General features: G+C 48.7%; 2 protein-coding genes across 2 annotated transcripts; both read right to left on the bottom strand.

Moving 5' to 3' along the window:
- Positions 1-43768: 43768 nt before the first annotated feature.
- On the bottom strand, positions 43769-103527 carry LOC149339625 (uncharacterized). The gene is made up of 2 exons (XM_089548327.1): positions 102589-103527; positions 43769-46993 (listed from the first exon to the last, which is right to left on the bottom strand). The coding sequence occupies exons 1-2, from the start codon at positions 103166-103168 to the stop codon at positions 46707-46709; spliced, it is 867 nt and encodes a 288-aa protein (XP_089404453.1). The 5' UTR covers positions 103169-103527; the 3' UTR covers positions 43769-46706.
- A 9834-nt stretch (positions 103528-113361) lies between these two features.
- LOC149339624 (uncharacterized) lies at positions 113362-124535 on the bottom strand. The gene is made up of 3 exons (XM_089548326.1): positions 123393-124535; positions 120186-121101; positions 113362-115777 (listed from the first exon to the last, which is right to left on the bottom strand). Exons 2-3 carry the CDS (start codon positions 120994-120996, stop codon positions 115473-115475), a joined length of 1116 nt encoding a protein of 371 aa, XP_089404452.1. The 5' UTR covers positions 120997-121101; positions 123393-124535; the 3' UTR covers positions 113362-115472.
- Positions 124536-144179: the final 19644 nt, after the last annotated feature.

Raw genomic sequence — 144179 nt, 5'->3', positions numbered from 1 at the left:
TCTTGTGGAGAACACCCGTTCGCTAGACAACGGCCTATGCGCAGGCTCCCTTCAATCGCTGCATCTTAATGCCGCTAAACTGGTCGAAAGGCACCACATGTTGCGCAACCGTTGCAACAAACGCCTATTGAGTGACACTATCCGATATCAAAGTCGTACCTTACATATAAACGTCAGTTGTAACCCCATCATTCCATAAATTGTGCGTACCGAGGCTAGGATTTAACTGGGGGAGGGGGGAGGGGGGGGGGGGGGGGGACGGATGTTCTCTTTCCACCCGAAACGTGTAAATGTTACAGAGGAAAGCCAAGCTGAAAAAAATTTAAGGGCGAGAAAAGTCGGAGTATTGTTGAAATATTACCGCACCCCCAACCCTAACCACACCCCTCCATGAGCGGCCCATTAATCGTCCATGTCCAGGGCCTCTGCTAACCTGATGCCTAGGTAGGAATAGTATAATCAAACTGTGACAAATGCCACGCTTTCTCCATGTTTCTTTGCAGTTCTTGCAGTAAAGATGTGGACACAGCGCAGATCACAAGTTATGAGTGGCAGCGGGACGATACAGTTGCCTCAATGATTGCCACAGGGCAGTTGTAAAAAGGAGGAAAGAAATCGCCATCTACACATAGTATGAGAAAAAATCGGGCTTGTCTTCATGGTTGGTACGCATTCCGCGATTGGCTTAGTAACTTTCCTAAAGCCACGTAGAAAAGGGTAAACCACCCTGGGACCTTCAAGAGCTCTCTAACATGCAGAAAGAAACGCAAACGCTGGGGCAGGACAATTGTGGCACATACATACCCTTACTTTTTTTTTCATATTCTAGAAGAGGGATGGGAAGGGTATGACAAACGGTATCTTAGCTGACTCATTGTTACGCGTTTCATCGTTGTTGTCGTATAGGTGCTGCTCACAAACACCCTGTATATACCCGCGAGGTTCTCACCATCCACTGTCCCTTGAGGATCCCGCGTTCAGTGAGTGACGCGTCGCACGATAACGCTCCTCCAGCGGCACACAAGTGGAGGCTGGCACGTGGAGTATGACCAGGGCCTTCGGTGTTCACGCTCGAAGGATGGAGAACGTTGTTGTGCAGAACCGGAAGAGGGAGGACAACTGTGACAGCGCAGCGCTGGAGGACTGCCGAGCAGTGCGGAGAAAGTACGCCTTTATCGCCTTCGCGCAGCAAGCTCGTTCTTCTCCCTTCCCATGCGAGCCTTGTTTATCTCGTTGCTTTTCTCACTGCGTGGCTAATTAATGACCGCGTTGCGTGTGCTTCTCGCCCTTTCTTGAATCAAGCTCCGAGGGGCGCGATATGAAAAAAGCGCAAAGGGTAAAACGGAAGAGCGACACAAGTTGGCGACGCCCATTGTTATCGCAGTAAACTTACAAATAATTGTTTCACTTTTAATTGAACCACTACGTGTTCTCAAATCAAGCGCGTTCTCTATTTGAGAGAGAAGTTCGCTTCACATTGTGCTGACTGAAATAAGTCGTCGACCAAGTTTCATGAGTTAGTTAAAAAAAAAAATAAGGACGATTTAGCGTGGTTCGGTCAAATGCGATTTAGGTACGCTAGCACTTCGGTTTTCCCTTCGGTTGCGGTTCGAGGCTCGGTTTTGAAGGTCAAGCGGTCTTCAGGCAAAGATCGACGAAATCGGACTTAAGCTCCGCCTTAAGAGCATGACACGATAGCAATAATCAGTTAATGCCCACATATGCGGGATTGGTCATTCTCTATTTTACATTCATAGATCCCTGTGAGTCCTCATGCCACTCCTGGCGCTCTCCTGGCCCCTCCATCGGTGGGGCTTGTGAGACCCGGGTTGCTTCTTCCGTTGAAAGCAGCCTTTCTCTACCAATCAATAGTTTAACTGCCATCTGTCACAGCGGGCAGTTTGCTCACAATCCGGTGGGCAGATTGTGATGACGTCACAAGGTCATGTCCCCTAGGCTGCCCTTCTCCCACCTAGAATGGCCACCTTGGTGGCCCACCTAGGTTGCTTCAACGTCAAGCAGGCTTCAGACAAAGATCGGTGTCATCAGTGAGTGGGGGCCTCAGTGCTAGCACACTAAAAGAACTAAACCCTTTCTCCAGGTTCAAGAGGTTGTTGACACAGCGGTGGTGATTTATTTCGCGTTGTATGGCACTGTTTCTTTCTAGGGTTGAGGTTGAGGTCGTTGTAATCTAGATTTACCATGCATATTTTGTTTCTACAGCGACAGCTGTTAAGCGCCCGTTCCTGGGCTTCGCGTCGTCGTCGTCATAGTAGTAGTAGTAGTAGTAGTAGTAGTAGTAGTAGTAGTAGTAGTAGTAGTAGTAGTAGTAGTATGTCGCAGCCGTCGCCGTAACCGGTGGGTGCGTTGCCATGGGAACTACTCGGAGGGCGGTTATCGTGGAAGAAGTAGAACATGACGACGGCGTAAGGCGCAAGCGTAGGTTGGTCACCACGGTAATAAGCCGGAGGGTAGTTACCTCGGAAGGAGGAGGGTTACAGTAGCAGGTGTAGGGTAGTGCTAGAGCGTGGGGATACGTAACAGGAGCGTGGTTACCACGGTAGCCGTCCTGAATGTGGTTACCTTGGAAGAAGGGGGGAGAATGTGGCGAGAACGAAGGGTTCTATCACGATCCACCTGCGGCAGCTGTTGCGAAACGCGCTGTCCGAGGAGAGTCATAGGTGGCGCCGCACGCCTAAAGCGGCGCAGTGGGGAGGAGAGGTGGTCGGAAAGCGACTATGTGGGGGAAACTTAAAAGAGCGCCCTAAAACTGCTAAGATCTGAAGTCGCTCTGAAATTCTTTATCTCAGCGTATCGTAAAATATAAATACTTTAACAGCTGTCGCTGAATCTCGCATTACCCAGTGGTAACTATCCTCCGAACTTTTCATACTGATTTCCATTTGATCCTATAGTGTTTACCACGGGGTTTATATTGCCATTTTAGTTTTATGATCTATTTCTTTTCGTTGTGTGTTGCACTAAATTGTTTGTCATGTATTATGTCTATTTGTCCTATGTTCCCTGTTTTTCCAATCCACGAGGCAATCCTGCGGTGTGCTTTTGATCGCCTTCGAGAAAAAAAAGTATATATAGCACCTTTATGGGGGCATACTTATGTCAACGAAAAAAAACAAACTGGCATCTTACGATTCCGGTGCAGAAATTTAGCGTGATTTCCTGAAAATAGGCAGCATTTTCTTCGGCGTACACAAAAGTATTCGCCCAATACGCCGGCCAAAGCACTGACACTACACAGCTCCATCTGCACTTGTAATGTTGTACACCCCTTTTTGTAGAGGCCACATCGAGTGGACTCTTTTTGTGGTGTGGCGCTCGTGCACACTAAACGTAAATAAGCCAGAACGCGGGCGTAAGCCATTTGCTGTTGTTTATTGAAAAACAAACGTGGATGTGTTCAACAAACACAACGTTTATTGTCGACATAAGAAGTGGGTTAGCACTCTGCCATTTGTTTGTAAGAGTAAAGGGGATTTGGTAGAAATAAATTCAAATCAAAGATAGCTTTTTCTTTATGCCGAAAGGTATATGTAGCTGGCGGGAAGTATTAGTATACATCTGTGAATATGACCCGTTGAACTTGTTCACTGTGCAATGGCGCTTGGTGGGACGTTTTCAAAGCATTTAGCTTGGAATTAACGCGTATGATGCTCCTCGAATTAAAAGCATAATCAGCGTGTTTGAAGAGTAGGAAAAAACACCGCAACAGGAGACGAGACAAGAGAAGGACAAACACCAGCGCTGACTGACAACCAAGTGGTTTATTGCTACAGGTGAGGCAGCATATAAATGAAATAGCACGAGTAAAAACACAAGAAAAAGCATGACAAAAAGATACTGCAAGTTCCTTAGGTAGTGGATTTATCGATGGGCCGCTGATACAGGTGTTACCTAGCTTTTTAATATGGCAATCCTCCGAAATGAGCCTCGTGGTCTCATCTTTATAAAGGGCGATGATTAGTGTCCGATTCAGATGCGCTTCGCAATCTTTACACTCTGCACAATGCGAAGCAAGGTGGTTTCTGCGAGACTTGTTCTCTAAATCTTTTATGGGTTCACGTAGTCTATCATTGATGCAGCGTCCCGTCTCATCGTTGTAGAACCTGCCTCAAGAGGTCGGGATCTTGTAAACGACACCAACACGACAGTGGACAAACTTTCGCTTATGCTTTTTTTTTTTTGGCAGCCTTTTTTGCTTCCACCTCGTTTACACGTTTGCACAATCCGCTAAGTTTATTCCTGGCTGAAAAAACCAGCCTGATGCCTTCTTTGCTCACTATTTTCTTTAGATTGTGCGAAACTTTGCGCACATACGGGATGCACGCTGTTTTCTTTCTTTCTGCCTGACCCGCATCAGTGTGCTTGGTCTTTCGCGAACTACATTCAGCGAGCAGGGACTCAGCAACATCTGTCACCATCTTCTTCGGGTATGCCGCTGCAGATAGCCTGTTCACCTGTGCGTAGAAACTGTCCTTTGTCTGATGTACACGTGATCTTTTCAGTGCGGCTCTTAGGCATGCCTTGGCAATACCGCGCTTAACACCATCAGCTATTGGCATACTGAGAGATTCAGATGTATTAGGTTATATTTTATAAAAATATTAGTATCCTTGCTTCTCCAACCGTGTTATGTAATCTGGTGTACCAAAGTGCAAAAAATATGACGAAACTCCAAAAGAAGGAGCCCTATGTGTAGCTAACGCACACAATAATCACAATATAATCACAAGTCACAATTAATATAATCACAGAAGGGACCTTCATGAAATATGATACTATCACAGTATTTTGTTAACACAGTTATAAGGCTACCAATATTAAACACCTATAACTCTCGAAAAACAACCCAAAAACCGTCAATTCAACAGAATCGATATAAAGAAAAATGGTATGCATATCCGCACCTCGTCCACACTGCAAAACACAGCTTTTGTGTTATGTTTTGCTTCTTTCGATTGACAAGTTGAGCACAATGTATTTTTACCCATCCGTACAAATCCAACGCAGGTAATCGATCGTTTATGGATTGAAAATATCATGTCCAGCTTTCCATGGCAAAAAACTTGGAAATTTGAAAATTGTAAGACACAGTTACGGAAATATTGAAGGTAATGGTCCATTTTTCTGATATGTAGCAAAAGCTTTCTTTTTTTTAAGTGCTTCCATCGATCGCATCGAACAGTTAAGACTGTCATAGAAAATCAATGGCGAACGCTTTTGGCGATAGCAAAAACGTGTATTTAAAAAAAAGAAAAGAAAATACAGGACTACCGTCGGGTGATGTGCGGTAATATTGAATGTTTATAGTGAAATGTAACATTATAGGAAAAAATTGCGTTCATAAACGGTTTCCCGCACAAAAATGCTTTTGTCCAGAATTGTTGGGTATATCGGAAACTGAAGGTTCTTGTTTTAGCGCTGTGCATTGCTTGTTATGCGCTTAGAACTGTGTCGCTTATGTTTAAAAGTGCAAAGAGGCTGCATGTGTTTCTTTGTTGTGTAGTGCGTTTCCGTGGACTACCCTTATTTGTGGACGCTGCTTTTGCCTTTAATTCCGTAGTCTTAGTATAGGTGTCAGAGTCCTTGTTAATCTGTCTCTTTACAGCTTCTACCTCCGGTTTCTTTTTTTGTACAACAGAAAAATAACCTGAAACCGGCTTCGTCGGATGGAGAGCCGTGATAAGAATGCATACGGAAAATGTGAGATTGACAGTAATTTTTTGTATGAATGTAGTCTGTACGCCTGAATATAGCCTTGCCCATCTGCAACATATAACAATAATGTGCTTTATACACTGTCATCTCTGAGTGCCACTGTGGCAGTGCGATGCTATATATAGCGCTTATTTCACTTAATTCGTGCGTGTATACAGAAGAGAAAAAAAGCACGTTTGTCTTGAACTGAAAGCAATGACACGTGTGGCAAGGTAACAAGGACTCTGTAGTCGCTATATTCCATGCCCTTTCAGAAGCTGACAGCAGGTTTGTTTGTCGTGCTTAATACTTGCATCGGACCGTTTTTGGTTGTAGATAATGGGGTTTAGCGCAAATTTCCTGACTCCGCTGGTCACTGGAAATTTAGGGCAGAATAGTGGGCGTTCCCACACACCGGCAGGGGGCGCCTCAATAAATCCAATATGGCTGCTTCTGGGCGCAGCTTGTAGTGCAAAAGCACTACGTCATAAGGTCTAACCGACTCACCAAGTTTGTGTGACCTTGAAGGTGACCTTGGAGAAACCTAGCATACTGACAGCCCAAGGAGAAATAAAATAAATATTACCTAAACTGGGTTCGAACCCTCGACTGCGCGAAAAGATCAGCTTCGCTCGCCACTGCACGAGGGCACTATGCTATCGCAGCAGACGATCAGGCCTCGCGTTAAACTGCAAAGAACTCTCGCGTTGTGCGTTGCTCATCATCATCATCATCAACTTCCATCTGCGGAGCGAACAGATCAGATCAGCTTAGCCTCGATCAGAGCTTAACCTCAGTCTAACATCATCGCCAGACGTGCCGACGACCCAGAAAACCAAAACCACGAGCCAACCAGGCTTAACACATGCTTTCTCACGTATACTCGGTTTGGGTGCGCTAAAACCCCTACACTTTTATTTTCAACATTTCACGATAAACTCGCGCTTGTTTTTCGATGGTGGCGACCTCGTGTCAGTCAGTCTTTCGTTTATTGGTAGTGTGAAAGGAATAAACAAGAGACAACGAAGAAATCGCTGTCTGTCGTTTGAAAACGGCTGGCATGAATGCGAAGCGATTGACGATGGACTCGGGCTTTGGAGATAATTTAAAACCAATAAGGTTGACTTTGGAGACTCGCACAACGCGTAAATGACAAAACGAGAAGCGCATTTTTTTTTTGCATTTACCAGACTGACAACACAGCGGCTACCTTAGTTCTGCAGGCCGATACAGGTATTCGGGATATGCACCTGGACGCAGCCTGGGCGTGCAGCGAAATTAACCCATTGCAATTCAAGTGCAATTCAAGCGTTGCTGGAATTTCCCCACAGGCGAGTCAACGCCTGCTTTACTGCGGATCTCAACGCATTGAAAGCCTTGACGCCAACGCTGCATCACCACTGCTACATTTAGCTTCAGTTGTTTCCAGGTTGGGATGATCATCGATTTCCAGTAGCCATGATTGTGTTACAGTCCCTACGGCATTGCAATGTCCGGCAGCGCAATTCAACTTAATGAGATCAAGTGCCTTTACAGTTTGAGTACAAGTGTCTGATTGACCCAGATAATGAAATCAGCTTACGTCCAAACCTGACATCCGCTATGTGAATGATCGGTGAGAAAAACGCAAGCTTTCTACATACAGATGATAATACTCTACATCCTGAGGATTGACACTGCTTTATTTCATGCGTATTCCCCTCAGAGAAGCATAGCGCTAATCATACAAACAGACGATGCGTTCCTTGCTGGGTATTTTCCAAATTTAGAGGACTTTTATTTTTAGGCATTTTTATAAAGGCACCAATTAAATGAATTGTTTCGGCTGTATTTTCCTATTTATTGATAAATACTTAGTCATAGAAAGGCCGCTGCGGTGGCTTAGTGGTTATGGTGCTCAGCTGCTGACCCAAATGATGCGGGTTGGACCCCGGTTGCGGCGATCACATTTCGATGGAGGCGAAATGCTAGAGGCCCATGTACTGTGCGATGTCAGAGCGCGTTAATGAACACCGGGTTGTCGCAATTATCCGGAGCACTGCACTATGGCGCCCCTTGTTGTCTGAGCTGCTTTGAAACATCAAACCTCACAAAAATCAAGAGATTAACTCTAGAAAAAGCTTAGCGATGTTGTGAAATCCAGGAATTTAATATACAGAAGTTTAAGCCACTTTCTATTTTTTTCATTGATCCAGAAAAGGGTTTTAGATTGCGGGAATGCACCTATTAAATGTACAAAATTTTAAGCGACTGTAGGCAATAAACTGATACAAATGCATGCATAAAATCGTAACTGAAACAATGTGAAAAACGACATAAGCACTCTCAGAAGTACGACGTCGCACCCACAGCACACACATATGCATGCACGAAACAAAAGATAGAAGCGAAATTGACGCTCTGAACCACAGATAAGCATAAAAAACGAAGACTGAAACTTGAGATGCTAGCTCCATGAACTCCGCCATACACCATTTCCTGTGACTCACTGAGCGCATTCCTTCCCGCTGCACAAATACATAAAGGAATTCCTACTCCTGCCAGTGATGGCACGTTCAAAATACCCCAGTAAACGTAAACACCTTCCCAGTTCACACTCATTAATTTAGTTCCACAATGCACTCTTATGCAGTAGGCCGTCTGTGCATGAGCAAGCATGCATGACCTCCAAGAAAAGCGGTAAAATATCTTCGGCACCTTGCCTGCTGTGTTTTTATACCTGTTATGACATTGACAAACACAGCAGTAGGTCGAGGCACCCATAATTAGCTAAGTTTATTTTCGACTTCGGAGGTACCACGTTGCCGCTCTCCTCGCTGACTGAAAACTGAACGAGGGAGTGGCGTCCACCTTTCGCCATCGCTGTTAACCAGATGGCGCCACTCGCGTTCGCCAAACTGCAGCGCACTGAAACCGATACGGAACTTTGACATCACAGCCATCGTCTGGTTATTGAAGCCGAAACTGAGACAGTATGAGAGAAAAAATTATTTATAAGCTATTTTGTTGTCGCTGGCGAATACGACGTGGTAATTGATGTATACTAATTAATGTCTTACGCATGAATACATATAAGAAAACAAGCGCCCAAAAACTAGGCGTCTATACTCCTTTAAGATGTCTGAAATTAGTTGGGCTAGTTGGATATAACAGAACAAGATAGAATCATCGCTTAGCAAAGGGTCTTGCTAATTCTGTCCGGCTCCTATATGCTCTGTCTTTAACATCGAGGTCAAGGTCCCGTTGTCATTTTAACCGTTATTTAGCATAACTCTTCTTCTTAACTCAGCTTAACGCGATACATGTTATGCAAAACCTTAGTCAAAAACTGTTTCAAGACACTCTTGATAGTTCTAAAGTAAGAAGAAAATCGGTAATTCTTTGTTACTAAATTATTCCAGCCGGTTTTTGTGAGTATCAGCGACCGCTGAATACTATGAAAAACTATGATGCAGCCGCAGTGAGTCTGCAGTCGCTGATTTGCAGTTTCCGTTTGATTTGAACAAGTAACAGTTAGGACATTGCAGGGGAGCAGTTGTGAAGCCGGCACTTAGAAACACGCATTAACTAAGAGCTGATTTACACTCCGCCAGAAAAATCTGTGATCGTTAACGGAGGCACGCCTGGAAAAAGGAGGAACTATGCTGAAGATCAAGACTTACTCTAAACGAGGAAAAAGTAAAAGTGCGCGATTTTAACAAGGACCACCAATACGACAGTTGTCCTTGTCACATTCACGCATTCTTTTTTTTTTCCCCTCAGAGAGAACAGACCAGCCCGCAAGAACGTTTTGCTGTACACATCCAAGCTTATTCACTGTGTTTAAGACGCATAAAACGACGCATTTTGCATCAACAGAAGAGTATACCAGTCAATGCAGCCTAGAAAAAAAAAACGAATCTTTGGCCAGGCGGCACCGGTTCACACATTCCCACAGACATCCCGAATGGGGAGCGAAAAACCGCGTGGTTTAAAAAATAAAACGCATCGGCATGCGCTTCGCGATCCTATGCAATGCGAAATGAAGGAGGCAGCGCGTTCACAGCGGTCGGCGGTGAAGCTCGGCATCACCGCCCTTTTTTCGTCCCGATTCCGCAGGCAATTCACCCGTCCGAGGGAGACGTTTGTGTGACAGATGGTGCCGGCGGCACGGCCGCTGCCACCGCTGCCCTCCTTGCCTCGGGCGTAGGAGCCGAAACTGGGAAGGAGAGATTGAGAAGAAAAAAAGGGGGAAGAAATGGGGAAGAAGGGTCGGCGGCCACCGCGCCCTCCCACGCACGACTCGGAATCGGAGCACGTTTCCTTCCATCGGCTCGCTGCTTCAGCTCGTCGTCGCACGACACTGCACGCCCGCCTTCCTTCTTCCCATATATATTTCCCCTTCTTTTTCTGCGACGAATCTGCCGCGCTTTATTTCTGTCCTGCCGTCGCTTTCCCTACGCCGGCACCTTCTCTCCCCTCAGGGCGCGCTTTTCTCTGCGTTTGTCAACGTCCCTGGTCGATGTCTCGCTGCAATATTGGTCATACTGTGCGCGTTCCGAGTCCCTTTCTTCTTGACTTTCGTCGCCCGCGCCGAGCTGCGCCGGCTCCGACCGCTGCTCTATACGCTCGGGGTTGGCGTGAGCCGCTTTCCTTTGTACGTGGACGCTCCTTCGCTTCTGCTCGCTTGCGCCCTCAGCGGCGACCGTCGTCCGGCCCTGCCTAGCAATGTCCGGCAGCAGCAGCAGCGTCTCTTCCAACACAGCCTCCTCACTCTCGCGTGCGCCCTTCGTCGCCGCCAACGCTGCTTTTGCTTTGGCGGGCGCCGCCCGTCGTGCGACGTGACAGAGACGAATGGGGTTGCTGATGTCGTCCCCCTTGCCGGTCGCGCATCGCGCGCAGAGACGTGCCGATGAAACCCGCTTCTAATGCACTCTAGATGGCTCGTCCTTTTCGCTTCTTCGCGTTTGGTTTCTTTCTGGATATGTCTGCGTGTCTCCGCGCGAGTGTGTGCTCTGTGCTGTGCAGCACCCCCTTGCCGTCGCCGCTCGTCCTATCGTCTGCGCCGCCCTGCGGCCCCCGCGCGAGCGAGCGGTCGTCTTTCGCCTGAGCTGTCGCAGATGGCGGACCGACGTGTACGTTTGCATAATGCAGGTCGTTGTCGCGACCCGCTATAAACGCACTTGTCGACGCGTGTTAAATCGTGGCGCGCCGGAGCTGCCGAGCGAGGCGCTAAGCGGTCGGCACATTTATGTGTCTGGCTCCCTCCGAAGCCAGTTGTTCCAAGCGTTGGGAGCCGGCACATCTTTGATTGAGATGAAAAACGCTTTCGTCTAGGCAGTTTGATCAGCGTGAATTAAGTGCGCTGGCTCGAGACGGGAGAGACGAACTGATAGAAAAGAGCTGCGCTTGTTCACAGACAGGTTGTGGATCAGTACACTAAGAAACTCAAGAAGGATAATGATCGCATTAGAAGCTTTGCATGTGTGACCGTGTGAAAGAAGAATAGAAAGTAAGGCAGACTTTGACAAGTTTCTAATGTGTCTGGCTTTAAAACTCTACGATCTATTAAGATAAAGCAGTAAATCAGATTACTCAGTAGTGTTGGGATGAAGAACTGGCCCATCATTCTATAAACTCACTTTTCCTGATCAAAAGACAGAGACCATCCACACTTTAGTCAAGCGTTTAGTTAGCGTTTAGCACAGTCTTCTTGGGGTTCTGTGCACGCTTTGAATGACGTGAAATTATAATGCTGGACATTAATTTCGATATGTCGGACTGTGGGCTAAACGAATGGTATAGTAACCATTGAACAACAACTATCCTATTTCGCTTGAAACAAGCCTGCTTTTAGAAATCTGCGCCGCGCCCTAAAAGAGCTGTGTCAACGCACCGTAGATTACTTGCCAAATCTGCAGGTGAAGCCGTCATCTTTATTCCATTGTGTTGCTTTTCCTAGCTTAGAAATTCTCCGTTTTCAAGTGAGGTTAGGGTCTATGTCGTCAGAATGCGGTAATCTGTGGATACAGGCCAAATTCGATTTGTATTTTGTGTGCCTTTAAAGTATTAAAAAACTTACTTTAAAGTATTAAAGTAAAGCATTAAAATGTTAAGTACATTTAAGGTTCAAAAGCTTTACACAGTGAACACTCTCCTTTTCCTCGGTTTTTATTTCATGCCCTCTTTGCCCGAAGTGACCGACTTCCTCACACGGCAGTATACATAACTTCTTGCCACGAAGTATACTTGTAATCTTTCTTCACTCTTTCAAGCTAATTTAGGCGCATATCACCATTTTAACCAGAACCATTGCAAATGTTTCACCAGAAGGAGAAACTATGTTTCCAGCATACACAGCAACAATGGTTTCTACGCAGCGCAGCTGCTGCCTGCCCAGTCGAGATGTATTCGCTGCTGTTTTATGCTCTTACCCGATTCACCCCGGTTGTCGAATGTCGCTGGGGCTTCCGCTTCTGTAGAGGTTACTTACCCGCATTTCCCATAGTCTGCTCTCCGACTAGAGTGGAAGGCTGCCGGTACAGGTCTTTATTTTTCTTGTTATTTTCCTTTCCTTGTTTGCTGATGTCTTCCTCTCCATCTGACAGCCGCCCAGACAACACGTAAGAATTGTGCACGCATGGAGCCACTGCGAGCCCGCAGCTGCCGTCCGGGAACGGCTGCTGTCCACCTCGGCGTGTTCCCGCAGCCGCAGTGTGGCATGCTGCGGGTGCGGTGCCGTAAACAGAATAAGCAGACCAACTTCTCGCGCCACCAGCCCTCCCTTCCAGCACCCCACGTCCGGCTGTCCGCCGCCCTCCTTTCCCGCTCGCTTATCAACCTGCATGGTCTGCCTCAAAAATGGAATCAATTTCGGATCCTGCGGCGGCGGCCGGCGACTGCGTGGCTTTTCTCTCATCGCGACTAGTCGTCGCCAGTGGTTGCCCGGCTGCCAAGCTGGCTCGCCGCTCCTCGCTGGCGTGGTACGTCTCTATTATGGATGGCCACGGGGCGCTGCCGAGAGAGAGAAAGGGGGAAAAGAAGGAAGGTTAGAGGGAGGAGGAGGAGGGTGTGTTTCCAGCCGGACCACGTGACGCACGTTCGGCACAAGCGAATCGACTTGGGCAGGACGACGAAGCGAGGACGCACGACGGGTCCCCGCCGCCGGTGTCGCCGCCGCCGTCAGCAGCCCGCCGCGCGCTCGCGGGCCAGTCGGGGTCGTTAGCGACGTCTACCTGCGCCCGGCAATCGATCACGCGGCGCGCACCGCCCGCTCGGGCTGCCAGCCCGGCCCTGGCGTACGTACGTACACGCAGTGACTCCCCCCCCCCCCCCCCGGCCGTGTGCACGCGCCGTTCTTCTTCTTTCCCGCCGGCTCTAGAGCGCGCAGTGATCGATGGACGGGGGTACCCGCGCCGGCGTTTGTATCTGCGAGGAGAGGACGACGACGAGCAGCAGCAACTGCCTTATCGAGTCCTTATTGTATTCTTCCCGGTCACGAACGGGCCGCTTCGATCCGCTCGGCGGAGACGACGAAACGTCGGCGGTCCTCCCTCCATCTCTTTCTCTCGCTCGCTCTCAATTCCGACTTTGGCTGCATAATCGGTTCGCGGCGTTGACGTTGCCCGTGACGCGGTCGGCGCGCTACTGTGAAGCCATGCTCGGCGACCACATTATGTGGGTCTGTATGCACGGGATGCCAGCAGGCAATCTAGAAAGGATAGGCCAGCGATCTTAGGCGTATCCTGTCCTGTCTCATGCCCAACTATTTTTTAGCTATATAGTTATTATGGTTCAAGTGTCGACTCGAACAAAAGTTTTTGCACTTCTGTCCATCATCTAACTCGTGCACTCTCACGCGTACGTGTCGCGATCGATGGTCTTGAAAATGACAGTGAATAATCCACGTTGCCATCACGGGCGGATTTGTGGGAACTCTTGGAGGAGGCGGTCCCAATTGAACTATGCATTTCTTGGAGGCAGTTCGACGAAGAAATGAGGTTCACTGTAATTTTCCTACGAAAAAATTATCGCTTGGGGTGAGCGGTCGCTCCCCTCCCCACCACCCCACCCCCCTCCTCTATAAATGCGCCCCTATCTGCCATCAGCTTCGGTTCACTGCACTGCCAGTTAAGGCAACGTAGCCTAATTGAACATGTGATCTTGGAAATAATGAATTAATGAGTAGCTTTTTATTGCAAGGAAAGTTGTGGTCGCGTACACTCTGAACACGAATGCGCTTATATGGGAGTGAAAACGGGGTAAGCTGTTCTCTAGCACACCCGCTTTTATAAAAGGCTGTGCGCTGGGGGGCAGCTTACCCCCTTTACCCGTTGTACGGCCCACGCTTTTCAGGTCGGAGATAACTGGGGGTGAGAAGTGTGCACGCCTTTTCATTAGCTCCGTCTCGAAACGGTAACGCATGTAAGGAGCACTCCGGGATTGATTTGGCTCAGGAAAAAGTAGCAGGTGCAAATAGGTGCTCGAAAACCTGATAGAAGGTCTAGCGACAGGCAAATAAGAAGTTGCCGGCTGAACCGGAAAGCTCTGCGACCGAGCTTCGAAAATAAATATACGGTTGGTGGAACGGCACTGTTGACAACCGCTTACGAGGGGGTACCCAAAAGAAACCGGACTTATTTTTGTTTGAACTTATTTGTTCACATTTTAAGCACAGACCTTCAATCTCCTTCAAAGTATTCCCCACTTGCAATGATACGCTTGTCGAATCTTTCATTCCATTTTTGAAAACATTGTTTAAATTCATCTTTTGTGATGCTTGACAGTGCCTCCGTCGTTTTTTTCTTCACCTCAGCAACAACAGCGAAACGCTTTCCATTCACCTATTTTTTTCATTCTAGGAAACAAAGAAAGTAGCACGGGGCAAGGTCGGGAGAGTATGAGGGTTGAGGAATAGGGGTCATGCCATTTTTGGTCCAAAATTGTCGTAGAGACAGGGCTGTGTGAGCAGGGGCATTGCCATGATGGAAAAACCAGTCACCCGACCGCCACAAATCTGGCCGCTTCCACCGCACACTGTTGCCCAATCTTTTCAAAACGTCCAAGTAGAAAGCCTGGCTAACTGTCTGACCCTGCGGAACAAATTCTCAATGGACGACTCCTCCCACGTCGAAAAAACAAATCAGCATTGTTTTGAGGTTTGGTTTCACCTGACGAGCTTTCTTGAGGCGAGGTGAATTTGAAGTTTTCCATTGGCATGATTGTTGCTTTGATTGAGGATTCGATTCAGGAACACTTGAGTTGTCCCCATAGCATCGTCCTTGTACGTCTTCCTTAATATTTAAAGAGTTTCCATTCAACTTTTTACGAGCAAAAATCAGAATTTCACGGTCACACGCTGTGCACGAAAATCAGCCATTGCAAAAACGACATTCGCACAAAACAGTCGTCACTCTAAAACTCTGCCTAAACTAGTCTGACCTCCTTCAACGACGGCACTCGGCTTACTGACTCTGGAATGTTCGTTCTATGCGCTCCTAGTGGCAAAACGCGGTACCACAGAAGCTTTGCCGACCAAAAAATTTAGTCCGGTTTCTTTTGGGTACCCCCTCGTATAAGCACAGCACGCAGTCGTTAAGATTGTCACGTGTGCCTCGCTAGATGCGTAACCTATCTGAGACTATAAAACTAAAAAATATGCTGTTATTGGATCTACGGAAAGGATACTTGGTATTAGCAGAGTTGTACCAATCACAATTTTTCACTTCAAAAGGAATATCATAGCTCCCCCTCGTATAAGCACAGCACGCAGTCGTTAAGATTGTCACGTGTGCCTCGCTAGATGCGTAACCTATCTGAGACTATAAAACTAAAAAATATGCTGTTATTGGATCTACGGAAAGGATACTTGGTATTAGCAGAGTTGTACCAATCACAATTTTTCACTTCAAAAGGAATATCATAGCTGCTCGGAAGTTTCTAAATGCAACAAAACTACTTGCAATCGCTAATATGCTATAAAGAAAACAGACTCAAACTTAAAAGCTATGCCGTTGACGGCACTCTTGTTAGTAAGCCCAAGCTTTAGGACCTGGAGTATATAAAGAAGAAAGCTTGTTCTTGAGCCTCCCGAACTATGAAATACACCGAAATAAATTGCATGCTGCACTCTTAGAAAAAAAGGTAGTGAAAACGTAGTAACGGCTGCTGTTACAACCTTTTTTTAACCCCTACTACCTATGTACTATGTTGCTACAACCTTGTTACTACTGGAAAGAAAATTAAGTAGCAACAAGGTAGTAACTTCTGCTGTTACTACGTTTTTTTTGGCAGTTACTACACTTGTACTACCTCATTATAACCCTGGTAGTGTCCATTACTACCTTGATCTGGAAATGGATGATCGGAATATGCACATGTACGTATACTAACATTCCCGGTGACATTGCTACTCAATGCCCCATGTTTTTATATAATGAAAAGGGTTTCCTAATTGGCAGCAAATCTAACAAAATTGCCAGTGCTGTTTTTTGTTTTCAATACAATATACGCAGCGCGTATGTGTTCCACTCTTTAGTTTGATTTCTTAATTGCACTTTTTCACCAACCCCAAGCTATTGTGCCTGACTTGTGCTCATTTTTCCTTCTGGTTCACTACAAGATGCACAAAAACGGGCGTTGAGTTTCTGATGTCATGTTCATGCACTCCTTGTGACACATTAGAAAGTCACCACGAAGTCAGGTATTCATGTCTTTCGACAATAAAAACTCAGCAGAAACTCTTTTTCGTTAACACAGAAGGTTTCCTTATGTCATTGGCCATCAGCCACTGAAAGGTCCTTCTCAACAACATTGTTGTCCCGTGCGAGAATGTAGATGCTGCTGCTACATTTACACGCAATGAAAAGAACAAGAAACAACTGTGGCTGCACATATCACGGCACATAAGTTGACAAGTTAACGTTTGGTGGCGTGGCGTAGTGGTTAGCGTGGCAGGATAGAAAGTGTAGAAACAGGATAGAAACAACTTCAGCATATAAAGTCAAAGGTCCGCGGTTCGAATCCTCCTGAAAGCAGGGATTTTTTTTTCTTTTTGGTTTTGCTCTAGTTTTTTTTTTGCTCTTATTTTGCACTATTACTATCTTATATGCATACGATTCTAATGTCAAAAGTCATTAGATTATTTCTTAAGGTGTTTTCTCTCGAGAGGTAGTAAATGTTACTACCTCGCAGTTACTACGTACAGTTACTGAGAGGTAGTAAACGTTACTACCTTGCAGTTACTACGTACAGTTACTACCTAGGTAGTCATATCTGTGACAGTCGTTACTACCCTAAAATGTAGTAACCTCAACTACCTTTTTTTTTAGAGTGTGCTGTGCATTTTTCCCATCTTCAATATCGGAATCGAGTGTTATGCCGTATTCACTCGCTAATTAGTAGATGCGTCGTATAGGCCGACCCACAACTTTCGGAACCAGGAAAAGAAAGAAAAAAAAGCTAGCATTCTGCATTGTATAGTTTGAGTGCTGCATGAGTATCCTGTATATTGTAAAAAAACTCTGAGAGTAGTACGTTGAAAAAGGCGCCAGCATCAACTTAAGACGACCGGCTCAGCGCAGAGCTAACCGGAGCTGTGGCAGGGCCGTGACAATAGGGAGTTTTCGAATAAGGAGACCCTGTTGATTAAGGGGATAGGGAACAAACAGTGGGGCTCCAGTGCGCATGCGCATGACAATAATACCCCTCAGGTTCTGCGCATTCTCACTGGCGCCCCGCTATTCCCCGATCCTAAAACTATTACACCATTTTAAAACTACCTAATCTCATGCCCTGAGATAGCGAACTAGGCCCAGCACGAAGACGTGAGACGCAAAAGCGTTCATTTCGCATTATTAAAATTCGGGAGATATCCTGGACACCCAAAGAATCACTGATGTCGTACTCTCGTGTCCGTAACCGTCCGCGGGCGCGCGGAAAGCAATCTGTCATCGTCTGCGGAAGGACGGTCGCCCACGTTCCGGAAGCATGACTGAAAAAAAGAGGACGACCTATGCGCAAGTAAATATGGTACTATAACAATTTCTTTTTCGCAGCCCTTCACTACGGCGTCCCTCATAGCCTGAGCTGCTTTGGGACGTTAAACCCCCATAAACCATAAACCATTTTCATATATTTACCTTTCATGTATGTGAAATTAATGTAGGAAGAGGTCGGAGGGTGGGAGGGGGGGAGGGGGTGGTTGAGACGCAACAATGAGTTCATATATTCAAAATGTAATGAGGGTGCACTGAAACCAAAACAATAGGAAGAGTGACAAAAGCTTCATGAAAACAAAAACAAAAAAGAAACACTCACAAGTGCTCAAAAGGTTTCACCAATAGCACAAACCAAACCTTTACAGTTAAACATTCCACCTTTCGATCGTGCACTTCTTAACTACAAAGCACGGGGAGAGTTAATCAATCTTTTTTTTTTCGCCTTTTGATTTGCATAAATTTTTAACTAAAAAAGGCATCCTTAAGGTGAAGAGAAAATCGAGGAGGCTATTGCGTATAAAACGCTTTTAATAAAACCTGACGGCTTGCGTTTCTTTGCGATAACAGCAGAAATCGAGCAATTTAAACTGCATTATTCCTGCGCGCTGGAATCGAGAAAAGAAAGAAAAAATGAAACGAAAAAATGGTTCCGTTTAGTTATGCGCACCTATCAAACTGTCTCAATAAAAAGGAATCGCTCACTGCGAGGGAATCCTTATTTTTTGCTACGTTCTCCGCGGAACAGAGCGCGCACCTCAAACGCAGCCAGTCGAGGTTCCTGGTAACTTGCCAAGAAAGTGGATCGATGCCTCGAACCCGTTTGCTTACTACGTTCGTTACCTTCCTTCCTTCTCATTCTGTTTCTTCTGTTTCTCTTGCCTGCCTTGTCACTGCGCACATTGTTATACCGAAGCAGCAAGAAACGAAGAGACGAGGAAAGAAGACAAACAGGAATAAAAGCGACCAATACAGGCGGAGAAAACGCACGGCGAAGAGTAGAATTCTTTTCTCTTTCAAAATTCGCTCCCGGCGCATTGGCGGCGTGGGCTGTTCTTGCTTTTTACCCGGCGCTGAAAGGAACCGGTGTCGGGAAGAATTGAACAAAGTGGAAGCTGAACAGGGCGCGACGGAGCTGCTTTCGTCGATTAAACAAAACGTAGCACGAGAAAGTGAACGTGTTCGTGTGTGTGTGTGTGCGTGCGGGAACGGGCGCACGCAGCCAGTGAGAGAGCGAAGAAACAGATACAAGGACTCACACAAACGCACGCACACGTCGCCGAGCTGGCGCGCTGCTAGCTCCCTCTGTGGGTTGGAATTGAAAATACACACCTTCGTTAAGAGTTCTCGTCCTTTGTCCAATCGCTGTTGTAATACTTTTCTTTTGTTTCTTTAGGGGCCACGAAGCGCGGCCCGAGCAACGTGACCGTAAATTAAACAGGAACAAAGGTGTTGGACGGACGGCGATGTCAAACAAGTAAGTACAAAAACAAAAGAAGCCGCCGTACTTACTCGAGCAACAAGGGTCGTGAGTAAGTATAGAAGACAAACTTCCAACACACATACAAACAAAAAGGAACGAGAGAGCCATGAAGAAAACAAGAAGCAACATTTAAATGGGAAAAGAAACATACACCACTCTAAACTGCTACAAAACGTTTGCAAGAACAAAATCAAAAAGTAAATGTGTGTGAATAAACTTTCCCTTGCATACCGACGTTATGGGAAAAAAATAAAGCAAAACCGAGAAGGAAGCGTAATTTGTACAGAAAACGCAGCACGTGGTGACGTTATGAGCTTGTGAAAAAAAAACTAACAGCAACCGAAATAGAAAGGAGAGAAAAAATGAGGTTGGTTGGGGAGGGGGCGGCGTAGAGGGTGGCGCGTCGTGTGAGTTTTGTGCGTGCGTTATATTTCTGTTCGTGCGAATGTACGCCGCCAAGAGGCATTCCTCGGAAGTGCGCGGCGGCTCGCGCGGGGGCCGCTCTTGAAAAATCGATTGTTAATTAGCAGTGGAATGAATGCCGGAGGGGAGATGCAATCAATCATTGTCACTTTTGAAAGAACAAAGCCAGTTAAATATGCGCGCTCTTCTCGCCAGCAAAAACGAGCAGCCGCTGGGCGACGGCGTTCTTTTGGTACCCCCCCCCTCCCCCCCCCTTCCCTACACGTTCCCTCCACCCATTCCCTCCACGAATCAGAAACAAATGCGCCCAAAGAAAGTGCGCGCGCCATAATGCGGTGCGAGTTACAGCAGATAGCGAGAGTCGGCGGACAGGTCTTATACGGGCTCGGTCCTGTTCTTAAACGCACGCACACACGCGCAGTCATGCACTTGGCGCGCGCGAATTTGCTGCGAGCAATCAGCGAGTGTTTATGCGAGAATGAAACACGCACGCCGGGCGCTTCCCGAGAAAGCCCCGTAGCGACTGGAATTAATAAGCTGCGGCGGGCGCGCTCTTTTGTTGGGGAGAAAGCGTTACAAGGGACTTGCGCAATGACAGCGAAAATAGCCACTGAGCTAGAACGCAAACTAATGAAGGAATGGTTATATAACCTGAAAAAGAAGTGCGCAGTTTCGAACGGCGATTTTAGTTTCGTTTCTTGCATTTTTTGCCCTTAACAGCCCCCCCCCCCCCCCCCCTCCCTCCCTCACAAAAACCGGCCTGTCACAGACACAATCTATACCTGCATGGGGCACCAGAAGTTATGAATTAGCCGGCAACATTAGAAACAAAAGATTCTATTAATTCTGGTTCGCATCTATGGTAGGTTTAGTTGAGGTGGCGGCGGCAGCGGAGCCTCCTTAGAAAAACCGGGAGACCCTTAATTAGCTTATTAATTAAATGGGGCTAATAACTGAGCTTCGTTTTTTTAAATTTCTGCCGCCGCAATGTGGCATTCACAGCGACCAAGTGAGTCCTGCTGGACGCCAAGCTGGTTTAACATCCGTTCAGGGGAAAAAAAATGAGATAGCCTAGACTTCGAAGCGCCAACGATTTTGCTTTTGCCGTGTTTGGTGCTGAACCTGCTGAAGGTGTTTGACAGGCGGCCGATAAAGTCGGCCGATAAGAGAAACCTAATGGAGGCCTAGCTGCGACATCGCAGCGCTGCTAAATAACAAAGTTTTTTAGAAGGAAAGTAAAGTATAGACTACGTATCCACAGGCACCTTTTACACTTTAATGGCCGAAGAGGGCGGCCCGGTGCTGTTGAATCTAAGCTATGCGGGACATTATATTATTGCTAAAGCCGTCGCATCTCCATGTTCTAACGTGTTTATGATAACGACTGCAAGAAAAGAAAAAGGAAATCAATCTGCTTACTTGAAACCGGCTCTGTTTTCTTGTTACTCTCCCATACTCATCCTGTGGTCACCCTTGGGGCTTTGGACATACCCATGGTGTGGGTACAGGTTTGTGGGTGAAGAGCTGTGGTTAAAATTTTAAGACATTGGCGTTGATTGCTCGATACTCTGAGCGATGCGTTTAGCCTCCTCGTACGTAAGTTGCACTATATTCTATGTAGTCTTATTTCACCCCCTCCCCCCGTTGTCAGCATCTTTTCCCGTTGCTTAGTCGCGAGACAAACTTCCATTAATGAGGCAGATCTGGAAGTTTTGTTCACTGGAATTTGTATATATTTTACGCACCATTCCTTCACCACTATATTTGCAATACGATCCGCAGTTTCTTTTTCCTTATTTTTCATTACTTCTGGGTTTTTTCTTTCGCTGATTAGACTCTTATACTTGGTTCTTTTATCATTTTCACTCTTTTTTTTTTATAATCACAATTCGATCACACTGGTCCATGTCAAAGTCTCTAGGAAACTGACATTTGGGTTATTGCTACTGCTTTCTTTGCATCTGTTTTCCAATCTTTCCAACCTATCTATATTAAATGCTCTAAGTTCTATGTCATTACCCCAGTTTCAAGCAGGTGGTCGAAATTTCCGGAGCCCTCCAATACGGCGTCTCTCATAGCCTTAGTCGCTTTGGGACGTTCAGTCCCATAAACCAAACCAGTTTCAAGCCTCTATACGGCTTTTCATAGCCGCACGAAAGTGCTGCCTAACTCTGAACAAAAAGGAGTGAAAAGGGAATGGCCTGTCCTCTAGCGCACTCTCTTTCATAAAAGGGGAAGCGCCAGAGGACAGCTACTCTCTTTTTATTCCCATATAGGCGTATTCGTGTTTGGAGTACACCGGCGGGGCTTGTGAGACCCCAGCAACCTCTAGCGGTCAAACATTTATTTAACTGCCACCTGCCAGGGTAGTCAGTTTGTTCACAATTCGATGGGCAGGTTGTGATGACGTCACAAGGTCACGTGACCTAGGTGGCCCACCTAGATTGCCGGAGCAGCCGGTTGCTCCGGCTGCTCTGATTGCGAGGCTTCAAACGGTCACCGACGCCAATGTCAACGCAAACGCCGACCGATGCCGGACAGTTTTAAGCCTTTAATGGCTCATACTCTCGTCCGCTAGCAGAGGCTGTCACACCTTTGGCAGCGTTTAACTCGTGTTAACTCTTTAACTAAAAGAGATAGGAGAAAACGAACGGTTGCATCAGATAGAGGAGGAAAAAATGAATCTAGAAGCCACGTTTCATGACCGTAGAGTAATTAATTAATTAATTAATTATAGTCAAAAATGTCAAAATTGCGTCGAAATAACGCAGACGTCGATATAGCCACGGAAACGGTGTGGCGTCACATCCACCGGAAGTCGTCACGACATAGTGAAAATTGTCACAGAATGGTCGAAGAAACACCGAATTTGTGTCATATTAGAAGGAAAAATATGTAATTAAGCGTGATTAACCCTTAAGATCCCCGAAAGATGTATAATTTGGGCATCGATATAGCCACGGGAACGGTGTGACGTCACATCAACCGGAAGTCGTCACGGCATAATGTCCAGGGCTTTCGTCTCTCAACACTTTAGTTGCCAAAGTGCCCTCGCAATTTTTTCCGACATGGGGACACTAACACTCTCGCGTTAAAAAAAAATGATGTTAAAAAGCGAAAATAAAATTACATCTGCCAACATTATAGAAGAAAGATTTGAGGCGTGCCCTCTTTGGGTCAGCGCATAATTTGGTGTTCTGCGCAGCGCAGTCGGATGGAGCGTGGCATCGCCCCCCCCTTCCAATGAGGTCAGCGAGCACGCTCAAAACAGGAGCGAGTCGCGTCATATCACGTGGGGTCGAGCACTTTGGATCCCGCACACCGACCACTTGCGCCAGCGAACCCGTCATCAGGGGGTCGGGTCAAGTACCACGTGCGGATGACGTGACCTTCCTTCCGCATGCCCAGCGCCGCAAAGTGGCCCCGAAGATGAATCGAAACATCGCTGCCGGAGATCTGTGATGCAACCATCCCCGGAGGCCGCTGCATGCGCAACTCGACAAATTTCAACAGCGGGAAGGAATTCAGTCCACCTCTGTCGACGGTTCTTGTAAACGCGCTCTTCGGTTGCTCGTTATTTCTGGGAACTGCCCATTGGTGGCGCAGAATATGCAGTACGTATAGCTTTGAAACACACGTATATAAAGATGTTGAGGGTTTATAAGCGTCTGCAGAACAGCACAGTTACAGAAGTAGAGCTCAGAAATCAATGAGCTCGTTGGTGAGCGACAACAAAGGTGAAAATTACTCTCGTTAGAAAGTTATGTACAGGGTTGGTCGACAGTCCCCAGGCCACATAGTCTGTTCGTGTTTTTTTTGTTATTTTTTTTACAATTTAGTAGCGACATTGACGACACTTCCGAAGCTCAACGTCCCTAGATGGTGACGAGAAGACTCATCCTCACTTCTGATGCATTGGCAGTGTAATCGGGCATTGCCTGATTACACAGCTCGAAAGCAGACCCTACGGCCTGGGAAGTTTGACTATCCTTGTACTTAACTGCACCACAACAACATAGGCTGTGGATTGTAGTATTTGCTTCTGATCAGCAATGTCGCTACCATTGAGTTGAGCTCCTTCGTTGTTGCTACGACTCCATTCCAAAACACAATATACATCCCATAGAAGCTGTACAGACGAAGCGAAGAAAAACAAATCGACGTCGAGCGACAATTGGCCGGAGGTGCTGCCTGAAGGTTGATCACAAACAGCGACGCAGAGAGAGTGTCGCTTCCAGAGCGTTCCCCGACCGAGCCCTTGGCTCTCTATAGGAGTGTCTCCGCGTTGCGCAAGGGAGCAGCTCTTGGCGTGACGGATTGCGCTCGACAAGGACGCTGCGCTGGTCACGGCGGTCGCGTTATAGTCAACGCCAGCCGCCTCTCCGACCTTGAAAGACGAACAATTGCTCTGTCACGGAGGCAGTCACTCACACGCTGCACAGCAACGGGAGTGACTCGCCCGGAGCAATCATTTTGTTTTTGTACCCAGAGCGCCCATTGTTTTCACTTCACCTGTACGCCACCTGCGTGGTGACCCTGGGAAAAAAAACGACAACGGAACGAAAGGCAGTTGCGCGAGACATTCCTGATCGATGTCTCCGCATTTCTCTGCCTATAGCTGTCGCCTGCTTTCTCGGCCTTTTAGTACGAAATTATATTCCGATTGGTAAACCCAGAGCAAAGTGTTGCGATGTTTGTGGGTGTGTGCCGAGAGCATAGTATAAATAAATGAAATAAATATTGCTGCGACCAAGATTCGAATCCTCAATGGCCCGAACAGATCAGCTTGGCTACAGCACTCAACAGAAAAGAGTAAAATGGGAGTAAGGGCGTGCGCTAGAGGACAGCTTATTCCCTTATTACTCTCATATAGGGGCATCTGTAGAGTGTGGCCACTGCGCGAAAGAACTGTGCTATCGCTGCAGAAGACCACGCCTTGTGTTGAACCGCAACACACTCTCGCGCTGTGCATTGCACATCGTCGACTTCACCAACTTCCATCTGCGGCGCGAACGGATCAGATCAGCGTTAACCTCGATCAGAGCTTAACCTGAGTCTAATATCGTTGCCAGACCTGCCTACGACCCAGTGTAGGAAAACCATGAGCCAATCAGGCTAAACATATGATTTCGCATGTCTACTCAGCTTAACTACGTTAAAAACCCTGTCATTTTTTAAAATGTTTTGTAGTAACAGAATTAATACTCGTGCGCACGACAACGAACGTGTTTGTGTTTAGGAATGACCGACACGACTGTGCATCTGTCCGGTTGGCGACGTCAGCAAGTTCTTTGCCCACAGCATCGTTCTGACGAACATAATCCAGGTTTTCACCACGTTTCTACATGCACCCAAGTTGGATTTGTTGTTTAATTGGCAATACTCGCTTGCCAAACGGAGGACGGCAAAAACATGCACGCATCTGGAGCCACGTATCTGGAGCCAGGTATCGACCTGGAGTTCTCTATACGCTTCAGGCCATTATGGCACATGAAATTCGTGTCTAATTCTGAGAAAAATATTTTAAAAAATCTCCCAGAGTTTTCACAGCCCACAAAGATGAAGGCTCAGGAATCTATAGCTCTGTTGAAACAGTTACAGGCAGTTTCTTAGCCACCGTTTCTGTGACTGTTTCAATTATCTGTCAGTAGAAAGTTCCTTATTTCATTTTGTGTTTTATTTATACTTCTTTTTTAGGGGAAAGGAGGAGGGGTACTCCCCCCAATACCCTGTCCAATCTGTCGTCGTGGATATGCGCCATTTCAATAGAGGATAACAATAACGAGCAGTTTTCGAACGAAACTGAGCTAGAAGTGCAACAGTTTGCGACATATTGAATGAAAACTGCTCGACACCGCCATAGTATTTCTTGTTTGCAAAGCCTACCAACACTAAAGAAAGGTTCGGACAACAAAAAAGTTGTGCCTTAATTCGTACATATATTTGGATTTCCGTTTTTTCGAGATAAAAGCGCAGATATCCATTCACCAAGCGGTGGCTGTCGGGGTCTTTAAAGAATAATTACGTCTTGCTCAAAGCCGACTCCCACCAAAATAGGCAGCCATACTCGACTTCAATCAAACAACACCACCGCATCGTTTGGACCCCCGGACACAAGGGCCTGGAAGGAATTGAGATGGCACGTCGTGTCTAGGCCGAGACCTAAATAATCGAGCGGACATAGCCCCACACCCGTACCCCATCCCCTTACTCGCCAAATACGGGGGTTGACTTGGACATCTTGGGCTAGAATTGCTCAAGTACGGTCCGCCACACAAGAACCTCACAACGGCAGAAGCCATAGATTGGCAACTCATCCAAACGTACACGTATCCCAACCTCTACATTAGGAGCAAAATATGCCCAACCCATTATAGCTCTAAGTACCCGTTGTGTATTGCCTGCCCGACCCCTTTCCACATATGGGGTGCACAGATATGGCGTGCACGCAGGGCAGCTACCCTCAGCGGAGCCCTGGACTAGGGGAACCGACCCTGATGATAAGATGGAAGACTCCATCTGAAGCCGCAAAAAATAATATTGTAAAATAGAGAAAATAAACGTTTTCCACCACCAAACTACTAGACCTAACGCACACAGGACACATATACAAGTAGTGGTAGGTGGCGCTGTCCGGCGAGGCCATGGACGACCAGCGACGGACCGTCCACCTGGTCCGCGAAGCAGCCAAAGCCAGTGGAGCTCTGGACTAAAAGAACCGACCACACTGCTTCTCACTCCCCCTTCCCCTTCCCTTTCCTGCAATAAAGTTTTTACTCCTCTTCCTGGTCAGTTTCGAATGTTGTTTGATTTGAGTATCCACAAATGCGAACAGCTGGGCTTATCGGTTATGAGGCGGCGAGCCAGCCGTCTGCAGTCACATGTATGATATACTACACAAGCGGCAACTTTTCCAAAGCACGCTGTGGGAGCTTACCCTATAACGACGCCGCGCCTTACTGCGTTCTCATCCGTCAACGCCGCCTCCAGACTGCCACCTGGCGGGCAATGTAGGTCACCTTCGTTAGTATTCATAACCTTTGTGGTCGTTATTCACTTTACCTAGCGCTCAGAAAAATTGTCATTTTCACGTTTCCTGTAAGTACCACAGAGGAATCCAGTACGCAGCTTCTCTTCATTTTTGTCCGGGATTTCTTTGTGTCTGCTCGACCTGGATAACGCAGAAAACACGCCAGTGCCTGAACGCAACATGAAGTGAAATGTGTGTCGCAAAATGAGAACAGCATACGTGTGGTATGTGGCGCATACTCTTTACTGATGCTTCTGCAGTCAAGCTTGGCTTATATCGCTTTCAACGCGAGAGACGAAGATGCCCGTCTTTTTCTCAAGACACTGACCACTCAAAACATCTCTACAAACCAAGAATAACTGGTAACTTTGTCACTTTGCCATCAGATGATCAAGGTAGTCTTATTTGTAGGCTATGGGTATCTAAAAAACAAAGTGTAATCATCGTCGCTTCGCACAGTCTTCTCTTGTTTTATTTATCTTAGTATCAAGTATGCTGCTGTTGGTACCCAATTATCTTAAACGACCGGCGTGTTACATCTGCGTGTAGTACATTAGACGTTTAATGGGTACCCCTTATAAAATAGCTCTGTATACTTTCTATACACTTTTTATAGACTCTATTGTCTTCCTGTAGATATTTCTTTCTTTCTACTCATAATCTATAGCAAAAAGTCAGCTAAATATGTAAGGCCATAAATCTATATATTATCTACAGACTGTCCATAGATTTTGCCAACAAAGTCTATAGGATTTATCTACACAGGGTTTATAGAATGTCTTGACAAAACCTATGTACAATCTAAAGAGAGTCTAAAAAATTTTGGGGAGGGCTATTTCTTTATAAACCGCGAACTCATACTAAGTAGGGGCAGCTAACTCCAAGGCCTAACCTCTGCGAGAGCGACGCAAGACATGATGATTAAGGCAAGAAATAACTAACAGGTGTTGCCTAAGTTTATTGCGCCCTAACGCAATATCTTGCTTTTTGTTAGTGCACCCATCGTAAAATCGCATGTCAAAGGAGATTACGATTTTTATTTTTCCATTGCGCTTATGCCATAGCCAAAAAGATTTACAAGTAGTGGTTGGACTTTTCGGCTTTCATTTTCTCAAAATTCGGCCAAATTTTTTTGCGTTTACTTCGGAACGTAATTTTCGAGTTTTTTTTCCCGGAGAATATTTTCTACCTGTGATTTACCGTAGTTTTTCTTCAGTGATACAAAGTGGTAACCCTGTGCTGTCAAAAGTCGCTTAAGAATTTGTTTTGACCTTTCTTCATCACGAGCAGCCGGTTTACCAGTACCTAACGCCAAAATGGTCGTATATACATCTGCGCTTCTAGAAATAATTGATGCTACAGCCACAAAAAAAAATAATAACGGAAGTTAAATGATGGCACCACCCTACAAAAACGCTAAAGTAATTTATTTTAAAAAACTCAGTCTCACATATTATCGTTGTGTTGTGGCGCTCGGCTGAACGAGACTGGAGGCATCACGTAGTTTCTGCGTTGGCGTTGCGATGAAACTGCCGCGGAACTTTCATGCACAGTTTCATATATGTGTCCTTACATGCAGCGGGGAAATGATTCATCATCATCATTTATTATGCCCATAAAGACGCCGGGTGGGGCAGGGGATGGCAGGTAACGCGTAAATATAACACAAAAGCTGATGGCCAAAACAGAAGCATAGAACAGTCAAAAGGCTCAAATGCAAAATCCCACTTCAAATGATATAGGCTCTGTAATGAAAAGCAAGAGGAAGCAACAATTTATGATGCGAGATGACCAATCCCCCGCCGTGGGTATGTGCCATTAAGCCTGAAGACATCATCATCATCATCACGACGACATGTCAGGCATTGTTTGAATCTTAACCAACAGCCATAAGCAGTTGACGATCGTTGACGAATAGAGTCGTATACTACAGCAGACGACGCTTGGCAAGGAGTTGGAGCGCGGTCTTTATATAGAGAGCGGGTCAGTGCCTCAAAACGAACAAGTGTGCACTACTTATTCCGACTGCATACACCACGGTCTCACCACGCCCAGGCTAAAGTTATTTCTTAATTTTATTCTTTGACAGAGTGCGACTCCTACTGAACAGCCGGCCAGTAGTGGCGTACTTGTCGAGAATAGTGACTTTTTTCGGTTAAAATGAAATTTCGAAACTTTAATTAGGCGTATTTTTATCCTTTTTTTCCTCCGAGTCCAACCTATGTGTACACGCTACCTAGATTAGTGTCGATAATAGTTTAAGAATCGTTGACTCGTGAGCAAAGTATGGAGAGAGAGAGAACGGAAAGAGGGAATATGGTTGCAGTGCGGCACCAAACTCACATGCACGCGAACACGTAGCCAAGCACAACACGGCGAAAACAGAAGGATCGAGAGAGGGGTAAGGGAAAAAGCAGTGCAACCGTCGTCCACAGCGGCAGAAGGAAAACACACGAATTACAGGACCCTTCCTTCCTCTCGTGTTCGCGCCTTCTCTGCGCACATCATGGCAGGCACGGCGAGCCTGCATACAAGGATGTTAACCGACCAGTGCCAACGGGAAAACGAAACTGCAACAAAAGAGAGCCGGACACGCGGCGCCTCTTTAGACGCTCATGCCGAGGAGTTTGTCCCGACAGACGCCGGAAATAAAACAATGCACGCACGCACGCACGAACAGACACAGCACGTTCCTTGCGAAGCAAGAAGTGGGACAGGATGTCTGCGCACTCGGCGCCTGCTTCTTCTGCGCTCCAGCGCGAGCAACTGGTGCGATTCTCTTTTGTATTGTTGAAGGCTTACCACAGACGGCGCCGCTGCCGAGGAAACGGGGGAGGGGACATGTCTGACTCCACATCGTTGTCCCCCTCCCCCCTCCTCCCCCTCTTTTTTTTCCCTATCTTTTGGTGCTTAGCCCACCCTTAATTTGCGGCGATGTGATGGAGAAGCTGGCGAGGTGTGGGATGTCGAGCGTGTGCAGCCGACGACAACTTGGCGTGGGCGCTTCTCCGAAGGTGACGTGAAGGCAGCAAAATGGCGGCAGCGAGGGGAGCCCGCCGTGGGCTACGCGAGCGGTCGCACAAGCGCGCTCAAGAAGCTCACAATTCTCAAGGATTCTATCTGGGCGCCTTCATGCACGCATGCAGAGGGGGACGTGTGTGTATGAAGGATGCGAGCGATATGTTTCTTCGCACCTGTCTGGCCGTACAGTGTGGGTGTTTTTCAAGCAGTGACACAAAAATTTTGGCCGCACTCGCAGCTTTGCCACCTTCGGTTTCCACCTTTGCGAAAAATCTGCAGATGAAATACGAGTTTTCGCCTCACCGTTCGAAGTAACAACAGCTGCATATGTGTTCACCGCGCAGGATCCTATGTGTAATGAACGCATGCACTCAGACACACAGTTTTGAAGCCGATCACCGCGTTAATACCGATTAGCCGCCTAGAGCACTCTGCTTGTCAATGGGCCGCTGCAAGTTGCGCATGCCATCTTCGCGTGCACACTGCTCCGACGCGATTCGATGACGACACAACTTTTTCTCTCACCCGCATTGGTATGGTGTGGCAGGTTTAGCGTCACATAACTGGACGTGGACTATGGGCGACACCGTAATGAAGTTTTCTGGATTAATTTCGACCACCTGCGGTCATCTAATGGGCACCAACATCGCACAGCGCACGGGCGTTTTTTCGTTTCGCCTCCAAACTCAACATCCTAGCGCGCCAAAGCTGACGAGCCATCGTGGCATGGTACTTAACAGAACCGGCAGTAACAACGACGAAGGCAAGGCTGGGAAGGCTGCTAAGAATTTAATAAAGATAAAATGCCGCAATTACGCGTGCCTGCCATTTGAGAGAAAGTAAAAAAAAATGCAGCATAATGCCATGAATTTCAGTAAGCGGCAGCTTGTACAGGTGGCTAACACTTGTAAAGATCGTCCGACTGCGTCCGGGCTGCGATAGCAGCTTTTAAGCCGAGGCAAGAATGCTATCTAATGAGAGTATGCATGCCCATGCTCACTTCAAGTTCGTTTCGAACCAGGTGTTGTCGCAAAATATCGCGTTTGCAGTCCCTACAGTTCGTAGTACACAGCTCAGGCGTTCTAGACAAGTGTTTTGCCATCTCTTACAACAGCATGCGCTGCCAATGCTTCTATGGATAGTCTCGTCCTCGTGAGCATAGCCCGTGAAACAAGGGTGTGAGCTTCTGCACCGCTTTAGCTCCTCCTGCATCTGCGCTTTGAACACGAATATGCTTACATGGGAGTAAAACGGTAATAAGCTGTCGTCTAGCGCACTTCCTTTTTATAACAGGGAACGCGCTCGAAGAGTGCTTATTCCCTTTTTACTCCTCGTTGTTTAGAGTGTAGCAGATTCCCTGATCCCTCCAGTACACCTGTATGCGCTGTCCCGGCCCATGTATGCCTCCTATTCAATTTGGCATCGCGGTGGTGCTCTGATAAACGGACGGGTACTTTGTGTAGCGGTTTGGGCTATAGTTAGCAAAGCATAATGACAGGAGCGCAGCGCGGAAGCAGCCACACAGAACAAAATGTCCATGTTCTCGTGTTGCGTTCGTCCAGCGCTGCGCATCCGTTATTATGCCAGTTAGTTGCTCTATACGCTTTGCGTGGCCTGCTAAATTCAGCCTGTTCACTTCAGTTTCGCTCAGGTTATAATCGGCTTGCGTTTCTTTCGTAATCGCTGCTTTCCTTCTTAACGTCGTGCTTTCCTTTACTTTTCCTACGTCTCACTGTCGACAGCTTCTCCTGCTGCTTAACCATTACCCAGAAGTTTCGGCTACACAGGCGATTACTGGCAGAACACAGCAATTTCGTATCCCTCCTCATTTAATGATGGAAGCGCGCCACAGCGGCAGAATGCTATTATGTTTGTTTCGCTTCTCTTTGCCTCGCTTGATGACTGCAGCTACTTCGGCCACCATTCGTCTCCGCGAGGGTCATCCATCATTACGGGTACGCGGGCGATGACAGCGCCCCCGGGACCATTGGTGTGAGGGTCCGGAAGACGTTTTCGAAAGGCTCTTCCGTTCGTTCGTTGCATCAGCCGCTCCCATTGGCTGCCAGCGGATGACCTGACGTCGAATGACTGAGCAGATAGCTCAGGAAGAAGAAGAAGAGTACGACGGAAGAAAAGAAACACAAGCACAAGGCAGAGCGCGCTGTTGTTGCTGGTGGTGGTAGTTTGTGTTGGGCCGCGTTATGAATCGCATTCTTCATGCGCTTTAACGGCTGCTGCGCCCCGCAAATGCGTGCGTCCCGCCGCCGCAACACAGAAGCGGCGCGCGCGCACGCAAGCAACAAAAGATTCGAGCACGCGATTGCCGCGGCCGCTCCGGCCGAGTCTCTGTCGAAACTTGTTGACCCTGAGCACGAAACGAGCCGGCAGCGCAGTCGTTAATCACGCGTCGAATGAGGCCTAGCATGCAGCTCTGTGCAGCGCGTTGAGACTTTGGGACTGGCCGCGCGCGTCGAACTGCGTTGCGGCAAGAAGCGGTTGGCAGTGAAAAACTGTGTTTGCGGCCGGGAACCAATGAGCGGTTCCTATCGAAAAGCAATCAGCGCGCCCCGCCCCAGAATTCACACTCGTTCCAGTTCGGACGCAAATGAAACGGCCCTTTCACCCTCCTCCTTATACCTCTCTCTCTCTCTCACTGATTTATCTGCGCCCGGCGAGCTACGGCTTCGCGTGTGCGCCGCGGTTTGACGTAGCCTCTCGGCAGCAGCCGCTGTGTGAACCAAAGACGAAAACAGGAACCCCGTTTATCATCAAAGCGGCCAGAGCCGCCCAGGCGAGTATTTATTGCGCCGAGATTTTCTTTTCTCCTCTCTCTTTCTCTATCTATTTGCATTCCAAATGGGCAACGTAAGCTGCAAGCATGTATACCAGTTCAGACTAGAGGTGCTTGCAAGCACCTAACCCTGGCATCGATGAAATGACTCATTGCTCCAATTTTGAAGGAAGTATTGAAAGAAATGTGGCATCAAGCGACTCCACATTGCTGTCCTAGACTGCTTGAAAGTACTCTTGCTCGTGGTTAAGAGAACCTCAGATTTCCGATTCTCATGCATATATCTGTTGCCCCCAAGTTTTCTCTAAAATGGCCTCAGACCGACCCCGCATATGTGGTTCTGGCAGTTCTGGCAGCGCCGGAACTGCCACTGCCTTGCCTGTGAACTTTTTGCTTTCTCTCAGGGCTTCTATATAGTGCACTCGAAAGCTCGAAAGCTCAAAAGTACACAGAGGCCGGATGCGCGGTGAAGACAGATTTGATGGTTTCCATTTTCAGCCATACGCAGCAATGGCCAGTTTGTATATGTTCGAGTAGAGCGATAAGTTCACCACGAAACATTTCGTGGCTGGTGCCCTCTGTTAGGTGATAACATCGCGTGATAACTTTCTGCCAGGTGACAAATAGTTCTTCTGCAGCCGATCAGCGTAGTGTAATATGTGTACAAAGTCCGATGCGCAAAGTACAACAGCGCAACATTGAAATAGAAAAACAACACAGAGGCAAGAAACGCAAGCATTGGTGTGTCTTTTCCCTGTCTTTTCTTTTTTTTTCAGCGTTTCTCTGCAGTGCTTCAGTCATGGCTCACTAAGTAGCCTACCGCATCGTTCCTCCAGTTTACACGCAGAAGTGCAGTTACATTACTGCCGCATCTACGCTTCAGCCATGGCTCCTGATTTTGGCGTGTGTAGTTGAAAAGCAGAGGTGCAATGCGATATGCCTCGTTGCCCTTGAAAATGGACTGAATTCAGAAAACGAAAACACACCACGAAGTCGTAGGCGTCACGCTTACAGGGAAAACAGAAATGGAGGGAGGCTGTTTAGGAGATGGGTCGTTGATGGTGGGAGAGCGATGTGGGAGCGAAGTTTGAACTCCCTGCTGGCCGTCGCCACCTCGAAGACAGAACCAGGGGCACAGAGGAAAATAAAATAACGAAGAAACAGGGGAAGCAAAACCCAGAGAAAGAGGGGGAAAGGGAGGGGAAAGTGACGAAGTAGACTGCCCGGAATGGTGCATGCCGCTGTGATGATGAATTAGGAGTGAACCCACGGAAGCCAAATGTTGAAATGCGCTGCGTGTCTGCGACCGCCGTTAAACCTGCAGGCCAGCTCAGCTGTGCCGACTCGCTGAGAACTGCCTAGACCAGTTGTCTCTCGCTCTCTTCAGCCTTAGTATCTTCACTCTCTCCCTCCCTCTTTGCCTAACCATTCCTCGCGCGCCACCCGTGCCTGTTTTTATTTCTAATTTGTTTTCAGCTGTGTTTGGGTCCCGTCCGTTTTCGTCGTCGGCCTCTTGCTTTTTAAACTGATAAACTGTCCCCCCCCCCCCCCCCCCCCCCCTTCCAGCAGCAGCAACAGGAAGGAGCACACCCGGACTCTCCCACTCTGCGACCGCCGAGAGACTGTGCAGAGACAGCAGCGAATATGAAGACCGACAACAGGGGACTTCCCATCCGTCATACTCGCGTCTTTTCCACGTGGTTCCGTATGCTTCTTCTCCGCGCCGGACGAGCGTTCTAGGCTGGTCTTCCTTGCTCTCTCTCTCACATCGTTATTTTTTCTGTCTCCGCCACCTCAACCGCAACTCTGGCCTATAAGCTCACGGGCAGGAGGAGTCTGGAGAATATAAATGAACTTACAGAAACGAAAACCTGTCCGCGCAGGAAGTTTCGGAATAGACACACACTCGCAGGGACACGCGTGTGAACGAAGAAACCAGAGCATAGTCGGTGAGGAGGCCAGTGGCGATACCATCTGCGTTATTTTTCCTAAGTAAACTCTATACATGCGGAGTCAATATTCAGACGCAACAGCTCAGGAAGATCTCTGTTGAAGTTGAGCCTTATTAATGTATGTACACAATCAGCACCTGGTATACGCCCCGTTCATCGAGTGAAATATGTCTCCACTGCATGCATGCGAGGCTTCGAAATCTATATGCTCAATTTACTAACAGGAAAGAACAAAGGCTGGATCTCTTATCGCTGGCCGGTCCTGTCTTTATCGACTCGCTTAATATCTCCTCGTTTCCTTTTCCCGTCCGGCGCACCATCGTGTCCTATAAATCCTGGCGCATTCCCACAGCGGCCGTAGCGCCGTTCCTACGCGGCCTATAGGCTAGCCGCTGAACGCTGCAAAAAGCAACGTCTTCATTTTATCCGCAATTATACACCGACGTGGCGCCGATTGAGTGGCTTTGTTTACACACGAGAATACACGCGCCTATTATGTATAAGCGCACATACAGCAGCTTACACCGAACCACCGTATCAAAGAGTGCACGAATGAGGCAATTACTGCCACGCAACAAGAATAATGTTCCGCGATCTCGAGTTGACTCGATCTATGCCCACAGGCGTATATGTATACGTGTATGCATCGCGCGTGCGCGCTCTCGCTCGGTCCAATGCGTCTCGTATACATAGTGGAGGACTCTTGGAAAGAAGGCCACTGCTATGTAGCTGCCAAGCGCCGTTGCCTCTTCTACACCCTTTTCTTCGTTCGCCCTCCGGTGTGCGTACACCCCTTTATCGGTAATGAATTCCGGAAACTGGAAAGTCGGGTCGGCCGGCGGTCGGCACAGCGCTCATCCTTTACGGCCGCGCTCACGGCTTGTATAGGACACGCGCCGATGCGCACACAGCGGCTTCCGGCCGCGAGTGAGAAAACAAAACAAAACAAAAAAAACCACGCGCACGCACGCACGCTCACAGCGGCTGCTCGCGATCGCCACCACGGCCGTCTTGGCCTATCTTTACGTTCGTCTAACGAGGTATGAAAGAAATCGGGCACGGTTTTTTACGATCCGTTGCTGCCCAGGCGAAGGGAGCGGGATCTCTCCGAGATCTCAAGTAGACTGTAAGTATGCGCCGCTGGTTCGCTATAAAAGGTGTATGTACGCACGGCTGCGCAACGTTCTCCGGATGGAACAATGGAATAGACGTGTATCGTGCAAATAAAATAAATAAAAGGGAAAACGCGGGGCAGAAAGAAAACAGGCACGTGCCTGTGCGGTAAAAAGTCTTGGCGCTTCCTTCGACGAAACAGACAAGGCAAAATAGAAAAAAAAAGTTAACAAAGAAAACAGAGTTCCTTTAGAGCTATTCCTATTGCCAGCGAGCTTTTGTGATGAGTTAATCAAGGCCCGACAACAATCGCTTTCGCGGTGACCAAACGAAATTTCGTAAGGAACAGCAGCGCCTAATGTTTACCTTGCAAAGAGATGTTTCCCGAAGGATTGTTGTATCAGTTAAAAGATACTTCAGTAAAACACTCTCCGGGGCATGTTGGTTCATAGCTGGCAAGAATAAAAGCGCAACAAGACGACACAAAGAAAGAGGAAAAACGACAGGACAGGCGCTAACTTGCAACACTTTACTGTCTTCATAAACCGCCGCACATATATCATCCACAAGGGGGGGTAAAGACAGATAGGGGGGAACACAGTTGAAGGCACGTGCGAAGAGACTCGAATATGACAAAACAAGAACAGGTGAATCCGCAGAACTATGCCATATCTAGAAACTGACATTCTTTTTTATATATCATGATCGACGGGGTGCTAACACATGCACTCCCACTTTTACAAATTCTGTGCGCTTCTATCAATTCGCGTGCGATCGTGTCTTTACTTTTGCAGATTACACTTGTTTCCAAGAGTTTTGCTCCACATGCCTTCTTTTTTCCTTCTTCTTTCCAGCAATCCTTACAGTGAAGCGGTAGATTTGACCCGGTCCCATTCTTTAATGACAGACTGTGTTCTCTCAAACGGTCATTAATACATCGCCCCGTTTGGCCGATGTAATATCATGATATATAAAAAAGAATGTCAGTTTTTAGATATGGCATAGTTCTGCGGATTCACCTGTTCTTGTTTTGTCATATTCGAGTCGCTTCGCACGTGCCTTCAACTGTGTTCCCCCCTATCTGTCTTTACCCCCCCCCCCCCCTTGTGGTTGATATATGTGCGGCGGTTTATGAAGACAGTAAAGTGTTGCAAGTTAGCGCCTGTCCTGTCGTTTTTCCTCCTTCTTTGTGTCGTCTTGTTGCGCTTTTATTCTTGCCAGTTAAAAGATAAATGTCCTACGGTCACAGAAAAAAAAATAGACCGTCAAAGGCAATAAGTTTTGTAACTTTATATAATAAAGCAACGTGACGCAGCGCGCTGTTCTGTAAACGACGACCAAGACAGAGCGCCTTATGTAATGCCCTCGGGCCTTTAAGGACGAAATAAATGAAATGAAATGAGGTTCCCGATGCCTTAATCATTTGACAACTGTATACCGCCTCCTTGCGTGCATTCCTCCTTTCTGCTATTTAAAGTGCGCGCCACACCTGTTTCATTTTTACTTTCCTGAAGTGGCTGCTCTCGAAAGAGGTGCAATCATGTTAGCGCAGTTTAACGAGCCCTTCACAACGCTGTTTTTTTTTTTTTTTCAGTTTTCAAGAATCTCGTGCCTCCAGAAGCAAGCACAGACTATCGCAAATTACTCCAGGCAAGGCTAAACCCTAGCACTAAAGATTATGCCATTTTTATTCCTTCATTTTCGAGCGCGCCCGTCGAACTATTCAGCTCCGGCACGAAAGAAAAAATAAAACAGTTTGAGCACTTCCCCCTATACTGTGGCGTGGTTTTGGAGCCGTGGCGACGACCGCGGCCCGCGACAGCATCATGGAATCAATACACGTGGAACGCCAGATAAACAAAAATGCCAGTCTTGAGGGTTTGGGCCCTATGCGAGCGCGACGTCACTGAAAGTTCACCCTGAGAGAGAAAGCCGAGAGGTATGCTCCGAGAGTGTAAAAGGCGAGAAATGCAAGGAGCCCCGCGCACAAAATGAATGAATAAAAACCGCGGCCGCGCAAATATAAAAGGGAGACGCCAACTCTTCAGTCAGAACAGCTTATACATGGAGGAATATATATATATCCGTCTCTATATACATGCGCCTGTAAGAGGTGACACGGGAGTTGGCCGATAAATCAACGCTGTTACAATATTCGTCCGTTCCTCCTCCTGACGTGGCTCCCTTTATATTTATTCTTTTTTTTTCTTTCCACCTTTATTTACATTTCCCGCCGCCACCCCTGAGCTCCAAGACGGCCTGTCGTCCTCTGTGGTTCTTTCAAAGTTTGGTGAGATGCCCGAGAAGGAGGCATCCAGCACAAGCGACAGCTCTTCTCAGAAACCGGCGACGTATAAAGGCGCAACATGCACGCACACACGCACTTCGTCCGCCGAAACCTTAATAAAAGAAACGAGAAAAAAAAAAGCGAGATATACAAAACGGGGCCGAGGTGCTCCGCGTTCCTTCGTGTTTCCCCGTCGCTCGGCTGCGGCGGCGGCTGCCCTGGCTGTTGTCGGCTGCCGTCGGCTCGGCCTTGCTACACTTCGACGTCGAGCGAGCTGCCATGCGGGCGGGCTGGCGGGCTGCTGGTTGGCTTCACGCACGGCGGTGAGCAGCCCGGAACGCCGGCGACCAGCGTCGCCGAGTTGCTGCTGCCGCCGCCGGTCCTGCTTGAGCGCCGAGTGCTTTTGTGCGCTAGGTCGAAGAAGCAACGTTCTTTTGCGATCTTTTTCTCTGTTCGTTCACTCACCCGCGTCCTCTTCACTCTCTATTGCAAGCAGCGAAACCGCCCCTCATGCCTGCTTTTTTTTGTTGTTGTTGTTTTGTTTCCCCTCCCCAACCCCCCTCCACCTTCCTTTTGCATGCTCGACTGAAAAAAGGGACCGAGCGGGAAACGCGCGACAGTGCGTTGTCGCTTTCCGCGGCGTGACGAGAATGCAGAAAGCAGAGCGCGATGCGGGCAGTGCAAAGCTCGCCGCGCGCGCCGGTTGCTCTCGCAGGGCAGCACAGCGCAGCGGCGCCGTCAGGTTTGAGGTTGGAAACACGCTGAGAGTTTGGCTTGCATGCCCTCGCGCTTCGCTGCCTCGCGCCGAACTCGCTGCGTCCTGCGAGTTCCTGCTGTGTCTCTATTCGACTCGAGGGACCTCGCGTACGTTGGCTAAAGCGCAGGGGGTGCTCTCTCGGGGAAGCAATCACCGCCACGGTGAGGGATAAAAGAAAAAAAAAACGCACCTGAGGCTAGCAGTGAATTGGGGAAACCTCTCGATTCTCTTCTATCTTGGTTCTTTTTGCCGTTCTTTTGTTACATAACTTCGCGTAGTGTCGAAATTTGACGCGTTGCCTGAATGCCCTGTATGCATAAGCTCGTCCCACGCGAAGCCAACCCGGTGGAGGCAATGCAAGCAAAAGGAGTAAAGTGTAGCAGAGCAGGGGGACATGGGGGAGGGCCAGCGTCGCATTCGAAGGAGGGGGACCTCGAACGGCGGGGAAAAAGAGAGAGGGGCCGCTTTTTGATCGAGTCTCCATTTGATTGGATCCAGTCCGACTGGAAGATTGCCATTCTTGATTTGCGTTACCCATGAATCATTCGGGCCTGCCTGGTCCCCGCGCGCGCTTTTTACTGCTGTCTCTTGGTTGTTCGATCGCTCTATGGTTGATTTCGCGCGCTTGCAGAGAGCGATGCGCACCTCTACAGCATCTCTGTGCGTTCGATGTGAATAATGTCTTGATCAAAATTTGCTGTCGTTTCGCAATGTAGCACATATGGTACTTGTGGAGAAAGATATTCTGGATTGTGTGTTTACCTACAACTTCTCGAACTAGAACACAGGTAGCATATTTAAGCATGTCATCACTATAGTCGAAAACAACTCAAGAACGAGGCGGTTTTTCCCCGTCCAATGATCCCCCCTTCCAACCAATAGCATCGGCCGATTCTTATGAGCGTGTTAGCGTGACGATGCAGGGAGTGGCAAACGAAAGGGGACAGTCCCCTCCTGCATTGTCGCGCTAGCAGGGTCATGAGAATCGACCGACGCCATTGGCTGAAAGAGAGTCCTTCGACAGGGAAAAGCAGTTTCGTTCTAAAGTTGGAGAAAAACGGTAAACTGCAGCACACCCAAGGAGACCTCTGCAAGGCGGACTTTTTAGGTCCACCGCGTAGGTTAGACACCAGCGACAGTGATCCGTGACATCAACCACATTTTAATGACAGCTTAGTTCATACACAGTTCATGACTTCCAAGTAATGCACTGGTATAGCAAGAAGGTGAGAACGACCCGGCTTCGCTTGAAATCACCAACGTATGAGTACATTAACAGGCATCGGACATTTTCTTCTCGTTTTTTTCACTCCACTCGTGTAATTTTGTCGCGATAGGACATTTCCGCTTCATCCGCGTACTCAGTGCACAAAACGTGGTGACACTTTGGAAGAAAAAAAAAAACATGATAAAGAGGCCACAGCTGCCTATATCACCACAACCGACCACTTCCTTTGTTTTTTTTTCTTTGCACCAGCAGCTAATTGCTTGCTCACTGAGTATGCCTTTGTCACACGACTGCATCTCATCAGGCGCGCGCGCAAACAGAAAAATAAAACATACATACATTTCGCGGTGACTTACTATACGCTATAGGGACCGGGGCAAACAGGGCGGGGAGGTACAACACCATGAATTATGACAGAACAAAAGGTAGGGCTTCACGTCAATACAGAGTTTCTTGTTTTTCCGCGTGAACAATGGAATGCGACATGGATGCATGGTGTCGATGCAGCGACGCGCGCGTTGCTTTCTATGTCCCCTATCTGTTTTGATGTCGTGTGTACACTTATTATGCCTCGTGGGGTGTTTATGCGTAGTGTGCGTTTTCGTGTATATGCAGTATTTATAAGTATAGAGCTGCTGGCGATCCTGATGGCGGGTATCAAATATTTACAGAGAGAATCTCAAAAAGGCCCAGTCTGTTCTTGCACGGTATCTCGCTCGCTACAGAGGATCTCTTCTTCACCTGTCGTTCCTATATACCTGACGTCAGAGCTTTCCCCGCTAGGGGGAGCGGGGGGCAGGCTCTATGTGCGGCGTCTCGGTAAACACACGCACGACAACGGACGCTAACACATTCTTTTGCCTCCTTCTCTTTCTCCGCCGACTGCCGAGTCTCTAAAAATAACGAGCCTTTCGCTCATCACTGCGCGCACTGCTTGCTGCTGCTGCTGCTGACGACTATACGCAATCCTAAAACATGTACACTGCTCCTCAAGAAGACAGGGTGCTCCGCAGCCGCGTCCTTATCAATCTGACCAACTTCTCCGCTTAGGGGGTCGCTGACATGCACAGTTGGAGAACCACGAGCTGCTTCTCAATGACTACCGTACCTTACACCGGTTCGACAGCGACGCCCCGCGGTGCTGAGGGTAGCTTCTCTCAACCAACCTCAGATGGCGCTGTAACCGGCTCATTATCACCGCCTTCCTCTTTCTGACCGCAGTACAGGCGTTACGTCAACAACCTAAAAATCCCTAGAAGTCCCTAGAAGTTTCGCTTTCTGGACAACCCTGACTGTGATCAACGCGAATTTTCATTAACGTGCCACTGGGCGTATTTTAATACTGAAGGCAGCGGCACCTCGTCTAGGCCGAGTTCCGAGCACAGAAACGGCGCCACTATCAAAAGTGTCTTTTTTTTTATTGCAGCTTTGAGTTCAACAGCTGCGTGTGTCTTTTATGGGGACTGCACATCAAGAGTGCATTTCAAGTGCACAGGCGTGACCGGCTAGAATGGAGCAGGGCTCCCCTCAGCATCGCGAACGTACAAAGAACTGCCTGCGGCGTCGCTGTCTTCGTACGCCTCCCACTAAAATGAACGTGGATGGAAAGCACTACATAAATAGTAATGTTTGTGTATACATATATATATTTATATATTTATATCTGAAAAAACTGACTTCAGGTTTTTCCTTCTTCAAATAATTCGGGGTCGAGAGGATCCGTCATGCCAGTGGCGCTCTCTATACAAGCAAAAAGCGGTGAGAATGGGCTGCCTCGGCGTGCGGTTGGTCGACCGGGCGGTGTCTTCGGGACTCCGCCCTCACTTCAAGCAGGCGGAGCGCGCCCGGCATCAGCGGTCGGGCATGCGCGACTTGTTTTCTCTCTTTTTGTTGTTCTCTGCTGTGCTAATTGCGGGGAGAAATACACCCCGCCTGCGTTAATGAACGCACCTTTGCAGAAACAAGTTTAAAAAAAGATTAATCATATAAACTTTTGTGCAGAGCCTCCTTAAATTTGGGCATGGCTGAAAATCAACCTGTGTGCAATGCGTCAACAAAAGTGCCGTGAGTTCATCAACGCAAGCACGCCTCTTCTAGGGACACCACCGGAGACACTGTGTTTGAAGAAGCGAATGTTTCTACGAAGAGGGTGTCAAACTAAAGCAGGTACGTCCCTTCAACCGCTATTGCCGAAGGTTGGGCTGGATGGACCAATCGCACGCCGCGGCATGTTTTATGCAGGCGGGACGAAACGCTAATGAAAACCGCGTTTCGCTGAGCAAATGCCCAAAACGGTTTTCTTCCTTCTGTCACGGTAAATGCAAACGCAATAAATTAGCACTATAAGGAGAGATCAGCAAATCGAGAACAGTATGGCACTAACCACATTTCTCTAGCTTGCCTTGCCTCCGAACATACATTTGTCTCGTCAGGTGTATTTTTTTTTTCGCTTATTTCCTTCTTAACATGACTCTTAACACATCATCATCGGTTCACTCCTCAAAAGAGAATAAAAGTAAACTTGAACCAACCACTATAACTGAGCAGCACATATTCACACACTCTTAAGGGGTGAAAAAAAAAATGCGCAAGTATAAAAAACGTAAACAATATGTACACAAGAAATTCACAACCACATATTCTCAACACAAACGTATTGGGGTTTCACCGAATGCTCCAGGTAACATGTGAAAGTGTAAAAATAAAATCAGTATTGTACATTCCTTCTTGTTGGATAATAATCACCAGTGTTAGGTGGTAGGCGTAGAACCTGAGAGACAAAAAAAAAAAAAATAGTAACGCGAGCACGAAACAAACTGAACACATGTTCGACAATCCACACAGATACGCACGCCCAACACACTGGCAAAACGAGTGAAAACAAATGCTCTGAGACGTCGATGTCAGAATGAAGGAGTTCGCTCGCGTCCTCAAGAACTGAACCCAAACCAGGAGCATACCCTTTACAACACGCCTTCCTTCAACAACAGTTCAAGATAACCACCGTGCAGCTATAATCACCTCCTTACAACGCACTTCTAGGTGGGTTTATTAATCAAAAACGAACCAAAGGGAAGCACTCACTTTCCACTTTCATCTGCTTTAAAAATGAGCTTTCCTTCGGTCTTCCCAAGGATACTCGCGCTCCGACTGCATTCACCTTTATTTTATCCCCTCACTTTATCATGCTTCTTCACCTTATCATCTCCTAATCTCAGCAGTGCGGCAAACTCTCGACACAATGCTTTCCAACCAGTCTGTTGTAATATTTGCGTGCGAACACTTTAAATAAACACCGAACACTCACTGCTTTACACCTTCGGCGGCACTTCCATGCTTCCATCCCTTCGCTTTTTTTTTTTTTTTTTGCACATCCGAGTCATTTCCGACTGCGCCTGAGGAGACAACAACAAACACATGGGCACCGCGACTCGCACAGCGTCCACAGTGTCGTGGCATCATCACCCAATGCGCGTGAGTCTCAAACCTCGTAGACGAGAGCACAGTTCCTTTCTTCATTCCGTGGCCCTTGTTGGTTGGTCGAACGCTGCGGCAGCGCCGCGATGACGTCAGCAGCTGACGTCAGACAGGCGAGGCGACGACGTCGACGCTCGAGGTCTCGCAGGATAGGAGAGAGCGGATGAGGCCGTGTAGAGTTCGTGGTCACACCATCGTCATCCGTCGCGTGTCTTCGCGAGTTCTTTCTTGCGTTTATGTGTGCGAACGTGCATGCATGTGTGTGTGCGCGTGTATGTAACTGTTTTTTTAAATCTTTCCTCGTTTTTGTTGTTTGGATCTCTCGCTCTTTTAACCTTTCTTTATCTTTTTTTACAGATCATACACACTATATATATAAATATATTTTCCTTCTTAGTTTTCTTTGTTTCAGCGGTGTCATCACACATCATACGCACACACACGCACAGATTTTGCGGTAGTGCCATCTGGCGATGCAATGTGTAACGCGTACAGCTCCTTACGTTGCAGCGTCGTCGTCATCGTTTCGAGGTGGGGGCGCTCGCGTGTCTCTTCTTCGGCGCGCGTTTCACAGGACACAGTGCGGATGAAAAAAAAAAAAAAGCGTGGTGTGCGACTCACTGCGCCTCCTTCCCCTGAAAAGTTCACTCGAGGAAGGAGGCCGAGGGTAGTGACTTCGATCACGTGACCAAGCGCCGATGCCTTTTGGGTGACAAGCCGAAGACGATGCGCTGAGTAGAAGGCGGTCGTCGGGCTTGCTTGTGTCCGGTTTCGGACACGTTGGAGCCCACGCTGGACTCGCACGCTAGAGAACACACTGAGACGCACACATGCGCTTCCGCCGCACGCTTGCAGAGTCCTTGCTGGAAGGAAAGGCGTGTTCACGACGAAAGCCTTTTGCACGTTATTCCTTTCCATTTTTTTTTTCTTTGCACGGTTTTTCGTTTGCGCCTTCGACGAAGCCTCGATGAAGTCCCGACGATGTTGTTGGTTGAACGAGGCCTAATGTTGCAGCACTCCTCGCGCACACACAACGTCCGTTGGTCACGTTTTCGTCTCCTTTGCGGAAGTCGATGCCACACGAGTCGTGAATTGTGAGTTTTTTTGATGGTGGCTGCTTCTTTTTTTTTTCTTTGTCAGGGTGGCTATAATCTTCTTCTCCTTCCGTCGTGGTACTTGCTCGTGTGACCGCGACATGCACTTCTGGGCAAAAGCTATTCCTTGACCGGATCCATTATGGAAGTTGCTGATTCCAGTGATGACTTGCACTTTTTCTAGCTTCTTCGTCTCTGTGAGGCGCGATTTTCGCGAAATTCGTTCGTCTTGTCGTTTCTGTTGCGGTAAATTTCGAAGGGAATCCGGCCTTAGCTCTGCTTTGCCCAGTATGTCGATCACCACGTACGTAGATAAGACAGTCGTTGTTATTCTCATGTTTGTTTGTTTCCCGTAATGGTGTTTTGCTTCACTGGTATGGGACACGCCGCACGAGATAACAGCCGTCCTCCGGCTTCCCGGATGGAGGATATATTGTAAAGTTCTGCTCGTTTTGTTAATTCTAGCCGCGACTAGTAATTGTGAATAAGAAAAGAAAAAGGGTGTTTTTTTTTTTTCGGATAGACGGAAACTGTACGAACTCATCCGGCATTATGCTAGCGGTGTATAAAATAAACCGGCCAATTGTAAATTTCGCTTGGTGGCCCGATATTTCGAACACCTGGTTTGGGTTTGGACTGGAACTGAGCCAGCTGTGACATGTTCTCATCACCCTAGGAGGTCAGAAATTGAGCATCTTGAAGAAATCCAGGCGTCAGGTTGTTACACTCGACACTTGGAGTCTTCCGTAATTATTCATGCCGAATGACAGCTTTGAAGCAAGAGCTAGTACAGAGACTATTAGCTCAACTTACACGAGCTTAACAGCGAATGCATCTTATTTACACTATAATAACTCCAGTCCTTCCTCCGGGTGAGCTATTCGCTTGACACGCCATGTTGGCTACAGCCCAGCTTCCAAACCGCAACCGCAAGCAGCGTGAACATTGAGAAGTGGGAATTCGGGTGTCGGATTTGCGAGCACAATTGCCTAGCTTTTTTTATTTTTTTGAAGCAACTTAAGGCAACGCGGGAGGTTTGGTCGGAGAACAGGCGCCAGATGGTGTTCGTTGCAGCTCGCGTCTGTAGTTAGTTTAGTTAGTTATACGTTTGAGAGGTGGTGAAATATTTATGTACACGGCGGCGGGTGGTTAATCTTTTTTTTTCTTCTTTTCGGGGCCAACTCGCTCGTGCTTTTCGTATTTGGTCGTGGTGTACAAGCGTTTCCTCCGTGAGAAGTGAAAAAGAAGAAGCTCTTTAGCACATGGCAGCCGAAAGCAAGCGAGGGCGGTGGGGCAGAGGGGACATCGGCTCCTGAAAAGGCGGTTAGTGCGGGTTAGCTGTCGGTTAGAGAGGGTTTGGCACTCAGAAGCCAACGCATGTGCGTCAGAGGAACATTCGCTACCCGTCGTCACAAGGAGGGAGTGAGTATTGCAATGTAAACCTGGAGCGGTGCGATGCTGCGATCGCTTTATTAATTATTTTTTAATTTTGAAAATTCATTCGATCCGATATTATAATGGTTTGGAATCGACTACAGTTTGTTCATAATGAGTTGAATACGATCAGAAACTGGACCCTAAGAGTGCAGTTTACTGCGCCGGGCGCTGTCACAATACGCCGATATGATTGCCATTTGTGAGCGGCATTTATGTAGACGAAGAAATTTTACGCAGTGGGGGAGCAACTCCAAAGAGCAGCTTTTACTTTGTTGCTGAGCAAAATTTTGACACCTGTGTGCATATCCGACCACTCCAGAAAGAATTGTTTAGCCCTGAGTGCGCACTAGGTAATGCGCACTGGAGTAGCGAATGACCTTACAGCATGCGGTGCGCAGAAGCACACGCACACGGTATCCTCTGGTCATGCGAGGGCTTCTGGTTCACTTTCGAATCATACCCATTGTAACGGCGCCTTGCATGTGGGAAATTTCAGTAATCGAAGAGGGTGAGGGGATAGTCTTTTCGTACAGACGCGTGTTGAGACCGCGCGCGCGCGATACCTACGTGTTGGAAGGAGCGAACTTAAAGAAAAAAAAAACGTTTATTACTGTAAAACCAAGGCATTAATCCCAGACGAATACCTTAAGAAAAATATATAAAAAAACGAGCGAACGAGCCAACAAACGAGGCGGGTCTGTCGACTGATCTCTTTTTTTTCCTTCACTTCTCATATCCTTTCCCTTCGTTTTTTTTTTTCTTTTTGCTCGTGTTTCTTCCTCTCTGTCTTTGTCTTGCGGGCATGTCGAGAGACGGGAGAGAGAGAAACAGAGAGAGAGAGAGAGTGTAGAGGTGGTGGTGTGGTGTGGAGGGAGGGGGGCGGCAAACAAACGCTGTTATGAGAATGGCAGCAACTGGCCTGCCTACGCCTTGGTTTCGCCGTGCATGTGCGGATGGTGGTCTGGGATCACCTGCGGGATCTGGGGTGGAATGGTGTTGGCCATCTTGTGCTCCTTCTTCCACTTCATGCGCCGGTTCTGGAACCAGATCTTGATCTGCCGCTCCGAGAGGCACAGGGCGTGTGCTATCTCGATGCGCCGCCGCCGAGTCAGGTAGCGGTTGAAGTGGAACTCCTTCTCGAGTTCCAGCGTCTGGTACCGGGTGTAGGACGTCCGCTGCCGCTTGGTCTCACCCATGGCGTTCACGCCGTCTATACGAGAGGTGGAGAGGAGGAACAAGAGAAAAGGAAAATAACATTAGCCTCTTCTCTCTTTTTTTCGTCTCGCGCACTCCAAAAGGAACTGCATGCGGGGGTTCTCATCAAAAAACGCTTTTGTCGGGACTATATGCGCGCTGTGCACTATACATGTGGCGTGCCGAGCTCAGGTGTATACGTGTGTGTGTGTGTGGTCGTCGCCTAATGGTGCTAAATCACAGACCACCGCCAGCTAGCTGGATGAGCGAGCGCGCGTGTCCTTGCAAAAGAAAGCATGCATGTCTTCCTGCGAAAAGAAATCTTCCGCGATGACGTCTGTATTGCTTGTTTATATTTTACTTGTGGCTGACCATTCCGGGTGTGTATAATGCGAAGTTTTCGCCTCTCGCGCAAAGAAGAGAAGAAGAATGGATGCGTACGTGCCCACGTGGTTCTCGCGTTCTAGCAAGTTTATGGAATGCTCAGGAGTAAACATCCGCTTGCTTAACAAGGTAACTAGCTTGCTTAACAGCTTAACAAGATATAAAGTTACAGTACCGCCTCCGCGTTGTCCTTTGAGTAGCTTGCGGTTGCGAAAGCCAGCTGGGTATAGAGCGACGTTCCTAAAAATTGAGAACTCTTTGATGCTTCTTGTGCGTTGCGAAGCGACACACTTTACAGCTTATCTGTGAATGTTATCAGTGTATTCTGTAATAGGCATCCGTTTAAAGCTACAACGCGACGCAGATGTAAGACTTCTGTAACATGCAGGTAAAATCGCCCCTGTGGTAAGGAAGTTAATACGCACACTCTTCCCTCTTTTGCACCCATTTCGGAGTCCCTTTTGTGAAGTTAGGAAGGGTTTCTTGTTCGATATTGTCCAATATGTACACGTCTCTAAGATAGACCTAACCTTGGGTACGCTAACTGACACGTGGAAGGTTGCTGCATTTGAATAAAGCAGCGAAGAAGCAAGCCGGTCCCGTCAGAGTTGCATAAACATCATATATGCGAATATAAACGTGTCTGCAAGTACTACCATGTCGTCGGTTTCGCATGAAGGCCTCCTATAAGGGACTTTCAAACACTATCATCACAAAGAATGATTATATACTCATGATTCAAGCAACCGGCGCCGAGACAAAGGATAATACGACAATGCATGTAAGGCGCATAAGCATCAGTACATGTGTTAGCACATGTAGCATAAGCGTCAGCATACATAAGCACCAGCATAAGCATCAGTATTAGAACGACATAAGCATCCACTGCAAAAAAATGGATGGCAACCTGACTTCAAGAATACCTGCGTATACTCAGAAGAGCAGAAACCAAATAATAAGAGAAATACTTGGAGCTGTGGAAATCAGAAAGCGTGGCGAATCTTGCATTAGTAAACCCTCAGTTTCGTTATCGGCAAAGGATTTGGCATATCTAGGGTTCAGCCGATGAACGCAATACAGCATGTGTCCTCACTGGCTGTGCATGACTGACTGTACTTTCTTTTCTACATGTTTATTTACTGGCCGAAGCTATTTAATCAGTGTAACAACAAATAAGTTGCCAATTGTTAGTAGCACCTTACGTGTGTGTTGTCTATATTATTCTTTGTCTCGGCGCAGGTTGCTAGAATCCTGCCGAATCAACTTGCCTAATAGCACGTTCCATGCCATACATTCAGTAACCCTGAAATCGTGACACCGGCAACGAAATAAGAAATCACATGCAACACTCTGAGGTTCATAACCATGCACAAATAAGTTATGGGAACTGCTGTTACTTATATGTGTTCTCTAAGTTCCTGCTGGGGGGTCACGTGCTCCTTAGATTGGGCACATGGACGAATAAAGAAAGGAATTAAATGTGATCTATATGCATGCGCACATCATTATGCAGCGCACATTTACTGCGCGTACATTTACCGAATGATGCTGAAACTGCGCGTTTTGCGATTCACTTGATGTTATAGTATATGCACCAGCACGGTGGTAAAGTTTTCGCCCAACGCTAATTTTCTGGAACATCACTTGTACATAACGGAAATAAGTTCGATAGTATATACTGCTCGGCGCAAACTTGGTCCTCGAAATGCTTTATTGCCAGAGAACGAATTTATTCACGAGCAAGTATTACGTTGTAGATGGCAGCGAAAAGTGAAGCTGATTAAACACGGGTGGTTTGCGAATCACTAGGAGGAAGGAAAACGATGGTATTTTTCACGCGTTTCTTCTTGCACGGTGCCTGAGCACATCTTCAATTGGCTGTTCTGCTACCGAGGCTTCCTCACATTCCCACGTTTGTTCTAGGGCCTGCGTGATTCAAAATATATTGCTCTTAGAAACAACATGAAGAAAAACACGGATGGGCATTTGACAGACGAATAGCTTTTCATCTCGCTGCAAGGAAACAAAAAGAAAAAAAGAGGAGACTAACTCCGTATGCATTCAGAGAAACCAAGCCCAATGCGCAGCAACACATGGCAGCGAAAAGAGGGCAGAAAAGAGGCGCGCGTCTTTGCTCAGGAAGAAAGCTGTTTACCCTAAGCGCGGCACGCAATTTGTAAATGGCGGAATAAATAAATTATGCGCACGTCAAGGGCGGCCAGAAACGCGGCGCGCGGTGCCGGCGGCGGCGTCGGAGACAATCGCCCGGCCGTAAACAAAAACGGCGCAGGTCGCGACCGTATAAATCTTGAGAAATTAATCTTCGGAAGGAGAGTGTAGCGGCGGCTAGAAAACTTCGCGGCGGCGGAGCCCAGGGGCACAACGCAGGAAGATGAAGGCAGCGCGCAACCCGTGCGCCGCCGCCCGAGCTTCGAGATGCAGAACGGGTAAGGAGGTCAGGAGAGGAGGTCAACGAGGGAGAGGGAACGAACGAGCGAGGCTTCATCGTCTCGCAGTCGCGACGGTGCGACGGAAACCAGCGAATGCAGCGCGCCCATCGTCTCCGTTCTCACTCCGAACATCTTTAGTTCTTTTTGTTTTTCCCTTCGCAATGCTTCTGCATCTGTCTGTGGGAAGACTCCGAGCCCGTCTGGAAGAGCATTCGTCCGCCCTTCGCCTGCACAGCGGTCGGTGTCTTTGCCTGCTTCGTCTGTGCAACAGCAACTCTTTATGCACCTCGCCGTCGGCGCATTTTCGCGTGCACCTACGCTGTAGACGCGCTGCCTTTCGCGGGTTGCTGCACCGCACGAAGGAGCTTCTTCGCGTCACTGGACGGAGCAGCAGCAGCCCGCGGGGGTAGCAGCAGCAGTGGCGAGCACGGTTGGGGGCTGCCCCGACACGGACGCACGCCGCTTCGCTTCGCGCGCTCGCCGGCAGGCTTGCAAGCCTCGCCTTCCTCTCTTGGTCGGACACGCTCGCCTGGCCTAACCTCAGCCCGAGAAAATGAACCCGTAATAATTGCGTGTTCCGCCCTTCTGACCATTCACGAGGGTTGATGCATCGCCGCCGAGAAACCGGTCTCCAGACGAGAGCTTTTTCCTTCGCCCTGCCCGCAGCAGAGGCGCGTTCCGCCCGTTTCTTCTTTTGCTTTTGTACCTATTTGTATTCGTATGGGCCTCTGCTGCTGCGTAGCAGAGAGCTCCGTGCCCTGGGCAGTGGCTGCCGCTGCTGCTTCCACAAGCTTTCCCAACTCACACTCGCCACCTTCCTCCACATCCTCCGTCTATCTCCCTTTCCCGGCGGGAGACAGCCACTGGAGCGTTGCGCGTCGCACTCTCCGGCGTCGTCACTTGCCGGGATCGTTAATAGATCACGAACTCTTCATATCCGAAGGGCCCCGAGGCGAACGGACGGCCCGAAACTCAGCTTCTCGGAATTTCCGGCGGCTTTCATTTAGCCACCGCTAGGTGGCGCGCGCGCACGGGCGCGCGACAGAGTGCGTTGACCGCCTACAGTCCAGCACCGCTGGAGGGAAGGGATGGGGGGAGCAGGGCGGGCTGCAACAAGAAACAAGTTATAAGAGAGCATCCCCCCTCAACGCCCTTCGCACAAGCCCGAGCCACGCAATAATGCGTGCACGGGCGTGATAGAAAGGAGTGGCTTTGCAAGCTAGGCGGCGGCGTCTAGAGAATGCTCCATGCAGGCTGGTCTCAGAACGAATTCTCGGGAGGCGAGTCTTTCATTTTTCTTTTTACTGTATCATACTGATGTCGCGAGAAAATTGCCTCCAGATCGAAGCGAGATCGTACTGGTGGCCTGACGCCGCCGAGCAAAATGATCACGTGGGCCTCGCCCGAACACCATGCACCAACAGTGCCACTGCCTTCCCACGCCCCCTAGCAACGGCGGCGGCGGTCATTTTATAGTCGGCGAAGGCGTATATGCATATTCAATGCGCATCTCATTTCCGAGGACGGCATCGGCGGCGGCGACAAGTCTTGGCAGTGCGAACTCTGGAATGTTTCGTTCTGCTAATTGCCCCGAGCAGTGCGCGCACTGTAATTTGAGACGGCCAGAAAAAAGAGCTCGGAACGCTGGACACGGAGAGAAAACCGCTCTTCGGCACGCATTCACACCGATTCGGCAGGCACGCAAGCCTCGTTTTTACGAGTTCCTAACTGCCCCTTGGCACGTTCGCATGCCTTTCCACGCCACTGCAAAGGCGTGGTTAAGTTTTATCTTATTTTATTTTTGCCTGTCCTGTGCACATGTTTAGGAAGTCCGGAAACCTTTGCCGCGTAGAATTCAGAGGCCAGACACTGTAAGCGCGCAGCGCAGGTTTTTGTTGTGCCTATAGAGAGCCAGGTTCCCTTATTCGAGAGCTGTACGTTAGCTTCTCGAAGTGTACAAGGAATCCACTTCCCAAGCCTCGATCCCGGCTCTTCGTTTAAAGCGTTTCTGACAAAACAGGATTGAAGTACTACATTTCAGAACTGAAACCACAGTTCTTGAGCAAAGGTTCTAGCTCGTGGAAGCGGATTCGAGAAATACAACGATGAAGAGGTGCGAGCCAGTGCATGTAACCAATCAGCGACGTGTGTGCTTGGTTAAAACAATCTCAAAGCTTCGCGCTTGTGGACCACATAAGACCAAACAACCGTCTCTGCCCCTGAGCAGCTCATTTTGTGGCCGATGGAGGCATGCAGGCCAGTAAACCAGCTTTATCGTGCGGCCGACGCTACTCGCAGCATGCGCCGCTAACTCTGTTTACTTAGCGGAGGGTGCTGACTAGCACAATCTGGGTTGAACATTTCCCCTTTTTTTTCACGGATATTACGTTTCAAAAATGGTCCATTTTCTTCTGCATTCCCAGGTTGCTCTCAACCCCGGAAAACATATCATTGATTGTCTATAAACGGTCTTCTAGTTTGCATAATCAAAAACGTGAGTAATGCACTTCCGTATTAAATTCAACTCTATTGTCCCTCAAGAGAACACCCAGCCTGTACGAAGAGCTTATTCGCCTTCGTTGTAATCTGCAATAACTACAACAGCTGTAGCCAGCCTCCTTGACCCGACTTTGTTACGGTAAAAAAGAAGGGGCATTCGGCATCCCGGCATGGCTTATAGCAGTGATTACCGTCTTACAAGTCGCGCCCGGAAAGCGCCGACGTAAGCGAGGCGTAAATGGAGCGAAGCCTTGCACTTCCCGGCGCTCGACAAAAGTGGGCTTCCTCAGCACTGAGCTGAGAAAAAAAGAAAACCAAACCCGCGAAAAGAAGAGCCAGAAGGGAGGACCAAAGCGCGGCTACGTTTTTAGCAGCCGCAGCGCGCCGACTAGACCCTCTAGGCGAGCGCGGGAAAACGCCGGCCCGCGTTGTGAGCGCGGGCCCCGTCCAATCGAGAGCGCCGGCACGGCGGGTGCCCTGACAGGCGGTCGACTGACGCTTGATGAAGATGGACGAGCGGCTGCAGACTCCCGTCCCGTCACCAGTCGCAAACCGGCGCGTAGGCGAGGGCAGAGGAGGCGGCAGCGTGGCGAGCCGGCGCTGTATATGCAGGACAAGAGCATATAGCTGGCTGGATAGCCGGCAAAGACAGCGCAAGCAGAGCAGCGATAACTGAAGGCGCCTCATCCGCGGACGCTGCGGACGCGGCATGCGTAGCAGCAACCCAGGAGCGGCCGGCGAGACGCCTCTTTCAGCGGCGAGAGGAACACACTGCATCTCTGCGGGCTGCCTTCGGGGGAAGCCCCATCGTCTCAGAGCAACCGTGTTAGTGCGTGCGTTGGAAGGCCGCCGCGGCGGCGGCGGCAGCATAACGCACGGGACTGCGTGGAAAATGATCGATCCGGGAGCTGTTTTGGAGCTGCGGTTCAGGAGCGAGGGGAAAGGTAGGGGGATACAGGGAGAGGGGGTTGCTGTTCTCTGTGCGACGGCGGATTGGGCAGCGAGTGGAAGCCCTAGCCCTTCGCGCGTGCGTATGTATGTATGTACGCGGAGAAGAGTGATAAACAGCCGGCGGACACGGTTGCACGGTCTCGCCGAAGCTCTCTGCGTGCTCGTTGCGATTGTTGTGGCGGCGGCAACTGGCGTGGCGCTTTCGCATGCCCAGAGATGGATGGGGCCCTGCACAACGGACAGCAGTGCATCACGCACGCGGCGCCGGTTGCCTGTGCAGCAGCAGCACACGCGCGGCAAACTGATTGGCTGAGTAGCGGTGAAGCGACGAAGGTGCGGTGCCATATGTTTCTTTGTGTTCGCTCGCCACTGACGGCGAACGCGAGTACTATATGCGTGGGGCTCTGAAAGCAGATCGATCGGACGCGACTACCGGTCGAGACTTATTTTGCAGAGCGCGTTCGTATTGGTCGCTCCGCTCTCCGCGGCCACGTAAGTACTCGCGTTGTATTCTTCATTTCCAGACCTCCTACATCCAGGTAACTGTTGGTAAGACATAGTTTTACAATACAACACTGCAGAATACCTGCACGTGACGGGTGTGGCGGTTTCAGTGACACAAGCAACTGTAAGGAAGTATCCTACTAAAAACATGCTTGCTGGTGGTTACAGTTATGAAAACGTCACCAGTAGCACTCGCGACTAGCACATGGGTACGGAGGTTATTTCTGGTGCGCCTCGTTACTTCAAATTTACACGCTTTAGTTTTGCTGCCGGATGATATACACGCAGAATACCTTGCTCGTGCACTGTATTCACTTCGAGACAACGAACGATTCTTGATCAAGAGCTCCTGAAAAAGCGACAAAAACCGTTGCACCCTACACGAACAGCGTCCATACATAAACGTATAATCTCAAAGCGCACGTAGAGGGTGTTCAAGAATATCTGTTCTTTCTTTTTTTTCCCCAGTAGGGAGAAATCCTTTTTTCATCATCTTTTTTCGTTGATGTGGCCGTATGCTCAAACATTACTTTCTATGTAGCTAATCCACATAGAAACCTGTCGCTGTGCACAGCAATGGACAATTTGAGAGTCACTTCGCTGCGCAGGTGAAATACTGTACGTTTCCGTGTGGTCAAACAGGAAGCTGTGTTCGTAAACCTTTAAAACTACATGACTGAAAATAGATTTCATTAGAACACGAGACAATACTGCCAAATAGTTGACTAACTCATCTGTTGAATTACAAGCACGGTACTTTCGACCTATCATAACCTACGCACCAAGAGTTAATGCTTTTAAGCATTATTTTCTTCTGTAAACAATTATAGGCTGAAATGCGCAATTACTTATAAACGCTACTTCCACAGAGCATTTTGTAAAATTGCTGAAAACGTATTGAGTAAGTTATCTTTTTCTTTGTAGTTTTCTGTTAATCTTATTTTTTTTATTGTATTGTATACCACCCTTTTTGCTGTGCGACTTGGAAACTGTTCCATTGTGTTCTTGGTTTTGCATTTGATTCACAACTTTTTAACAGTCCAAAAGGATTAACGTTATGTTTGATAATAAAATAACAATAATAATAAAACGTAAACTTCATTTTTTATCTCCGGTAACACCCGTTGCTTCCCACTACGGAAAAATGGGCGCTTAGCCGTAAGCACATGGGAAGGGACGTTCCTGCAACAAGGCGACGGTCTGCAAAATGAAGTTACTTTCTGTACGCTGTCGTGGTGACAACGAGCACATTATTCATAGGCAGTCGAATGAAATTAGCAAAGAGCCGGTTTACTCCGAGAGAAGGTTTATTCAAGCTCAGGTGTCCGAAAGATGCGCTGCATACTTGATTGATAGGGCTGAACGAAGCGGAAGCAGAGATGACCGACCGCTATTTTTCTCCGTGCCTGGCTTCCCTCAGTGCCTTTCTTAAGCTTATAGTTCGTAACTGTGATTTTATAGGTTCACACTTATGCATAATTTACATTTGGTTAGCATATGCAGCTCACCGGATATCATTACGACGACAAGGTAAAGAACACTCACTTGCGTCTCTATTATATTTTGTGTGCGTGCAATTGAGAAAGCACCGCACTGCATCCGTAGATAAGCAGACCGCAAGGTACGAAAGTGGAACGGGTTTCAGAATGTGAACTGGTCAGAGGTCGACTTCGCTCTATAAGGGCGGCAGTCATTGAGGCCATTCACCACCGTTCGAAACGAAAACCAAACGCGCAACTCGTGGAGGGTCTCCGCGAGAGCGCGCTCTTTAAGAGATACTTCTTTTGTGCATTGAGAAGGGCACACAAAGACCGATTGCGCCGCGTTCGCGCTCGTTATACGCAATTCACCCGCAGACAAAAGAAGAATTGCTAACGCCCCTTGTTCAGCTCCCCACGCTTTGCCTCCGGCCGTTGAAGCCTGCGGTGACGGCCACACCACCCTGGCCCTGCGCTTGCTGCGAGGGCGGCAGGGAGGACTCAGTTTCTGCGCGGGCCCTGAGCGGCACGGCCACACGTAAGCCCGGCGGCGGCAAGCCGGTGAAGAGACCGTGGCCAAACCGGCGCTGTCTCGTTCTCTGTGTGTCACTTCAGCTCCCCTGCGATGCGCGCCCGCGATCCCTCCGCGATGCGCAGCCGTACAAGCAGCTCAGCCTAGCCACCCTCCAACCCGCAGCACCCCCTGGCATCACAGACCCCCGCCACCCACCCTCGAGGCTGGCAAAGGCGAAGTCGCTTGCACGAGCGTCTCGAATTCTGCTTTGTCCGCGGCTCCCAAAAATGTGTCTACCTTGCGGCCTGCAACCACTCTCCCTCCCGCTCACCGAGTTGCTGCTGCTCCAGGCGGCCGACGAGGGACGTCGAGAGAGCGCGCGCGCTGCCTGCCAGTTGTTTATCGCGACCGAGCCACCATTTTTCATTCGCAGAGTCCAGCGCAGCGGCATTGTGATGGATGGTCGCTGCGAGCTCTTTTGAAAGGCAAGTATAAGAAGCGCTCCTGTTCTTTTCTCCCGGTGGCTCTTCTTTTCCCCGCTCTCACTCCAGCCTCTCCGAGACTCCCCCCCACAAACTCTGTACTCTCTCGGAGCAAGAAAACAGCAGGAAAGAAAGCGGGCGATGCTGCCGTCGCCGCCATGCAGCGGGTCTGTGGCTCAGCTTGGAGCGGGCCCGCGGTTTCTGCCCCTGCCGAGAGGACATCCCACTCCGTCTCATGACCCAGGTGTCTCAGTGCGCGGGTATGCAGCGTTCCACCGCTCTTTTCCTCGATGCTTGCCCCAACTCCCTGCAGTGCATGCGCGTGGTGTTCGCTTCCTCTGCTGCAGGCGGCGCGCACCATGCCCACGGTCCCCCGATGTGATACAAGGTGCTCCTGCGTGGACATAATAAATATGAACGGTTCCGAGATGCATTCCTTTCCATAATGGACGTCACTCCCGTCTCTTCTTGGCGTTTTCGCTCGCCTGCGTTGCCAACGGGTCTGCGGGGCGCGATATTTTTTAGGACGGAATTTCTTTTCGACCGTTACGGAAGCTGAGCTCGTGAGGCGCTGTGAACACGCGGTCTTGACAATAAATCTGGACCCCATTAAAGACACGGGCTTTCGCCTCGAGGTTTGTATCGTGGCAGCCTTCCAGAACTGGCGCACGTGGGATGTTAGTCCCAGCGTCAGCTTTTTCCTCGCGGGCCTCGGGCCGTGTTATTTTCGTCTCGGTAAGCTGCCAGCGAGACAAGATCAAGGTATTTGGGATATGAGGAACCGTTTGTTGTTGGCAAGGAAGTTGTACGAAAACAAATTAAAGAGAACGTATTTGCAACAAATATGAAACACTAGGCTCTAGATGTAAACAAGAAAGTAGATGCGCACGTCGGCTTCACACTTGAAGCTAACACAGGGCGGGTAGGTCTCACAAAACTTGTAAAGGCATTAAAAAAGCGAGAAGGCGCTGTTGTGAAGAAGAACCTGTAGCAAGAGCATGGCGATCTAACCTGAAAAGCGGAACGCTTCCATAATGAGTAAAGGGAAACTACTACACGCGGGTAGGTGGAATGTTTGCAGGCTGGTATGAAGGATTGCTTCAAGATTGATTACTGCTTGAAACTAGCTATGGCGTGCGCAGTTTATTTCGTGTGTGTTCTTTCTAGTCCCTGTGTGCTGCTGTATGTCATGTGCTACCAACAAGCCTAAACTTCTAAACTTTATTAGCGCTCGTCTGAGTTCTTTTGTGTGCCTGTGTGCTGTTTCCCTATGTTGTATGTCATGTTCTGCCAACAAGCCCAAACTGCCACTTTATTAGACATTACTAGCGCACGTTATGTTCTTTTTTGTCGCTGTGTGTAGTTGCAGTATTTCGCACGTCATGTGCTACCAGCAAGCCCAAACTGCCACTTTATTAGACTTTATTAGTGCACGTGTATGATCTTTCTTGTCTCTCTGTGCTGTTGCGCTATTTTGTATGTCATGTGCTACCAATAAGCCTAAACTTATTCGACTTTATTAGCGCTCGTGTGTGTTCTTTCTTGTCTCTGCCCGCTGTTGCGCTATTTTGTATACGTCATGTGCCACCAACAAGTCTAAACTTATTAGACTTTATTAGCGCTCTTCTGAGTTCTTTCGTGTCCCTGTGTGCTGTTGCCCTATGTTGTATGTCACTTTCTACCGATAAGCCCAAACTGCCACTTTATTAGACTTTATTAGCGCACGTGTATGATATTTATTGTCTCTCTGTGCTTTTGCGCTATTTTGTACGTCATGTGCTACCAATAAGCCTAAACTTATTCGACTTTCTTAGCGCTCCTGTGTGCTCTCTCTTGTCCCTCTGTGCTGTTGCGCTATTTTGTATGTCATGCGGTACCAACAAGCCCGAACTGCTACTTTATTAGTGTACTTCACATAACTTAATCAGCTTTAAGAGCACATGTACACAGGTATACAGGTATACAGGCATACAGGTCTCCCTGGTCGGCTCTTCCTGCAACTAACAATGTTAAAATGAAGAAAAGAAAAGGTGCCTGAATGCACAGAAGGGCCAGAAGCGTGTCGCACGGTACAATGCAGAGCTCATAAAACCGAGCTGGCAACAATACAGTCTCACTGCCATTGGCCAAGAGCGCAGTGATACAGGAGTCTGCGAATCCTAAAGGACGCGGCTTGCGCGCGCAGCTTCATTCAAAGCGGCACACTTTGCCTTGAAAGCGGCGTTTGCCTTGATTGCGTGTGTGCACAAGCGCGGTTCTGTACAGGCAGCGACGGGCGCTCGCGGGTTCATCCATTCTCCAGGCATTCGCCGCGCAAGATACGCCACGCTGGAACAGTGCATAGCGGCTGCGCATACATTCAAAGAACGGCGGTGTGTGTGCTTGCGCAGCTGCCGTGGGCCTTCCAAAGACGCGAAAACATATGAACGCCTGCGCGCGCCCTGAGAGCTTCTGCACATTGGCTTTGTTCGCGATGCGCCTAAGCTCTCCTGCGTGCACGACAAAAACAGTTTCTTCAATGCTGGCAGTGATTAATGGCCTCGTTCCGTCCGACTGCTCCAGGCGCGCGGCGCGACTACCGCGCGAAGTTGATCTCGAAGAAAGGAGAGACTGTCACTGCATGACGATTCGGGCGACCTGTGTTTATCAGACGCGGTTGTTTTGCTACACGTTATTTTCAGCATGAGGTGCTATATGGCTAAACATCGCTGATTTTAAAATGAGTTAACTGCGCATAGCGAGGCGAAACGAAAGTCGGGCTCTCCTTGTGAAGTAGAAAATGTGTACCGCTGCTCTAGATTCGCATCGGTACAACGTAAGACCCACGGCGTTGACAGATATGTGTTCAGAAGCGGAACCGTTTATCACACGATATTAAAGGAAAAGTTTTCCCACTTCTCAGCACATCGGGTGCATAATATCCAGCCGTGCAAGCACGTGCTTACACTGGTGCGTTAACTTCAAGATTTCGTTGATTCCCGACTGACTGAAACTCAGTTCAATACACTAACCATCTTAGATTTAATATAGGAAGAGCAGATAAACACTAAATACGAAAACAAACAACAAAGCACTAACATGCGGACGCATTCGTCATTTGTTCCCGAGATTACTTATCCTTTGACACCTGGCAGCCATTAGCGCGGCACCGTCCCATGCTGATGCAGTTGTCGTTACATCCTAACTTTTGTTTCTATAACCAGCGATGCGAGAGGGCCCGTTCCGCACATTAACTCCACGACAGTAGAATAAAACAAAAGGCTGAGACACTTCTTACGAAGCGCGCTGAACGTAACACTCCTTTCCCTAATGACCCTTTCTTCTGCGCAGCACAAAAAAAGACTAATAAAAAAGAGGGAAACAGAGGGAGAGAGAGAGAGAGAACAGTAAACTGGAAGCCGCTTCAGATAACCTCTCGAGGGACGTTCGCTCCGGAACAAAGCATGGGCAATTCGGCGCATTCAAAAACGGGCCGCGTAGCAACTTGGATAAGCGTGTATACACCATAACTGTATAGAGGCCGGCAACGCCACACAGGATCGCAGAGTAAAAAGAAACTAACTAAACCGTAACAAAAAGAACAAACAAGAAGGAAGGGGGGGGGGGGGGGGGCGAAAGAAGAGCGGTGATGAGTGTAGGAGGGACGGAGCAGCAATGGTAGAGAGGTGGCGAGGAAGCGAAGTTTCTCGTAGTTTGAGCCACGAACCAACCAACCAGCGAGGTAGTGGGGAGGAGACCGAAGGTCTTGGACGTGAAGCGAAAGGGGGAGGGAGGGGGGGGAAGGCTGCCGAAACTGCGAAGCCGGTCGGAAATGGCTCGTCAGCGAACGCCGAGTCAGGAAGTGTCGGCGCCGGGGCGCCAACGGCTTCCGCCATCGCAGCCGCCTCCGTCGCCTCTTCTCGGCAGCGGCAGTCGCTAGCTAATTACGAGCCAATGCGTTCGCGAGAGAGCCGCGCACTTGTTCCTCCCTCTTGGCTCTGCGGGCGAGGAGGATCGAGCAACAGCGCGCGCTACGAGGGGAAGCCGAGGAACAAACACCAGGCAGAACACACACGCCCCATGAGGGGAAATGCTTGCGACAAACTCCGCGAACCTCTCGTGCAGCACTCTATCCACACGCGCGCTTTATGCTACGTATTTTGCAGGCAGAAGCAGCGTTTTTGAGGCGTCCTAGTTCTCCATCTAGCCTTCTAGCCGGCGCGGACTGCCGCAGCCTTTTACTGGCTCCGGTGCAACATCGCGTCGAGCAAGCGCTCTCGTCTGCGCGTCGTCGAGCCGCCGGCCCTGACGACTGCGGTATACGGCTGATAAACGGAGCGCTTATTCCTTTTGTGCTTTATTGTGAGTCAGCCCTGCCCGCCTGTCGCGCCCCCATAACTCGTTCTTGCCCGCCGGTGAGTGCACCGCTCTGCATTGGAGCGTGGTTTGACGGCGGCGCATGTGTTTGCAGCGCGTACGATGCAGCTGACGTGCGGCGAACGACGGGACTGGCACGCTACGCACGCTGTGAAGCGTCTGGCCACCGAACCAATGTAACAAAGTCGGTACAGTGGTGCCAGTTGAGGTCTGCTCGAGTGGATGCCGTGAATGAGAAGTTTGGAAGAGGAGCGGGGGGGGGGGGGGGGGGGTGTTAACACCGGCTGGATATATAAAGGCACTGATAACAAGCTGCTTTAATTACTCGGTCGAAGGGCTGCCTTTCGTACGCAGAAGCGGAGAGGCTTCTAAATGGACTTGCGAGGTGTTGCGAGCGGTTTGCGAAGAGATAATGGCTGTCAGGAAGAATGACACACTTGCTCGATATTAATGACTGGTTGGACGGCGAGCGCAATACGTCGTTGCGTGTGCTCCTGGGCGTGCGTTTGCGTGCGCGTGTGTGTTATCTACGATAACGTGGGTGCGTGTGCTTTTGTCCCTGCCTTCTTTGTTGGCTTGGTGCTGACAGCAAGGGACCTGCCAACTTCCTGACATGCGAGAAATGGGAGGTGAAACTGTCCTTATCATCGGGCGCATTTGTGGAGAAGTTTCGCAATGATTAGATAGAACTCGAAGAGTGCGAGCAAAGCTCTGATGCACCTCTGTCGCAGGAAAATGCACTATTGTGTGCCTCAAATCCAATTTCTTGAGCTGCTCGCTGCCCTCATTCACAGAGCGGTACTGTAGTAGTAGTAGTAGTAGTAGTAGTAGTAGTAGTAGTAGTAGTAGTAGTAGTAGTAGTAGTAGTAGTAGTAGTAGTAGTGGTGGTGGTTATTTATTGGTACATTTAATATGGAAGGTAAAAGAATGTTTGCTGCCCCGGCATCTGCTATCGCAGCTGGAAGCACCTGAGCTGGGGCAGCGAAATAAAGGATAGCAGGCAGAGTGTAGAAGTGAAAGAAAAGGGGTGAGGGGATAGTGCTATATATGCACACACTTCGTGCACGCAGGGTCTGTGCAAAAAGTATCGGGACTGATTTTTTATATATAGCGAAGGGGACGGGGTGCAGTGTGACTTCCCTAGGCAGGCACGTTGATGGAGGATTCTCGGTGCACGACGCGACCCGGCCCAGTTGCCTCTGAGACTCTGCTGAGCGCATCGCGCCCGGTGTGAGCGGTTGTTTTGTTGCGCCGTCAGGCAGCACAATACAGAGCGCGAGTGAACAGCGATATGCGATCAAGTTTTGCGCGAAACTGAACAGATCCGGGGCTGAAACTCTTGCGAAGACCCGTGAAGCCTACAGGGAGGATGAGGTCGGTCATAAACAGGAGTTTTTGAATTTCAACAGAAACAATGCTGTATTCATTGGCTAGCGCGAAGCGCTTCCATTATAGACCTTGATAACAAAAAGGTAACCATACTTTGCATACCATTCAGCACCTCATAATGCATGCTGAAAATCTTTTAGCGAAGTTAGACATTCCTAAACGACTGCAGACGCCACACACCACACTATTTATTTAATTTCGCATACTTTCCAGGCCCCGAGGCGTTACAGAAATTAGTGGTAAATCTCCCAAAAGTAAACGTTGTGCATGATAAAAATAATGATAAGATTACAAAATCGCAGATAATGCAGCAGTCTTGAAGTCCGTAACGTCAGAGATGGCAGCGATGGAGAGAGGATGCTGGTTCCAGTCAGCGCTAGTTGTCGGAATAAAAGAACTGTGGTGCAGTTTAGTTGTGGAGAACGATATACATCAACTTTTAACATGTGATCCCACGTGTTGAAAAGAACGAAGCGCCAGGAGAAAAATGATCATTTAGGAGACGATTGTTGTGATTATGTTAATAAGCCACAGCCGAAAACATCTCCGGCGCAAAGAAAGCTAGATGCACATGTGTAGCAGGTTTATTCTATCGCAACTGGCTACACAATGTTCTATTGGTATAGTCAATCATAGCGAGAAAAAAAACGATGAAAAAGAAAGTAAGAACAAATCTAAGCAAACAAAATGTTACTTCACGTAGTGCATTGTAGTCATTTGCGTTAAACTGCACAGGGCTGCTCTTAGTTACGGCGGGTGCGAAAGGAATGGTGCGTGTATAACAAAGCATGTTATGGTCTGCGTTTAAGCACATTGCCATTTAATCTGACCACATAGTTTTAAAACAAAAACTAAAGTCGACGTAAAACGCACATCAGCCTATATATACTCTCTCTCTTACCCATCGTCTGGACAAAGAACTGCTTGCTCTGGGTGCGTCTTCCATTCTCGAACAAATTATGTCGAATCTCATTTTGAATGGGAACTTTTTTCTTGTTTTTGAGGAAGCCTTCCTTCGTGTTCTTCCGTAAGAGGCATGTGCCTATACTTAGTAGCCCGACATAAATTATTGTTCGGAATAATGCATTTTAGCATACATGTCGATATATTCCGAGCATTATTATAATATTAGCGTTATTATATACAGCAATTCGCGTGCATATGGACACAAAACGTTATCTGATGCTTTGTTATGCAAACGAGGTTTAACTGTGAGAATGAACGTGAAACACAAGTTATCGAGCTTCGTTTTAACAGTGTTTATGTTCTCAGGTTTACATTGGCCGGCGTAGCTCTCACGCCACACTTCAACACGTTTTATTTACGCAAGAAAAGAAAGCCTGAACACCGAACAGCGAAATTTCCTCTGATTAATGCTTCAAAGAATAGTCTTACTGAGTTTGGTACTGAGCTTAAAAGGAGACCGAGCTGAACTTCCCCTAATTACTGTTCTACTTAAAAAAAAAAGGATTTTCTAGCTCTTTGTGGCCATGTCGACTCTTGTCCAACAACAAAAGACGCAATTAGAGGCCAGAAAATTGGATTTAAGCACCTCCCCCCCCCCCCACCCTCCCCCAACCCCCAGTCAATTCAAGCCCGTGGCGTCCTTTCTTACTAAGAGGACGGGTTGTTGTCGCTCTGAAGTGATTGACGCAATGGCGTAGCTTCTGGCATCCGTGCCCGAAAATTGGCGTCACGCACGTATTTTATATTTACGGAATTGACCGATGATGGCGACACATGTATACAGTTTTTGGGTCTTTTCAGGCTCATACAGGTTACTTTTTAATTTTGAGGTTCCTTTGTGATTAAAACATGGTAACCTGTCGAAACAGGATAATTTATATTTGTCTTTAGTGTCCCTTTAGGTTAGAAAGGTACTTCTGAACGAGTACCATAAGTATTTCCTTGCCACTTCATCTCAGTGCGTCACTGTAGGGAGCGTCGGAGCGTTGTCACGCCAAGGCGTCATCCATCGCTGTCGACAGCGTAACGAGAACAACGCGCGAAAATGCGCCGCCTAGCAGAAACAAGTAACAACTAAGTGCATCTAACGGACTGAATCGACTGGGGAACTGTGTGAACGCCCCCCCCCCCCCCCCCCCCCCCTTCATCGGAAGAACAAGGAGGAAGCCGGGATATATATACGCACCTCCTCATCGCACAACTAACAGCGTGCACATTTTAGGACATCCCGATGGGGCCTGAAAAGGAATGCGGTGACGAAAATAACGACGCGACCCGTGCCTGGCGGGAGTCACGAAGAGAAAGCCCGGCAACATTAGGGGGAGGGGTCACGGTCTCTGACCTGCCTGCCGCTCTCCGGGCTTCGCCTGCTCCTTCACACTGAGCCTCAGGTGATGAAGCATTGGCGGGAAGACGCGCTTTGTGTTGTTTACGCGAGTGCCAGCTAGCGAAGGTTTCTGTGACGTGTGGCTTTCTCGTGACTGAATGTGGTCGCCGGAGAGCAAGGATAAATGTCGCGCCAGTCGTAAGATATAATTATATGGAAGAAGAACATCGCGAAGGCGACGCCTATCTGGAAAAGTTCTTGTTGTGTACCGCGCGCCGTGCACGGTACGACACTTCCAGTTGCCATTATAGAGCCGCTGCCTGCAAAAGCTTGGAGAAAAACAACTTTATAGTGAGTGCATGCCGTTTTCGCGGCGCTCTAATGATGTGCCCGCAAGGACATTTCCTCGACGTTGGCCGCGCCGCCTAAGGCCACGCGTTTTTTTTTCACGACTGTAATTTATTTTTTTTCTTGCGGTCTAGCTATAGCGACTCAAAAGAAGAATGCCCCGTCACCGAATACCAAAGCTTCCAGGAACGCACGCAAGCTGAAGAGATGTCCAGACGCGACCATTCCTCCGCGAGGTTATAGCGGCTTATCTCCTCTGAAGCGGCGACTTCTGTGTACGGTCCGTTGATAATCAGTTTATGAACGGTCCCACACATAGCCTCCTCTATAGCCTCTTACACTGGTGTAAATACTGGTCTTTCACGGCTGAATTATATAAACGGCCGTTACAAATCTGCCCGTAATGGTGGCGGCAGCCAAGTAGCACTGAAACAAGTAATACAAACAAAAACAACGCCGTGCCTCTAAACAAATAAAACGAACCTATCAAGAGAGCAACAGGAATCTCTCCAAGAACAGCACCTCAAAAGTTGCGGCGGCAAGAGGAAGGTAAAGGAAAGAAGAAAAAACACAGCGTTAAAAAAGAAAAATGAAGCCCATTCGCGCGAGCGGTCAAGGTTCAAGGCTGTCGCTCGGCTCAGTGAAGCGGCGGGTAGGCCTGCACGATGCGAATAGAGCGCGATGGGCCAAAGAGCGACGCGCCACTTTCACGATTCCTTATCTCCTTCTCTCTTTCCGGCGCGAGAGGTGCTCTGAAAGCTAATGGCGGCGACCAAGCTATAGGCATTGCAGAGAAGCGCACGTCCGCGTCTGTGAAAAAAATAAAAAAAATGGAGGCGGTGTAGGTTCGCAAAGATGACGATGGAACAGTGACTTTCTTTGCGCCTCGCGCAGTTCCTTTTCTTTTTTATTTATCATCACTTTTGACTGTTCTCACCGTTTCTTTTTTATTATTTTAACTTTTTTTTGCGTCGGCTGTTATCGCTCTTTCGCGCAGAATCAGTGCGCTTGGATATGATACGTTCTCTTCGTTCACCACATCCATAATTTTGCTCTGTTTTTCTTTGCTTCAGGTTAGAAAAGCGGAGTTCGCAAAGCTGTCGGATTGTAACGCACAAGCAGCATGCGAACTGCAGTACTGAAAGCAGCAGGGCTGCAGCGAGTGCTATGAGTCAACTTAGCAAGCTCTCTCTCGTCGACGCGATGCGACGTCCCTGACCACATGTTTCCTCTGCACTTTTCCTTCCTTTTTTGTGAACGTATATGACATGAAATCACTTGGCGCCCGGCCAGCGCTGTCTTGGGATACGTAAAGAAAGAATAGAGAAACTAATTTTCCAGCTGAAATACACAACGGTGAAACCATCGGCGATGCCTCGCCGGCTAAAGTATACGCGCAAAGCACAGCTCTCCCAGAATTGGCGAAGCTGCGTGACGTCATGACTACGAGCATGTATTTGTTAGTTTGGTTTGGCTTGGTTTATGGGGTTTAACGTCCCAATGCGACTAAGGCTATGAGAGACGCCGTAGTGCAGGGCTTCGGAAATTTCGACCACCTGGGGTTCTTTAACGTGCACTGACATCGCACAGTACACGGGCCTCTAGCATTTCGCCTCCAAAGAAATTCAACCGCCGCGGCCGGGATCGAACCCGCGTCTTTCGGGACAGCAGCCGAGCACCATAACGACTGAGCCACCGCGGCGGCATATTTGTGAGTTTAACAACAGAACTAAATACAAATGTTATTATCAGATACTGTATTTAATCACAATGACATTTTCGTGGTTAATGTTCTGTTTATACCTACTCTTTAGCGCTCGGTGTATGTTTGCTCAATGACCTCGCGGGTGCTGATGGGGCAGCTGCCGATCATTTTCGAAGATTTCGATCTCGATTGATTGAGCATCATTGTGTCGAGCGTAATTGAAGTGAGTCGTGCTTGAAAATGACCTTCGAGTGGCATTAGATCCGGACGGAGTGTTCGACCGACATTTAGTCGAGCACATTCCGAAGTTCATGTATTGATGGCGCGTAACCATTTGAGGGAGAGATGCATTCGGTAAAGTACAGGCAGGAAGGTTAACTAGGCTACTTTATACATATATGGGGTGAAGAATGAAAGGACGCGGATATGCATTACCGTCAATGGCCACAACTAGACAGCGGACTAGCTAGACAGAGATCCAACAACGTGCACAGGCAAATATAAGCTGTTCAAGGCCGAAGCGGTCCGAAAAATTTTAATAAACATTGTACGCATTGCATTGTGACAGTTGGGGATAAGAGTTAATGGAGAATACCTAAGTAATCTGCGATTCGCTGATGACATTGCCTTGCTAAGTCACTCAGGACATGAACTGCAACTGATGGTGATGATATTGCCATTCTGAAATATCGCGTTTGTTTCACCTGCTATTCGATTCCTCTAAACCAAATCAGTGTGTAAGTGTATGCACTATACAGCGCCTATGAGAATCTCTCCTGATCTTTATGTTTCTCTTTGACTATCACGATGTCCGCAAGTTATTTTGCTTTCTGCTACTGCTGCTCTTGTTGCAAGCGGGTGACAGCTTTGTCAACATGCTTAAATGCAACGTTTCCTCTCATCCCTCACGTCCTCATGAGTACATGAAGTAAATGAAATTAACTGAATGCCGGTGGTCTGGCAATATATTGTTCTCTCTTAATGGCCAACACCCTTATGTAATGTCCCTACGAGACCATCAAGGGTTAATAAATGATGATGATCCAACATCATCTGCTCATGGGGCGTTGTGGAGCGGCGAGTCAACTGTAGTTCACAAACCCTAGAGGTAAAATAAAATGAACTGAGTTGAACTTTTGACGGAAACGCGTGGTGAATTATCAAGTAACCACTGAGAAAGATTGCACGCGTAATAAGGTTGCTAGCTGGAGGAACTCGCAGTTGTCATAATAGAGGCAGAAATTCAATGAACCAGCAGTAGATCATGATAAAACAGCAATATTTTACCTTACGTGCTAGTAGATGAGGAGCAGCGATAAAGAGAACGAGCCGCATCGCAGCCTTCATTGTATACAGCAGTTTATTGCTCAAGAGTCGCAGCTGCATGCCGCACTTATATTATGCAGCTCGCCAGAATCACCTCTCACCTACGGCTGTCTGCCCAATAGAATTAAGCGCGTCATCCTTAGAGCGCGGAACGCGCATACGGCCTACTCTCGGCGGAAGGGAGAGAGATAGTCTTTCGACAGAGAAGACCAGAAGCACTATAATTGACCCCAACGCTACATGTGGCCAGACCTGTCACTTCTAAAATGGACGACGCGGATGTGAGTGAAGCGCGACTGAGGAGGAATGACAGGCGAGTTAAGAAACAGACTTACTGGGAAAGGTATATTTTATGAATGCTGTAGTCAGTAATGTTCGCTATACCCCGCCAACGTTCGATACAGCAAAGTTAGCTGCAAAAAAGCTCTCTTGAAATAGAAATGCGGAGGGCTCTATACGTTACAACGCATAGCAGAAGGCTGTAGCTGCGTTTTAGTCCGAGATTAGAAAGCCAGTAATATCTGGCTATGTATCGAGATGTGAAACATAACAAGAAGACAGTATCGTACACATATATAACAGGAAAAGAAGATACAGGCATAGACATTTAGGCTCAGTAAGAAAACGCACTACAAGCGAGCAAGTCATCATGTCGTAGCAAGAGTGGTACCACTTGCACGCACCAACGAGACCAACCAACGCAGAAAATTATGGCAAAAAAATAAAGCAAAACGACGGAAACGATTCAAGCAGAACCTGTCTGACGCACAAAAAACACTACATATATGCAAGGTACACGTCTTTAACTATAACAGTTATGGCGGCTAACGCAACGCCATTCGCCATAAACCGCGCCTCTGACCATCCGGTGCTGGCTGGACGGGCACTGCCCTTGGCGCAACGTGCGCTGATCACGCAATCGCAAGTATAGGGGAGAGAGAACTGATCGGGATACTTCGCCCACTGCACGCACCGCTTCCTGGGTGAGGAGCTGCGCAAAGTGGCCACTTTGGGGGCTTCATGCCTTCCATGTCCGGCCCACGCTTAACCGTACACCTATATACTCCGCCTCTGTAATTCCGCGCACACGTGCATGTTGCACCGCGCGCCAGCTCTCGAGACCTCCTTATTCCGGCGAACAATGATGCGGTCTCGCAACGTGACCATCATATACGTGGAGAGACTTGAACCGCTGCGTGAATCTTCAGACTGGAAGAAGCGCGTCAATTCTGAAAACCGCCCTACAGCAAAACTACTGGGAAACGCTGATTGGCTGAACGTGCTTTCGTTCCTGCCCGTGCCGCCGACAAGCGCGCCCTCTGTGTGCACTGCACGAAAGTATACACAAGATCTGCAGTTGCCTTCATTCTACAAGGATCTCTGAGAACATACGATGCGAGCCTGGTGAGTTTGGAACGTATTTCGGGCAACTTTTTTTTTTTTACCGCCAATCGCCGAACGATGGGCGTGGCTGTGTGACCCTGATTCCCTCCCAGCACGCTGATCTTGCGGCGGACGCCAGCCATCCTTTATTTGTATTTTTTTTTTGTCGGCGCACGATCCGCCACAGCGCTGCCAGAGCGCAAGGAAGCGTGCGGGGTACGTGCGGAGTCCGGAACTATAAGTATACGCTGCATGATGACGGAGACCAGAAGTAATTATTGTGTCTGGAACGGTTGAGGAAGATCCCAGATCCCACCGCCAGTCTCGAATAGCACTCGATGCGGCAAGAAGCGCTTTCGGTTTGGGCTGGAGATGGTTAAGCCATCATTTTCGATCGGCTATGCGGCGCCGATCGAGGGTTGCCTTATCGGATGGTCTATCTCGCGCCGTTGCAGGCATCAATTCTCGATCTACAGTAAGCGCTGCTTTCTCGAAGCGTTCGGTGCCTGCTCGGAAGCGCTCTGACCACAGTATCCTGTCGGTCAGCATACGCATCCTTACTTCTACGGCTTGTGCCAGAAGCAAAGCAAAAAGGCAAATAATGTGAAGAAACAAAAACAAAACTATAAACGGTGAAAGAAGCAAAGGGGAAAGAACGGAAGCTGTAGCGTTGCAAAAAAAGAATGAAAATTGGAATAACACTTCAGTGTGGCGAACACTGACATAAGGCCTGCCTCTTTGACGTGGTTTCAAATCGTATGTTATCATTAAATCGAATAATTAGCATTGTCGCCACCAAGCAAAAAATACGCCTCATTAAAACTTGCCCCGAATGCAAAACATGTGAGCTCATTACTGAGGACGTCGGTATTTCCTTCACACGCGTATACGAGATATCATCGGAATATTAATAAGAGCCGATAAGAATTCGGTCGCAATCACGCGCATAGCTCATTCTTCAACGGGCTCGACACATTTCCTCGCTTGTATACCCATGACGCGTATAATAAAGCTCCCCTTTTTTCACCACTGCCTTTGAGTTCGCATGTGACGACGTGTCGCTTGATAAGACAATGACCCGAATTATGGGAGCGTTTTTGCGCAAGTCCATTATTAAGTGAAACCACACCGAGACAAATAGCCACGAATTGACCTCGTAGCTCGTGGTATCTTTCGCTAGCGCGAGATTGGGCCTATACGCAGCGCAAGCGCGACCGGACATGCTCGCGTTTTATCACGAACCGAAAAAATAAAGTAAAAGAAAGACAGAAATAATTATCCTCGCAATTACCCGCAGTTAATTCGCTATCTCTATTTACTTTCCAGGGAAAACAATTTTGCGTAATTGGCCGGCGAGTAGGCGACATGAAGTGCTCGAGATTGCTCCGTCGTGCTTCATAAAGACGCGACGCCGGCCATGCGAGGAAACTGCGTTCGGTTACGAGAGCCACTTCCTCGGCCGGCCGGTGCGCTGAGCGTTCGGAGTTTCCTGCAAGGCCTTCGCCAGGCAGCAAAGACTATCCATTAGCATTTTTTGTTCGTTTATTCATGAAAAAGAAGGCGAAAAGTATCCATAACGCCGTGCGCATTCTCATCATGTAGGCATAAATAGCAACACTTCGCTTATGAGAAGGAAGCGGCTCAAGAATGAATTTCAAGCCGAATATCGCCCGCTGACTTCTTCCTTAAGATAACCCCAACAAAGATGTGTTCTCATTATAAAGCAGAACACTCAACAACTGGGAGCCCTTGAGCAGCGTTCTTGTGTTCTTAAATTTACCCGTCCCTTATTTTCAATAATTGGACAAGAAAACAAACTTGTAATCGCGTAGGTTAAATCGGTTATGGTCTGATACGCGTTTGAATAACCTCGAAGTCGTAGAGAGTTGACTTAGAGCTAAGGCGAATGAAATAATACAGCCAGTGTGTATACTACGTCCGTAGGGGCTTTAGCAACTTAGGCCGAGTTCCATTACTGTAAAAACGCCTTAAAAAGATGGTGCAATTGTTTTCTTGTTAGTCAGTTGCGAACTTTACATTACCACGTATACGCTTTGACGAGCCACACATTTTCGACGTTCTGCCCTGCATCCGAGCAACTTTTCCTTCTTTACAATATTTTTACGTTGTTCTGATTAATGCAATCTAACCGTAGTTAATCAGTAGTCCCAAAAAATGTATTCCAAGCTGGCGCAAACAACAGAAAGTATCAAGCGAGCACGTGTCTTAGGCTTAGGCGTAATAGACATCCGCATTTCGCCTCCCTGAGAGACTCCTTCAGCTCACAATTCAGTTGCATCCCACAGCAGCAGCTTTGCATCCCTGCAATCACACATTGTATCGAATCCACCGCCTTAATTACGCTTGCTACGGAACGTCTTTCGTACTGAAATACTGCGACAAGGGAAAAAAAATTAAAAAAAAAGTGTACGGAAAGAGAAACAAGCCAGGTGTTTCAGTGCTCGGGCGTCTGCAAGCGTTTAGCAGCAGACATCATCGTAACTAATTAAAGAGTCTGCATGCATGCCTTGCCTCAGCAGCAAGAGAATGAAAACGCAGAAAAAAAATGGAAAGTAAAGCGAAATAACGCTTCTTCATTTGCTTTGGAATGCCGCCGTAACTCAGGCATAGGGCGGACACAAAGTATCCCAAAACGCGCTCATCAACTGCGAACACACACGGCGCGATGGCGAACTGCGGACGCAACCACGCGCTCCTATGCATCCGTGCTTATAAGTCCGACTGCGCGGACCTGCTTTTCTTGGGAGGGAGGGAATGAAGGAAGGGCCTGCCGGCGTCTGCTCGCTAATTTATTCACAATTACTGAGCTCATTAGCTTTTTTTTAAAAGAAAGAAAGCGTTTGCTCTCACTCTCTCCGGTCGGCAAGCTCGGTTGCCTGCAGCCTCCTTGATCGCTGCCGACTTAACTATTTGTTCACGCGCATAGCTTCCTCAGGCTGCTTTGGGTTTGTTGTGTTTCGCATGCATCGCCGCCGCCGCCGCCGCAGAGTGCGTGCCACGCGCTGCTCAGTCCCCGGCCGCGGTGCGCGTCAATTAACGATTAAATGTCCCGAAGCGTGGCTTGTCGTCATTAAGGAGCCTCATCTTCTTGGCGTTAAGATAACGCCGTCCTCTTCCCGGTGGAGGAAACATGCGCCCACGCAACAGGGACCCTTCGGTTCCGCCCGACGTGCCGCCGTTGTTATGCCTCTGTTTTGTTTGTTTGTTTATTTGTTTTTGATGAATTATGGCTTTCTGTTTATGGATGCACAGAGCGTGCGTGGTTGGTTATTGTCTAAGGTCCCGCTGCGGACAGTACTCGTTGGATTAATGCGTGCATATGACGACAGGAGCCATGAAGCCGTGAAAGAGCGCCGTGAAGGGGTTTGGTTTGGTTTGGTTTGGTTTGGTTTATTGGGGTTTAACGTTCCAAAGCAACTCAGGCTATGAGGGGCGCTGTAGTGAAGGGCTCCGGAAATTGCGACCACCTGGGGTTCTTTAACGTGCACTGACATCGCACAGTACACGGGCCTCTAGAATTTTGCCTCCATCGAAATTCGGCCGCCGCGGCCGGGATCGAACCCGCGTCTTACGGGACAGCAGCCGAGCACCATAACCACTGAGCACTAAGTATTGTGGTCGTATACACTGCTGGAGATCTGTACGATGAACCCTGCGGGTTAGTTGAGCGCATTGAGGGCATCAATCGGTAATTCTTACCGGGGAAAAAAACAAACAAACAAGTAGGGGAAGAAAAAAACTAATTCTCAAGCATCTTGCAGCGGTTGAAACTCACATGGCGTCCATATGGACACTCGGCCACCAAAGTTTCACGACCGCGTGCGCCGTATAAATGAAGCCGATAGCTCTATTATTGGCCGCCGGATGGATATTACACTTTCGGAGCTGAAAGTCCAAATCCCGCTCTTATGAGACACACACAATGCAAGACTTGGCCGTGTTCTTCCCGTTTCATTCATTTTTTGCCCTTATATTGAAAACAGTCATTATGCACACACACTTTCGCATCCTCCCCCCCCCCCCCCCCCCCTCCCAGCACGCACACACCCACACACAACCGATATGTGCGCACAGATCACGGCACCATAGAAGGTCCTTGAAAGGCTGGCACGAGGGTTCTCGCCTCACATAAATTTACAGCTTGACGGCTGACTTGAATGGTCAGCTATAGGGCTGGAAGCAAACACTGTGTCCTGAAAATTTTTGAGGGGAGTTGTAGGTCCAAAATTTGCTACAGAATCATAAAAGCATTATTGTACATTACATGCAAAATAATTGTATGTAATAAGACATGCAACGTCGCATACAATATACATACAGCATATACATAGAAATAAATACAATATTACTTTCAGTCAGCTTTTCTGGTCTCACTTAATATTATTATTTCAGCAGTCATTTGGCCAAGCTGGCCATTGCACGCTTGTGTTCATTCGCGACATGCAATAATCTCTTTTTCTTTTTTCCGTTTTCACATTGGCTTCGTCCTTCACATTGCAATAGGTTACGCCTATTGGCTCAACCATGCGACAATGGCAACCACTTTAACCAACCGGCGTCGCCGACTCCTTCAATCCTTTACAACGACTTCTCTCGCACTTTTTACGGCCCAAAAGTATCCGGTCAAATGAACGGGTCTCCTCCCCTCCTCTACTGTATCTTAAGTTAATATCGACTAATTTACCTAAGGTAAAGCATGTCTCTCCGAAGTAATAAAAAGAGCCAAACAAATGTCTAAACGACAGAACTGTGTGTTCCGCAGCTCCCAAACCCGCTGCGACCACGAAGGCAAAAAATGAAGATGAAATCCGATGAGTTTAATTGCACGTGCTTACATCCACACTACTTTTATCCAAATAATACATCGCTAGACATCGCATGTTCAGCCTGAAACACGCTCAGAACTAGAGAAGCGTTTTGCCCTCTGTACGAATACTTACGCAGACGCCGACGTGAATCAACATAATATATGACGTGTCAATACCGCTTCAGCCGCCCAATCACGAACGTGTTTGCAGAGCTTCCCTGTTCGCGGCCTGTCCGCTCGAATTTCGAATAACTGTATTTTCCTCACAATAAAGAATTTTCCTTTTTAGCCTCCCCTTCTTAAAGACCTAATTCTCTCCCTTTCTAAGGTTCACGGGCTTTATTAAGAAAGAACAGCGCTGAAATAGAGGAAATAACGGCATTTACTGAGACATAACGGCTATGTGTAAGCAAAGAAAGCGGGGAAGTAAATATTAAAGGAAATTAGACGCGGAATAAATTTGTGAAAACATTAAATTGCTATGGCGCTGCGCTGGGCGAATATACGAGTAGTGTCTTATACACTCCAGGCAGAAAGGAGTGAAAAGCGAGTAGGTTGTCCTGTAGTGCACTTCTTTTTATAAAAGAGAGTGCGCTAGAAGACAATGTACTTCCTTTTTACTCCGATATGGGCGTATTAATGTTTAGAGCGCGCACAGGCGTAGCCTTCTAAGCATATCTCGCTTGCTTGTTGTGCTCAATCTGACTCGAATTCTCATCTCAGAGAGTTCTAATTGAGTCGCATTCCTTCTCATTGCAGGCAACTGACGTCAACGCTTCGTTATCTTTATGAAGGTCAGAAAACCGGGGCATTTTATTGCAGTAGGCGCCCTTATCTTTCAACAAGAGAGCCGTGTGTCATAACTTTACATCCCCCCCCCCCCCCCCCGCAAAAAATGGAACTTGTCCCACCAAACTGGGAAATCATTAACTTTATATCTACAACACTCAAGTTGTCCTACATTTCAGTGTGCTTCCGCGCTATAACCAACAAGTCCCGGTCGTAAGACTTCAATTTTAGTCTTGCACAAGTATAGCCTTGCATTTTCTCCACCTTCTCGGTAGCAGGTTGCGATAGAGTCACTGGTTGTGTAGCCTGCTATCGGAACAACACACTCTGCACCAGATAGGGAGGTGCAAATGAGCTCACAATCTCACCGCAAAATCGGAGGCGCGACACCACCTGCACCGATCATTGAGGACAGTTAACTGAGCCTGTGCGATCTGTAGCTGAGATCTACCCGATAGTATACAAAGCAATGAGGCCACACACGACGCTCAGTTCCATCGACGACGGTTGGGAATGTCGCCCACAAGGGGCACCTTTCAAGGCTTTGGACTCAAGGCTGCGGATTTTGATACGACTTAAATGTAGGACATAGTATGCGCAGCGCATAAAAAAAAAAAAATGTGCTAGCTGCGATGTTCGTTGGCTACAGTCTCGATTGGTTTGTAACACATCCTATGGGGAGGGCTGTTCGTGATTACAGAATAAAGTCGCAGCGGCGAACGTTTTCAAGGTGGAGCTATAGAGGCCGTGCTCATTCGTGCGAAGTGCAACACTTCGTTTATGCGACCACAAAAGAACCACCTCGAATTGAAGAAAACGAGATGCTTGGTTTTCGTAGCTTCCAAACTATATATATTAAAAACAAAACGTTAGTTCTTGGTAATAAAAGGACGCAGTCCACGAATTAATTTTTTTTTATGTACAAAGCGTGTAACGGGGCTAGGAGGTGGTTTTGCACTTCCGACGAATAGGGATGTTATTTTTGGAGGGTATCGTTATTACCTTGGTGCAGTTGGTATAGGTTAAACATGCACATCTGAGGTCTGCTTTGAGATGATTTTCGAAGATAGCAAGACTACATCATGACAAATACTGGGCGCGAAGAAAAAGAAATATGACGTTAACTGCAAAGAAACTTTTTTTTTGTTTTATTTTCTATTCGAAGCGCTGAAGATATCCTAAGGAATGAATAAAGACAGCACAACACGATTTTTTTCAGTTTATCTGCGAGTGAACCTGGAATACTAAATTTTATTTTACAACTATATGTGACGTCAGTTGCCTTCCTTTTTCTCGCTCTCTCTCTTGTGCCTTTTCCAGTCTTACCACTGCTGCCACGCGAGTGCCGCTGCTTCTATAGGCCACCATGTAAGCTTGTATTTAACAAGCGTTGTGCAATAATATCTGAAAACTTCATCCCGCACAGCTAGTCCACCGAGCAGTCTGTAAAGAACACTGAAACCTGTCCATCTCAGCTACTTTGCGCCGACGTCCCGGCGTTCCTCGAGCACAATCCTGAACACTCATCCTGTACACGAGGGTAAGCTTTCGCAACTTGGAACCAAGCGCCAGGCGGCGCTGCCGTACATGATGTGTACTTAGCAAAGCACGTGGTCTCTCATAACGCACCACGAAAATAAGGAGAGCGCGACCCAAGCGTAATTCCCCGGGGGGTGCTCCATTCATCTTAGCCGAACGCGAAAGGAGAACGGGGGGTTGGGGTGCTCCCCGGAACTTGTTGTAGGCTCTGTCCGCTCTGATGGGGATAAAATGAATTACCGGAGGTCGCGCTCGAGAAATGAGCCGGCGACGCACAATTCGTCTCTAACGGGGAGGAGAGGGGAGACGACGGTGGCGTCTTTTCCGACGACCGACCTCTCGCGCAAACTCGCTCCTTCGCCGCCAAAACTAGCGAGGTCTTTCCTGACCCCCCTCCCCTTGCTCGACCCTGGCTACTTTTCTCCTCTTTGCTTGTCTTGCTGCGCGTCACCGTGAAATATGGCGCACGCGATTAATCTCCCCTCCGCTATTGGTATGCGCAGGATTTCCCTGTGTGTACATAATGAATTCCGCGCGACGGCGGTTTGAGTCGCGGGCCGCCGCGGCGGTGTGCGTGCGCCCGGAGTCCGGTCCCTTTCTATATAACCCTCATACGGAAGCCTATACAGCAAAGGGCGCTTTGAAAAGATCGCCGAGCGAAAGACCCCCCTTAACCATCCTCTCCGCTCCTCCTGCAAGCGAGCATCGTCTCTGTCCTCCTACAACTACTATTCACACAACTTCGGGGAACAACGTCCAGACAGTTGTGTGCATTGCCAGCTCGAACGAGCGAGCTGAGCAAACAGAGGAGTCATATGCAAACCCCCGCCGCCCAGACTCTCCCCATTACAATTCGCACTCGGAGTGTATATATGTCTAGAGAAGGGAAAGAAAGCTTCGCGTATTACAAGAGAGCAGAGCCGCAGAGGCTTTCGAAAATGGAGGCGGGGAGCCACAGGGTTCGGGCGAAGAGTGCTGTTGCTGCGGCGACGGCGGATCTTCGGTCCTCTCCGGCGGCCGTCATTAATTGTGGAGGGGGGATTTCATTAATCAGCTTAAGCGGGACTGGCGCACAAAGGGACGCGGACCTGGGGATGCGGTAGCCGCGGTGAACAATGCCTCCGTCTTCGCCCGAGGCTTCTGCTGCTGCTGCTGCCTCGGCTTTCTCTGACGCTTCTGCTGCGTGCGGTGACAAGTGCAGCGCAGAGAGACCCCCAGCGGTGTGTGTGTGTGCGTTTGTGAGCCGTGCACGGCCGCCACCACAATAGGAGGAGGCTGCCTCTGGGACTTCTTTTCACGAGTGGGTGCGAGCCGGCGTGTCTATAAAGAAGGGCCTTTCGCGGTTTTTACTCCTCCTGTCCGCTAGTTGGGCTTCGTTCGCTTTATTGCCTTTTTTTTTTATTATCTCACTGCTCGCGTCTTTAAACGAAACGCCTTTCTTGTTTCTATGATCCTTCGTTCTATTTCTCCTTGAAGAGTGTTTCATTTTCTCTTTTTTTTTTAATGCAGTGTGTTGCTCCTTTTCATCTGTCGTTCTTTGTGCGCACGTAGTTCATATAGAAGGTCAGCCTAATCTTTCAGAGTTAAGTTTATGGCGGCTTGCCCAAACGCGTACAGGCAAGGGGTGGAAAATTGCCGGGGCTGTGGTTTCGGAGCAAGCTATGCTTAAGAAGCCTGACTATTTCAATATGCAGAGGAACAATATTCTTGGCCACGCTTTGATGACAAAGTACGGCACCGGATGTGCCGATAATTTGGTTCGCGAAAAATATCTACGGCTGCGTCAGCTTCACTGATTTCGTTCTGATACCGCGAGAGCAGTTTGTTTCCTTGCCGTCGCATAATGCCTGGTAGAAAAACTCCCCGACGCTGAAAAACTTTGAGGGGGCACTTTGGTGATCTAAAGTGCGATGATGCCAAAGCCTTTCCCGCAGCGCTCTCCAGCGTCCTTACGCTAGAGAAGGAGAACTGCATATGCCTTGGTAGGAAGTGGGCGTAGCATAGTTTATAGCACGCTCGGCTATGGAACGGAATGATGGTGGTTCGAATGTCGCCCTGCACAAGATTTTAGAATTTTTTTCTGGACTTTCAGTTTGGATGTAAGGGACGGACGGACGGACCGACAGAGTCGTGGCCGCGAGTATGAGCCATTAAAGGCTTTCGCCTTAATACATTTCTCCAATAGTTTAGCACACAATTTTCCGCAAAGTAAACTCAGGCTTAGCGCCAGCGGCGGCAGGTTAGTATAGCCGCACTGCTGCAATCCCAGCCACGGCGGCCACAATTTTGATGGAAGAGAAATGCACAAATGGCCAAGTTCTTCGAACAACATCCACGATGAAAAATCCGCTCAATAAAACTTCGGGCGAGAAAATAAATCTCAAGCCCTGGATTAACACGTCGTACCCATAATGGTCCAATAATAGCCGTTTCAGTGTCTTGTTGAGCTCTTTTCTTCTGATGAAAATGATCAGTTCAAATGCATGCGCTATGAAGTTAAATATTGCGCCAATAACTGCAGAATCGGTACCCAGCGACACATACGTTCCTGGTGGCAATAAAAAAAGGCGCCTGCTCAGATCACAAACAGGCGTAAAGTAGTGTAAGGCCTTAAATATATCCAACGCTCCGCGCACACGAACGGAGAACAAAGCGCGCCGTTTTATGAAGGCAGGAGAGCATTGTTCGAGCAGTCCCAAGACACGCTTAAGGACTCGCGCCGCAGTTTGTTTCAATGAGGACGCCCGCCCGTGCCGAGAAGCCATCCATCGTGATCAGAGACGGCGAGGTTTCTCACATTCCTCAAGCGCCGCCGTCGGCCGCCCCGCGTGGATCACGCGCGTAAACAGAAAACAAAAAGAAAGAAGACAAGAAACAGGACGAGCGAAGCGCGGAGGCTCTCTCTGGAGGAGCGATCTGTGGTTAAATGGAGAGTGCGTCCTTCTTGAGCGAACGCAACGCTCGCTTGCGTGGCCGAGAAAAAGAAAAAAAGAGAAAGGAGACGTGAAAAGAGGAAGATACGGACGGCGGTACAGGGCAGTATAGTGCACAGCCTGCGTTGTTTCAGCGAGCTACACACGAGGATTGCCGAGAGCGAGCGAGCGAGAGCGCGAACGAGCTGGAGAGAGGGGAAGGAGGGTGCGGAGGAGGTCAGCAGTTGAAAGGATGAGGCTCCTGAGGATAAAAGCAGCGCCCAGAGCGGCACACGGAGCCGTTAGCATGATGGGTTCGGCGGATCGAAGCGGCGAATCCACTCTGCAGCTCCCGCTGCTGCTGCCCGCGGTCCCGACCCGAATCGGCCCCGGACCCGGTCTCGCCGCCCCCCCCCCCCCCCCCTTCCCTTTCTCCTTTCCAGCGAAGGCCTCCTCAGCCACTGAGGCCATCCATCAAAAAAGGGCCGGCCGTCCCAGAGGCTCCTTCCTTCCGCCTCTCACGGGGACCGCCGCTTCCGCGACGTTTTTTTTTCCTTTACTCTTTCTCTTTTCCTGCCTAGGTTACGTCTCATCTGGTACGGGTAGAAACGTCCGACGGCCTGCCCCCCCCCCCCCCCCCTTTCCCAACTTCCCCCCTTCCTCAGGCGACAGCAGCAGGAAAAAGAAAGAAGAAAAAGTTGCGTGGCCACGTCCGGACGTCATGGCGCCTTTCGCACGTGGAACGGCATTTCTCGGTTTCTTTTCGGTGACCAAGAGTGGCAGTGAAGACACCTGTCTCGCTGCATATCTGTTGGACAGCGTGCAGTACCGCCTGAGGGTGGTACCTAGCTTTATTAGATATTATAGATATCTGACTATGCAGGACTGTGGTTTCTTTTTTTTTATTTTAGCACGCTGAGTATTTGTTCAGAGAAGAAACACGTGACAGCGAGTAGGTTAGCCGAATGAATGGAGACATGCAGATGACAGTGATTGGAACTCTGCGTGCTCTAACAAGAAAGCTTTTCAGGTTTCTGCAGCGCAAAATGATGAGGACGATATAGAAACGGCTCGACATATGCGCCTGTCGTCATGGGCAACAGCAAACACCCGTCACTGCCAGGTAACACATGCCGTGGTCGGTCGCAGTGGAGGAGAGACCTGTTACATAAAGCGGTGAAATGGGTCTTTGTTTTACGCTGCTGCAAAGGCACACAGGGCATAGAGACCAGGGTAAACGAGCTTATCGTCTTAGGCTTTCTGAGAACGGTATATAGCGGCACTTCACCATCATCATCATAACCAGACTGGACGAAAAAGTTTGCGTTTTTTTAGAGGAATATTGACCTAGTGAGAAATCCACGTTATTGAATGAAGAACGGCTTTGTGACCTCAGGAGACCCAGCTGCTTCCGTCATCATTTACTTTTTGTGCCCGTTAATCACTCGTCCATTGCGTCATACGCAATACCCAATAATCACATGCCTTAGGTAAGGTCGAGCGTCAACCTAATTTTTTTTCCCCCTTCAGGACGGGCCCAGCGCCCCAGCTAAGAGGAAGTGGCGCTTCGCTATATTCATCTGGTATAGAGTAGGCTAAAAGCCTAAGAAGTGAGCCCTCTTCTGCTGAAAGGACGCCTCGATATTCCTGTGTTATTTTTACTGCTGACGTGCTTCCTTGTCATCAGAATTTCATTTACATGTTATCAAAAGTCTGCATGTCAATCACGATGCAACACCTATCACACACGCTCATCGGATTTCCCGTAATAGTCGCCCTAATGCCGTCTACCCCGTGAAAGCCCGCACCGAAATATATTACCAGCCTTTTTTCATCAAAATAGCCCGAGACTAGAATAACCTTCCATCCACAGTGGCTACCAGCATCAACTCGGTCACTTCGAAACCGCCATCGAAGACTGCCATCGAAGGTTATCTGTAATCATGTTAATGCCTCCTTGCTAGGCATGCACCCCTCATGTTATGTCCCTTGTGGACTTTTGAGCAATGAATGAATGAATGAGGAGACAGAAGCCGCTAGCTTCCCGGCTAATCTACTGTGGCCGATCGTTGAAGGTGATCGCGTATTGTCGCAGCGTGAATAGGTGGCTAGTGTGAAGTTTGGGTAGTTGGCCTTCCACGCCTTACAGAAGGTAGCGTACAAACAGAAAGAAGTGACAAAACGAGCGCATAGAGAGCTTACTAAACATGGCGGAATTTTTCCGGTCAGTGGTATCGGTATGGTATAGCATAGATACCGTGCAAGAAAGCTCGCTAAGACCGCCGGCCTCTTATGACCAAAAGCAAGAGATCTAGCCCAGCCTCAGATCTAGTCTCAGAAACTAAAAACTACAGATAACGTATCCAAAAGTTGGGCACTATTTTCTAAAAAAGTCAACACAACAAAACGACCTAAAAGATCGGCACTCAGAAAACAATAACTTCTCTACAAAAACTAATCCAAATGTGTCTAAGATTATAATCAACCTCCTGGCGGGCACGAAACGCTGTGAGCACTCTATTTTTCCACATTTCATTGAAGTGCTGAGGATAGAACGGAATGAAATTAAAGAGTACGTACGGCTTCCCGCATTCCTTAATCACCGATGACTGACCTCAAAGGAATGAATTTTTGCTTCGATATCTCTCGACGAATCCCTGCTGAAGTCTACGCGCAGCGCATCATTATCGCAAGGCTAAAGAAAAAAAAAAGACACTCCGTGCGTCGATGCACGAACCACAAGTGCCATCAGAGCACCATTCCAGCGTCGCATCGTATGCGGCGCCACCCGCAACAACCTCCTCCAGCCAGGCGAGACGAGAAGGAGCTTCGGGCATTCCGGCGTCCACGCCAGGCATGTCAGTCATTCGGCCGCAGCGACGACATTATGCCGGAGCCAAGCGCCATTACACCTCGCCGCCCACAAGCCCGCCACGCTTGACGCCGCCGCGGGAAAGGACCAAGAAGGCAGCCAGGCAGCTCGCGCTCTGCCGAGAGAGATCGTTGGCCCTGGAGGCGAGCAAGTCCTCGCCGTGATCGTGGCAGAGCGAGAGAAAAACAAAAAAAGAAAAGAAGAAGGAAGAAAGAGAGGAGACATCCTTCGCGAAGTCATGAGCTGCCCGGAATGCGCGCATAGCACACAGCGCATGCAGGGCGAGCGGCAGCAGCAGCGCAGGCGGAAGCCACGCTGTCGCCAAGGGGGTTTGGCCGGCCGCCGCCGCTCAGGCGCGCCTGCTGAGCTGCCCAGCGGCGCTCGCGCCGAGCACCGCCACTGCAGCGGCAGTCGGCCCATCCTTCTCCCTCGCGGCGTCGCACCCCCTTGATGCGCTGCTTATAAAAGGGCCCCTAATGCTCGCGCGCGGACCTCTTGATTAATTTATCAGCTCTCTCTCCCGCTCTCGTGTCCGCTCGGCCGTTCTTGTTCTTGCTATATAACGTTGCTGACGGCGTCGTCGATGGGCTCGGGGAGAAGGGGGTTGCGTGGCTATCAGGGGCTCCGGCGCCTCGGTGATCGTTCTGCGCCTCTCTCGACTCGCTGTATGGTGAAGGGGGTACAGAGAGAGTCAGGGCCCAGACGAAGACGTATGAATGCTCGCGAGATGCCATTACTGTGGTTTCTGGATATGAAGCAGTGGCCTATACATGTACACGGTGACCGGCGTGGAATGCTGGTGAAGCAAGGTTCGGATTCGTTTGCCTTCCCCTGACAGACTGGCCAAGGTATTTAGTTATTTAGTTCAAAAATGAGTGGCAGCACGTTTCTGCTGCTAGGGAGGCCCAGAAGCACGGACATGAGTTTTCCACGAGTGCTTTTGCTAAGTGAGATCGCAGCGAACCAAATTGAACATTATATAGGGACTCGATGATGTCGATAAAGCACGCAGTCGCAAGGAGCAAAATGAAAGACTGTGTGCCGTTCAGTGCAGCAAGTCACGTTCTGTAAAAATAAATCGACAGAGGTAAACGTGTGTTCTGCCTTTCAACGCATAATGTCAAAACCTCGTGGCTATTGCATCAGAATCGCACTTACAACACTACACCCGGAAAGCGAACGGCGTTTTAAAAGCTCTGTAGAGAGAGAGAGAGAGCGGCTTGGAACGTGCTACGGACAGCCGAGCAGCGAGCCGCGCCGCTTAACGGAATCCCGCGGAAAAGACACGCCTACGCGAGTTAACGTATTATGCAAATCCTCCTTTATGGCGCCATTAACGCCGGCGGGCGACACCACTTAAGGAGCCGGCGGCGGCCGAGGCACGGCGGCGGCGCTGTCCGCGGAAAGCGCGAAGGTTCTCGCCGCGATATAAAGCCTTACTTTCCCGACTTCCCCCTCTCCCTCTTTCTCGCATCATCCGGCGTCGTGCCCCGCCACTTCAAGACGTGCTCGCATCTTGAGGGGTGGGCACTTGCACGCGCCCGGGTTTCCAAGCGAAGATATCTCGCGACGGCGTATTTATATCTCGGGCCAATTCTTCCTTAACGCGTGCTCTTCTTGAGATAGAGTATGAGGGCGTTTATATACGGCACCTCGAATGCAGGAGGAGGGCAAGACATGCCTTGAACCAGGAGATAAACTATTACGTAAGAGTGCGCCAGTTCCGCCTATCATGGTCACGAAGACGCGGCTAATGAACAGCGCTTAATGCATGAGAGTAAGAGGCAGGCTTAGGCCGGTACTAACCCTGCTGGATTAGCAGGGAGTTACAAGCGCCATCTCCCGAGGTGGTGAAAATGTGCTAACATGAACATTTCCAACAGGACTGACGAAAATTTAGAAAAGCTATTTCGTTGGTGGGAACTAAACTAAGGAATAAAATGGATGTTGTATGCAGGTGACGCCCTTAAACAGGGTGTGATTTCTAATAAGAAGAGGCGGTACCTGTGGACTGAAATATTTCTAGACGTCGATCTTATGGTGTCTGTTGAACAAGCAGGATTCGTAAACAATAATAAAAAAAGTTGGGGCAGTCTAAATGTCTGGAGAACGGCGTACGTGATGGGCCCGATTTTATTCATCGGGAGAACGTTTACTGCGTTGACATCACGTGTTTATTCTGTGTTCAGAGAATGGGAAGTGCAACCCGGGTAAGTATGCCGTGACGTGCTCAGGAGGCGGTTCTAGGTCAAGGTCAACCTGCCCCCTTAATCTGGCACTTTAATCTCGGGGCAAATTAAATGGCTGTCTTGCGTGTAGTCATAACAATTATCTTTATTTATTATTCATCGCATAGATGACAGCCAAATTGATGAACTGTCAGACGAACCAGTGGTTGTAGTGGGCGATTCTCAATAAAACTTCGGTCAGGGAAGCCAATTTGAAGAAAACTGCATTGAGGCTCCATATTCGAAGACACACTGCGTTCTTAATACCAGGATGAATACAGGACGAACGGTTCTCTCTACAGCAGTACCACGGTTGCTTGATGCGCTGCATCTACCGGCCGCGGCAGTGCTAACGCCTGGTCATATCCTGCGCCGACTCATGCAAACTTTCTTGACTCTCTCGTACCAGGCTTTTGCTCTGACCGATCCTTTCCCCATATATTATTAGCGATGCGTCCAGAAATTATAGGCATTTGGCCTGCTTTAATCCTGCGCGCTCCTTATAAGCACACCAACGTTTTTCCTCTCTCATAATCGGCGTTAACTTGCGTTGGCTTTCAACGATGAAATACTGACAGAGCAAATCCCACACATGTGCTGACATTAAATGGGTTTTTAACCCTGCAAAGACGCAGCAATAACCATATCGGAAAAAGTTCTCAATTTCAGTTATTCCGTTCCCCACTCCTGCATTGCAGAAATGCGAAGAAAGAAACTTGTCGCTTTAGAATTAAAAAAGAATAGTGTCGTGTATTTAAAATTAGGAGGTTAGGCTGATTTCTGAACGTCTAAGCTTGTATATGCTCCTATTCACGGATACCCCGGCACATCCGATAAATCAGTAAAAAAATCATTTAGTCATCTAGTCATAGAGAAGTGCTAAAATTCTAGATTGATCTGCCGACAAAGTGTTAGCTTTTTGCAAAGAGTAGTCTTACAGCGGGTCTTCTGCAACTTTGGCCGTTAACGCCCTAACTTTGGTTTGCTAAGTATTTACGGCAACGCCGTTCGTGCAACATTATGAGGATATGATGAACTAGTGCGCGAGTAAACGAGAACAAGCAATATATTTACAAGATGCACAGGGCACGCTTCGTCTTACAGGGTTGGCTGCGGCGGTAGAATGTTATACGTTGTCTACCCTTTCATTGGGTGTCGCGTTTGCCAGCGGCAATTCATCTCGTGGGTAGGTTCTAGCACCTTGCACTTCTCTCAGCTGCAAGTCCGAACTTCAGACTGTGAACACTGTGAACACAAGCTTGACACGAAACAAGTGACGTCCTGCAAATACTAGGTGAAGCCTCGAACACAAAGAAAGAAAGAGCGGATGCGGAGAACGAAGCAAACATAACATACCATCAAAAACTGAAGGGACATAAAGAAAAGGACGAAGCCAGAGAAGAAAAACGGGGAAAAGGCGAACAGGGAGTAGAGAGAAAAAGGATGGCGAGCAATCAGAGCTTCGCCACAGCTCCTTGGGCGCACGCTCAAGGCAGAAGAAGCGAGGCGTTTCGCGTACGGGCCGCCGAGGTTCCGCGCGTGGAGTAGCAGCAGTAGCAGACCGCTTGCGCCGGCGAGCAGGTGCTGAAACGCCGGTTGAGAAAACGGATGGACGCGGCGGCCGCTCCCCGCGCTACTCCATTAGTCGTCCTCCTGAGGATGGCCTCTCCCTGCCTTCTCTCCCTTTTCGGGCTCGGGAATCGGGCGCGCGCTCGCGCCGAAAAAGACAAAGCAGCAGCCGTGGCTACGCCTAGGGAGCATCGCAAAACAGTGCCGTTGCTCCACCGCCGACGCTACGCTACGGAGGCAGCACAGCCGTCGTAGTAAAAGAAAGGAGGGGGAGGGAAGTGCAAGGGAAGGGGGCCCAAGCAAAGGGAGGAGTCCCTGATTGATTGCCCGCCGCTGGCCTCCGCGCCGTCTCGCTGGCCTCGCGCGCTCGAGACGGCGCGAAGGCTGCTTACTCTCCTCCCTCCCCCAATTCGCCCCCCCCCCCCCCACCTCCTTCCATCCCTATAGCGCGCTGCTGCTGCGTCGCTCCGACGCCCGAGCAGTCTCTGCTTCAAACCTCGTTGCTTTCTAGCGACGCGCGCCGACGCTTAACTGCGCCTACTGCGCGCCGCTGGCACCACTGACGCTGCTGCTGCCGCCGTCGTGTGTGTGTCACATCCCGTGGGGGAGAAGGAGGTGGGAGGCTTTCCTCATGAGCGCTCGCTCAGCAGCCCGCCGATCGGCCGTGGTAATGGAAGTCACCGGCCGATCCCTTATATTCCCGCTCTCCTCAGGTGCGGAGGAGCGGTATACAGCTTAGTTTGAGGAGGGGAAACCCATATTGATCGAGAGGGCGCGTGTAGGAGACAGCGACAATGCCTGGATGTTTTTTCGCGGCTTGGTTTATTTGTTCCGCCTTTTGGATTTCTCTGCTTCCCTCTTTGACGCTGGCAGTGAAAAAGGCCCGCCGCTCTTTAGTTGATCGATCTCGGGAGTCATCCATCACGATGTTGTTTTAAACGCGTCGCGCTCCCGCAAGAGGAGTTCCAAGGAACGCCCAGCTTTTGGAGACAAAAAAAATCCTCATAGAGCTGAAAATTTCTCAACGACGCTTACGCCTAGCGGCCCGAGGCAGAATTTTAAGCGTATTCAAGCTGCTCCAAGTATAAGCTTTAGTTTTAAAAATCACTCGGGCGCTCTCCGGCATTTTCGAATTACCGTCGCTGGATCGTCAACTTTGCACGCCATGACCATATCGGCAAAGAGAGAGCGAAGACCGTGTCATGAAGGCAGTGGCCACTCTTCGCTGTATTCACGTCGCATTTATGGCTGCATTATCTGCCTGCTTCGAGCAGCTCGTTCATTATGCTCCATGAAGCAAACCTGGACTGTTTGACAAGGAGCGCCGCACAGTACTTGAAAACCACTCCCCTCTTGCAACCGCACACGCATCAACGGTTATCTGCATTTAATGGCAATGACTGCATTGCATTTGCTCTCACGTGATTTTCACGCAATGCAGCTCACACGAATCAATAACTAAGAGGCACCTGTAGCGCAGTTGCTTGGTCTTGTGGAGCAAGCATACATGTCCGAAGGGCCAGAAAGATGTTGACAAGTAAGGAGAACGCACAAGAGGGCGTGCCTAGATTATTCAGCATTTACTCGCGCACTGTAACGCCTTAACCCAGACCCGAAAGGGCTGATTACTAATACGTGAGTTCAACTTCTAAAGAGTGTTCATAATGAAACTAAGGCGGTGCGGAAATAAATGAGCAGCCCACAGCGAGAAGTGTCTAGCCTAATTATGTACATGTTTCATGAAAATAATAGCTTTATGCGGACTGAATATTTTCATCTAAACACGGAAGCTGAACATTGCAGTGACGTTCGGTCTTGTTACTAACCTTTGGGGTTTGCCTGACAACATCCCAGAAAGTCGTACTAAAAAAGACGCCTATTCAGTCGGTTTAAGCAACTAAGAAAGGGAACAAACTCTATAGTGTACATGTGCTACACCTACGCAAATGCCTTTTTCTTTTTGTTCTTATTAAGAGCCGATTTGAGGATATGTTGCAAGGCATGCATCTGGTGCCAGAGCCGGCACACCCCGTGTCCCCCAACGTAACGAATGCGTAGTGAAAAATGAAATATGAGGAAACGAAATGCCAGGACTCTGAATCGGTCTCTTACAGCTTGTGTCAAAAGCGGCGCGCCCTTGTTGCCCCCCTTTGAGAATAAAGTTAGGTAGTACGCACACGAGAGAACCGGCAACGACGGAGCAAGGCGGGCAGGGGCAGGCGCGGGCGATATATGTTTCTGCGCAGCCGCATCGATTAAAATCTCAGCCACGTTACACAGCCGGCTCCGCTTCGAGCGCAACCGCAAAGATCCGGAGCCGCCGCGTTGCGTATCGGGACGCCGAGTGGGTGACATTTTCGGGCTCCCGTCCAACGCAGCGGGAAGCGGACCAGAGTGGCATTAATTAAACGGCCGTCGGAGGGTACGCACGCGGAGCCGCGAGCGACGGAATCCATGCCTCCCCCTTCCCCCCTCTCCCTTTCCCCTTTCGCCCTTTTCTCGCACGCTGCGCTTATCGCACTCGGCGATGATTCAGCGACCGGCAAAACGATGTCGAACGCGCCGCGGATTTCGCCTTCCCCCTCCAGACAGAGTAGCCAGGGTGAAGAAGGCTTCCCATTTTTTAATCGCGTTACGTTTTCAGCGGCGTTGCATGCATGCTGCCGGAAAAAAAGGATCGTTATGATCGGGGAGAACGTTGTTCCGTGCGGCTGGGTACATTGTCTGCGCCGCTCAATGGGGAAAGAATATTACAGAGAGATGGCTTTTTCGTTAGGCATTGTTCTAGCAGCGCTGTATCGGTGCAGCATACGTATATACGACATGCAGACGCCGAAATGCGATCATACCAAAACGTGAGAAACACAAGAAGATAGAAGATACCATTTTCTTGTTCACTGAGTTGTGTATAGAGGAGGGAGCGCCGAGTAAAACAAGGAAGCGTAAGGCGAACTTAGCTAAATGAAGATTTCTAACTCAAGCAGCGGATATGCCATCCTTTCCTCTTTACAGATATTATGAGCCAGCTTTGAAGAGACTCATGAACATTCCAGGTGACAAGAAGGCCTATAATGCCCCAGTTAGCTCTGTTGTTGATTTAGGCAGTAAGCCTAACTTCATTTTAAGTCAATGCATGGGCAGTACAATGCTAGACCGAGCACCCGCGTTGAAATCCATAGCTTTCCAAAAAATTATCCGCACAGTTATTACTAAGCCATGTTCCGGAGTGGATATACTGAACGTTACTTGAGAATTCGTTCATTAAAATTGCGCAATACTTTCCGTCACTCCATGTGTGTGGCATCAGTGACATTTCTTAGTACATGAAAAGAGAACTATTTCATGTCACACGGTGTCATACAACCCATGGCTCACCGCCCCTCGAGCCGTATTTTGCGTAGAATGGGAACAATTCCTCATAGTTTATGAAAAAATATATATATACTCCTTCATTTGTAGACGATTTGCGTGTTTCTATCACATAACTAATATCATTTTATTCCTATTTATATCTAATCGGTCCTATCGCTCTGTAATCCCTTACTTTTCATTGATAACCATGACAGTCCTGAAAAACAACAGCCGGATTTCTTGTCTTGTCAAAGCCCTGTTGCTCCAATTTGTATTCATGCATCATCTTTTCTCTCATCGCACTCGAAGTTCTTGCGTTGAAAACAGCGCGCGCCACTTAGCGTCTTCGCTCGAGCCAAACGGCAAAGGCACACGTCGGAGCTGCTCAGTGCAACCAAAAACCCCGTAACGACGCGGCAGAGCGGTCCTCCCAAATTTGTCCTCCCGACCCAGGCGGGCTCTCCGAGGCTGTGGGTGTTCCGATAGCTGTATATATAACAAGCGACGAGCAGCTTCACTCATTCGGAAACGGAAAACACGGACAGAGAGAGAGGGCAGGTTGCATCACTGAAGCCACGTAACACGGGCGACGTATAGAAGGAGGGGGGGGGGGGGGGAACGAAAACACTCGTGTGTTTGGAAAGGACTGCAAGGGCGCCTGAGGGGCTGGCTCTGGAGCTGAGATCATCAATACGCATCACTCCGTCGTCCGACTCTCGGAATCAAAGTGCACGAGTCGGGAAAGCGGCGGAACTCAAAACACACGAGGTGGGGGGAGCAGGGATATTTCCAGTTGTTGCGGGGAGACGCCCTGTCGGGATGGAAAGATGGAAGCGAGTGAGGCATTGCGGCCGGAGTAAAAAGGACGGGCCAGGGGGGAGACGAGTAGTGAAGGCTGTTCGGTGAGACAAATGAAAAAAAGAATGCTGCCCGAAGCCCAGCAGAATCGGTGCCGAGAGTATAGGGAAACGATTCGTGCGCCATTTTTTTTCTTTTTTACCGAAAGCTCCGTAGCCGTTCTTGTATGGCTCATTTTGAGAGTTAACATCCCAATGCGAAGGCTCCTTCATAATCTTTACGCCATTTCTATTTTTTTTTGTTTTACTAGTGCGACGCTAAGTCGACAACCGACACGTGCAGGTTACACACAGCTAAGAGGGGGAGGCACAACATTCAGTGGCAGCAGCACCACTGGCGGGCGTCTCCACTGGGACGTATACTCTACTACACCCCGCACGCCATGCTTCGAGCGACTGGACATTTATACTTATTTCAGCGTTCGCCAGCGCAGCCCCGCCGCCGCCTCTGCTGTTGTCGTTCCCCTGATGCGGATCGCTCTAAGCACAAGCAGAAACCGAGCCAGACAACCAGCTATCAGGGAGGAGGTGGAGAGAGTGCGGGGCGTTTATAAGTATGTATCCATAAAACAGAAGGATAAAACGGCGACGGGGCCTCGCCCGCGCCACTGCCGCGGACGCAGTTTTGCTCGCGGGCAGGCACTCAGGACGGAGAGACAGCACGCGTCGAAATCTGATTTGAAAACGTGGGAAAAAAGAATCGCTAAGCAAAGATAAAAGAAGTGCCTCTATTCTTCCCCCCACCCCTGCCTCCCCCGCTTCCTCTTCCCTCTCCCACCACCCGTTCTTCAACCAAGCGCGGCCGCCGGCACTGTCTGGAGGCGCCCGGCTCGGCGCGAGTGATGTGTAGCAGTAGTTGCGCGCGCTCCATTTCGGGGAGGGGGGATGCTGGTTTGCCGCTGCGGAGAATCCGTGTTTAGTGGCCAGACCACTGTAGGCTATCCGTGCGAGATACGCCGCTGCCATGATGCGCCAGATTACGGCAATTAACGTGTATAATTTAACTAGTCCTTTGACGATTACGGTAATAATGACACCACATTATAAGGCGGAGTTAAGCTCCTGCGATTCTATGCATGCGCTGCGTATTGAAGTACTTTCTGCAGAAAAGAAAAGAAACTGGTAAGTACTGAACGTAAACAAGCTGGAATACTAGTCACTGTGCCCTATTTCAAGGGCCTCCCGTGTGGAAAAAGAAAGAAAAAAGGGGAGGGGAATGCTTAATTCCGCCTCGATGCGGTATTTTTTATGTGATAGTATTATTCAGCCTCTCGTCGTTTCACAGAGGTGTTTCTTCCCTCAAAAGTGAGCGAAATGCAAGTGTTTCGAAGGTAAAATCAGTGTAAGGAAGGCAGGTGTACAGTACATACCGATACGCCAATTTATACCGCATAAGCTGAGTTTTTAAAAACTGTGTATAAATAAGCGGCATGCGAAGCTTCTGACAGAAAGGTGTCGCATTAAAAAGAATTCAATATCATGTTTGCAGTCACAGTGGCATGGTGCGAGTAAGAAACCACAAGATTCTGCTTTTCGATCGTTCTTCGCTACGAGTGGGTTTTAAATCATAGAGCTGTGGAAACTAAATTTATTGTAGCGTGTTCATGTGTTTTGAAGTAACTCTTGAGCTGGCTTTGAGTGTCCGATTTGCAAGAGCTGAGCTGCCGGCGCTGACTCGATGAATTCTACATAGTTATGGCTTATACCTTTATTTCGTAAAACCTACGAAATACTGTTTATCATAATCAAAACAAACCCGTCATTTCCCTATTCTTGTCTGCTCAGTATCTTTTACACCAGTGTAGTTTTCAATGAGGCTGACAATTCAGAAACACTGCGAAACTTTTACTAAAAAAGGATTCCATCTACGGAACACATGTCGTTTTCTTACAGAATGTTTACCAAATTAATTGATAAGGCATATATTGCGCAGAGCGCGCAGCTTTCGTACCATAGTATTGCCACGAGCATTTTAATCCGGCCTAACTGCGTGGATAACTGTTTGCACACTACCTGTTTCTGACCATCGACAGGAAATACAACTAAAAGCTGAGAAGACAAAACAAAACCAGAATCTATTCACTGTACAGGTAATAACTGAAGACAAAGCGGCTAACAAACACCGAATAAGATAAACGCATTTATAATTCGCACTCCCTCAGCGCTGCTCTCTTTGTTAAGTATTTATGAAGTTTCATAAAGAACTGTACATGACCAGGCAGAAAATCACTGCCTACGTCTTCGCAGTTACTATCCAGAATAAAAGTAATTGTCGAGAAAGAGAACAGTGATTAAAAAGAGAAATCAATACAATAGGCCACACACACACACACACACACACACACACACAGAGTGAAGAAATACACGAGCCAGAAAACAATACAAATAGGGCCCACGGGAAAAGTTTGCAAACATACACGCTCAGCTTACGTAAAGGCGCGGCCATAAGTAAACGGGGCACGCTATTGCGTTCTAAGTGCAACCACGCTTTCTCCATTGGTAATGAAGAAGCGTTGTTTGTCTACAAGACAGTCCACCAACCTCCTCTACCAGCATGCGCATACCACTGCTGGAAATTTCAATTAGGTGACGCGTGAAAAATATTCGAAGACAGTTGCGTGCTCCGTTTACTTTTGTCCGCGCGTGTACATTCCTCTGAAGAACAGTGCACGGGCCAAGAAAAAAAAATAGTGTGTTCCAAGGAGCGGGTTTGAATGTAATACTGTTTTGAGGTGCTGGAAGCAACTTTCTTTCGATTCAGAAACATCAAAAAGTGCAACTGCGTCAAGCAGGCCATATCTCGCACATTTTTTTCAAAAGCCAGCCAGTATTAAGCAGGTGCACATAAGGCCAATGAAGTTGAGATGCGGCGGGTTTATGCAGACGCACAACGCCATCGACGACAAGGCAAGGTAGCTATTGCACTGCGCATGAGAGTCCCAAGGTTAAATGCCTGTTCCTGGTTCAATAATAATAAAAAAAAGCTGTATCAAGCGCAGTTGCTGCGTTGTCGAAAATAAGAGAACGTCAGCTACGGCACGCACCAGGAGGGGCGGGGAAGCCAGCGTCGGCGACTGCATTATGGGTTGAGCTTGCGAAGCTCCGCCCACCGCGCAGTTGCACCAGCCTTCGCGGTATGGTGACACAGCGAGTTTACGTGGCCGCTAACCTGTTATTTGGCATCTATTTATTCTTCTATACTGCCGCCAAACGAGCCTTGCACCAGGCGAGGGGCGGGAAAAGTTTGCGATAAGAATTTTACAACTAGAAGACAAACAGCAGAAGATTGGACAGCCGTCGCCGTAGAGCTCAGTTGGTCTACAGCGCACCGGACGCGAAATTCGGAGGTCGTGGGTTCAGATCCCTTCAGCGCATGTGAATGTTTTTTCTTCTTCTTTATAATCTGTTAACTTTAAACTAATTCGCCTATTAACCTCCAACTGATGAACATCACAAATTAAGAAAAAAAAAAATCCCCTATGCACGTTGGTTTCGATTACTGTTGGCTTCCGTCCTGCATCGCTAAGAGCAGCCATATACGAGCAAGAAGAAAAAGGATCTGCTATGATCTATATTTTGTTTCGAAATCATGTCGGTACTCTCTTGATTACTGTTCGAAAAAACAAACAAAAGAAAACTAGTGTGACGAAATATGCAATAGTTGGCAAAAACAAGGCCATTTCTCGTTAGGTAGTGTACATGAAAATGTTACAGCGACTACAAAGCTTGTATAGTCCACGCTGCTTTCGCTGAGAAACTATTTGTGAAACACACGCCTTTACGAATACGTTGAGCAGAGAGAGATGTTAGTGGAATTTGCTGGTTGCTTTCGAGTCGACTTAATGCCAGGCCGCGGGGCACACATACCCTCGCATAGCACGTCTAGAACTCCCAGAAAACGTGAGATAGCAAGTATTTAGCAGTCAACAAAAATATAAATGATTACATACATGGTTCTACACTCCTAATGCCGTTTTTCAGGCAGCTTTTATGTCACGTTAATCGTTACAGCGAGAAACGTCTACACTCTGCGTCCTGTTTCTTTAACAAGCGGTTTTTTAAGCACATGTCTTTTACTGTTGTAATCATGCAGACAAGCTCGAAACAAGAGGGCTAGAGCATCACGGCTGATTATTGGCACATCCTTATATATCGCCTAGACTGTCTCAAATCTTGAAAGTTGCCCGAGCGCAGCATTTCAAGCGACAACCTGTTCCTTTCGCAAATTATCAACGGTTACTGCACTCAATGTGATTAATACTCAATGCCCGTGCTCCGAAACAGCAATCTACATAATGAAAACAAACGCAAAGTAAACAAAGGCGTGTTTGCAGCAGTAAACTCGTTTTCGCATTGAGCGGCTTCAACAAGTATCAGTGAAGAAAAAAAAATGGAATTAACGCACAGTGAATAACAAACCAATCAGCGAGAAAAACCTACAGAAAGAAAAAGAGAGAGAGAGAGAGAGAGAGTTCTGCAGCGTATCTTGAAAGAACCGCTTCCCCTCGCACAAATTGTGATTATACTCTGTTCACGACATGCGTTGTATATAGTGAGTGTCCTGAAACCGCCCCGACGAGGGAAACCACTACGGCCGCGGCCCCCACACTGCGCGTCGTTAATATGATGGCCGATAAGGGAGACCTGGTTAGGCCACACACGTTTCAGCCGTTGGTAGGCAAAAATCAACACTGAGCTGCGTTTCTCTACACGAAGGCGATAGCTGAGCTATTGAGATACCGTCCAACACCAGAAACGTTTTTGTTGTACTCTCAGCGGCAGCTTTGCTACTGCGCACACAACTCGGTATACCCCTCTTCACCCTTACGGACACGCCAAATTTCCACCGACAACATAGAGCGTACAGTCCATGTCATCATGAAAGCTCTTGGAACGTAGGAGCAGAATATTATAACTATGCCATTTTAACCCTAGTTTTCACCTGTCATCACTTGCTGAAGTGTCTCCACGCCTGCGATAACTCCGGGGTCACCTTTTAGGTGCGGCGGATAATAGCAATTGAACAGAATTAAACGAAAATAAATGTTATACGATGCAACCCCAGGTACATTTTGTCATACCAACACCGCTGGCAACGGTGCGGAAGGCATAGATTTGCTTCGGATTCAAAAAGCTGCTTATGTGCAACCTGTGATTGGTCGGCACTTTGCCTGTCGCGTTGCCGGCTTGTTGTGATTGGCTGGTGGGCGGACGTGGACAGCCACTTACGGCTCGTTTTTCCTTAAGAGAGGATTTAGTGATTGCGGCCAGTAGTCAGTAAACGACAACTTCAATTTCCACAACACTGCACGGTTTTCAGTAAGCCTAAAAGGGTTAATGACGTTACTCCCTTTGTACATCTTTTAAGAAGGCGAATATTATTTACAAACTCAGCACCCTTTTCATTTTGTATTACATGCCATTGAAGAAATACACTGCAGCGAACTTGCTTACTTCAGTTCTCGGTATTATATTTTTAGTGCGTTCTTTTCACCTGCTACATACTTGCAGGCAGTAACGGGCAGCACCTTTACACGCGCTAGGGGGTCTATCTCATTATGCGACACCGTGTATTATGAACGTAGCAGGCCTTACTATACGTCACCTTCCTGCTTTTGAGCCACCAATCTTCCAATAGCTTTTTGTGTACTTCCACCACAGATTCGTTCACACGAGCATTGTTATCTCTAAACCCAAAAGCCGCAGGGAGGATGACTGCGCCTGCAAAACATCCGGATGGACACCGCCATATTCTAGTATCGGATGTTCAATTGTTTCGACAGATTTACTGCACACTGCGCACCGGATGATGAATAGGAGCTCAGCTTATAGGTGATATGATTCCATAAAACAATTGAACACTTCATCCAGTTCTGGTTGGCAACAGCGTACAAGGAACAACTGGCGAGCCGGTAAGCATACCAGGAAACTGAACACTGACAGACACAGTACTAGGTCGTATGCCCAATCCAAATTGAGCACATAAACTGCCCCAGTTTGGAAGGTAGACAGGCCTGTGCATTCGCCGTAGCGGCCTACAAATCACAGCCAATGCTTTGGCAGCAACATCTTCTTCGCATCCGCTTTCTGCCTTCCAACCTCAGTTCAGTTCAATGTTTGTTTTCTCGACATCGCCACCATTGATTCCAGCATATTTGGCTTCTTTGTGCTGCTTATGACAGAAACGAACAAATTTTGCTAATCCCTTTTCTGTCTGTTAAGACAGAAAAACTCATAGACTAAGACAAATTTAATTTCAGTTCTTTTACACATTATCATCTCCTACTTCTCTTCTGCAGCTGCTGGCAACTTGTCGTCTAAGTGGGCGCTATAACACCAAGGTTGCTAAATCTTCCCTTGTTTATTACCATCACCCAATAATTGGTGATACGTGTTGGTATGTTTATCAGAAATAATTCCGAGGTGGTAGCAAAGTGCCACCTTATTAAAGTTTCTTCACACTCCAACAAAGGTCGCCGATTAAGCGAGTCTACATGCGTGTGCTGAGATGTTTTACATGACTCCAAAAGGCTACAGAGAACAAAGAATGCCTGATCTGAGAATGCGCAGGTCCTGCTCACTACTTCCTTTGACGTTGTCGGGCACTTACTCAAAAGCCCTGCTACCATCATGTGCCACAGATAAGGGCCCGCAGTATGCACCGTCTCCTCACAGTTTTTTTCTCAACTGGATCGCGTATCAAAAGAGCCCACGCTGTGAGCGTGCTTTCTCGGCAGTGTAAACACGCGTCGGAGATGCCTGAGCGCAGTGTGCAGAAAGTCTACGAGGCGACGCCTTTGGCCGCATCTTCCACGAATCTCCCCTCCAGACTGCAGCTGATAGCAGCGAGGCAACGGCAACGCTCCCGGGCTCGCACCGGCTCTTGGCATGCGAGCCAAGCGCTCGAGCTCAGCCCGCTTCTTACGTGCAGCACTGGCAGAAGTCAAGGGTACGCCACTTGCTTAAGTTCCGTAACACAGTAGCGTCGGCCACCTTAAATAAAGAGTTTTTCAGGGCAGACCTGAAGGCTGCGGTAGCAGCCATATGAGTTCTGCGTTTGCGGTGCCTTGTTGAGCAGGGAACAGATGCATGCAACCAAACAACGAAACAAACTTCACATCACACGAATGTTCTATGTCTTCCACCGTTTTCATGGTTGGACATGCCACGACTATAGCTTTAGCTGCACTGCACGCAACTGCTACTGAGCCGGAGTTATAGGCTTGCTGGGGCCTCGGGCCGGTTGGTCGCCAGTGGCGAGGGGAGTAGACAGGGTTTCTGCAAGGTCTTATACACCCACGGAAGATACGCCGCAGTCAAACAGTGTCCCATTGAAGCCGGCCTGCTGGAACTCGTTATTAGGGACCCATCAAGATACGACGTCGTCCCCCACCTCGGCCTGCCTATCCCCTCCCTCTTCCACCCTCCTCATCCTTCTTCCTCCGCTTCGAGTTTCGCCCCTGCCCGGCTCGCAGCGAACCCTGGTGGTAGCAGCTTCAGTGACACACACGCACACCGGCAGCATCGATCATTAGGCGCGGCGCATCATCAGTCAGCGGAAAAGGGGGGACCGACGCCACCTATGTTCGGGCTACGCTCGCCCGGGCAGCTTCCACTGCGGCTGCCTAGCCACACACACACACACGCGCACGAGCGCACGGACCCTCACATGAACACACACGTACATACATCCATGGACTGAGGAAAGACACACTAAGCCTATATATATATACATATACGTATAGACATGGGCCTGAGGTCCCTTCCGTGGATTCCTGCGGGCTGTTCGTGGAAACTTCCTGCGGGTGTGCGCTGGAAATGCGCCCGCCGCGCTTGGCCGCGTATTATTAGGTGGATTCCGGCCAATATCTTCGGAAGCATCGATTGGACATAATGGTTTTTTGCGCGGTGTAATTTATGACGCTCGCACCCCCGTCTCGCGAACTCCGACGACGGGGTCTCGGAGCTCGCGCGCGCCGACAAAAGGACCAGCTCGGAACCTCCCTGCCCTTCCCCCTTCTCCTCTCCCTCCTGTCTCTTACTCTGTAGGTTTCCCTCTTACAGCAGCGTGTGCATAGTGCTCGCGCGTTACGTGTAGGTCTGTTGGCTATGCAGCTGGCGTACAGCTCGAGTTGACCAGGAAAACAAGCCGTAACATACACGCTGATAAGAAAGGGAGCATGATGAATGACGTCCTGCACAAGCACTTAAGAAAAACACACACTTCAAATGGTTCCTTCACGGTAAAAGCTATACGCTTGCTTCTCCAAATAAACGGCTGTAGGAGCTTGAAACTCTTTAAGTATCGCTTCATAAATACGATCCTCGAGCTAAGCAGTCTGGTGTCCACTGCCTTTTCCCACTGGTCAGGAGAGCAAGAGTACATACTGCGTAGTCCTAGGTTACAGTTTGGCACCGCCAGCACTGATGCAGTTTGTGAGCTTGAATCTTTGCGGAATTTTGTGTGTAGAGAACGTCTGCAGGGTGACGCCGGAAGGGGCATCAGACAAGCAATGTAAATAACAGCGTACCTTATTTCACTGCATAAAACTGCGCTGACAGGCAAAGTATCTTAAAGGGTGTTTTTCAATCTCAGTGTTTTAAGGTCACGTTACTAAAGATTGACACAATTACGCGACACTAGCACTTTTATCTTGAGTAAACGCAGTGACTTCTTGTTTTTCTTCTTCCAGAGGTGGATGGGGGGTCGTCTTAAAGCAAGGCGCGTAATTTTATCGCGCCTTCGTCTTGCATGACAAGATCCAAAGGTGTTGGCAAGGAACAAAGCTGAGCTAACACTCACACAATCACAAAAATCGACGTTTCGCGACCACTTGTCGCAGCAGAATTTGAAGAACAAAACCATGGCCTGCAGTTTTTTAAAGGAACCAGTTCTGAAAATCTGCCTCGCTGTGAATCAATGCTGAGAGCAATCCTCAAGCTTTCACAGTTGTTGAGCACTTTTTAAGGCGGCTTATATACCTTCTTGGGCGCAGTTCAAGGTTAAAACCAGCCTTTAGCGAAAATTCAAGGTAATCAGAAAAAGTTTTTTCAACTAATAAGGATCCGGTCTCCTCCAAACAGCTGCCTCCGGTGCAAAACATCATATTCCTGCGCGTAGCCTGTAGACAGCACGATTATTTTCTGATTTCCTTTTTATTTTTACACACACGTTTATTTACAATAGACTGATACTTTTTACATGCTCCAACCACCCCACAGCGGGCGTGTTTATTATCGCTTGCTAAAACAGGTGTATACCTTAGTATACACATTTTAATTTCTACTGCTAACCATTATAGTATGGCAATCCGGTGCAAGAACCTTTTCAGGCAACTTTGTCCAATACATAAGCCGCTCTCCTGTTGAACGGCAAGGCCTCCGGTCCAATAAGGTGTCGTCTTTGGGTGCGTGCATAATATTACAGTTAGCTAGGACGCTCTAAGCTTTCGGTGCTCGCAGACTATATATTTATCTTTGTAAAGAATTTTATTATGTCATATTACTATCACCACCTATCCGTTGCGCTCACACAGAAAGTTGTGTGAAGGCAGCGCGCCCGGGTCGTTCAACGGAACGGCGTGACGGCGATTGGTTAGCAGTGGAGGCGTGTCTCGGTTCAACCAATCATGGCTCTGCATATTGTATTGCGGGCAGTGCCAAGTTTGTTCCTTTAAAATCCCAAGCAAGATTCTTGGAAAGTCATCCACTATCGTCGTTAGATAAAAATTCAGGCCTGCACTTCTTAGTCAAAGAAATCTCAAAAAGAGGTTCCTGTATGTATAGCACGCATCAGAACTGGGCTAAACATTCATTATTTGATAAGTCGACGCAGAAATAGTTGCTCGCCAATAGCTTCGATCGTCTGGACATTATCTCTGCTGCATATTTATTGATTGGGTGGGATAAAATAAGCTCTGAAACTTGAAAACCGGTAGCCTTCATGGCAAACAAGTGACAGGTGCAGAATTAGAGAATATTTTATGAGTTTGTAATTGGCTGCGTTCCAGTGGTCGAATTCACTCGTTTGGAGATTATTTCTGCTACCACACATTTTTCTTTTTTCGTGTGTGTTCCGAAAAACAGCGTTCTAACACAAGACAGAGGAGAGAGGGGACAGGACGCTGTGCAACGTCAGAATCTTCTGCCACGTTTACACCTTGTGTGTTTGTTTACCTTCCCTTTCTTGTACGAACGGGATGCATATTATTGACGAACGTGCAATAAAATATGGTTGTTAGTCAGTGTCGTGTCTGCTGTCAGGGCTGTTTTAACCCCACAAGATCATGCACCAAACAGCCTAACTTTTTTACTTGTTAGACCACATATTTTATACTGTTCGTAACAAAACTGAAAAATTTGCTGCGCACTCAATTTCAAGGAAAACGGGAGAAAGGTGCAGAATTTGAATATTTTTGTTGTGTTTGTAACCGGCACAGTTTCAGTGGTCAAATTTATTTCGTTATTCGCGAGCAAGGGCAGTAGACATTACACGAAAATTTGATATTGCCGGCACACACGTAACACGTGCACGTAATGAAAATTTTACTTCCTCACGCAGCTCTGTAGTGTACTTCAGTAATTGCTACATTCCCCAATCCGCGTGATTGGTAACGCACTGCTAGCTGCTACATGGCACAAAAAGCATGACACAATCGAAAGGAAATAATATGCTCATAGACTTTGTAAGTGAACGTAGTAACGTGTTTACACCATGCTTACTCCATTTAGAGGACTGACTGACGTTGCTGACGTCTTATACATATTACAAATCGACGTTCAGAACCTCATCTCGACAACACATCTGAGGCCAACGTATTAAAAACTCTACGGTTAGTCTTACTTCGAATGACTTGGCTTCATGTCAATGGATATGCTGGGAATGTTTGTCGGAGACTTTTGATTAAAAGTAAGGATATTTAGGGTAATATGTTAGGTTAAAAAGAGTGGCCGAAAAAAATACCTTTGAGGACGCCAGAGAACATAATGATACAATAATCCAACTCTAAGTGCACAATTTACCCTACGCGGCACTAAAACATCCAAACCCCTCATTTCGGCGTTGGAATTAGCAGTGTCAGTGGATGAAACGATGGTTTTCCGATACTGAGCCCCCGTTCCTTCAAACATGGGTCTGAAGCTCTGTTCTACCCACTCGGATCCGTGAGGAGGTTTTCTCAAGTGCTTTGTGAGGCTTTTTAAACAGCATTGTTATTGCCGAGTTAAACTGGTCGCCTTTGCACGTAGCAGCAAACCCTCACACGCCACATATCTGTGTAAAAACATGGTCGCCAGAGACAAGCAGCCCGATTGGAGCAACGAAGTTGTTCGAGTTTGCAGCATAAATCGATATGTCTCTAGCACGAACACGTCGTGGATGCATGCGTTTCATAGCACACGGCTGACCGTCGTCGCGAACACGCGGAATAAAATAACACCTAAGCCGCCCGTCAATCTCTAACGTAAATCGCCATCCCCATGTGCACGTGGTTCGCACGCGCGATAACTAACTTCGTGACAAAACTACCAGTCAGTCAGTCAGTCAGGCTCATTTCCAAGACATTATTACCTTCGCAAGATTTTTTTGAAGAAAGAATAATCCGTTAGGAATTATTTTGTTGCCCACACAACCACTCTACGTAACGATAAGGAGAAAGGTATGTCTTAGTTAACTCTGAAGCTTTCATGATCTTCACTGGTTTGACCAAAGTTATCAAATTGGCGAAGCAAATGCTTCACGAACGATGTGAGTAGAGAGCCGCATTCTCTTCCAGCTTGTACGCGTTCTGCCATTTTTTTCTTTTTCGCACGCAGCGAGTCGAAACTCTCCGTGGACAGCTTAATGCGCTCGAGAGCGGTAAAAGAGCGCTTTGCGCGCGGCAGCGTGACGTGACAACATTTATCTCTCCTCGTGCACATGTTGTAGCGAGCAAAAACACGGCCTACAATGTCGCTTCGACTGTCGCTGGCAGCGTTTCCTCGCAACGCAAACGGCCCACACATACACGCAGGTGGCAAAATGCGCGCGATTAAATCCCCCGTCGCAACGCCTATATTCCCCGCATCCGGCTTTGGGTTCGAAGGCACGTGGACAGAGTTCCGAACACCTGATCACCGCAGATGCCGTCAAGAGCGCAGCAGCAGAGCCCGAGCCTCGAAAGCGAGAGGGCAGGCACCGAAGGAGGAGCAGCAGCAGCGCTCTCGGTAGCGGAGGGACCGAAGGCCGTAAATTTGTTCGGGCCGTTAAAACTGCCACGAGCGCGGTCGGGATTGGGTCGCGCCCCGGTCATTGAGAAACTCCGCTGTGCGGCAGCTAAACGCGGCGCCAGATCTCGCCCTCCGCGAATGGCCATTGGGTTGTTTCGTTTTATGGGCTCCCTCGAGCACGCCGGGACCACTCGAGACGCGCCCCGCGGGCACGGTGCTGACAGGATTACGAGCCGCGCGGACCTCTCAAGAGCCGCGAGGGGAGGAGACGACGATATTTACGAGCGCCGGGCGAGCGGCCCGTTCTCGCGCGGCCCGGCAACGCCTCCGCGTGGTCGCGCGCGCGTGCGCTGCGGCCGCGTGTTTACTACCGCCGTCGCGTGTGGCAGCTACTCACTCTGGCCGACGTGGACTTTTCGCATCCAGGGGTAGATCTGCGGCGGGTTTGCGGGGTAAGCGGGCTTCTGCTGCGACGACTGCTGCTGTTGCTGCGGTTGCGCCCCGGCCGTCGGCGTGGCCTGCGCCGCTGCGGCGGCGGCACTTCTCGGCGGGCTGTGCGGCGGGCCCTGCGCGGGCTGTCCCGGCGACGGCGACGAGCCGCGGGTCTCGGGGCTCGACGGCGACTGGGTGCTGGAAGCGCTCAGGTCCTGCGGCGAGGCGGCCGTCGACTCGGGCGCCGCGTACTTGCAGCTGGCCGCCGACGGCGTGGGCGTTCGCGGACTCGGGTGGCCGGCGCCGCCGGGGAGCCGTTGCGCGCAGCCGGGAAAGCCGCCGTGCTCGGCCGCCGCGCCGCCGTTCTGCAGGTGCGCCGCCGGCTGACTGTACGGTCCGCCGTAGGGCTGCACGGGCGACGCCGGTCCGCTGTAGCAGCCGGTGGCGGCGTACGGTTGCACCTGCGGCGTGTAGTAGTCCGATTCCTGGCCTCGCTGCTGGCCGTAGCAGGAGGCCAGCGAGTTGACGAACTGGTACGAACTCATCGGTGTCGCAACTCAGGGCCCGCCTGGGGGCGCCATGGGCGCAAACGCAGAGCAGCACACGAGAACACACAAACTGGCAGGAGCACACGATGCCGACCGAACTCCACCCGATCAAGCCTCAGGGCACGACTGTGCCGCCGGCCCACGGCCGCTCGCCTGTTATACGTGGAGGGGGGGTCTGGAGGGGGGCAGCCCTGGCCACAGCGCCCTCTGCACCTTTTCGCCGAGGGAGAGAGCTCCAGCGGGGTCCTCCGCCGCCGCTGCTGCTGCTTGTCGCTCACTGCTACGTCGCTGCCGCGCGCCCCATGATCGATTCCCTTCTGGGCGAATGAGACGCCAAGAACATTTCCCTCCTAGCCCTGAGACCGCATTATAATTTCTTCCAGCGGCAATTAATATCTGCCAGCTCTCTCTCCGGTCCCCCTCTCTCCTTGCGCGACCGGGCGTCCGCCGTCGAGAGTAGTCCGGCTACGCGCGCCGCAGGCCGGGCCGCCTCCTCGCCGACGGCGCGCGACGCGGCCTCCGCTGCGGAGCCTGGAGCCGGGCGCGAGGAGGACGGCCTCCTCGCCCGCGCGAGAGGATTTTCCACCCTCGTTCCCGGCTGCCCTGGCCACCCCTACCGCCTGACGTAATCGGCACGTGATCAAGACGCTCCGCCTCGACGGGCGCACGCATGCGCACGGCCTTCGCGGATCGAGCGCGCCGCGAAACAAGGTTTATTTTGCGCGCCGCCGACGGAAGTGAATGGGGCCGGAAGTCGCTCTAGTTTAGTAGCGCTCCGACGGTCGCCGGTGTTGCATCACAGGCGTCGGGGACACCCTCGGTGCTCCCGGCGTCTGACACGTTACCCGTCCGTACTCGCTGGGGCGCAAACAGGTCGGGATCGAATTCATTTCTTGGCACGCGATTTTCATTTCTTTCCGGCCGGATAAGAGAGCACTCAGGACACGAGGTAGGATTTTCGTTTCGTTTCAACCGGTTTCCATTTTTGTTCACAAATCCGGAACGCTTGTCCTCAAAAATTGCTGATTTTTGCCGATGCCATAACGTGTTTATCCGCTGAATGAAGAACTTCGTCTCATAATTCGAAGGTCAGGATAAAGAATCGTTTTCTTATGTGAAATAAAACTGCATTTCTCTCTGCTGTTGACTTCGTGAGCTGTCTTTCTCGCGCTGTTCCGTGGCCCCGATTGAATATTTTAGATGCGCTTTGTTCAGTAGACTTGCGATTTGAGTTAACCTTGAGCGTAATTACTTTACTCTTTTAATAAATAAAATGAGGGCCTTGTCACTTTACACACAACGTGCTAGAAATCATTTTCCATGCACCGCTGAGTTGTTTTGACCATTATTTGGTGAGATTTTTAATTTGATTGCCGTATGCTGCTGAATAACTTGTTGCAAGTACTATTTCTGGCGTCAATATTCCTGGCGTCAATATTCCTTTGAAGTTAAAGAATAATGTTAATAAAAACGAACACAAGGAGAGATGTTCAAGCAAGTTTTATTTCAACGTAATCGTCCGCAGCAATGCTGCGCTCCGCGACTCACCCTAGGAGAGAGACCACGCGGCGAGCCACGCCGCAGGCTCGCAACGGCCGCGCGGTTCAAAAGAGGGCGCCAAAACACGACGCCGCGCGGCTCGAGGACGCCATAAATCTCGGGAAGCGTGCGGCTCGGAAGGTGCCGCCTCCGGCAATGCCGGCGGCTCTGTGCGTGTCGCCGGCGTCTGTCGGCGGCGTTAACAGCCGTTACGACGCTCTGACACCTTTTGTCCTACATCGGGAAGGTGCGAAGACACAGCCGAATGCGGAACGCAGGTAAATCGTTTCCCTTTGCCGTCGTTCGCCGCCGCTCTTTGTCGCTACGCCGGCGCTCGATGGAGGCCGCCATGACTGCTTGAAGCGGCAATGTAAACAAAGATGGCGCCGCCCATGCTTGCCATAGGTGCCGGCCGCTGGTTCGGCCCGCGCGTTTTGACGCTGTTGGCGCGCTGCATGCGTGGAATCTGGTAAGGCGTTGAGTGTCCGACGCAAAAGATTCTTGAGCCGCAATACAGTTTGTGTTGCCGTTCCCTGTGGCTTCCTTCTCTTCATCAATTTTGATTTCCGAGCGAGCGTGCTCATTTAAAAACGGCAGGCTGGTAAGCAACGGTTTTACCAAGTTATCTGTTGATGCCGCCTGTTCACAGGTACTTACCTTTTGTTTTATTTTTCTGTCACACTGCTTAGTACATTTATTTATTACATTTTTGCGCAATAAGGGCGTCGCACTGTTCGCTTGGATAGTTGAGCACCGTGTATTCGCTTCTTATTAACAGCTGATACGTCGAATGGCGTTGCTCTTCACAGCCACTCGTCAACGTACGCTCACGGTGCTGGCTAATTTTTCTTGCGATTGTAAGCTGATAAAACTGTTGTATGTATGGGTGTATTATGCCGAAATGTTGTAATGTAAAGCAGTGTGTAACTCAGGGCTACAGATTAATTGGTACGATGTGTGGTGACGTGATGAGTGAATAAAGAGGGCGTTTGTGTATTGTTTTGTCAAAGACAGGCGGTGACCGCTCAGCCAAGTGCACAGCTGCTGAACGCTTTTGCTTGCTGAGCGTGACCGACGGTCATGCTCTATATACGCTTTTCCTTCGTCAGGGCGTTTTGGTTGTCAATGAGCCTGTTCCCTCCCATTCTTGAATACTTAGTACCTAGTGTTTGAAATTAATCGTAATGGGAGGAGCCAGGGATATTCGTACCTTATTTGGCTGCACGCTTACATCTTTTAGCGGCTGTATGTATAGTGATAACCAGATAGCAGACCGCCTTGCTAACCACAACATAGAATTGCTTGAGTGTGACACTTCAGCATGGAAAAGTTTTAAAGTGCGCCGTTCGGGCTGTTCCCTCCTTATTAGGGCGCCATTTATGCATGCTTAGTGTTGCCGTTTTCATATGATGAACAGATACTGCTTGTTATCCCAATACTGTGCTAGTGCGAGCTGAACGGCCTCAACCAGTGAACTGTGAAGTAGACGGGAGAGTTCGACGCGTCACGTGGCAGGTACTCACAGCTGCAGGTCTTAGATTGCAAGTAGACAATGTGTGAAACTTAATTATGCATCCACTGCTAGAGTGCTGCATCAAAGTATACCGCCCGAGGGGTCTGCTTATGAGGCCTGCTGTATGCCTCGTTATGCATCCTCAGCGAACGTATCGAAAGAATAATGACTTTACGTCTTCAAACCTTCCCAAGCTTCGGACTGCTACATGTGCTCTAGGGAGCCCCGGTAAACAGCTTAGAAGAAAACCCATTGGGCTGTACACTTTTGACGGGGGCTGTACGTATAAAATGTATAGCAGTATTATGTCAAATTACAGCACCCCTATGAGTGCAAGATCTTGTGATTTAATCACATCTGGATACTGTGTCTCCACAGTGCGTGAACGCACTGTGATGTACTAAGCGGTGAGGGTTCCCGTTGATTCACCGCGTGAACTAACAAATAAATGGATCGTTCTACTTTTCATCGAATAAATGATGCAAGAGTTGCTGCTAGGTTCAAGATAATACTTCGTACACTATACTGGTGCTGCTGAAAAAGCAAACACAGCATATGATGGTTTTATCACGAAGAAAGAAATGCAACGCCAGGGAAACGAGCTGTACTGTAAGCAGCAAATGAAACGTGAGCGACACCGTTGAATGAAATGCACGCACGAACATATTAGCTCTTGGCGTGGAAATACGACCAATGTTGATTTACTCTTCCAAGGTACAATCTTCGCGCCTTTGAAGTGCTTTTGATCTGCGCTAGTATTAAACTCCCCCCGGCTAAGATCTCATTTTGCTGTTCGTGTTTCAACTGTCTTGTTCGAGTTTCGTTTGTTACTGATAGTGCATGAACGCCAAAGCGTGATATACGTGCCACGGTTAACTCTCGAACTTATTAGTGGGCTTGAACTTAAACGTGCAGCTTGCACAGACCCTGATATTCTTGTTTTCTCCTTTTCCACTACAGCCATCCTGCTTGCTTTTTCCTGTTTGAAAAATCCTTATGGGACGGAAACACGTACACGCCTATAAGTACAGTCTTTGTCAAAAGTAACCAGGCTGCATGGTTTGCTTCTAGCTCGTATATGGAGCCCTTACAGCTTCCCTGAAGCTGAAAGGGTCGTTAAAGGTAAGGACTGGGGGCCTTCTTACCTTCCAACACCTTTCGATCTTGAGGAAAGCCACAAGGGCTCCACTATACAAGCTAGAAGCAAACTATGCAGCCTGGTTACTTTTGACAAAGACTGTACATGTTGAAGCAATACGATAGGGAACACACTGATAAGCATTGTCTAGGCGGCCCGAAGTGAATAATATACTTTTTCTCCTTTGTAAGTAGTTTTGCCTAGGTGCACGATAAATTAAGTCACTTTTGAAGTCGATTCAGAAGCAAAAATTAAATTGGCGTTCGCACTGCGAACTACGTTATCACTTGATATTCTTTATTTGTTAATATAGCTATAATCAGAGAAATTTCTCAGCCGTTGCATGTTTATCTTCGTTAAAAAAACAACAGTACAGAGCTTCGTAGCTAACTTATTGCATAAGAGTTCTTTTATATCGACTTACTGACTTTCTAACTGAGTAGTCAAAAGTTGTTTCAAATGTTTATGTTCAGATGCAAAGGGACAGCACTAATTTAAGTCCTCTATATGTCAATCCCATGGCAAATCCAATGTCATTTCTTCATCGTTTTTTCTGTCACGCGGCAGAAATTTAATTTCATTCGCCATCCAATAAGTTTGGAAACTCATTCGTACCCACTTGTGGCTTGAATGTGTTGCTTCTAGAGCCACAACACTACACACAGTAATGTAAAATTATGCCCAAAATCAGAGAGACGCGATGACGTCACGTCACGAGTACCGACTTCTTTGCTGCGTTTCGGTATACAAATTGATGAACTTATCTCTTCTTGTCCGGTGTAAAAATAGCGCTGCTTAAATGTCTATTTTCTCCTGGAAAATGAGCTATGTCACATAGCGGTCGTTTACGTGCCCGGAATCTAGTACCATTCATTTTTTTTTTTTTTTTACCATTCGACAGTCGCCGTGTCACCCTGTTCGGTGTCGTTTGGAACTCTTGTCAGCGAACTATTTTCTGAGTCTTGATAGCTTTTTCCCGTGATTTTAATAAAACTGCCGTAACCTCTCTTTTTGCGAGCATTGAAGAATGTTTTGAGCGCAATTATGGATGCGTAAAAGTGCTGAGTTATAATTGTCATGACATTTCAGATGACATTTCAGATGACACGGTTCACATTGTCCTTTCCTCCATTCACCTATTACATTACCTTTTGTCATGACGAAGCACTGGGAGGAAAACGGGAAGTTTGGCGAGTGTAAATCAATGGAAATGACGTTGAAGTTGACATGTGTCAGGGTGATAAGTGGAGTGGGCACACAATTAATTACGGGTAATTGAAGTGCATGCATTATTGAAAGTGCAGCAGGTTGTCACAATGAGCATTGGTAACGCAGGGTCCGAACCGAACAAATATTTTTTAGCGGCACCAATGTTTATTTTGCCGCTAATCGTTATAGCGCTGCCGTGTTATCTCATAGTGAGAAGTTGCCCATGCGCAGTGATTTACTTTGAGAATAAGCGATTTCGTAAAATGAGGCATGGAGATACATTTTACCTTATAAGAAGCTGCACACCATGCAATGGAAAATGCTCGAAATATATATGTCTAGCGTGGTAGTAACAAGCTAAACAAATGCCTTGAATTTTGTTTTGCCTAAAAACTGTGCAACTTGAATGGAGATCTTTGCTTTGCTTTATGAGCACCAACGGTAATCCTGCCTTCGAATTGCATGCCCTGCCAAAGCCCGTTTCTTCCTCTTGATTTCGACTCAGGCTATGAGGGATGCCGTAGTAAAAGGGTCCGGAAATTTCGACCACCTGGGCTCCTTTAACGTCCACTGACATCACACTGTACATGGGCCTCTAGATTTTCGCCTCCATCGAAATTCGACCGCCACGACCGGGATGGAACCAGCTTCTTAAATACTGAGATGTGTATATGTAGTGTGCTAGTAATTCGCTAAGCAAGTGCCATGGCTTCTGCGTGAAGTAGATCAAGCAAAGTAAAATCTAAGCAATAGAGAACGGGAAAAAAATGCCACTAAACACGATGCGAGATCTCATCAGGCAATTATTTAGTCCTCTAAATAATTGCGTGATGAATAAGCGTAATTAACTACTGCATTAGCGCATTTTATTATGTTTTAATTAAATATCGATTTATTTACTCTGATCATACCTCCTTTTATCTCAATCAACCATGTCGGTTTTTCAAATTTGGCGCCGTGATTGCTTTCCCTTCCACTTACTATATCCCCGTCCAGCCTATTCAACCGTCCAGTGGTTTTTGCTGATAATTAACTAATTAATCTATGTCAATGAAACTTTTTGTTCACTCATCACTCATCAAATATATTTCAATTCATTTCAGACTTTATTTTCTCTCATTTGCCTATTTTTGCACTATTTTGCCGTCCACGGCTGTTTTCCCGTCCACTCACTATACCGACGTCCGCATTATTTCGACGTGTTTTCGACATTTTGGCTCTAATTAATGAACTAATCATCCTAGCGACCTAATAATTTTTGTTGCGCAGCCTCCTCACATCATACTCTTTCGATTACAACCACTCGTTTGACGGTACAGCCTTTGTCAAAAGTTTAGAGCCCAGGGGGTTTGCTTCTGGGCTGCATTGCTTTGCTTGTAATGCGGCCTCAGCGTCCCAAATCTCCTGAAGGTAAGAAGATTTTTGGTCCTGCTCCCTCCGATGCGTAGGACTTCCACAAGTGCTGCGGGAGCGCCACAATAGTGCTTAGAAGCAAACCCCGTGGGCTCTAAACTTTTGACAAAGGCTGTACCTCTTCTGAGAACGTCACAACTGCTGCGGACACGTTTTGGTGGCATGACCCCGCCGACATAGCCTAGAAATGCCTTCGCATTAATCAAGAAGGACGACTGCATCAAAGTTCAAAGCAGTTGCCAGGCTTTCGAGTTTCGAAGGACTGATGCAAATCGACAGCGACAGCTGCATTGTTCGCCCTTCTCTTATAGGCGACGGTCCTGCGGCGGCCATCTTGAAACAAGACCAGGCCCACCTGAATCACAAAATCTCACCTGGCACATTTTCGAGATCACTAGCTGGATAACCTGCATAACATTGGACAGCAGATATACCCGGTGTAGAACGTGTTATGTTACCGCATACTCTGGCATTGTTTTCTCTGGGGAAGTATCACGGTGCTCTCCCCACCATGGTACTTTCTTAACGTCAGCGATAAAATAAATTGGTAAATTGGTTTTTGAGGAAAGGAAATGGCGCAGTATCTGTCTCACGTATCTCGGCGGACACCTGAACCGCGCCGTAAGGGAAGGGAGGTAGGAATGAAAGAAGAAAGAGAGAAAGAGGTGCCGTAGTGGAGGTCTCCCTTCACACTTTTCGTGCGCTGGCACATGTAGTGGCCATTCCCGGCATTTAGCCATTGTGTGTTTGTCAGAAGCCGATTTTGTGGCAAGCTGCTCACCTGTCCACCGAATCAGGCGGCAGCTCAATTAATCGCGAGAGGCTGCCCGGGAAAAGAAACCTGGATCGCACCCTAACACAAGCAACCGAAATCCCACCGATGGCAATGCCTGCCGTAGAAGGGCAGTTGCACATCGCTTGACCGCTGCACCTCTGCTAGTGGTCGGAAGACTCCCAGGGATCTTTGAAAGCAGAGAATGACCAATTCCATATACTATGTAGGCATTAACCCATTATCGTTATTCGAACAACTGCCATCCGTGAACACTGGATCTGAATACCGGAACCTAAGTGAAAACTGAACTGATAACGCACCTAATTCGCATTTGTCCGAACTGCGCAAATCGGCCATCGTTTGTTAATCGCAAATTTGAGCGGGAGTGAAGCTTTTTCCTCTATACTTTCCATATCCTATTAGACAAGAAAACGTGTTTTTAGCATTTGTTTACGTTAACTTATTAATTAGTGTCAATACAAAATAAGATGTCATTTGATATTTGTTAGATTACGTTCACGAACACAGGCGTTGCATTTTTATTTTTTTATATATACCATAACTAGCTTTCCCTTTTGCATAACCCTCGAGGAAAGTGAATTCGGCTATGAGAAAAAAAAAACATCGCCATTTCGCTCGCCTAACCTTACTTCACAAACTGTATCACCATCCCACCCTCCACGACGACTTCTTTTTGCCACACCCTGCAGTCTTTCCTCGCCGCGACCACGATAACAAAATAAAACGCATCACATGCCGTTCATTACTCTACGCGAAATCATTCATTCCTCGCACTATAATAGATTGGAATAACTTGCCATCACACATAGCTACTCAGGTTAACCTACAATCGTTTCAGCAAACCATGGACTAACAGATTTGGTATTTTTGTTGTATTATGTGCATTTACTGAGTATTTTATTCTGCGTTGTTTGTTGTGTTATTTGTGTACATTACTAGTTTTAATTCGTTATTACGTGTATTTTGTTTCAAATGCCTGTGCCATATTTTTATGCTTGTATCACCCCCCCCCCCCCCCCCCCCTATGTAATACCCTCGCACGAGGGCCCTTAGGGGTATTGTAAATAAATAAAATAAATACACATTGGAGGCGATCGTCAATGTATGCTTTGCATATAAAACGGCCAGTTTCTAGCATTCCTTTTCCAAATTTTTGAAGACAGTCCATTGACTGTCCATAGACTTCTGTCTATAAAGTCTATAGACTCTCTATAGACAAATCCTAGAGGCAATAGGCAATAGAAATGCTATAGACAGTCTATATGCAATCTGTAGATTTATGGCCATACACTTTTATAGACTTTTGTAGACAGTCTATAGACTATGATTAGGCAAAAAGAAATATCTATAGGCAATTAGGTCTAAAGAAGTCTATAGACTGTCTATAGACCATTCTTCTATAAGCTGATCAGCTTCAACTGCTTGTGCTGGAGTATAGAACGAAGTTCATCTGTGCAGTCTTCATTCCCAGGCAGTTCCTGCTATATCGCCACCACCGCTGTAATCGATGATCAACAAACGTGCCGATCGATCGACCAAACCGTTCCGCAGTATATAAGTAAACAATTTTTGGCAGTGTGTTTAAGCGCTTAATTCACTCCCGATAGAGAGAAAGCACGTGGCAATGATGCTTGCAGCCGTGAGAAATACAGTTAATCTCTGCACATGAAGGGTTCGAACCCAGCGCCTCTCGCATTCAGTGCGGGTGCTGTACCACCAGGCCGCCATAAATGTAAAAGTATAGAAGCGAAGAGAGCGGCTGTAGACGCTGGAAGGTTTGTTTTAACAGGAGATAGTAAAAATCCTCGCTGATTGTCTACTACGTAAGTTTAGCTGACAAAATGCACTGCGTATAGTAGATACCGGTGCCAAAAAAAAAAAAAAAAACATCTCAACGAGCCTCCGTAAGCTCTCTTGCGTCTTCCGCGAGAACCATTTCATGTACTTTTAAAATTAGTTCGGATTTAGCATCTGATATTCTTTAAAGTGTGTGTTACAGGCTGTCTACGAATTTGAGTGAAATTCTCCTCGGCAAATAATGCAGTAACGAAAGTCAGTGCGCGAGGCCTACCATATTTTATGTTCTCGGTTTTTAACGGGCGAGCAAGTAGTGCCCTGGCTTTCAGCTTGTAGATGATTTACTCAAAAAATGAAAGACGTAAAACAAAACGCCTTTTCTGGAACGCTACAATTCAAAACAACTTGATGGGCGAGTCGGTTTCTGCATTCAGAGCGACAGACGGGACGAGAGCGACAACACAGCGCTTTGTTGTGTGCTTCCTTCTTTGTCCCGTCTGTGGCTCAAGCTGATGGACAGAGCTCGCAAGAAGGCAAGGGCCACTGGGGCCCTGGTCTGAGGGCCCTACCTTCGCCGGGAGAATCCCTTTGCGGGAATAAAGTTTCTCACTCACTCACCCGCGCTGCAACCATGGCCTACCATTCAAAAGAGTTATTCAAAATAAAAACACCAAAGTCATTTCAGTATGATGCTTCAAATAGTGACGGCGGCTATGCAGTTCACAATATCGCCTACACAGTTCAAAAAAGGAAAAGACGATTCGAAAGGCACAACCTTCGAGTGGTTTGTGGAAATGCTAAATCATTTTATGGAGCGACGAAATCTGTACATCGAGGCACACGCAGAAGCTATAAATAGTTACGTATACATATCAAATCTCGAACTCTACGTCGATGCTAGAAGTCGCAGACGCCTGGCAATACGCCACTGGGTGGGCTAAGTCTTTCGAAGTCACGCTCTCCCCGGTATCTATAGGAACAAAGGTAGCAAAAGCGGCCTGTACGTTGAGCGTTCGTCCTTGCTTGTTCGTCAGCGCAACTTCGCTCACTGCAAGAAAGACCAGTTTTAACCTTACCTTGAACACAACGATTCGTGCATGAACACTTACATAATATTTTTCTTTCGACACCACACAAACACCACCGCGAACACACACAGGAACCTACATATAGGACATTCAAAGCGGCTTACGATCGCGGGCGCACTCGTCTCACGTCCGACTGGGCCGAAGTCGTCACCGGCAGCACCTCTGCGAACACAGACACACAGCACACTGCCGTAGCTTAGCAGCGCCGGCACTGAACAGCACGGCCTCTCTGGAGGGGGCGCTTCTGCTGCGGATGTCTTTCCTCGCGTTTGCTGCTCGAGGACCACCACCAGGCGTTTGCCGTCGCCGTCTTCTCTGGTTTCTGCGCTTTCGAGCATCTCCCCTTTTTCAGCAATTAGGCACGCAAAGAGCTTGGAGGCGGCCACAGCCCCCCGAAGAAGGCCGCCGCGCCCCGTCCTGGGAATCGCTCGGAAGGGGTGACTCCCAGGGGGGTCATCTTCAGCGGGGCTCGGAGCGGGGGGGCCCCCTTAAATGGGTCACTAAATGGCGCGACGAATCCGGACTTCTTTGTTGCCACGCGGATCCAAGACGCCGAAAAGGGTCTCTCCCATCTTCCCATCGCCGTCGCTTTGCGGCGGCCCCCGCTCGGAGGTAATGGTTCCCCAAGACGAGCTCGGGTCGCAAGACAATGGTCGTCGAGTGTCATAAGACCATCAGCGGCGCGCACATGAAGGAAGGGGGCCCGAAGAAAAACGGTCCTCGTGCCACTCTCAAGAAGGCACCCATCGCGACGGCGGCGGCCACCTGACGACTTGGAGGCGCCCCGTCGACGGCTTTGCGAGTCTTGGCGATGGCCACATGTGCGAACCCTCGTTCTTCTTCCTGCTTTTGGTGCACGCTAGGGCCTTTGTGGTCGAGCGGCAGATATGAAAAATCGTCCTGCGACGGAGGGTGCCGAGCGTTTTACGGCGCCCCCACGGAGGACAGTGCGTCGTCACCCTGCCGCTTTTGGGACGACTAAGGACCCTGAAAACGTCCAGAGCAGAGGCGCTGTGTAGGCCTCAGCCCTTCCTTTGCAGAGGCGCACTTTGTGGGCCCGAAGCGAGGAAGATGGGACGGGGCAATAAATTAGCGGACCTCGAGCTGTCAACTCTTGCGGTCGGTCTTCTTCGACCTGAGCCTGCCTGGGCGATCTTCGCAGCTGGATTTTTCTTTTTCCAGTGTCCTTCCGTTTAACGTGCAAAACATCTTGTTGCACGCAGATTTGGCATACCTATCTTTTCGCTGACTTGGCTTTCCCTGAGGCATCCATTCTGTACTCTCCTTTCATGAGCCTGCTACCATTTGCTGCGTTTGTTTGGAACAGTACTCTTGGGCGTTAGCCTATGCTTTCTTAACGTTGTTTTCTCTTTCTCCAAGTCACTCAGTGTAGATGAAGGAACAATGTGCTGCTGTGGAAATGAAGAGTTTACATCAAAGTCCAGGGGGAAAAAAAAATGAATGTGCTAGTTTGGCTTTGCTGTTTTTCTCTTTGCATGTTTAGAACGGGTTCACAACGCAACTAAGTTCCGCTTCAATTTTTTGTTTCTTCGGTAGTTCTACTACGATGGCATCGCGTTTGTACTTTGCCCGCCAGCGGTGCGCGGTGCATTACACAACACTACTTCTACTGCGACACTCTGCGTCGCCACATCGGCTACTCAATAAGAGCATGCCGCGTGAAACACATTGGACGTGATAAGCGATGATGACAATGTACACTGACTCGAGACGAACACACACCGACTCACTCACACGCACTTTGCAGTCCATTCAGTGCACAGCGTCTGGCGACGGCCGTCTCCTTCTCAGCTGTAGACCACACTGTCCAGCATGGTGGCACCGAGCCCCTTAGAGTCGTGAAGCACGCTGACCAGTTCGTTGCCGGGCTTTGGGACGAGCAGGCCTCCTTGAAGCTTGTTCTCCTTCTTGGCCTTCATGCGGCGGTTCTGGAACCAGATCTTGATCTGGCGCTCGGTCAGCCCCAGGGCGTGCGCGATCTCTATCCTCCGCCGCCGGGTAAGGTAGCGGTTGAAGTGGAACTCCTTCTCCAGCTCCAAGGTCTGGTACCGGGTGTAGGTCTGCCTCGTCCTCTTCGGTCCTTGCGAGGAATCTGTATTCAAAAAGACAGCGGTATTGTGCTTAGCGGCAAAATTAAATGAAACGAACACTGAGGACTGATTGAAGATGGTCTACATCGAGTGATTACCACGTTGTAATGACAAAGGGCCTCATCTCGCTCAAGCCGAAACTCTTATGCGCTAGAAGATGCCAAAAACGAGATCCAGGTGTCGCCACCATAGTTGGCAAGCAGATTACGATGACGTCAATACTTTCTTAGCGGATCTTTGAGGCTATAGAGGACAAAGCTGTTCACATCCAACAAGCAGTCACCGTTACCATAATTGTTTCAGCGTCATCATCGAAGTCGTGAGTTTTGAACAGATTGGCGATGAAAAATATTCCTCTTTCAACTTCAAGTTTCTCAGCAATAAATATCTGTTCTACAGCCGAATGGACGTCAGCGCTGCAGAAAAAAGCCAAACATTCAGATTTTACTAACTACAAAAACTGAGTTGCGTTATATTCGGTCCCGTTAAGCCGCTTTGTAATAAAGTGTTTATGAGATGTCGTCATAACCATCGTTTTGATGCAAATGCGCTACGTAACTTTTCAAGAGGGTCTGAATTTCCTTCCAGGTCTGTTGCTTCGTCACTGACTGCTTCACTACAACGCGGATTTAATCTCTAGCGACATTCGTCAGCGGCGTTGCTGCATTATCATGTGCGTTCATCCGGGCAGAAAATGGGCTCGGAAATCTGAGAATGCGTGCGTGCTGAGGGTTACTGTCAGCGTTATAAATACACATAATATCGACAGTTTCATGACTTTACATATATACATAATGCCAGATTTAAGCAATAAACCAAAGGAAGGGGAGAAAAACTGTCTTCCGGCGCTGTTCGAAATTGATAAAAATTATTAGGAGTAGATAAAATGTACAGAAAACAGTCGCTTTGATCGTATATTAGTTTTTCAATGCAGAGATCGGACCATCGCGTTTCTAGTACTGAGAGGGTGTAAAAGGGCTGAAGGCACTATTAGCCAAAAGGACGTGGAAGTCTGAGCCGAGGCTGACCATAATACAAACAGAGCTCTGCAGATCTAACTGAATTTATCTTTCAGTTTAGCAGAATTTAGCCTCGTTAACGTAAAGCTAGTTCTCTTCGTTTATTTAACGATTCAGCACAAACGTCTTTTTTTTAATAGTGACATAAGGAGCGATGGCACTACAACAATTGTGCTTGTGTAGTAAAGAAAAAGCGAGACATCTGTGTTCTTTTCAGCAAAGCCTTTATAAAAATGGTCTATGGACTGTCTATAGACTTCTTATAGACTCTATTGCCTTCCTGTAGAGATTTATTTCTGTCTATTCAGTCTATAGACCGGCTATAGACCAAAGTCGACTAAAATGTATGGCCATAAATCTATAGATTGTCTATAGACTTCAACAAAACTTGTTGCTGGGCTAACTGGTAGGACGAACACAGAGGAAGGAAACGACACACACGGAACGCTCCGTGTGTGTCGTTTCCTTTCTCTGTGTTCGTCTTTTGCGCTAAACCAAGTTTCAGCTATGTCTATAGACTGTCTATAGAATTTGTATCGCCTACAGACTGTTCTCTAGGATTTGTCTATAGAGAGTCTATAGATTTTATAGACAGAAGTCTATGGACAGTCTATAGACTGTGTAAGAAAAATTTTTGTAAGGGAGGGCGCCAGCATAACTAATCCTGGCAGGCTCCTGTATTCCCTTACAAAATGTTCACTAGGCAGTTAATGGACTGTGAATGGGCTATCCGTAAAAAAATACATGGACGTGTGGGAGATCTGCGCGAGGAAAGCAATACTGACAAAACATGAACACGCCTGGCTGCATTTTTTACTTTACCTGCCTTTTTCCTCAAACTGAGCGAGCGTTGTGCACAAAAAAAATGAACCTTGACCACTGAGATCAAAAGTAAAAACTACAAATTTTAGAACGGCTACAGATAGTGAAGATATACGTCTCGAATGTCTTGTGATCTCCAGTGCTCCGTAATTTTTTATATAGTCCCGCTCAGATGACCATCCCAGTCGCTGATATTTGTTTGATTTTTTTATTTGTTTATTTCACTTGGCACAAACCCAAAAACATCGCAAGATTTTCCTCGGGGTTTACACATCGGAATAGTGCTTTAGCATTAAAAGAGTAGAAACAAGCCCAGGAAATCTGGACAAGCGCTTCTAGTTAGTACCGCTACAACCACGTGCTGCATGGCGCTGAAAATTAAAGAATACCGCGGGAAATTTGAATGTTCAGTACACGCCTGAATTGAATGTTCCTGTGCCCGTCAAAAACTGTTCAGTGCGAGAGCAGGACGCATTTTACAGGTGACATTCTGCAACGCTTGATAAGAGTAAATAACCAGTAGTCAACATCTTTGTGCACCATTTCTCGGGAGGGTTTTGTTTTCTCTAAATTACAAATGAAAATATCGCCAGTCAGTTACGCGGCGTTCGCTATTGGCGGCCGACAGATGGCCCCAGTTTGCGAGGGCCCAGAAAAGATGGGCCTCATGTGCAGATGAAATTAGAGAGAAAAAAAAAAAGAATCGCTTCATGCCTAAACTAGGCATGCATATATCTATCACCTGCCATCACTCCCATTTTGTGGCAAAGTGTTACCTCACTCATGCTCTGCGACCATTGGGAAGGGGGGGGGGGGGGGGGGGGGGGTTAAAACACGTACAGTCTTTGTCAAAAGTAACCAGGCTCCATGGTTTGCTTCTTATTCCTATAACAGAGCCCCCACGGCTTCCCTAAAGATCAAAAAGTTCTTCGAAGATTAGAATAGGGGTTATGCTTACCATACAGAGATTTAGAGCTTGAGGGCTGGCATAATAGCTTTAATGTACAACTGAGAAGAAAAACGTGCAGCCTGGTTACTTTTTACAAAGACTGTACGTTTCTTGCCTAAGCTGCATAACCTCAAGCGCGACTGCAATATGCAGTGTGAGCGCGGTTTAGCAACGCTTGTCGTGGGTTTTGTCATCTTTACTGCAGGAAACAATTGACTTGAGACTTCTTGCAGACGTCGCATGTTGTTAGCCGAAAGCGTCGACTGCACAGACAGAGGTCGATATGTCAATAATCTGTCTCTGTCGCATTGTGGTGACCAAGCATCTTGATTTGAGTCATGCTTAAAGTCCGAGAGTGAAAAAAGCTGAGCAATGTCGCTTCATTTCCTTAAGCCCGGATGCCTATAATAGAAAGATAATGCGAAATTGTGTAATGGTAACCATTATTTTAATCAGCTCCACTACCAATCTCGCAAACAGGAGCGTAATTTTTTTTTCGCCCCAAGACTTCATTAACCAATGCTACAGTGAGCGAACGTTCAGTATGAGCCGAACAAGGCAACAACAACAAATAAAAAATCTGAGAACCGCTGAAAACATGACGCGAAAACCGATAGCACATGTAACAGTAAAACAACTGCACTATGCACACTACATGAGTCACATGACTACCAACGGTGACTCAATTTTAGCTGCTTCGCACTGAGAGATTTTGTTTAAAGTGGTGGCTGGCTGGCTTGATGAAAACTCGATTTTTTTTTATCAATAAAAAGCATTAAGTTAAGTCCCACTTAATCAGCTGGACCTTTACTTTCCTTCAACTGGTGGTAACGGGAATGTTATTGGAGATTTTTACCATAATGAAAGGATCTTAACGCCAAGACTGTACTACACACAAGAAAGAAGACGACACGTACAGTACGTCTTGGCGCTAAAATACTTTTATTATGTCTTAGAACGAGAGAGTCCAGCCTATAACTCTTTTGAAGAGATTTTGCCTCTAATGATAATTTTCTGCATCATTGTAAACTATTCTGGTTAGAGTCGTAAGAAAATAAGTTACACGATTTCGAAGTTCTTCTAGCCCGACTTGAAGACCGATTGCGAAAATTTGACGTTATGCGCGTCAGAGTTAACAATGAGAAGACAATGCATTATTGGGCAATAAACTAACTGCTCTGAGGCTCATCTGATTTTGATGAAGTCAACTGTGTTCTACCTCGTTACATCTACAGACAGAAGTAAAAGATTAGCCCACAGTAATCAATCATTAACGGAGGGGAAGATACCGAAGTGCAAATGGAGTAAAGCCATAAAAATGCCAAATGTCAAATCAGCCATAATTACCTCGCGTTTTTTTTTTTCTCGCACCATCCAACACACGCCGAAAGCTCAAAATGTTCTTACGGTTCAGAGCACTACCAAAATAAGTCTTAATTCTTAAAAAAAAAAGAGGAAAGAATAAAAGAAAAAGAAGTCACTGCTCACTATAGCCTTGGCCACTCCCCCGTAGTGGGTATGTGCCATTCTACTTGAGGCCAACCAACCAACCTTGGCAAACCATTCTCCACAACGTAAAGCGCGTAAGCATGAGTGCATCAGCGGTCAGCCGCGGCTTGCCTGAGTACGACTTCATCCACGGGTAGAAGTTCTCCGTCTTGCTCGGCGACTGCGCGTTGGCGGGAGACCCCTGGCGCTCGTTCGCGGAAACCGGCTCGGCGCTGCCGGCGCTCCCCGCGTAGCTCTCGGGCGTCCCCGGACCGTTGCCTTCGGGCTGCGAACCCGCACCGTTGCTGCCGGGCGTCGCGGCCACGGGGCTCGAGGCCGCCGAGCTCTGGCCCAAGAACTGCGGCTGCTGCTGCTGCTGGGCCTGCTGCTGCTGCTGCTTGGCGAGGGCAGCGAACGGCGAGACGCTGGCCTGCTTGCCGTACTCCTTGGAGGCGACGGCCGCGGCCGACGTCGGAGCCACGTGGGACTCCGGGGGCGGCGGCGGCGGAGGCCTGGCCGGAACGGCGGCCGAGTAGTAAGGCCCGACACTGGGCGGCTCGTAACACGCACTCCCAGGCTGTTGCTGGTGCTGTTGCTGGAGCACGGCGTGGTGGTGGTGGTGAGAGGGCAGGCCCAGAGGAGACTGGTGGTGAGCGTGGTGCGGCAGGTGGTGGTGAGCGTGCGGCGACGCCGGGTGCTGGTGGGCATCGTACGCGAGTCCCTTGGGCGTCGCGTCGAAGCGGCCCGAGTACGGGTAGCGTCCGGCAGCGGCGGCTCCGAACGCGGCCGACGCAGCCGCGTACTGGTGGGCGCCCGCAGCGTCGACGTAGCCGCCCGCCGGCGGTGCGGCGGAGTACTTGGAAGGCGCGTACAGGTGCGGGTCCTGGGCGCCGGTGGGCCAGCCCGTGGCGCCCGGCCCCAGGTTGCCGAAGTACGAGGTCATGACGAGCCTCCGAGCGCCAGCATCACGGCGCCGTCAAGCGGGTCGTCGGTGCCTGGACTGCGGGTCTCCTGCTGTCCGGAGAGGGGAGCCCACACCGGCCGGACACTGGGGAAACAATAGCGAGGCGAGAGCCGGCTCCTAAGGTGCCCGTCGGCCGGGGCAAATTAGCGCGCCTCGGTAATCATAGGTAGCCCGTCACGTGACCTGACCGTCGGCGGCCAATGGGCGGCTCGTCCGTCCCGAGCGGTCGGCCGCACGTCAGCCTGCCGAAGAACCTGGCAGCTGAAATGCTTATGATGAGATATGGATTAGAAGTCGGAAGAGGGGAACCTCACGTGTCCATTACGAGGCGGAGAAGGGGGGTGGCGGCTTGCCCCGCTCCCTTCTCTTGCCTTTTTTCCTCCTCGACTGTCTGCTGGCCGCGCGGCCTCACGTTCGGGGCTCGGAGAGAAGAATACACCTTTGGGGCGCTCGGGACCCCCGCTGACCAATCAGCGTGCGCGACGCTGGTCAGCGGGCAGGCCGTCGCGCGGCGCGCATGCCAACCGGCCCGAGGGCCCACTGATTTGCGGCGCGCGACCACGTCAGGAACCATGATGGACCCTGACGAGGCTGAGCTGTGACGAGTGACCGGCTGTACGGGAGAGACGAGGCCACGCGCGCTCCTCGCCTGAGCTTTTCCTCTCCCTCTCATTTCTTGAGCGCTTTCTGACGTAAAAATGACGAAACATCACTCGGACATTCGCTGCATTCGACGCTGGTTCCTTTCTTATTTTTTTTTAATTTTTTTCTCTTTAACTTATCGCCGTCATTTCTCATTAGAGAGCCGTAAGCCGAGTCTGGCTGTAGACAGTGACAAGAAACACGTACCCACTCTCGCGCCGTACTTTCAAAACCGCAAGTAAGAATCGTTGGCACATTTCTTTGTGATCACCTTAATTCACCTCATGGTGCCTGAGGAGAATTTGCAGCTGCAAAATTTGAGCTGTAAGCTCTCCGTGTCTAAGACATGAAGAAGCAGCAAGATTGGGGGATTCCCCTAAACAATTGACCAAACACAGTTCCCACTTCGAGTTATTGATCAATTCGCTCTCGTCCTACCATAAGCTTGCCGTCCTGGTTAGCTCAATTGGTAGAGCGACTGCTCCGGTGTAGCGGTGGTCCTGGGTTCGAACCCCGGACCAGGACGAATTTTTCTTTAACTACGAAGTTTCTGAGAAAGCTGTATAGCTTTCCTTTGTAGCCGTATGGCTGCGCTCGGGTGGATGCCAATGAGTAATTACTCCCTTATTACAAATCTACTCCACCTTGGGGGATTCCCCTAAACAATTGACCAAGCAGCAAGATGTATCCTTTGATTACTGCATTGCTAGCTTTAATGAGGCGGTACGTTCGTTGTGCAGAGTTTGAACGACAAATATAGTCTCTAGCACCCAGAGAGGTGACCTTTCCTTCCTTTTTTGAGCTGGCAGGTAGAAGCCTCTCTAGTCCTGCGCCTTCGTCTGTGCAGCGGAATCTTCAAAGTGCGTCGTTCTAGCCAGACGCTCCGCGGGAAACCCGACAACGAGCGCGGACGAATGAGTCGGCAGACTGACTCGCCTATCGCCGCAGGCCCCAGCAGACACGCCGCCGCTGAGGGGAGAGGGCTCTCTCCTCTCTAACGTATTGGGTTACGTCTGTTATGCGCTCAATACATCACGGCCGGAAACACCTTTCGCGCCGGTGTCCGGTTGCTCGTGCGTAATCGTTTCTATTCGCACGGAAATTGCTTCGCTGCACCTCCTGGAACGGCGGCCCGGGTAGCGGCGGTTTCGCGTTCTGTTGATGCAAATTGCTTGGCTGGTTTCCTTTCTTTTATTCTCTGATCGCTCAAATAGTTGCTTTTGCGAACAAGAACTCTTGTGTCTTCGTTTGAGTTTAGCTTTTAAACGGGCAACATTTGTGGCCATCATGGTTATGTTTGAACATGTGCGGCGGGAGCGGATAAAGGGGCTACAGTTCTGACTACAATAATCAAATGGCCACGCGTCTTATCTTTACGTCCTCGTATCTCGTAGATTCTGAAATTAATTATGAGCCTTTTAGTGACATTTTTCTTCGCAGTAGCTTCCCGCTTTGGTTATGGACGCAGAATCGCGAGACCTTCAATAAAAGCTACGATCGTTCTTCTTTTTATTTTTAATTGAGAAACAACTTCGAAGACGCTGCGAAGAACAGCTTTGAGAACATTAAATATATCGGCTGGAAGCCCGAGGTATTTACAGTTACTTTCCAATCTCGACGTACATTTAAATCTCGGGCATTTCGACATCCGCTTATACGCTTCATCAAATCCTCCCCGTAGTCTAAAGATGAACACGCAGTACAAAACAAAGTCCAGCAGTGCCTATGCTCACCTCTGTCGACGTCGTCCTCAACGCCGTCGCTCTCCGAGAAATGGCATCCGGTTCGGCGCAGCAGTCCTTCAGCCCCCGTAGCTCTCTAATACCTGAGCTCCGTCGACCGCGGGAGAGCGAGTCTGGCGAGCACCGTGTGCGTGAGCCAACTCTTCCGAGGCCTTTGCCGCCGCCGCCACCGCCGCGCGCGTGGCAGCCACCGTGGATTCACCAGGGGCAGGAGGACCCGGGCTCTAAATTTAGCGTCGAACGACGACAGATGTGTGGGTCGCTCCCTCCGCTTTTCTTCATTTCCAAAGCGTTTTTGTCGCCGCGGCCGCCGTTTGACTGCCCCTCCGCTCTCACCGGCAACGTGTAGCGTGAGGCTCGCGCCTGAACGCCTCGCACGAACCCGGTGTGTCCCGCCTTTCCTTCTCTTTTCCTTCTCTCTCTTTATCGGTGCCTACCAAAAGCTAACACCGTCGCGCACGCGAACGGTTTGTGCTGGCACACACTGACCGCACACTCACACACACAAACTCACAAACGCGCACAGACACACACGCAGCAGTAGGAGCAGAAGCCCCGGAGAGATCAGCCAATGACCGAAGACCGTCGGTGGCAGCAGGAGCGGCACCCGCACACACAACAATCGGTCAGCGGAAGAGGTGAGCGGTCACTACCTCGCCTCCGTCCCTCCCGAAGCGGGGTGCGGACCGCGACACACGCACGCACAATAATCACGCTCCCTGGGCACACATCGCGGCGGGGGATCCGCTACGATTGTTGGCGCGGCGCTCGCCCTTCCGGCCGCCGCCCGCGCGCCCTCCGAAAAATCCCCGGGGGGTCCTCCTTCGGCGCGCTCGTCGGGCCGTCCCGTCCGCGCTGCCGCCGTCAGGAGTCCGTCAGAGAGAAACGTCCCGCCACGGCAGCGCCGTCGGCAACGGAGTCGAGGAGGCCGCGAGGCGCTGCGCTGCCGGTGTTGGTGCGCGCGCGCGATGGAGCCGTCTAATCCAGGTGCGACAGGCAGCCGTCAAGATGACGGCGGGGGTATCGCGGCGCCGGCAGCGTCAAGGGAACAAGTCCGAAGAGTGAGAGAAGAGAGCTCGTCCCTCCGGTTCAGCCGTCGCCTCGGCGTGCGTCTGGCTGACGGACGACCCCGGGACACCGTATACGCGCAGAAAGAGTGTTCCCGCGTTTACGTAAGTCACCAAGTGACCTGCCTGGCAGAGGAGCTGGCTGTGAGGAGGGGGGGAGGGGGGGGGGGGGTGCTGTGTGTGTTTTCTTTTGCGCGGGGCCGGCGCCGCCGTAGCCGTGGCGGCAGCAGCGCGCGTATAATATCGTCGAGGTGCGGGGGACGGCCGTGGGGGAGGGGGAAGGGACGGCCGGTGAGGGCGATGCCGACCCCCTTGCGGTGGTCCGCCTCGCGCGGCGTTCATTTCGATGCGCCGCCGTGCCTACCTTTCCTTCCCCCACGCTCTCCCCGCGCCAGCGGACATCAAGAGCGCTGGAACAGGAAAGCTGCAGCCTCCACGAAGGTCCCCGTGCGGCCGCTCATTGGCCAGCAGGTGGGCCCCTTGCATGCGCCGCTCTTGTTTTCCTGGCCCGGCTTGGGTAGCGTCCCACCTGTGTGTGCGAGCCCCCGGATCGTCTATCCGCGTGCGTGCCTTCCCTGAGCCGGCGACGGAGCCAGGCGCAACGTCACGCGGCTGCCCGCACAACGGCCCTCTCTCTCGAAGCGGGACAGCGCTGAATGCGGAGCCGAGGTTGCTCGCTTCAACGCGATTCACTGGGGGCCATGTAGCTTTTGAATTAAGGCAACAGAAAGAAGAAGCTGCTTGTGGCGGCGAAGAGTTAAAAAAAGAAGAGCCAGATTTCTGACGCACGCCGCCAGAAAACTTAAAATGATGTGCATGCGAAGAAAACTTCCAAATCCGGAAGGACTACGGAGCATACACACAAGTAAATAGCCGGGTGAACATCGCCAGTGTCATTAAAGGAAAGTTATGGCACAGTCCTGCTGGCCTAATGCAGCTTAGCGTGATCACAACCACTCAAGCGTCACGCCAGACGCGCTCTGGCTATTAAGAGAGTAGAAAGGCTTTCTTTAACTAGTGCTGCGTCTTGGAAGAGTGCTAGGGCACGTCACAACAACGGGACAGGCTTCCCAGAAAAGCCGTGACTCCAGGGAAGTTATGACTGGTTGACAAGGAAATGAGCCAAACTTTGGCCATTTATTCGTTTGTCTGTTAACTGAAACGGGCCTCAGTGTGGTATCCACGACGATCGTTGAAAACAGAGGCTGCTTTCCACATGACTACCAGAAAAAAATGTCAGCGCTAAAATGAGAGCTATTCTTAACTAACCCGGCGCTCTTTTTTCCTTCTATCAAGCTGCGCCAGTCGAGGAGCCGGACACGGGTGTTCAAGGCCCGTAAACTTTCTCGTTTAACTGGAGGGGAGCGCCAAGGCACGCGCCGACACCCAGTCGTCGACGGGACGGCCCGACCCGGGCGCTTCCGCAGTGTGTGCGTGGCGTGACATTTATGGTCGCGTTAACACATACGGTGCTCGACACAGAGAGAGACCGCCAGCAGCGGCTGTAACAAGTGTGTCAACCGAGTTTATGTGCCTGAAGATAAAGGGGACGGCGAGGGTGACAAGTGCACGCCCGCTCACACAGGGCTTCTTTCTTTCTTTCTGAGCCCACAAAGGCAAGGCCAATTGCCTTTTTCCAACACCCACCCCCATCTTACGTCCCACCTCTGTGTGTGCGTCTGTGTGCGTGTCGTTCGTTTCTTCTGGCGAAGCCGCAGCGAGCGACAAAACGGGCTGATTTCTTGCCCAAGCGGCACGCCTCCCAGCCTTCTTTGCCCTTGCGCGCCTGTGCATTGCAACGGCGGCGGGGGTCCGCGCGGTTCCGTAATATATGGCCGCGGCGAAGGTCTGTTAAGCTCACTTTACCTCGCAGCCACTTGAACGCGGGAAAGGGGGATAGGGAGGGAGCGTGTGAGGACTCCTGGGTGGGGGAGAGCGCGCGAGACTCGCACCAGAGATGTGAGACGGCGCGAGAAGTTCGAGATGAGGGCGGGAGTCCGCCGAGGTGGCGAAGTGCTTCCGAAGCAAACAGTCCAGAAAGAAAGAGGCTGGCTGTGTCGGCGGTGGCGATAAGCTTTGTGTGTGTCCCGCCTCGGTCGGGCTATTGGCGCGTGTTGCAGAGCGCGCCTTCTAGAGAAGGAAGGAGGTCGTGTAAAAAGTTAAGCGGAAGAAGCGCGGGGGGTCACAGCTCTTACGCGCTGCAGCGCGACTCGTAAAACTGCTACAAATCGGTCGTCGTCTAGTGTGCTTTGGTGGGCAAATAAATTTCGGCTGCGCCGCCCGCCTTCCTATACTCCGTCCTGGGCCGGGGTCGCTCCTCAGACCGCAATTTATGGGGTGCAGTAAAATTCGACTCCCCGTCGGGACTCGTCGACAGGTGGGTGGGAAAAGAGACGCCACTTCGTTATCTACGAGTGTAGTTCCCCCCTGCACCTTCTCCATTGCTACGTACGCATGGGTGTGTTGTTTGTATTACAGGATGCCTCGAGCTACTGGGAGGCTTCTTATGAGCCCGCATCTTATACTGCGGCGTCGTTTAGGCTAATAGGCGATTTGCTTGGACCGCGAATGTGTGATCTCACGTGACTTCTTCTTATCTCCCACATAGCCCCTTACCCGGTACCTTATATCTGTATAGTATAAACGAGGTCAAGTGCATTCCGCATGGCTTTGTTTGCTCTCAATAAATAGCCTATAATGTATATTGACTATCGCATTGGCGCCCTGTTATCGTAGACCGTTCTGTGGAGCTTTTAGAAAGCCAAGAATAAAACCTGGACGTCGGATAGTTTTTCTTTTTTTTTTATCGAAGAAACAACGTGAAAACGTTTAGGCGTTTTAAATATCGGCTTCTGGATGTAAAACGCCTTCAAAATATCAGGACGCTTCTAACGTGAGCGCATCTACTACTCGAATTGTGTCTTCATGTATCGTATAGTTCAGTTTCTTACGTTGCTGGTGCCGTACGTACCTGCGGACGATTTTAACCGCTCAGAAACAAATCTGCTCTTCGCCGCTCTAATTACCGTCGGTCGGCGCAGTCACGTACTCGGAGTGTCGCGAGGTTGGGTCGTCCGCGGTGTCCCCTCCCCTCCGCTGTTGCCACTTTCATTTTGCACGGCAGGGGGAAGACTCGCCGACACGCTCGCGTCATAAGCAGCGCGGCCCGAGTTTGCGACAACGGGGGCAAAATTATTGGACGACCGCCGCTGACCAATGGGAGCCTCTGTTTCCGCGGCGCCCATGGGAACGGAACGGCCCGGATCAAGTCGTGATGTAAAGGATAAAAAGAAAAGAGAGGGAAAGAAGAAGAAGAAGAAAAAAAACGATCGGCGGCCAGATTTTCGCCGGGAGTGCCTCCTCGCCCCGTTGGCGAAGCGAGGGTGATAGCTACCTATTCTGAGGCCCCCCGGCGTTATACCTGGATGCCTCTGGCGCCGGGCCTGTTTCGCCCTTGTCTCTGGGCTTCCTTCTCTCCGGGCCATTAAGAGCTACCTCGTAAGCTGGCGGCCTCTACGAACGGTATTTGGAGCTACAGGCGCTTCTTTTGGTACACAATCGTCGGATGCAGTATAGGCGGGAATAGGCGTTTCCTATAAACAAAGGTCCTGAAATCTACGATCACCTTTGCGGCGCTACAATCGACGTGTCAGGAAAGCTGGATATTATTTTGTTCTTCGACTTGTTTCAGTCCAGCGTCAACTTTTTGTAGTTCACGTTCATAAAAGCATCGTTAAACATGCGTACTTACCTTCCGCCAGTTTCTCTGCCGAGGTCTTGATTAGTGCGCTGTGGATCGGATAGACGGAATACTGAAAGACAGTTTGCTCTCTGTGATGTATACGCCGAATGCGGTGCCCAAGTCTGTGAGGAATTGTTGTCGATGAGGATGCTTTCCTTGTGAACGAGCGTCGTCTCTGAAGCTCATGCAGGGAGAGCTGTCAGATAGTTTACTTCCCTGCTTCGTTACTCTCCAGTCACAGCGGGTTCAGCATCTCAGGGATGACGTGCACGATAACAGAATATCCATCCTAGGCCAATTCACTGAATATAAATTTGCGTTTGTTGGCGGTTTCACTGCTACAGGGAAAAAGAAAACAAGTAACGGTTGTGGCCGTGCGTGAACTTCAGTTTGCTTCAAAAGGTTAATTTGGGGTGCAACTATCTGTGTACGAGTCGCAAGTGGACGTCTTTGTAATTTCATCCGTAATAGCAGTGAAAACAGCTTTTCATCATCTCCAAATGCTTGCCGCAGTTTCTTTTAAATACCAAAGATGGTTCCTCGTATAGTGTAAATCAGCGCAATATTGGGTCATTAAAGAGCTTAATTTTTGCTTACTTGTTTAGCTGTGAATAAAGTTCCCGGCGGTAAACCTCAGGCCCCATTGTTATGGGGCTTGCAGTATGTAGGCATTTTGTCTTTGCGGGAAACTCGGCGTACCAACGCAATTGGCTGCGTCACCAGTGTTCTCAGCATTTGGCAGCGCACTAATTATATGAACTGGGAACAAAACTGAACGTTATCATTTTTTCACGACCGGTCCTCGTTGCTTTAGTGTTGGCCATTCCCCGCGTTTCGCTGTTGTGTGTTTGTTTGCCTGTGTGTCTGTCTGAAGCCGGTTTTGTGGCAGGCTGAGCACCTGCCCACCACTATAGGTGGGCAACCTGTCCACTATTCGGTGGGTATATACACATATATATGGCAACCTGCCTATCGTGTAAGGTAGCAGCTCAATTAATAGCGAGAAGCTGCTCGGGATGAGCAATCTGGATCGCAGTTCAACCCAAGCAACCCAAGTCCACCGAAGCCGGCCCCTGCCATAGAAGGGCAGTGGCGCATCCCTCTTAGCATAGTTTAAATTTTTGTCGGAGTTTAAGCGCCTGCAAGCCTTCAGCTTTCAAAACAAATTATCTCGCGAATATAAACGGCTTCTTTGTAACAAATAAAGAACAAGGGGAAACAAATATCAATTTCCAAGGAGACGTTTGAATCTCCTTATACTCATGTTACACTTTGTTCTTATCTCCCAAAATTAAACGTTAGTTGACTTGAATGAACGGCAGCAGCCATGTTTTTTCCACTTGTTGCTCCGAGGTAGATCTGCGGATTCCATAAATGTTTCAGCTGGATCTATACCGACCTGTGTTCAACGTGCCGCCCAGTTTCCTCCATTCTCTGCAGTTTAAAAAGCGTGAATGTTCATTGATCCATGGGCGCCAACTTCCAGAGCTCGATGGCGGCTTCGCGCCAGCATTACTGCATGCATGGACGCCCTGAGCACCCACACTGATCTGGTCAGAGGAGTCATCAAGTGGCTTGCCGCAGGGACGGCCTGCCACGCGCCGAAGAGGGACCAAGGGTGCGATAGGGAGGAGGGGGGGAGGGGGGGGGGTGGGGTTCGGTCGAGACGTCCCTCATTGGCGCGTCCCCTGGACGTTTATTTGTGTTTAAAGGCAGAGACCCCGGCCGGACGGACGGCGGGCGCCTTGTTTCGTCCGCCTCTTGCGAGCGGCTCAGCTCGCCGCCGGGGTGATTAATGAGGCACCTCGCTGAGTCACCTCGCGTCTGACCAGAGGGATTTCGGTCGCGCCTCGCATCGCGGAGCGCGCACGATAAAGGCTCCACAGTAGCGCCGCTTCTGCTCACTGACTGACCAGTCGCAGGGGCATTGGCAGAGCGCGCGCGGATGAGTCTTTGTGCTGCTGCTATTGCCTCCTGCGTCCCGCCGACGTTGTGGCTCCTTGCCCGCGCTTGCTGCTCATTGCGACCTCCTGCCCCAACCTCCGGGGCCGCCAAACTTCCCCTCACACGTCTCCCCTCCGTCTGGTTCGAGTCCAGCTCGAAGCCCGTTGTTTGTTTCCCCGGGGCAATAAATTGTACCTTTGTGATCGAGTCGCCCGAGGCAGGCTTGGGGGAGGCATCGCAGGGAGACACCGCTGGTATCCACTGGGGCAGTGGGCAGCAGCTTGGCTCAAAGTTCGGGGGTCCACCAGCCAGGAAATGAGCGGCTGCTAGCTGCGGCACGCGTCGCCTGCATCCGCCCGTGAAGGCGCGACTTCGAGGCGACTCGGGGTTAGGAGGGAGGGGGGGGGGGGGGGTTGTGATTGGTAAACAAGCAAACAACGCGTTCCCTGCTGCTGCTGATGCGACGTGCGTCGTTTGGTGTTTGCGCACTGTGGCGAATTATGGGTGACGCGTGGCCTGCTGCTTGCGCCCTCGCGGGAGGCGATAAAGGCACTGGGTGCTGCTATTACCAGAGGCAGGACCTTCGTATTACAGAAGTATGAGGGCCCCTATCGCGGCGTACAGATGGTCCGGGAGGCGATAGTGGTCCGCTTATGACCCCTTGTAATCAGCTCTGTAAGCCGCGCTAAACGAAGATTTACTCCCTCTGTGGCTTCCCAGTGGTAAAGGATTGCTCTTTTGCTGAGCAGGATATAGAGGGCCTAAATTATGCAACGCGTTCGAGAATCAGGGCTCGACCGGTTTTGGCAACATGGTCCAATGTCATCTACGCTGTACATGGGCGGTAGCTCTAAACAGGCGGAAATCGATGGTAATTATGGCGCATTAACTGCGACCTTCCCAGAGGGCGACATTTTATAACGAAATGTCTTTTCTTTTTTCAGTAAGAACCTTGCGTCTGTGGTCGTTTATGGACTGATTTAGGAAGTGTTGATGGTATTCATGTAAATGGCTCCGGGCACTGCCAATAAGGTTCTTGTCTCTGCTGCCGTCATTTCGTCAACAAATTGCTTACGTTGCCTAAGTTATCAGAAATAGTTCCGAAATGTCAATGCTGCCAAGCGCTTCTTGCCTTCGGTATTCCGCGGTTTGCTTGGGCATATTTATACAACTGCTGCCTAGGTTCATTAGCTGAATAACAGTTTAGTACTTGTCCGTTAGCAATACTGCAACGCAGTAAAGCAGATTAACACAACTCACATAATACTGTAAAAGTTGGTATACTGTTATTCATTAAAGAAATGCTGATCGAAGTGGACAGCGCATACCTTTTTTTAGGAAAAGAGGTTATCAGGATCGGCACCTCGGGAGACTCAGCATGTATGCTATAGGAGCGGATCTAAAAAGCTTTGGTTTAGTGGCGGAGCGTGACGGGTTAATCAGGGCAGCCTAGGTGGGTGACAAAACAAAGCAAGAGCTTGCTCGAAAGCGTCTATTTTCGCAGCTCTTCGAGTTTGCATATGAAGACTGGTTCCTTCCGCTCTTATGGCAACAGTTCAGCCCGAAGCAACCGCCAGATGCATCACGCGTACTAACCTGCAGGGTCAAAGACACCATCGTGCGAAACGGGCGCGGTTTCCGTCCTTCGGTGACCATTGTCACCTCCTTCACCTGGGCTGCGGGAATATAAATCTCTTCACGGTGCGGAGGTGCCTCCAAAACCGCGCCAGTTGGTGTGCGGGAGGCATGTGCGGCAGCGGTGGGGCGGGGGGGGGGGGGGGGGGGGTGCAGAAGGAGTGAAAAATGTCCCAGTGCCGCTGCTCACAATCCTGTCCGTCCTCCCACCCCCACAAGAAAGGAGTCCACAATCCCTGCCATATTATACAGACGAGGCATATTTCTCCAGCCGGCTTACACCAGGCGCGGGGGGAAGGAGTATGCGTGCGGGATATATGAATACGAGTTGGTATACGTATGCGTATGGTTTATACTGGGGTGTCGTCGAAAACTTCCGTTCTTAGGCGAATGCGCCCGAAATATGAAAACTACAAAACGCGAACCAACGTTGGACGCGGCTATGGCATGTGTGCGAGCGTCGCCCTGTATAAAGGGGGTGTGCATGGCAAGAAAGGCAACAATGTTTGTGCTCCGGAGCTACTTTCTGTAGAAAAGGTAGAAAAAGAAAGAAAAATGAAAAAGGAGGAGACCGGGTGAGCTCCGGCGCATTCGGTGACCGCGACCGCCTACGCGCCCCAACCTGGCATCTGCGGGAGGTTGGGGTTCTGCTCGGCGCTCTCCGGTCCTCGCGCGCATTGAGCCGCGTGGGCGGCTGCTAGAAACGTGGCGTGGACGCGTGACGAAAGCGATGCGTTCTGCCTTATCGCCCGCTCGGTCGACTCTGTTGCCGGTTGCCTTCGCTCGCGACAGCCGTCTTGTCGTCTTCATCTGGACTCGGCTTCTGGCGATATGTGTGCCAAGGCGGCACAGATGCCGCGAACCCCCGTGGGTCACACCCACGGTTCCCGCGGACCGACCAGCGGTTGTGAACGTGACACAAGTGCGAGTCGAGTGATTGCCAAGTCCAGGTGGGTGTGCGCGTTATCTTTCGCCACGCTGTGCCGGGGAGATCTGTCCAGGTGCTTTCTCGAAGGGGAACGCGTGATTCGACTCCTTCCATAGGGCCGCCTAGATGGGCTTTGAGCGTGCGACGGTCGGGCATGTGTGAAACGCTTCACTTTGTGGTGGACATGGCTTTCGAGTTGTCCAGCGTTTCTTATATGCTGTTCTTAGTGCTAAGCGGAATACTGACAATCTTGATTCACTTAATGGTAAACAGTAAGCTCCTTGTATTCTATCCTTGATCTAGAAATTGCATAATGTCTTCAGACACATGATACCAAGATGCTGCTGTGATAGGAGTTCTTTTTTCTCTGCCACCGTACCTGGCCTTTTGTTATAATCTGTACTTGGGTGTCATATGTGCGCTTGAAGAGGTTGCCTCTAATACAAGCGCTGGCGTGATGAGCTGTGGAATCACATCTTTATTTGCTACCCCACAGCTTCCCTTTTCAGGCTACTATGTTTCTTGGGTGATGTTCGGCGTTTCGGTGGAGGCGAAATGCAAATACGCCTACGATGTCTTGCGTACCCTACGTGCAGCCTTCGGACGTTAAACCGAACATGCCATATACCATTCGATGTAATATGCACCATAGGGTTGTAGTGTGACCCTGGATTTAAAGTGTTTCTGGCTCTGTCAGTCTTGAGAAACCCTGTCTAGGTAAGCGCGAAAATTCTGCCTCATCCAATGTGCCGCGTGTGTAGCTAATACTACTTTCCCATTATTAATAAATACCCTTCTACTGTCCGCCGACTGGAAAATCTGTCGTGGAAAAGCGACCGTTAAAGGGGCCCAGAAACACAATCTTAGTTGACTGTTTTGCCTGTTGATCGCATACAGTGAATTACAATGGTGCTGTTAGCATCGGTAATACCTCGTATATTCCGTTTTTTAATATTTTAATGTCCTCCCAAAAACAAATTCATAGCTCTGATGGTGTCCCCACACAGTGGCGGGTTTTAGCAGCGGATATGACATCACCTGGCGCGAGCTGATGATTGGACAAACAGTAAATATACTGCAAATTGTGTGAATAAATAGAGGCACATTTTGTCACCTGTCGGTGTTTTATATTAGATCGACAAAAACAACTTGTTCGTCTTAGATAAAAGCCCTGCATAGCAAGTGAAATAAAAATACACCACCGGGGGCTCCGGCATGGAAACGACGCTGCCAGTCTCAGCAAGAACGAGTTACAGAGAGCAGGCAACCATGGAGTGCAAACTTCCGCGACGTGCTCTGGTAGGCTGTTTTGATTGGTTGCGCCAGGTGCCGTCATTGGGAGAGCGAAATAGGAGTGGGAAGCCCCGCCAAAATCGAGTTGAGGGCAGCGTTTTGTTTGCTTGTATGTTGAAATTTCTTCATTGAATAACTCCCGTTCCTGTGCATCGATTCCTGTCATTCTTTTTAGGTCAGCATCTGTGTGACATAAAGAATCCACCTGAAGTATAGCCGGTATCCCCCCAAGCAGTGTATCGCAGCCCCTTTAATGAAGAGGATATTCTCATGCTCATTTCCTTTTGCTGTTCTCTCGTGGGCTACTTTGTCTCCTGGTGTGGTTGTGACAACAAAGAGGAGGCTCGAAAAATGTCATTTAAATCTTGTGATGCATTATGACCCCTACAGACACCTCCCTTAATATTTCGGTCAGCACCCTTCTCCCCAGAAAAAAAAAAAAAAACCTGATAGCGCTAAGGGTTTAACTCAACGGAAAATCCGGCGTCATCGGCGGCTAGGGGCAGCTAGATGGCAGGTGTGGTACATAGGTCACGTGACCTAGTGATGTCATCTCAATTTGCCTAACAGGTTCTGAGCACCTGCCCATCATGGCCGGTGGCACTCATATAATGACAGGTCGCTAGAGGTTGCTCGGAAAGAGAAACCTGGGTTCACAAGCCCCACGGGTGGCAGCAGCTGTCATCGCAGGGCAGTGGCGCATCACTTAACCACTGCGCATCGCTTAACCACGCTTAATCTGCGCATCGCCTGACCACACTTGGGCACTGCGCCACATGAATGAAAAGTAGAGAATGACCAACCCTGCACATAAGCATTAACCATTGGAGCGCGATCGCGTCGTGCAATTACAGTGAAGCTTAAGTGTCGTCTCCAGCTTTTTCGCCGTTTGCATTGTTTTCTAGATGCTCATTAATTTCCCTCACGGAATCGTTTATTTTTATTAGCTTCTAGCTGATGCCCTCACGAAGTATATATATCAAGTGCTGGGGAAACGCTGCCCGTAAATTCAGTAGTTTATTTATTTATTTACAATACCCTTACACACCAATTCAAGGGTATTACATAAGGGGGTTGGGGGGGGGGGTGCGTTGATACACTCACACTCAATAGACGCAGCGTACTTTGCAGCTCGTTTCAGAGCTGAATAGCTAAAATCAGAGGCGAGAATTGGAACACGCGTTAGTCCATGCAATGCAGCAGATAATACTTTGAATGGGTGATCAGTGCGTTGAGTGATATGGGAAGCTAGGTGAACCGGTTCGAGCCAGAAAGTAGGAGTTCTGTGGTAGTTTGAAGAAGTACTGAAGTAAAGCAACGCATCTGAGATGTTGAAGTATTTGGAGGTCCAAAGAGTTTTTGAGCGAATCGCACGATTCCCTAATGCTTCCAGAGACTGTGTTAAATAAGCCTGATGTGGATTCAAAATAATGCAGGCGTACGCCAACTGCGGCCTGAGTAGAGTTCTGTACATCAGCAGCTTTGTATCAGACGCATCCATGTAGATTTTTCGAATTACTCCAATGTTTTACTCGCCTTGCTGGGGATGCCTTCTATGTGCTGGTTCCATATATGGTTAGTTGAGATGATGACACAGAGGTACGTAAACTGGTTTGTCCGCTCAGTGGGAGCAATGTTGAAGAAAAAAGATAACCTGGAGCGTCCTGTAGTAAATGTCATTGCCTTGGTTTTGTTAACGTAATCTGCATGAACCACACGTCATACCACGATGATAACGCATTCAAATGCTCCTGCAGAATAAGATAATCATGAGGTTCATTAATCCGACTATAAATGATACATTCTTGTGCATAAAGACGAAGTTTTATCGAGATGTGATGGGGGAGTTTAATAGAATTAACCTAAGACAAATCCCTGAGGAACTCCAGATTTAGCTGATGTAGCGGATGAAGCATTGTCTAATATGACAAGCTGTAATCCGCCTAATAGAAACATTCTGGATCCAACTCACAATACTTTCATGGATTAAAAATTTGAAGTTTCACATGTAGGCGGTGATGAGGAAACTGGTCGAGTGCTTTCGAAAAATCGTTGCAAAATGCATTAATTTGACCTAATAAGTGAATAACTGAGCGAATGTTAGTGATCAGTTCGGAAAGATGGCCTTCACATGATTTCCCTCTCTGAAAGCCATGGTGGTTAATAAGAAGGAGATTGTTATTTTTTAAGTGTTGCATAATATTAGTGCACAGAATGTGTTCAAGAATTTTGCGTGGTATTGACGTTAATGATATTGGTCTGCAGTCACAACTGCAATCGCTATCGCCGCGAATTTGTGGATGGGGGAAAACGTGCCCGTATTTCTAATGATATGGTAGGGTACTCACTCTATACGTTTCTGAAATAGCTTACAAAAAAAAAGGATGAATGTGGAGCAGTAATTTTTGTAATTTAGTGAATGTATACCGTCAGGACCAGGACTCGATTTGTTAGGGAGACGCTGAATGGCTTTTAAAACTCCCTCTGTAGAGGTTCGGCATACTAGTACGCTCAGGAGGAGCGAGATATATGACGGGGGTATGTTCCTTTCAGTAGCAAATACGCTGCCAAATGTCATTTGGGTTCGTTTGCAGTTTTCTGTAGGGACAGCAGGCGGTCTGCGTCCTGTGGATTAGGCTAGACTTGCAGGGCTGACTATTACCCAGAAGTGTTTAGGATTAGTTTTTAGCGGTGTGGTAAGGACGTTTTTTTTTTTCCTTACTATTAAACATTTCAAGTGACGGGTAACCAAGGGTTCAAACTGGAGCAAATAAGGTGTTTCCGGATGATGATAGCCCTTGCGCGCAGAACTGCGTCCTTAAATATTGGCCAATTTTCCTCAACAGAACGAGCTTTAAAGACATGCTGTAGAGGTGACAAATAGTCTTTAAGGAACATATGGATTGCGGACATATTTCGTTTAGAATAGTCGTAAATATTTTTGGCTCGGTTATTTTATTGTGGAAACTGACTCTAATCTTTCTAACTAAACTTAGTTAACTTGTAGGTCTGTCACTCATATCTTCGAGAACATTGGTAGTGTCGGGATGGGTGGTGCATACAATATAAAAAATGGCAGTCCCACATGTGGATTCTTTTAAGACCTGCTGAAATGAAAACAAGTTCAGTCTGAAGAAAATTGAGGCATTCCTATTTGATTGATCGAGCAAGAGCTGAACATAGAATTATTGTTCCAATTGATTCCTGGGTAGTTGATCTCCTGTTAAAATTGTAGGGACGCCGGGGAACTTGTTTCGATTGCTTTAATTCGAAGGAGAAGGATGGAACAAAATCAGAATCATGGAGTGCAGCACGATAACAGGCACTGATAGAACGGAGGAATGTGATGGCATTGAACATACCTTCATCCAGCAGGTAAATGGAGGAAGACAGGAAGTTTCAATGGAGGAATTAAACTAAATTAGTTGTACTGCTTACTGAATAATTTCTCGGTTCCTTAGTTGCTTGGTAACACTGATGAAACAGAAGTAATTTTTATCTGCCGTATTCTTTAATGACAGCGCCAGAAATTCCGTACTCCGCTAAGCTCGATTGTAAATATGTACCCTGAGTTTTTGAGTGGTCTGACATAAGGCATGTATCTTGACGCGTGTACAAACCGTCGAAACGGTCCCTGTCTTGTAACTGCCTCTTTAAACACGTTTCGCTTGTGCTCCTTTAGCATCTGATAGAAACGTTGAGTTCCAGTTTGAAACCTCACGTGTTTCGTTTCCTACTCGTCCTCTCCAGCACGGAGCCAGTGGCGACTTCATAATGAGGTCCATTCAACACGTTTACGGCGAGTATACGTAAGGCGCATGTTGGAAGCATACGCTTACTGTCCGATTTCGCGTAAAGCGACATAATGAAGAGAACCACCGCAGGCTCTTGCATCGAATAGGAATGGCTTGGCATGTATAAAGGATGATACAAGTTCTTTATTAGAGCAGCGCACTTCCCCACATACACCTTTCACATGACCGCGTACATTCAACTTTGTAAAGGGACTCACCGCTCCCGGCTTCCTTTCAAAGAATCCCTTTATTCCAGTACTTCCAGTTTCAATCTTTCGCCACCTTCATTGTTCGGGACTCCCGTTGCGGTTTCTATACTCGTCATAGTTTTTCTTTAAACATACCGCCCGCAGTTGTCCAGCGTTGTATGAAGGGAGACTGGACGCTTACCAAGCGTGAACCCGGGGGTGAATGTGCTGGACAAAAATGAAAGAAAAAAAATAAGAAAAAAAGGGGGGGGGGGTGAGAGAACATGGCTCAGTATACATGAAGAAATTTACCACGTATGAACATTCATTCACGAACCGTCCGTCTCAAACGGTTTTCAGCGGTAACGTGTTCAACTGAAACGGCACACAGCAGAAGTGGCGAGTTTACAAGAAACCAGACATATAGGAACGAAAGCCTTGCACGTGCACCTAATAGTCAGGAATTGTTATTGCCGGTACTAGGGCGACCGTCCGCCCCTTCAACAAGAAGGTCGGGTTTAAATCTCTCGAGAAATTACAAGAACCTCAAGGGAAGTTTTACGAATTATTCTTCAAGTTACTCATGCTTCACGACTCTTCTTTTTCTTTCTTTCTTTCTTTCTTTCTTTCTTTCTTTCTTTCTTTCTTTCTTTCTTTCTTTCTTTCTTTCTTTCTTTCTTTCTTTATTTCTTTCTTTCTTTCTTTCTTTCTTCCTTTCTTTCTTTCTTTCTTTCTTTCTTCCTTTCTTTCTTTCTCTCTTTCTTTTTTTTTGAACAAGTTGGCTCACTTGCAGCCAAAAAGGAATATTACCGAAAATGAAGTAGCGACATCTAGTGCCTGTCACCTTTTCGAACGAATTGCGGTCATCAAATGTTTCGCTTATACATTCCTAACCTGATTTATTTGCATACGCAGTCTTCAAGGCCTCGCTGTATACTTTGATCTGTTGTATACTTTCTGAGGGAGCTTTTTAAGCATGAAATGCTTTTAGCCCCCGTTGTCGGCAGTGTGGTGACGTCACGCCGAGACCGAGAGCCATCATCCGGGCACTGAAATCCAGTCATCCGGGCACTGAAATCCAGTCATCCGGGCACTGAAATCCAGTCATCCGGGTACTGAAATCCAGTCATCCGGGCACTGAATTCCAGTCATCCGGGCACTGAAATCCACTCATCCGGGCACTGAATTCCAGTCATCCGGGCTCTGAAACGAGAACATCCGGGCACCGTACGAGACTTAACGAGATTTAACGAGACTCTCTAAGCCCTCCTACGCGACCGGCATGCAAGCGCCGGTTGGTCTCCAAACGAGACAAAAAATAACTGCTGCCAGTGCCTTCTCAATGTTTATCAAGATATCAGTGGAGCTGTGGGTTTGATAATGCACGGAATTATAATTTCCGATTTCTAATAACGCGTGCAAAAAGCACATAAATGCCACGTTACACTTCGTTGTCATACGTGATCTCTTAGGGGCTTCGCGCATCGAAGCAAAGCCGCGCAGGCGCACAGGGGCCCGGGGGAGAAGCGCTGCGTTCAAAGGGCAAGGCATCGCGCCGAACGGTGCGGTTCGGGTGTCCACCGAGATGGCAGAGAATTACTGCGCCATTTCCTTTCCTCAAAAAACCTTGCGGTCAAATGGCAAGGCATCGCACTGAACGGGTGGTGGCGTTCCTCCCTTCCTGTACGGTGCGGTTCGGGTGTCCACCGAGATGACATTAGGCCCGTAAACATTTCATGCTTACTCTACTCTCGTTTACGGGAGAGGCAGAGATTTTTTTTTCTGAACTATATGTGCCATTTACATTAATACAGTTGCAGATAATTATTTCTCTTTGTAAAAAAATTATGCATGAATATCTAGCTATCCACACTCGCTTTCTCTTTTTCTGTACTTTGTTGCTACTGCTTTTTCCTTGTAGATATGGGTTGTAGCTCCTTTGTCAAGATATTCCCCTGAAGTCACGCATGGTTTTAAACATAGGACTCTGCAATTGTATTCTCTTGCTGTTTTGGGCTTCTACAAGCCGGTTGAAGGCTGACAGCAGCGGGGCATCATATGCAGTGTTTTGAATGTGCTTATCATAAGTGAAAGTTAGTTTCTATTACATACTGCATAAACACACATCTTCAGTAACATCGTGCAGCAGGAAACTAGAAGCCTTGCTTGGTTTCACGCAAGTGACTTATTTTTGGCGTAATGGTAAGCACCGGAACCGTTAGTGTTACTGCGAAGCAATGCTCCTTCTGCTTTAATGATGAACAAACGCACTTTTTTAATGCTTAATCCCTGTTTAGTCTCCAGTTCTCGTTCTATCACTTGCTGGTTTGCGGTGGGATCCTTCATTTGCTCTTGTAAAGATTTACTGTGTCTGAACAAAATTTGTTCTGTTGCCATGAACACAGAGTTGGTCGTTCGGAGTGCAGGACCTCGTCTATCAATGGGCCTTGGCTTTTGAGGAAAACTGCTGTTTGCGCTGAGAACGATTGCACTTTAGTTTTGCTGACAATGTTTGCTTCACTATCTGCATGATCATCTTTTCTTTTTTGCAATTTTCGAAATCCAGCATTGCGGCAATTTAGGAGTAGCATCCGTGTCTCATATTCATGTCTGTGCTATCCCGAAAAGTCGATGGTGGTGGAAAGCGCACTTCCCTTGCGCGTTCTCCGTTTTGCTAAAGAAATCTCCATGTATGCAGTAGTGGAGAAACACTGGCACAAAAGGAGAGGGAGAAAACTGAAAAGAATGAGATGACAGCATTGTTGAGCTGGGTGTTCTCCAGCGTCTGGACAGGAAACGAGCGCCATCTCGCGAGGACGTCTTGAACCTGCATGCTTTCCTGGGTTCGTGTTGCGACTAACTACTCCTTTTAAGACACACAGGTGCTGCTCTTCACCCATTAAGCTAATTTGTATCGCGATATTCAAAGAAAGAATACTGGGCACCTTTCTGGCATGCTTTGAGGAAACTCGACTTGTTCCTCAATTATAGTCCACACCATTTCGTATATACGTCTTCACTTGTTCCACAAGTGACGACATAAGAGAAGATTGGTGGTCGTAGAAATAACAGCAATATATAATAATGAACGCTGTGCCACTCACGCTTATCGCTTCCGCATTTTATGTTACGAAGAAGCTTGTCATTGCCATGTATCCAGGCTGCAAGATATAATATCGCTGACACTCAGCCCATTGCTTTTCATGCATGATAAGGGAATTCACGGTGGGGCAGCATGGGACCGAACAGGTGACCTCCAGATCGCAATGACTACTTTTTACCGATTAAGTTAGCAGGCTTTTTTGTGAGGTGTTTTTGTCACCCGTCGTAGCATAAGGAAACCACAACAGCAGCGAGCAGAAACGGCTTTAAGTTAGTGCTGACCATAGTGTGGACATTTGAGCTGCGAGCTGAGAGCGATGTTAAAATACTTTCACGTTGGCAAGGTCACCCGTATGTCGGTAAGTGGTCATATTGCAGCTCCAGGCAGCTATTAGTAGCTACCAGTGGCAACACGAATTCGACAGTGTATTTTGTCGCTATAGTAAGGCTTGTTGACAGAATGAGAAGCAACCAAACATACGAAGCAGAAAGGTGTGACGTTTCGCATGAAAAAAAAAAAAATGACTACCATGGGCGCGATGAGCACGCTACTCTATGAGCACATTTGGTATGTAGATCTCTAGTTGCTATGTTTCGAGAGCTGATGCTTGTTCGTGTATAAGATCTCTCTTAGATCCCTCAAGAGATCTAAGATCTAAGATCCCTCTTGTTCAGACATGTGACAAGTTTCCCTGATTTATACTGCTTGAGTTTCAGCTAACGGTGTGAATTTTCAGACATTTTATAAGCTTCCTAGTCTAAAGCTGTCGAAATGGAATTGTCTACGGAAATGTCGAAGCTTTGGCTATCTCTTCCTCACTTCCATCTCTCGCATAAAGCTGAATCGGTTGACTGTGGTTCCTCGGTATATTTGCCCCTTTCTTCAAGACGGCAAGCCTCGAGAGGAGGCTCTGCACACGGGCTCCGTTTGTTCTCTGTTACACTTCAAACACGGGTAAACAAACAAAGCGGCTTCCTTTGCTTACGTAACGCCTTCTCTTCTGCATCCCCTGCGAGCTAAGGTAGAAAGATGACAGCCTGAATTTCTACGCTCTGAAACAACTATTATTCTACGCGCTTGGGGCATAGAAGGAAAGGTGAAGGAGGGAAGGGGGAGCACCTTCAATCGTAAACAATGCTTGAGGGCCGCGAGCTTCTTTCCTCAGCGGAGGCAAGCTCAGGGACGCTGGCTTTGTCTATGTATCTGCCTGGGCCCGCGATGAAAGCCATCCCGATGCTTGATGACATTTGACCGTGAGGGGGACGGAGTCTTGGCGAAAAGAGGAATGCCGGAATTTCGACCCATTAGACACGTAGTGTCCATTAGCGCGAGCGTGGACTAAGTGAGTGTGTGCGCCGCGGTGGTTTTCCTCGAGGCCCCGCAGCGCGCGGTGTGCCGTAGTGCATCGCTGCCTCGCGCTGGCGTTGGAGTAGCTTATACGCGTTTGTATATACGGGGTGTTCTTTACTTGCAGGCTCTCGCACTTTTACAGCGGTCGCTGGGTACTTAGGTGTCAACAACTTCTTAATGAATCGCCAAGGGAATGTTAAGTACTGCCGGACCTTGCGAACGTATAGAAATACCAGGGTGAAGAAAGAACTAGAAAGAAATCATAAAAAAAGGAAGCAGTGCTCTGAAGTTTAGGGGCATGGTGGTCTTCCTCTATTTTTTTTTTCTCATCATATATTTTTTTTTTTTTGCATTGACCCAGATAATTTTCGTTCCATTTTCTTGGTTCGTTTTTGTTCCTATACATATATCTACATATTTTTTTCGGTTATAATCAAGGTTCACACAACTTTCATGGATCTGCGCTCGCCTTTAAAGGAGGCGTGTTAGCACTTTACTACAGGCGCAGTTCACATTAAAAAAAGAACACGTTTTTAAACCTACACAGAGAATTCTTCTAAAATTATGTTATATTTTAGTAGATTTCACATGCCTAAGTGCCACTGTGGGTTATGTGAGGCACACTGTAGAAATAGCTCAAAGCTTCTGATTATATTCGTTCGCCTGAGATTCTGTGATGCTCACTGAAATCTCTGCACGGGCGCTCTTGCAGTTAACTTCCCCACGGAACGTGACCGCCGGAGCCGGGATCCAAGCCACAAATTCGTTCTCAGTAGCCGAATTCATGCTGCACCGCTGTGTGTCAGGAGTGGTTTCCATCGATTATTTGTCAGTACAGCGACGTTTTATTCCACGCTGTCGCAGGTATTACTCGCAAGCTTGAAAGTGCGAGAGGCCTCGAGCTCAGTATTTCAAAGAAATTGCACTTATTGGAACCATTATTTTGCAGAGCAGAGTTTCCTTTATTTGAAGTTTGCAGGGCATATGTGCATGTCCGGGCCGAGGTCTGTGAAAACAACGACTGTTCCGGGTGTTTTTAAAGGAAGCGTCCGTATATACTATACATATGTCGTGAATTTGCCGTTAGGATTTGAACTTGTAACAGCCCTCGCTGTCAACTTCGCGACGCTTCGGCCTGCAGTGAGATCCTGAAAGGAACTCGGAATCGAACAGAGCTCGTGTAACCATTACGCTTTGTCGGACTCAGACAATGCGTCCCGACCGGTCAGTTACGTTTGCCCAGTGGCCGCCTCCCTCCTTCTTCAGTTTGTCTCTTTTTCCCCCCTCGATGGGCGTCGCTTTTCGCTATTGTAGCCTGCACGAGACGCTTCTGTACCACGACCCACATCTGCGGCGGTCAGATCTGCGCCGTCGTTCTGTGGGAGGCGACGCTCTATACTTACCCTCGACCATGGTCAGCAACTAACGGACGGACAGCAGCCGTCGCGCATTTGTCACGCGAGACGGCGCCGTATGAGCTGCCTGCACTGAAAATGCGCACACGCGCGATAGCAATCGCACGGGCACGCGCCCGTATACTCGCGAACGGACAGTCAGTCAGCCACGAGGTGTCTGGCTATGTGGGGCTGCAGTGCAGTTCGTGGAAAACGGCGCCGCGCCGTGGGCCACACTTGGGGCAGCCACGGATATAGGCGGCTGGACGTGCTTGTTTTGGACTTATCTTTCCAGCGTATCTCAGTCTCCCTTGAGCGTGCACAGGAGGCGTTGTATTTA

The sequence above is a fragment of the Amblyomma mixtum genome, chromosome 6 (genome assembly GCF_055824585.1).
Source record: "Amblyomma mixtum isolate Tamu chromosome 6, ASM5582458v1, whole genome shotgun sequence".
NCBI classification, from domain to species: Eukaryota; Metazoa; Arthropoda; class Arachnida; order Ixodida; family Ixodidae; genus Amblyomma; species Amblyomma mixtum.
Note: the sequence above shows the minus strand (reverse complement) of the source record. Positions and strands in the feature narration are given on the sequence as shown.

Coding starts and splice junctions, on each gene's coding strand:
- LOC149339625 (XM_089548327.1), bottom strand. CDS start 103,168: ATGAGTTCGTACCAGTTCGTCAACTCGCTGGCCTCCTGCTACGGCCAG. Junction 46,994..102,588: donor AAAAGTCCACGTCGGCCAGA/GTGAGTAGCTGC, acceptor CCTCTCGTATAG/ACGGCGTGAACGCCATGGGT.
- LOC149339624 (XM_089548326.1), bottom strand. CDS start 120,996: ATGACCTCGTACTTCGGCAACCTGGGGCCGGGCGCCACGGGCTGGCCC. Junction 115,778..120,185: donor GTGGATGAAGTCGTACTCAG/GCAAGCCGCGGC, acceptor TTTTGAATACAG/ATTCCTCGCAAGGACCGAAG.